Below are 127,295 nucleotides of genomic sequence, written 5' to 3'. Positions count from 1 at the left end.
TCCTTCACGACATTTGTCGAATTTCTCGCAAAAGTTGGGTCAATTTATAAGGTGTCGGGTAAAATAAATGGCCATGGATATATGGATGACGGAATGAGATGGAAAATGGTCGATAGATGGGAGTCATGCCAGTCACAAGCGCAGGTGGCTACCTCAGCATAATGCCAAGTGTCGTCTGCAGTTTGTGGAAACAGTTTCACGACACTGAACCATATCAAAAAGTCGACTAGGAGCGAGCGACAGCGACGTATGAGGATCGTTATTTGGCACTTTCAGTGCGGTGACACAGGACTGCCACAGGTTCACAGCTCTCAAGTGAGCTGCATGCTGCCACTGGAACCCGAGTTTTACAGCCCAAGGCTTTACATTTCCCCAATGTTAATGAGATGGGGCTCTATGCCAGTAGACCCGCTGACTGAAGCACACTAGAGAGCACGTTTAGCATGATGCAGACAATATACATCTTGGGCCAGATTTAATTGAAGCACTAAGCTATTTACATATGAGTAAAGATTCAACCTAAACACTGATTCTCGGCACAAACGTATCTGGAGAGGGAGCCCGGAGCATGGTACCATCCCTCCCTCATCACCAGTTCTTACAGACCTATCTGCTTACTCTCAGCATGGGGCAAATGACAAGATGCTTACGCAGAGATTAACGTATTACCTGGTCAAAAACAAACTACTAAACCCCGCCCGATACGGGTTTACTAAAGGGCGGAGCACCACCGACGCCCTCAACCGTCATCTTAAAGAACAAACAAAATAACCTCCATACGTGTATAACATGGCTTGACGTAGCGTCAGCATTCTATAAACTATGATGGCCAGCGCACAAGCTACCTCACAGAACGTCAAGTGACCTACAAAAAAGAGACCTTAAATATTACGATGAATTACCACAAAGGAGCCCCGCAGGGGTCTAATACCGGACCCATCCTGTGGAGCATAATTGCAGATTCAGCGCTAAATATCAACTTTGGAGACTATGCCAAGATACAAGCTTACGCCGACGATATTATACTCATAATAGACGGAGGCAATATGACAACAATAAAGCGTAAAGCTGACCCAGCACTCAAATTGCTTACAAAATGGAGTCAAGACAACAAACTGTGTTTCAGTATTGAAAAGACACAGATGATAGTCTTTCCAAAGGGCTCTAAAATATACCGGGAATCCAACACGCATAAAGTGGAAAGGGCATCCACTGCGACGCCAGGATGCCATTAAATACCTCAGATTCACGCTTGATAAGCATGAACCTTATAAGAGATAGACTAACCCAGTGGGCGGAGCGTGCGTCACCCGCATGTCCGCAAGAAAGAGTAGGGACGATCTGGCTTACTTTAACACGGAAACCTATGGCGTTTGTATCACATAGCTGATTTTAATTATTAAATGTGATACGTTGTATAAGTGATGAGATTATGAAAGTCATAGTTTTTGCAAATAAAATTTAATATATCTCATTAAAGCACTTTTTTCCCACGCGTAATTCTTGTACAAACATCTTTGGTAAAACGATAAAAATTCTAAACGCAAAACTTATGAATTTATTTCTGTGTACAAATAAAGTAAAATTAAGTAATATTGATAGCGCATGATGCTTTGAAACAAATAAGGTAAAATTAAACAAGATCTGATAGTTTTCTGTGATTTTATTCATCATTTCTGATAATTCTGATTCAGGCAGTAGTTTTTAAAATTATTATACCATAACAAGACGATCATTTATTTGATTATATGATCATTAATTATTAACATTACAAGATAATTATTTATTTTAGTAGTTCATAAAATTCGGAGCATAAACCTTTCTCAGTGCAATGAGGAAAAAAAAGATAAACTCTGGAAGCATTCAGATTTGATTTTATATTACGCCCAAAGAAACTCTGGAAGCATTCAGATTTCATTTTATATTACGCCCAAAGGAGTGTTTTTTGTAACGTTTTGTGTGTTACTTTTATTTATTAAATATCATGTTCTTCGCAAGTAAACCACATAAAATTCAATTCAAGAGCATATCTCAAAATATTTGAAAATGGCATATCTTCAGAATTTCCGCGCTGGAGATAAAAATTTTATTTTCTGTACAGGTTTGCCATTGCTCTCTTTGAACTAGTTGAGTTTGTTAATCAAAACTTCATTAAAGTTACAAAATATAAAATGGATTAAAACAAATTCGAAATTAGGCCGTCCAGTGCCCATGTTCGGGTGGAGGATTACGTTATTCAAAATTTGATGGCTCTAAATTCCGTCGTTTTTTCACAATGCGAGAAACATACATGCATTCATGCAGATTCTTTATTATTTAATTTCTTTAAATATAATACTGGGCGATAATATTTGGTGGCAACAGTTTGCAAAGTGAAACGGACGTTTATAGTGAAACAAAGGTAAATGCCGTTTCGAAACTAATAGCTTTGAGCTGCCGCCCCTTTGGGCTAATAAAATAAATTCACGATAAATAAAAAAAATTTAAATTTCGTTATGCAGAACTATTAATAAATTTAAAAACATAATCACTATAAAATACTAGCACAATTAATTATTACAGTTAAATACAATTTTTAACATTAGAATAAATGCATAAAAATTATTAAAGTGTTAAAATTGTTTATCCCTATGATGTATTATGAAATATTATTGAAATAAAACTCCTTTGTAGAATATTATGCTATAATATTCACCTGTAAATTGTAAATTTGTAAGAGAAAATTGTTTGTTTGAATTTTTCTATTAGTTCAGATTTAAAATATTATTTTTTAAAAGAAGTAGATGCAAATTTCGGTACTTTTCCGTATTGCTGGCGCAAACGATAAAGTCGCCAATAATGAATGGTACAACTGATGCCAAACGGAATATCTTCGCTGGTAACCTTTTGCGCTTCATTTTCAAAACACGTCGCAGCCATTTCTTATCAGATTGATTGTTTCTTTCAATACTGGCATTCAAATATATAGAATTTTTACGAAATAGTTAAAAATTGTATGCCTTAAGACCATTCGCGGTAATTAAGTCAATTAGGAGGCAATCACACCTCTCACCCTAAGACAAAAATATAGAAAAAGCAAAGTCAAGAGTTAAATTCATCAATTCAAATGAAAATGCACTAGCCAAGTAAAGCACTGCGGTTTTACATATTTTCTGAGTAAGCTATTCGTACGAATTGAAATAATTCTTGCATTTAAACTTGTATTCCAAATTAAAATTTAACTTGAAATTAATGCAGATACTTACTGAGAGAATTAGATTTTTGTAGTTTACGTGAGATGAGATCACTTGGGGTCATGTGATACGAACCGGCGAATCAGGCTGTTGAACCATGAAAGCATAGTAAATTCTTAAATTAATGCCTTTTTACAAATTGTCTTTATTTATTGGCTTTTTACAAAATTTTAAACCATATTAAAATGTTTATGCCTTCAAAATAAAAAATTCTATGAACTAACATTTTTATGTGTATACTGCATGCTGTCGCCAACAAAGTCTGCTTGGCGATATTTGCGCCGGCGAAACGGAAAAGTACCCAAATAGCATAGGAAAAGCTAAAAAAATATCCAAACCTGAAAGCATGCAACAGCTTTATAATTATTTAGAACATTAATTATGCTTGATAAACATACTAAATTTTTTTAAATCAATCTCAGTTTCAAAAATAAAAATATCTAAAAATTATAATTTGTGAAATGAACCACCAGCTTTTTCTTGAAAATTATACGCGCTGCAACAGCCAACTATTGTTAAGTTTCTGCAAGCCGTCCCTACTTCTCCAGATGTGGTCAAAGTGATAGCCGGAAATCCGCCAGGACAAGGGAGAAAATCCATTTGGGTTGGTCTATTTCCTATAAGGTCCATAGCCGGCACCAATCGGAGAATTCATTCATGAGGACTTTCGTAAACGAGAGAAAACTGGAATTGTCTATCTTGGCATGACGGGCTTATTTACAAGTTCATGCGGCTTGGTTTTTCGGCGCAACTCATTAAAATTATGAAGTCGTACCTGACGGGTAGATCTTCTCGGGTGCGAGTTCGCCATGAATACTCAACTCCCCGACCGATCTGTGCTGGGGTCCCGCAAGGAAGTTTGCTCGGACCTCAAATGTTCAACATTTTCCTAAATGTTACCTAAGTCACCTAATGTCGATCTAGCTTTATATGCGGACGACACAGCCATCATGAACCAACATTCCAATACCTCCACGGTAATTTCTGCACTGCAGAATTACCTTTCAAGCCTAGAGTTCTGGCTCGGACTGTGGAAGATCAAAATTAAATGTCGCTAAATGTGCTGCCACTTTATTTATCCGAAGTACTTTCCCAAATTTACCTAACTTGCAGTTCTTCGGAGAAAAAATTCCCTGGGTTCCTACTTATAAGTATCTAGAAGTGATACTTGATAAAAAAAAAAAATTAACGTAGCAACGTCACATCCAAAAATTGATTTCCAATGAGAAGGTTGTCAAAACCCAGTTACTACTTTTTTTTCGCTAGAAATAGCGACCTGTCCACGAAAAACAGGATTTTGCTCTATAAATCAATGATAAGACCAATTCTGACATATGGTAGTCCTGTATGGGACGCAGCAGCAATTATGAACAGGAAACATATCCAAATTTCTCAGAATATTATGCTACGGCAAATTTATAAAGCTCCTTGGTTTGTTACGAATGAGGACATTCATAATGCAGCCGAAATTCTCCCATAACGCGCTTCCTTTTTCCCAAGAGACATTGCTATGGAGACGAGGGGCCTCGAAGGTTTCACTACACTCGTTCGCGTGCTCTCCCCCCCCCCGCCTGAGTGAATTCGCTGATCTTTCCGCTTCCTTCAGGGTCACTCTTCTCTTTATCCTGTAATCGGGCAATCTTATTTCTTTCAACCGTAAGCGGTTGTTAACTGACTTTAAGCACGCTTTTTTTCCCATCTTAAAAGGGTTCTAGTGCATTGATTATTATTTTGATTTAATTTTGACATAATCTCACTATGAAAATTAATACTATTTTTCATTAGTTGACATAACACTTAAAGCTAAAGTAATGATTTTGTATTTATAAAAATTTCTCCTCAGAGACATTGCTGGCCGTGTCTCTTTAAATCAAACCCGCCTAACGAGTTCCCGCTTCTCCTCCCCTCCCAGACCGGAAGCACTTGCGACATGAAATTTTTCGCGAGTGTTTCCGCTCTCAGGTTTTTAACACCACATGACCATTAATCAAGGAAACGTCGATGCTCGTCAAAATTCATTATGTAACCCCCTCAAAATTGATTCTGGCCCTTTTTCGACACAAAAAATTTACTAAATTAAGTCCTTCAATGTTTTTACTTTTTTTCACTGTGGAAGGCTGTTACTCTTTTGTTAAATTTAATATTTGGCACTAAATTTTATCTCTTTGCGGAACCCTCTTTTTGGTGATAAAAATAATTCTTTGATGTGGGGATAAAAGCAATAAGCCTAAGTGCCTCGTAATAGAACCCTTCCTTGGTCCTTGGTCAAGGAGGAAGGAAGTGCAAGTTACGGAGTTCATAGGCAATTACGCCTTTACCTCCACATCTTCAAAGGAAATTACATCATCAAAAAGAGGGGAATGTCAAATAGGGTAAAAATTTTGAAAAGCCGAATGACTTGGAATAAATGCCTTCACACTGAGTAAAAAAAAGGCAAAAAACTCAGAAGGTCTTAATTTTGCGCCGAAAAACAGCCAGAATAATTTAGATAGGGCAGCCATAAAATTTAGACTAGAAAAATAAAAGGTGAAGTTTCCTTGAACCTTGATAATCATGTTTTGCATACGTCAGATGAAGAATACGCAGGGAAATTCCGATGCGCGTTCTTCGGGGTGGGAGGGAGGGGGAACCTGTTTACAGGTCGAAAAAGTAGTTCTGCCAGTGATCAGCTGGGAGGGAGAAGTTTCGTTTTTGACCGCTATTCAATGAGGTATTTAAAGGCCTAAAATGACGCTGTTAAACGCCTGAGAAAGTTCCTTTTTAAGGAAGACAGAAGCTGTAATTAAAAATCTTTTTCAGTTTAAGTCAATTGATAAGTTAAAATATTTTAAATCAGTCCTATTTGACTGTGATGTTTCTTATTAAAGAAACTTTAAAGGGGGTTCCTCGAGTTAATGCTGTGTGCATTAAAGAACTTTAGAGGCGGGGGGTTAAGGAACGAGAGGTAGTTATTCACGTGGCTGTCAGTGTGCTCATATCTAGCCCGTTTAAATTGGAGAGCTGAGTATTCCTGGTTAAAAACCGCTCTGGGTCTTTTCCGGGAAGAAGCAACAGCAGGATCGTATACGGCTATCATATGAAGCACAGGATTTGCAACACGTTGAATACTTTTGAAAAATTTTTCCGAAAGTCGCTGTATATGGCGATTAATGGGCAGAATTTTGAGGCCATTATGAATCTCTTCGTTCCGTACGAACCACGGAGCTTTTAAAATTTGCCGAAGCATTTTAGATTGAAAAATATGGACATGTTTTCTGTTAGTCAGTGCAGATGGGCCCCAGACGAGACACGCATATGTAAGAACAGGCCTAATCATTGATTTGTAGAGCAAGATTTTGTTATCCGTTGACAGGTCGCTATTAATAGCTAAAAGGGGGCGTAGGGCGGTTTTGACAGCTGTCGCACCCGCTATGATTTTGCGGATGTGAGGCTGCCAAGTTAATTTTGAGTCTAGTAAAACACCTAGATATTTGTAAGAAGAGACCCAGGGAAGAGTTTGGGCGGGGAGAGGGTTCACCGAAGAGCATTAAATTAGGTAAACTTGGGGTATTTCTTCGGATGATAGTGGCAGCACATTTTGCGACATTAATTTTGATTTTATACAGACCGAGCCAGAGTTCTGAGGTCGAAAGGTAACTCTGCAATTGGGAGATTACCTGGAGGGTGTTGGAGTGTTGTGAAATGATGGCTGTATCGTCTGCGTATAACGCAAGATCGATATTTGAGGCCTTAGGAATATCATTTACATAAAGGTTAAAGATTCAAGGGCCAAGGAGGCTACCTTGAGCTACACCAGCATAGATTGGGCGGGGAGAGGAGAATTCGTGGTTAATTCGCACGCGGAAACTACGTCCGGTCAAGTACGAGTTAATAATTTTAATGAGGTGAGCCGAAAAACCAAGCCGCATGAGCTTGTAAATAATCCTGTCATGCCAAGTCCTGTCAAAGGCTTTGGCCACGTCCAAATAGACAATACCAGTTTTCTCTCGCTTACGAAAGCCTTCATGAATGAATTCCACAACACGGAGTAACTGGATTGGTCCTTGGTCCAATCGGAGGTTTTATGTCAGCCAATAGGAGAGCAGTAGTACTTCTTATGATTCTGCGGAGTATGATCACATTCACATAAAGACGCTATCACATACGCTATTTGTTGCTGGAAACACGACGAAAGAAACATTTCTCCGAACCGCAGCTCCGCGAAACCGGGTTACCATCTTCACTTGGTAAACAGGTTAAAAGCCAAACAGGAATCAGTTATCGCTCAAAATGGCGAAAGAGACATCTCCTTTCAAATTCCGTCTATATATAAAATATATTTTGTAATTATTTTAATACTGTTGGCTCAATATCTTGGCAAAATGTCATGTGTTTATTACATGAATTGTTACTTTTAAATTGTATATGTTTTTGCTTCGATTCTTGTAATTATCTGTCGCATATGTTTTTGTAAATACTTCTACATCGTATTCAGTGATTTGTCGTTGTTTCTGATTTTATTATTGTAAACAATATTTTTGTATCCATATATTTATTTAATAAATTTATGTATGCAATATAATGTCATTTACTGATATACAGAGTTCGTACACATTTCTGCACACGGAAATTAAGGACTTTTAAGAACCACTAATGAAAAAATTAAGGACCTATGAGCAAATGGGGACTGAATAAATTCAATTAAAAATATTATCTATGCCTGAATTTCACTTTTGTAATACAATCCTAAAATAAAATAGATGCCTAAATAGTATGTATTATTACTAAACATAAATTAATTAACATAATTATTAATAAGCTTGAGAATAAAATTAACTTTATGCAATTTATCAAGTAGCATTAAATATTTTACACTTATAATAGTTGGTCATATTTGAAAGAACATAAGTGACATTTACGTTTTACTAACAGTTAGCTTTATGTTGATTTTTTTTTTTTTATGTCTTATTTTGTCACATACTTGGTCAGTCTAGAGGCTTAGTAAATAGCAGGTAGATTTTATGTCAAACAGCATAGGTTAAAATGAGAAGATCATAATGAGCATTATTCATAACAAAAGACTGGATGTTGTCACCGCTGCTGCTCGTCTAAAGAGAGACTGCTGAAGAACAAACCTGAAAGGCGTGATGTAGGCACAATGTGTAACGTGTATACGAGCCAGTTTCCCTTAGAAAGTCCTCCACGAAGGCATCCCTTCCCTTAGGCAGATAGCCCTCGTGTGCTTTGCCATAATTAAATACACCAAACACCTGATGTAGGCACGATTGGCAAGTGTTGAAAGTTAGTCAAGCCCTGTTTGATGCAGTTAGTGTCATAGCTTCATGTGGAGTTCCAGGGGTTGTAACCCAGTTAATATACTTTAAGGTTTCAATAAGCCATTAAAGCAGCAGAGGTGATAAGATATATTGTATTATTTTAAGTCGTAGTAGATACAAAGCATAAGTTTTACTTGAATTTTTACATTTTTGTATTTTATCTTGTGACCACAGTGAGAATTAATGAAACACAATAACTCGCTTTAATATGTAGAGATACTTTTCAAGGGTAAGCAGATAGTTATAAATAACTAAATTAGGTAGTTTAATAACCTTAGTCATTGTGGATTTACATGACCACTATTAAATTTTATTTTTTTAACAATATTTGTTAAAAAAGCCATATTAAAATCAAAATCTAATAAAATTTCACAGTTTAAAATACATGTAATTTATGAAATTGATTCTTAAATGATATTAGGATAATAACACATTAAAAGCTACAAAATATTTATGTTTTGTAGCAACAACGCTCAATAAAATATTTATCCGTCATTTTAATTTGAAGCCTTCCCAGACATTTTGGCTAGTTTATACCAATGTCCTTCTCTTTAAGAATATTTTCTAATAATTATAGATTTGTCTTAATATGCAAACCAGTGCTTTCGCTAGTATCTGCGTGCTTTATCTCCTAACTTGCCAACCTCTCCACAATGTACCTATGAGGGTTTACTTGATCTGGTAAAAGTTAAATAGTCCAAACGCCCGACAGACTTGAAGCATATTATCGCTATGTCTGAAAGTAACTACAATATCAGACAAAGGTTTAAATAAGCCTCTTTATTTAAAAAGAATTTAGAACATAAAGGCATGTTCTGATGCTAACAAAATCAATTACAGCTCACGGTGACGTAATTAAACAAGAACAGTCAAATTCAAACTAATAATGAGGGCCCACCAGCGGCCGAGCGGCAAAGTCACTGAACATTGCTAGTTCGGTTCGAGGTTCGAACCCGCGAACGGACTGGTTGCATGGGTGTTTTCGTGGTTTTCCCCATGTGTAACGTGTAGGCGAGCCAGTTTCCACGAAGGCATCCCTTCCCTTAGGCAGATAGCCCTAGTGTGCCTTACCATAATTAAATACACCAAACTAGTGGTCGAAGATTATACAATTTAATTTTAATTTTAATTTTAATTTAATCTGGCTCAGTAACTCTATCATTGGAGGAAATCGAAATCGGAAATTATACTAAAGGTTGAAATCATAAACAATTGGGTAATTTACATAATAATAACTGCACATATCTTTGAAGAATAATTTTCTTTATATATTCAGTTTCTTTTTTCAACACGTTTTCCTTTTCATTTTAGAATTTTTGGATTTAATTAAGGATTTCTGTTATTCTAAAAAATACTAAATGCATTAAGAATGTACAGAAAAAGCGGCTAATTTGATTTCTTTAGTAATAGAAAAATCGAGAAATGGCAAAATTTTAGAATTTAGAGCAGGCATTGTAAACAGAATTTAGAAAGGCACTAGGCAACAGAATTTAGGATCCACAGAGATTGCATCAGGTGGGAAAATGCCTAGTGCCAGCTATGTGTATGATGCATTAAGACATATTAGATGAATCTTTTAAATTGTAAGTTTTCAGTTTCTTTATTAATAAAAAAAAATACCTTTCTATAATGCCTGCCCATGTCATAAGATTAGAAGCATTTTCGATATATTCCATGCTTGTGTCTAGTAAAATGTAAAGAAAATAAAGGGAAGACAAACATGTTAAGGTTCTAGTATCAGAAGTAAAACATTGAAATATTATGTTTTCATTGTTCTTCCAGACGTTCTCAGTGAGAAATTTATTGCAAACTTTCTGTAAAACACACCCATTACGTGTTGATACCACGGAGACATTTTTCATTTTGTCACATATTTCTTGAATCTTCTAGAATCATGGGTCTATAAATCTTGCCTACAAATCCTTTTAAATTTTCCAAGCTACAATGTCTAAAATCCTAAAGAAAAATTATTCCTACCATTTCTAAAACAGCAAAAAGCCAGAAATCTTTTGAAAAAAAAGAGAGGGAAAAAGTGTAAAAATAGAGAAACTGATGAATTTTCTGAGAATTTTGAATATTCTGAGACAATTAAACGCTTACTATGGAAAAAAGAAGGCATTTTTAATTAATTACATAGATAATTTTGCTTTTGCTAAGATCTGTTTCGTAAATTATGCTTTATAGCATTATGCCTTATTTATTTTTCAGATTGAAAATATTGTATAATAAGTTGCCAAAATGAAACTTCATAATATGACAGCGAAAAATAAAAATGTTTTATCTTAATGTTATTTTTTAAATATAATTTCAATATATTACCATTATTTTACTGTAATTTATCAATATTACGATGTTTTAAAAAAAAATCGTCGAAAAATTCTCAGGTCTCGGAATTAAAAAGTTTCTATATAAACTGATCTTAAAATCGCCAAAATGTTGAAAAGTCGCCAAATTTAGAACCGTTTAATAAAAGAATTCACATCCCCAAAAGCGAAAATTTTAAAAGCTCTTTATTAGAAAAAATGACTTATAGACGAAATGCATATGCTTCACTTCTTGCTTAGAAACTCGAGTATACCATCATTTATACTAGAAACAAATTATGACTCATGAACCCACTCAAAAGATAACCATATTGTTGCGTGCGTACGGGTTCGTTATGAAATAAATGCACAAGTCCGATGAAAAATGAACAAAAATTTATTATCACAACAAAAATGCTTAAATTTTCTCAAATTATCATGCAGTATTACAATATCTCACAGTAGTTATCTTTTAACTACTCAAATGTCCAATAGAACGTAATTCAAAACAGCTCAAGAACGCTAATCCGCGAATTCGCTACAATCAACAAGAGCAGTTCTCTAAACAACAACAAACTAAGCAACAACTACAAACTGAGATGTTTTCCTCCTTTTATAAGATTTTAAAATCACGCGCTAGAATTTTCCAGCACTTTCTCGAAATCAAAAAGAGATATTTATTTATTTAACGCCCGCGCTCTTGTATTTTTAATTTTTCCGGCTTAGCTTTCTTTTAATATTCGTCACGCGCTGCACTGCGCGAGAAATAAAACCATTTAATTTATAATTGCACTAACATTAGCTTTTTAAATACCAAATTCGTAACAATATCTACGTCATTGAATCGCCAAAAATATTTCTCCAAAATGCTAATTCACACTCAAAATGGCAGTAAAACTGACAGAAATTTCAGATGATTAAAATTAAGGACCTTCTGCTGATTTTGGCCAAAATTAAAAACTTTTAAGGACCAAAAATCGTTTCCAAAAAATTCAAGGACTCTTAAGGACCGTATGAACCCTGTTTCATCGAAAGTGACGATATGGTCCAGAAATGTTTCCTTGCATTTGACTCAGCTCATGTGGCACCCAGCGACCGACCAGAGCTCTTCGCTTCTTGATTGTCATAGTCATCGTTTCTGAACTTTCGACACCAAATCTTCACAGTATCACATGATACAACATTAGTACCTAAAACTGTACACAAAATTTGGTGATATTCATTAGCTGACTTTCTGCAAAAATCGATTCCAAAAAATTTAAGGACTTTTAAGGACACTTAAGGATCGTACAAACCATGGATATATGTTATGTGATGAGTGAAAAATATTTATTTTATCCCCAAAATGTTAAATATTTCGCAAAGGCTACTTGTTCACTTGTTTTGCTTAAATTCCCAAGTAAATTACAAATGCAAAGGTTGTGTGTAAATTTTAATGACTAGCTTAATGCACAAAATGCACTTCAATTATTTTTCAACTGTGTTGTTCAAAAATTCTCACCAAATTTGTTACCTCAAGAACTATTTATTACTCGGAAATAACTATCTATATCTCTTTAGTTATTTATGACTCTACAATAATTAAATAATTCCTTTACTCATACTCTCAAATGAGGAAAACAAAAGTTACACTAACTCTCTAAAAAGAACAACAACATAGTATGTTGCCATTCTCTGAAACATAAATTGTTACAAAACATAGATAATAATAATATGAATAGATAATGAATAAGAAAACCTATAGAGTAAAGTAAACGATTACATCTGCTTGAAGCTCGTGCAATATTACTCAGAACTTGCAGTTAGAAAAAAATATAAACCAAAATATTAGAGTCAAAATATTGTTCATCCTCCCACCTTGCAATATGAAATTCGGGATTGAGTATTGCAAAATAATAAAAAATTAAACATTGTTCTCACAAGTCCAATCTATGAGGAACTCTAATTGTCCTTCCTGATTTGGTTATCGTGGGCGATTTTAAATGGGTATGGATTATTCTATTTGTTTCTACAGGTACATCATCAATTGGAGTTTGCTCTGCCGAAATATTTTCGCATCGTTGACTTCCGCTGAACTTTGATGGAAGTTCCTCGGCAGTCGATAATTCCAAAGGATAAAGATTTTGTACAGCTCTTATGACTTCTCCATTTTGCACTTTAATTCTGGCTCGTCGACTTTCACTGTCAGTACCTGGAAATAATTGTATGATTTTACCAAGAGGACAATTTAATCTCCTTTTGTCATCGCTTCCAATTAAGACAATGTCTCCTTCTTTTAATTTACAACTTCTAGCAAATTTTTTGCTTGTTGTTTTCAAAACGGATGACATAACTCTTCTTCCCGCTAATATCCAAAATCTTTCTGTTAAGGAATTTAGAACGTGAGAAACTCCAACATGTCTTTTCAACTTATATTCTTCCATTATTAAACTTCTTATAAGAAGATGATTACTTGGCAAAATAGCAGGAGTTCTGAACTCAGATGTATCTTCTCTTTGAAATATCACTGTTTTAGTTCTGATGATCCCACAATCAATGAATGGATTAAGACTTAAAATCCGTTTATCTTTGTTAGCATAAATTTAGGTATTTTGCATAATGAAACTCGAAAGGCATACGAAACGAACGTGCGCCAAGATATATATTGGCAAGAGAAAGTAAAGTTCGCGTACAATGCAGTATATTTGACTTTCACTGCCAAAGGTCTAATTCAGTTAGTACTTTCTCTTTTCAGGTACGGTGTCAAAGTATGTTCCTGTTTTTTTCTTATTACCTAAATAGGTATGCTTGAAGATGTATGACTTATATTTGTATGTAAGTTATCTCCTTTTCGATAATTCAGTGTTTTAATGTCTGAGAAGATTATTACTTTTTGTTATGCTTAAGTTAAGCAAAATTCTCCTATTTTATTAAATAAAGATTTCGTAGTTAATTTTTTGACTTATATGATTCTTTAATGAAAACTGCGCCTGAGGAAACCTACTCATTACGCCTTCAGTGCTAATGCACAAACCAACAAAAGATTATGAGACTGAGTAGGGTAATTGCCTTGTGGAAATGCTTCTAAAAAAACCAAATTCCAAATTAAAAAATCTAAAATTAAAATTTTGTAATGTTGTAAGATTCCAGGGGCATAAAATGTTAAAACTCTTTGTTGAAAATACTAGTTACAAAGTTTATAAGAATAATTGTAACAAATAATAATGTCTATTCTAAAAGAATCAATTTGTATAGAAAAGTTAACAGATGAAAATTACTCAGTGTGGAAATTTAAAATAGAACAACTTCTAATAAAAGAAGGTTTAAATGATGTTGTATTCGAAGAAAAACCGGGAACTGTTTCTGATATTTGGTTAAAGAATGATCGTAAAGCTTTAATATGCCTAAACATTTCGGATTCGCAAATTATCCATTTTTTGCATAGTAAATCTGCAAAAGAAATTTGGCAGAAGTTAAAATGTGTCCATGAATGTGTAAATTTAACAAACAAGTTATTTCTTCTTAGAAAACTATATTCCATTAGATATAATGAAAGTTCTAAAATGCAAGAACATATCAAAGGAGTACTAGAATTGGCTGAAAAGCTGCGTAGTATAGGTGAAGAAGTTAAAGAAAATAACTTAATAGCAATATTACTATGTTCTTTACCAAATTCATACAACTTCTTAATAACTGCAATAGAAAGTAAATCGGAAGCTGAATTGTCGCTAGAATGTGTTAAAAACAAACTAATAGTTGAGTATTGTAGACGTGTGGAAACTAAGAAAGTTCAAAAATACGATTCAGTTGCTTTAAAAAGTAAAAGCGAAAATAAATCAAAGTATGTTACACGATATTGTACTTATTGTAAGAGAAATAACCACACGATAAATGACTGTTTTCATTTAAAACGCAACGCTAGAACTTCCCCGAAAACAGATGTAAATAACAGTAAAGTAAGAAATTATTCTCAAAATTAATAAAAATAATGCATGCCAAATAGCAAATATGCAAAGTGTAGAAACATAACAAAACTTAAATAAGTATCTTAAAAGTATTGAAACTGAAAATTCGCAGATTCAGTTTAATCAAGTTATAAAAGTGGAAAATAAACATGAAACACGCAAACGCAAGAATGGGTTATCGACTCAGGAGCCTCAACTCATATGACAAGTGATAAGAATTTTTTTCTCAGTTAAATGACTCTAATAAACAAACAGTAACTGTAGCCAATGGTGCTAAATTAAATTCTTATGGTATTGGTGAAGGCTATTTTAAAGTTCAAAACTTAAAGGGTCAGGTTACACAAATAAAATTAGAAAATGTATTATATGTACCAGGTTTAGATAGTAATTTACTGTTCAATCTGTTACGAATAAAGGTTGCATTGTTACATTTGATAGTAATAAGTGTTATATAAAGCGTAACAATATACTCGTAGCCGACGGCAACGCTCAGCAAGGTTTATATAAATTGACCGTAAACTCAATTGACAAGAAAGCATACTTAGCTAATGATGTTTCATGTTCTAATACGAACTGTATACTAAAATCAAAGATTAGGCCACAGAAATATAGATGCCATAAAAACACTTGAGAAAAATGATTTGGCAGACGGCATTAAACTTGGCAAATGCACTCATAGTGTGGAATGTTCTACTTGTGTAAAAGCGAAACTAACTGAAAAATCTTATCCCAAAACTGGTTTTAGATTTAAAAATCCACTGGATTTAGTGCTCACAGATGTGTGTGGGCCAATTGAAATCAACAACTTAGGAGGGAAAAGATATTTCGTAAGGTTCATTGATGACTATTCGCGTTATACTCAAATTTATTTTATTACTTCAAAAGATGAAGTATTCGACAAATTTAAACGGTATGTTGCATTGACAACAAATAAATTTAGAAAGAAAATAAAGGTTCTCAGATCCGACAACGGTACAGAATACTGTAACGAAACTACTGGAAATTATTTAAAGAAAATTGGTATTTTTCATCAAACTTCGGTTCCTTATTGTCCGGCACAGAACGGCGTCGCAGAAAGGAAAAATCGCTCGTTAATAGAAATGACAAAAGCTATGCTAATAAACTCTAAATTACCGAAAGGATTCTGGGCTGAAGCAGCAGCTACTGCCGCATATCTTCAAAATAGGTTACCAACTAAAGCCAGAGATAGAACACCATATGAATTGTGGAATGGTAGAAAACCAAACTTAAGTAGTAGTAGTCGTAGTAGTAGTAGGTTTCCTGGCGCAAAACCTTAATGATTATATGCGCCGAAACTCAAATATTCTTAAATACAAAGACATATAAAAACAAATGGACAAGATAAAAACATACTAGCATTAAAAAACAATGATGAAAATGATATGCAAAGATACAATGCTTAAAATAAACAAATACACACATCTCATATAATTATCACAAGTACAAAACACTAAGCCATCAAACATAGCACATATTAAAATGCATACTATTAAAAACAATAAGACAGGACAACAGACTCAAATTAAATTAAATAATAAATACAACCTTTGAACTGTCAACTGGCAGTCAACATAAAGACTTTGGACAGGAAATGTTCTAAATGCACCAGAAGAAATACGCAGGGCCTGATGATGAACAGGATCTAATTTTACTAAAATGGAAGGCCTTGCAGACCCATAGACAACTGAGCCGTAATCTAGTTTGGAGCGTATAAGTGCTCTATAAATCCGGAGTAACGAAGTACGGTCTGCACCCCAGGAGGTGTTCGCCAGGACTTTCAAAAGGTTCAGTTTCTTTCAAGTAAAGGAACAAATTTGAGTTGACCTCTTTCCCAATTATATGATCAAGAGGCAAGTCACCTTTCTTAAAATGTTTTAAACGAAGATTTTTAAGGTACGGACATTCTATTAAAAAATGGCTAACTGACATTACAGAATAACAGTTTGAGCACACCGGTTCACTGTCAGCTTTTAATAGATAACTGTGTGTAATATACGAGTGACCAATTCTCAAACGGGTCAATAAAACTTCCTCCTTCCGGTTCCTAGTGGGCTCCCAACATTCAATTTTTGGTTTGACCCTTCTCAGTTTATTTTCCGGACATCCAGACATCCCAGAGTTGCTGCCACTTTTTCAATAATCTGTCTTTGATGACTTTATGGATGTCACTAAAGGGGACGAGGCGATGTGTCAGATGAATTGCAGATTTAGCTGTAGCGTCTGCGAGCTCATTCGCTTTTATACCTACGTGTCCTGGAACCCAACAGTACAGGATGCAGTACCCACGGCTTTTTAATTTAAGATTAAGGATTAAAATGTCAACCACGATGGGGTTCTGAGTATTGTAATATAAATTTAAGGGTTTCAAAACACTAAGTGAGTCTGTATATATAATGAAATTTCTTTGATGTAGCTTTGAAATAAAAGAAAGCGCATAATAAACAGCATTTAATTCTGAGGTAAAAACGGAGCAGGCATCATGAAGTCTTCTACCCTCCATGTGGTCTTCAGTAACAAAGGAGGCACCAACATGTTCTGCTGATTTTGACCCATCCGTGTATACAGGAATGTAACTAGAGTATTTGTGCCTGTGGTCAGAAAAAAGTTGTTTGTACACAAACTCATTAGTGTCTTTCTTGCCTAAATGTTGGAAAATATCTAGAAACCGAATCTGAACGTCCTCCCAAGGTGGGATTTCAAAATACTTTGCTGGCTGAGTAGTGAGATCTCTCATGTGGTATTTCTCGAGTAGTGAGTTAACCCTAAGTGAGAAGTAAGGCACATGGGATGGTCTGGCCTGAAACAAGAACTTGTAACTGTCATCAATGTTAGAAACATTGTTTGGGTGATCAGGAAGTGACAACACATTGAAATGATAGCAGAGTGACAATTGCTCACGCCTTAAATGCAGCGACGGTTCGTGGCAGTCAACATAAAGACTTTGGACAGGAGATGTTCTAAATGCACCAGAAGAAATACGCAGGGCCTGATGATGAACAGGATCTAATTTTACTAAAATGGAAGGCCTTGCAGACCCATAGACAACTGAGCCGTAATCTAGTTTGGAGCGTATAAGTGCTCTATAAATCCGGAGTAACGAAGTACGGTCTGCACCCCAGGAGGTGTTCGCCAGGACTTTCAAAAGGTTCAGTCTCCTAAAACATTTCTTTCTTAGATACAGGATGTGTGGAAGGAAAGTTAATTTCCGGTCGAACATCACTCCTAAAAATTTTACTTCAGGTTCCTCTGGAATTTGTGATCCTTCAAGAAACAGCTCAGGCTCAGGATGGAGGTTGCGCTTCCTGCAAAAGTGTATGCATACTGTCTTCTGTTTAGAAAAACTAAATCCTTCTTTCTTTGACCATTCCTGGATCTTATTAAGAGCGGTTTGCAATTGCCTCTCTATATATCTCATGTCTGCACCTTGACAGCAAATGTGAAGATCGTCAACATATAAGGAACCTACAACGTAGGAGGAAGTTCTTTTAGAACAGAGTTGATTTTTAAGATGAACAAAGTAACGCTTAGTACACAGCCTTGAGGCACACCCTCTTGTTGAGAGAATACATCTGATACAGCAGAACCAATCCTAACTTGAAACCTTCTACCCTTCAAAACGTTTTGCAGAAATATTGGCAGGTTGCCGCGTAATCCAGCGGTGTGAAGATCAAGCAAAATCCCATGCCTCCATGCTTTGTCGTACGCATTTTCTATGTCAAAAAACACAGAGACTAGGTGGTTTCTATTGACAAAGGCTTTACGAATTGAGGTTTCCAAAAGGAGCATATTATCAACAGTCGTTCTGCCTTTACGAAAACCACTTTGATATTTGGATATTATATTGTTCTTTTCTAAATAATAGACCAAGCGGCAGTTTACCATTTTTTCGAAAAGCTTGCAAACGCAACTGGTAAGGGCGATGGGCCTGTAGTTGGTGGGATTCTTTGGATCTTTCCCTGGCTTAGGTATCGGAATGATTACTGCTATCTTCCATGCATTGGGAAAGTTATGCTCCTTCCACACTCGATTATACAAAGTGAGAAGGGCATTCAGTGACTTACAGGAAAGATGTTTCAGCATTTCGTAACTAATGCCATCTGGACCAGGGCAAGACTTATGTGTCTGTAATAAAGCTCTTCTTAATTCAGAATGGGAAAATTCGCAATTGTAAGGCTCAGAGTTGGCAGAGTTGAACTTAATAGGAATATTTTCAGCTTGTAGCTTAGCAGACAGAAATGTTGGGGGATAACTGCAGCCATTAGAGATGGCTGCAAAGGTTTCACCAAGGGTGTGTAAATGCAACGTATTAATTTTATTTAAAATGTATTTTCCCGATTGGCAACAACAGTTTTTTTCAGAACGATAATATTTTTTGAACTGTAAGTTTTTGAGCAGTAATGTTGACGGTAATGTTTCTGAATAAAGCAAGTATTTAACAATTAATGTTTGACGGAATGTGTTTTTAATAAAGGAACTAATTAAATGCTAACATTTCAGAAGTGGGATAAACTAGAATTATTATCTAGATTTAACAACGTATTGCCTTAACGTACGCTAAGCCTAAACTGAATGTGGAAACTCGCCAAAACTGAAAGTAGAAAGGTACGTGAATTTATAAACTGTTTATGTTATGTCTAAGTATTAAACGGAAAGAACTTAAGTATAATTATTGTATTAGTATTCGAAAATCGAAGTCTAAGATGGCTTATTTGGCAAGAGGCAAAAAATGTGATTTTAAAGAACTTGCTTTGGAACTTGATGTAAATGTCCATTCTGATATTAAAATTGTAGGCTTAAGAGATATGATTTTGAATAGTAAGAATTATAACGAAGACTTTACTAAACAAATGCTAGATAGAATTATAAATGATCGTTTAGACAGGGAAAAGTTAGAAATTTTAGAAAAAGATAAGCAAAGAGCATTTGAAATGGAAATTATAGAAAAAGATAAGCAAAGAGCATTTGAAATGGAAATAATAAAAAGAGATAAGCAAAGAACTTTTGAACTTGAAAAATTGAAAATAGAAGCGGAAATCAGAAGTAGTAATGTAAATTATTCTGTTTCTTCTAATGTTAGTAGAAGTAATATTTGTGATATGAGTAAATTAATGCATAAGTATGATTTGAATGAAGGTGATATAAGTTTTTATTTAGTTTCATTTGAGAGACAGGCACGACGTATTGGGTTAGAAGAACAAAACTGGGTTTCTCAGCTGTTGGGTCTATTGCCTTATGAAATAACTCAATTAATTGCCCGTGAATCAGAAGAGAAAGCTAACGACTATAAGCACGTTAAACAACTGCTACTGAGAAAATTTAAGTTAAGCCCTGAACAGTTTCGGCAAAAGTTCGTTGATCATATTAAAACGTTGCGTAATACGTGGAAGGACTTCACGTTTGAATTAAAAAAATATTTTGAAGAGTGGCTTGCTGGATTAAATGTAACAGATTTTGACTCTTTAAAACAACTAATTATTACTGATCAATTAAAGAAGAGGGTCCCCGCTGCTATCCGAGACCATTTCATTGATGATTGGTCTAAATTCATTAATTCTGAAGAGTTGGCTGAAAAACTAGATGAATATGAAAATATTCGTGCAGGGATAAAAGTACTTCAAGTAGAAAATAAAACTTTTAGGCATAATTTTAAGCCCAAATCTGGTTCTAAATTTTATGAAGGATCCTATAATCAGTATTCAAAACAAAGAAATGTTAAAGATTCCATGCAGACAGATGGTAATTTCAAAGTGGATTTTAAAAACAGTTTTGATAATAAATACAATCTGAGAGATAAATTTTATAAAACAGACGAAAAGAAAAGGGAATATAATCCTGGCATCCGCAATGAAAAGGGTGAACCGAAATGCTTCAATTGTAATGATTATGGACATATAGCGACGGATTGTCCTCAGCCTAAAAAAGAAATTATTTGCAGGAAATGTAAGGAAAAGGGTCATACTTTTAAAAGGTGTACGTCTAAGAATCCAGACTTGACAAATGTTAAAAATAATTTATCCGTGATCCAGAATTCAGGTGTTTCACCAGCTGTATATTTAAAGTATGCTCGCATCAATAATGTAGAAGAAATGACTGCAATCATAGATACGGGTTCTAGTTCGTGTTTATTGAAACAGTCTGCGGCTAAGAGACTGAATCTTATTGTAAAACCTGATGTGGAGGAATTGTTTGGCTTTGGGAACCAGAATAAACCAGCCGCTAGAATATTGGGAAAAGTAACTGTTAACTTAGAGATTGATAATGTGGAAGGAAAGGACATTACAGTTCTAATTGTAGGAAATGAAACGCAACCATGCGACTTATTAGTTGGTCGAATATGGATTGATTTACCGCATATTGCATACGCCAAGATAGGAAATACCTTGCACATACGCTATGCTAATAACTGCCCATTTTCACAGTTGCAAAATGATAGCAACACTCCGCGAATTAAACTGAAGGCTTCCCAAGAAACTCAAATCGAAAGTAATACGGTTAATTTCGTGAAAGTTAAAACTGATGAAATAAATAACGGTTATTTCATAAATAAATAACGGTTATGTTTTAATAAGTGGATCGGAAGATGAGTTGGGCTCATTATTGGAAGTAATACAGGGAGAAAAAGTGATACCAGTCACTAACTACAACGATGAAAAGGCAGCAACTCTGGACAATGATGGAAAGTTTAAAAATACAAATACTGTAAAAGTCACTAATTCCAAAGGTAGAAAATCACTGAAAAGGAAAGGGACTTCAAAGAAAATCGTTAAACAGAATACAAGTGAAGAAAATAAGTATCCTAAAGAAGAAGCTAGAAGTGATGGCATCAATGATATTAAAGAATGTAAGCCTATTCAAGAAAAGCATTATAATCAAAAGCTTAAGAAATATAGTAATAAGTGTAAAATTACAGCACTTGAGAAAAAGTTTAATACAGGGAAAGAAAAAAGTTTACAAAAAGAAACTGTAATAGATAATTTTGCTGGTGAAGAAACAAAATTAAAAGGAAATAAGTTTGTTGAGAAACAAAACAAAAGACAACCGGAGAAAGATATTGCAAAAGGAAATAAACCTCGGGAAGATGTAAATCCATCTGCAAAGCAATCTAAGATAAATGAGAGAATAGACAGATCTCCTAAGAAAGTAATTACTGGTAAAAGAGAGCATCTAAAAAGGAAAAAGTTAAAGAAGAGAATTGAAGATATGCAGATGAAAATGAAAGCAAATTATGACAAGAAGAAAAGTAATTCTTTAACATTCGAACGAGGAGAAATAGTAGTTATGAGAAGAGTACCTAAATCAACTGCAGAATCAACCAAAACACAACAAAAGTATCGAGGACCTTTGGTAGTTACAGAAGTTTTACCAAGTGATACCTATAGAGTGACTCAATTAGAAGAGAAGGTGAAAGGACATTTCTTTAGTACGACAGCTCATGTAAGCCAATTAAGTCATGGCAGTGTCAAGCTGAATCAGAAGAAGACGATGATGATGGTGATGACATTAGTGTTACTGAGTATAACGATAACAACACGCCGCATATTACTAAAACTAGGACACGGAAAAAGAATAGAAAACGACGGTGAATCTATATGACAGCTAAAGACTTTCGAGCTATAAACATTAATATTACAGATTTAATTTTTTTAAATATAAGTTCTTAGTGTTCCGAGGTCGTAACTAAGTCAGGATGCCCGAATGTAAACGCAACGTATTAATTTTATTTAAAATGCATTTTCCCGATTGGCAACAACAGTTTTTTTCAGAACGATAATATTTTTTGAACTGTAAGTTTTTGAGCAGTAATGTTGACGGTAATGTTTCTGAATAAAGCAAGTATTTAACAATTAATGTTTGACGGAATGTGTTTTTAATAAAGGAACTAATTAAATGGTAACAGGTGTTTGCAATTTCTTCCGCTGTGCTGATCGTTCAGCCGTCTTTTTCCAGGATGGAAAGTGAGTGGTCTCGGTATATTCCACGAGCTTTTCTAACTCTTTCCCATACTCGCTTACTGGATGTTGAAGCTGTTATCCGAGACACATAAGATATCCAGGAATTCCTCTTACTCTCCCGTCGTACTTTCCGTGCGTTTGCTTTAGCTTTTTTGAAAGCAATAAGATTTTGAAGTGTGGAATATCTTCGAAAGTGTCCCCAAGCTTTTCTCTGCTGTCTTAGAGTTTTCTGGCATTCTTGATTCCACCAAGGTTTCGAGTATTTTGGAGGTTTTGCTGAGGTCAGAGGTATAGAGGCTGTAGCCGCTTGGATTATAATGTCAGTAATGGCTTTCACTGCATCGTCGACCGGCACATCGTTCACTACTTCATCCGTGAGCTCTGCAAGAGAGGAGAAAAGCTCCCAGTCTGCCCTTTCAAATATAAAGTTTGGGGGCCTTACGACGGGACTCATTCCTGCCCTAGCAAAGTAACAAATATCGGGAAGTGGTCACTGTTGTGAGGATCATCTCCAACACTAAAAGTACAGAAGGGCAAAAGAGAAGGTGAACAGATGGCAAGATCAAGAGCGTGAAATGTCCTTGTTGGCGCATGGAAGTAGGTATCCTGATCATTATTGAGAAGACAAAGGCAATGATCTTCTATCATCTGCTTAATTTGTCTACCTCGAGAATTTGTATCTCTACTTCCCCATAACTGACTATGTCCGTTAAAATGCCCCATGATAATAAACGGCTCTGGCAGCTGTTCTATCAACTCATTTAGCTGTCTCTGATCGATAGCTTCATTAGGAGGTAGATATATGGAAATGACAGAGACTAATCCTTTAATATTAGCTTGTATAGCTACCGCTTGAAGGGATGTTGCTAACGGAAGCACAGTTGACGGATAGTCATGTGAGGTGAGAAGGCCTACACTCCCACAGACGCGTTCACTAACAACATTGTCCTTTCTCGTAAATGAAAATCTCCTAAGTTTGGCTTTGCTATTAGCTTTGAGATGTGTCTCCTGTAAAGCGAAGCAAACTGGCCGATGTTCATCAATCATGTTCTTAACATTATAAAGACTCTGATGGAAACCACGACAGTTCCAGGAGATAAGGGTAGCCATTATGAGTTTTTATTTCCCCGATGCTGCTTCTTTGTCAGACGAGGAAGCAGATTTCTCGGAAATTCAAGTCCGGCTTCAACTTCCATATCATCAAAGTCAGAGCTCAAACTTTCGAGTGAACTGTCAGTTCGACTCCTATGCTTAAGAATAGGAGTTTCGGATTGTTTCAGGAGATTTTGTTTACTTGATGATGCGGAATTGTTTTCTAAAGGCTTATCCTTGGTGTTTATTGTTTCTGTTGCTTTGTTTTGAGTGGCGCTAGTTTTTGTTAGTTTATTTCCTGCATTATACTCTATTACTGTTATTTTAGAGGTATTTTCCCGTTGGTTATTTATCTTTTGACATAGATTGCTTAGATTAGTTTGGATTCCTACTGTTTTGAATTTCTTTGCATCCTCAGCATATGAAACATTTAAACGTGGCTGTGTACTAGCTATTATTTTTCTAGCTTCTGCATATGTTAAGTTTTTAGTCACTTTCAAGGACTGTACTTCCTTCTCAGCTTTCCATTTAGGACATGAGCGAGAGAATGTTGTGTGCTCCCCCTTACAATTGACACACAGTGGCACAGCTTTACAACTATCACTGTCATGGCCCTCCACGGAGCAGCGAGCACACATGGGTTTGCCTCGACAAGACATTTTTGAGTGGCCAAAGCGCTGACACTGGAAACATCGCATGGGGTTTGGGATGTAGGGTCTTACTGGGCAATGAAGATACCCCGCACTTACACTTTTTGGCAACTCAGGTGTGTTGAAGGTTAGGATAACATTTTTAGTATCTATCAACTTACCCTCTCTGCGCACCTTGATTCGCCTTGCAGCACAGACATTTTGATGGGAGAGTTCACTCACGAATTCTTCTTCTGAAACGCAGGGAAGATCGAATTCTGATATTACTCCACGGCTATAATTTAAAGATTTGTGAGGTGATACTGTTACACTTACATTTCCTAATTTGTTTAAACTGAGAAGGGTTGCAGATTGGCTGGAAGATAAAGTTTCGACTAGAAGATCACCTGAGCGAAGTCTTTTGATATTTTTAGGTTCTCCGGCACATGACTTGATAAGTTTTTGTATTAAAAAAGGTGACTTTTTTTAATTTCATCTGTTGTGTTATTTATAACAAGAAATCGAGGTATCAATTTTCTTTCATCCTCATTAGCATTTGCACATGTTTTCATTTTTTTTTGTAGAATTTGCTTTTTGTTCTGGTACACAGGGTTCACTTAAGGAGTTCATAGTGAGATAAAATAAGGTTCGGACCCGGCAGCCCCACCCACCACGGAGCCCAACAAGGGGACGCAGAGATCTGCGCCAGGGTTAACCGGGTCTATACGCAATCTGAAGCCCCCACAGTCAGCTCTCCCGAAAGCAGGAACTCTCGAAAGCTTATCCCCAAGCCACTGACCCTAAGGACGAGTGACCAGCCGATTGACACTAGTGGGGACAACTAAGTGCCTCCCGTTTCAATCTGAAGCAGAGGCCAAAGCAGTGTGTTGGGAACAGTACCTCGCCCCTCAACTACCAGGACCCTCCTTTCCAGCCTTACGGGTCACAACGCACGGCAAACGCGTAGGTGGGAAAAACCACAAGGGAGAAGGAAAAGGAAAAAGGTAGCAGAGAAGAGGAGAGGAAACAGAAAAGAGGATAGATCACTGGGGCTCCAGGATCGTAACACCCGTCTCACCAAGAAGATGATCCCTTGAAGGGCTAGGGTACCTCGGGATTGCCACACCCGTACTCACAAGAGTGAGCCCCTGAGGGGACCAAACTTAAGTCACTTACGAGTATTTGGCTGTAAAGCATTTTATTATGTGAACAAACAAAAAAACGGCGTAAATTCGACAACAAAACTGAAGAAATAGTCGTAGAATACGATTTACGAAGTAAGGGATACAGGATTTATGTAGGTGGAAGGAAAATAATAGTAAGTAGAACTGTTAAATTTTCAGAAAAACGCGTCTTTATCTGACAAACATGCAGAAAAATAATGCTGAAGATTTAGAATTAATTCACTTCAATAACTCGCAAGAATATGAAGAAAATAATGAAGAAACATCTCTTGGCGGTGATTTTACAGAAGATTCAGAAAGTTCTGAAGTGTTAATTAAATGTGAAGAAAATGTAGAAAGAAGGGTTTCTAGCAGATCAACCAAAGGGGTCCCACCGGAAAGATTCTTTTATAAAGCAGAAGACGAAGAATCAATCTTACCTAAAAATAAAGATCCAGAAAGCTTTGAAGAAATTCTAAACTTACCAAAACGTGAACAAGAAGCTTGGATCAAGGCTATGCAAGAAGGAATATATTATCTAAAAGAAAATGAAACCTATACACTTACAGAATTACCACCATGAAAACATGCAGTAGGCAGAAAATGAGTGTTTAAGACAAAATATGATGAAACTGGTAAAAATATAAAATACAAAGCACGCTTAGTAGCCAAAGGATTTACTCAAGAATACGGCAGTGATTATGATGAAGCGTTTTCACCAGTAGTGAAACACACTACGATAAGAGTTTTCTTAGCAGGGGCAGCGTATAATAATGCCAAGATACATCAACTAGATGTTAAAACAGCTTTTTTTTTGTATGGCAACTTAAATGAAGAAATATATATGGAACAACCAGAAGGATTCGTGGTTCCGGAAGAAAGACATAAAGTTTGTAAATTACAGAAGTCGATTTATGGTCTCAAACAAGCAGCTAGGTGCTGGAATGCAGAAATTGAAAATACATTGAATAACCTTGGGTTCAGTCAAAGCAAAGCAGATCCATGTCTTTTCACAAAAGTGGTTCGTGATAAAAGAATTAATTTAATAGTGTATGTTGTGACATCTTAATAAGTTCTACTGAAAAAGGACTAATTCTTCAAACAATTATTGACTTAAAGAAACGTTACCAAATAACGCATCTTGGTGAAGCTAAATATTTCTTAGACATGGAAATAAATCGCAAGGAAGATGGAAGTTATCTCTTATCACAGAAAAATAAAATAAATCATTTGGTCAAGCAATTTCAACTTGAAGAAGCGAAACCCGCTAGCACACCAATGGAAACAAACTATTATAACCTAAACAAGGAAGAAAATCTCCTAACTTCAAATGATAAATTTTGCCAAGCTATTGGAAGTCTTTTGTATATATCGTCTATCACAAGACCAGATATCACAGCTTCAACTGACATACTCAGTAGAAGGTGTAATAATCCACGTCAAAAGGACTGGAATGCTGTTAAAAGAATCATTAGATACTTAAACACGACAAAGAAGCTATCTTTACAAATTTCGTCGAGTGAAGAACCTAATATTACAGTTTATTCAGATGCTGATTGGGGACAAGATATTGAAGATAGAAAATCTACATCAGGAAGTGTTATTTTATTAGGAAAAAACTGTATTTCGTGGTTTTCAAGAAACCAAACCTGTGTTTCTTTATCCTCAGCAGAAGCTGAATATGTTGCACTATCGCAAGCTACGCAAGAACTATTATGGCTATTAAAATTAACAGAAAATTTCAATCTACCCCAAACTCTACCGATAAAGGTATTTGAAGATAATCAGTCTACTATAAGACTTGTAGAATCTGAAAAATTCAGTTCACGCACAAAACATATTGATACAAAAGTTCATCATATACGCGACTTGAATAACAAAGGAATAGTAAACCTTGCTTATCTTTCAACAGAGCAAATGGTTGCTGATATTATGACTAAACCAATTCCTAAAGCTAAATTTCAGTTTTGCAGGAATGAATTGCAATTGGTATGAGTTTCATTAGCAAAACAGGGGCAATGTTAGCATAAATTTAGGTATTTTACATAATGAAACTCGAAAGGCATACGAAATGAGCGTGCGCCAAGATATATATTGCCAATGCCAATGATTTGCAATTTTCGGAGTGCCTATGGTTCAAAACCATGTACCTCCACATCAGAATTACTAAAGGTGAGCAGAAATAGGAAAAATTTGGCATAAGTGAGTTACTTGATGCTCAATAGAGGGAGCCACAGGCTCGAGAAAGTTTAGGGATAGGGATAAGAAAATAAAAACTTAAATATCATAATTTTTTTATAAGTTTTTATAATTTTTTTGTACTTTTATATTTTATACTTTTTTTGGTTTTTATATTTTTTTTAATACACGATACAAACACTAAAGCAAAAAGCGGATAGGAAAGAGTTTACAATTAATAGGCTCATTGGCATGTGGCTTGTGTAGGAAAGTGCAAATAATAAATGGGAACGCGATGAAAATATTCTTAGGCAGATTTGGAATCTGCGGGAGATGTGATTCTTAAGTAAACAGATTGATAACTTTGCTTGAAGATCTTGAATTGCTGTTGTTGAAGGTGTAAAAGCAATTATATGGCAGCTCGCTGAAGAGACGTTCTTCCTTCATGGCGCGGGGGCTGGAACTACTGTTGAGAGGGCGTGTTTTGCCCTTTTGGATGGAGGGTATATGCCGAACTCTCGGCCAATCACGGCTCTCGGTCTCTTCTGTGAGCTGCGAATAGCAGGATCGTATGCTGGAATCTGCTGGAGTGCTCGGTTATCAATCTGTTCAATTTTGAGGAATAAATTTTGACTAAGTTTTTTAATATAGTAATCCACAGGTTTAATGTTAAGGTCCGAATGAATCACATCTGTACGGACGTACCAGGCTGCATTTAGGGCCATACGTAAGGTCTTACTTTGAAAAGATTGAAGTTTTTTCACATGAGTTTTTGCAGCAGTACCCCAGATTGTACATGTATACATAAAGACAGGTCTTGTAATTGATGTATAGAAGAATTTTGTTTTTAATTGAGAGATGGCTCTTTCGAGCTAAGAGAGGGTAAAGTTGGGCTCTAGGACTTTTTGCTTTATTGAGAACATTTTCAATGTGAAGGTGCCAGCGTAATTTTGAATCAAGTACAACTCCTAGGTACTTGTAAGAATTTGACCAGGGAACATAGTCGTCGAAAAACTTTAAATTAATGGAAGGGTAGGGGAGGGGGCTACGTTTGAATATCATAGCAGCACATTTAGCAACATTAATTTTAATTTTCCAAGTGATGAGCCAGTGCTCAAGGCTGGAGAGATATCTCTGAATGATGTGAACCAAGTTTTCAAGGCGTTTGTGCTGAGCTAGGATGGCCGTATCATCTGCATAAAGTGCAAGAGTGATACTAGGTGATTTTGGTATGTCATTTATGAAAATGTTGAACAAAATTGGGCCTAAAAGTGACCCTTGGGGGACGCCACTTAGTATAGGACGGGGTGCCGAAATGAAAGAATTAACTCGTACAGAAAAAGATCTATTAGTGAGGTACGAGTTAATTATATGAATTAAATGGGCCGAAACATCAAGTCGTATGAGCTTGATAATGATTCCCATATGCCAAGTCCTATCAAATGCTTTGGCTATATCAAGAAATAAAGCGCCAGTAAGCATATTGTTACGAAACCCTTCGTGAATGAACTCCACTGTCCTCAGCAGCTGGTGCGTAGTGCAGTGTTTTGCTCGAAATCCAAATTGTTCATCAATCAGAACGTTGTGATTTCGGAGAAAATCATTCAGGCGTTTATGTAACACAAATTCGTATATCTTTGATAACGATGATAGGAGGCTGCTAGGTCTATAATTTTGAGGATTTGAAAGGCTTTGGCCTGGTTTTGGAATAGGCACAATGAGTGCTTGTTTCCAGCTTTGAGGAAAATAGCAATGCTGTATCATAAAATTTATAAGCATTACTAAGAAAAATAGATAACTGGTGGGTAAATTTTTAATCATACGATTAGAGATAGAATCCATACCAGGGGCTTTTTTGGGTTTGAGCTTGGTAATGTATTCACTTACCTCGCTCATGGATGTGTACTGTATTTCTCTCGCGAAAGGCGAGGAAAGGAAGCGTTGAACATCTTGTGGGAAAGAACTTGCGTTGTTCGCAAAAATTCCTTCATTATGTGGTGTAAATTGAGTTTGAAGAGAATCCGCAATTAATTCAGATTTCTCAGCGTCTGTGTGAGCCACCACTGCATCCGTAGCTAAGGACGGAATGTGAGATTTGTGTTTGCGTAGGTGGGCTGATGCGCGCCAAAGACTGTTATCATTGGTCGTTAAGGACTGAATGTAATTCGTGTATTGTGATTGGAAGAACTGGTCACATGATGCCTTGATCTCATTTTGGAGAGTACGGAGTTGAATAAGATATATATTGGCGAGAGAAAGTAAAGTTTGCGTGCAATGCAGTATATTTGACTTTCAAGGCCAAAGGTCTAATTCAGTTAGTACTTTCTCTTTTCAGGTACGGTGTCAAAGTATGTTCCTGTTTTTTTCTTATTGCCTAAATAGGTATGCTTGAAGATGTATGACTTATATTTGTGCGTAAGTTATCTCCTTTTCGATAATTCAGTTTTTTAATGTCTGTGAAGATTATCACTTTTTGTTATCTTTAAGTTAAGCAAAATTCTCCTATTTTATTAAATAAAGATTTCGTAGTTAATTTTTTGACTTATTCTTTAATGAAAACTGTGCCTGAGGAAACCTACTCATTACGCCTTCAGTGCTAATGCACAAACCAACAATCTTCTATTCCATTAAAGGACTCTATTTGTATTAAACGAATCAAGATATTCTCAGCTTCATTTAACTCAGATACAGTAAGTTCATTCTTTTTCTTGTTTTGATGTTTACAGTTGTAAACAAAACTACACATCCACGCTACCAGTCTGATTGTCTTACGATAACTTGAGAATCTAGTAGCAACTATTTCACTAGCATTAAGATTTATTAAGGACGAAATAATCCTTTTCTTTTTCTCAAAAGCTATTTCTTCTTCATCAGCACTAAAATCTTCTTTTGGTCATTTTTTTTTTGGTGATAAATATAGCCCTTTAGGGCCTTCCCACCATCTGGATTTAATTAAATAAGTAGCAGAGCATCCTCTACTGGGCAAATCAGCAGGATTCAGTGATCCTGGTACGTGCCTCCAAGATTCAATAGGTATCAGTCGCTTTATTTCATTAATTTCTCTAGCTTTGTCACTTCCCTCAGACATTGGCAAGACCAACGGCTGTATGGTCAATACAAGATAACTTTGTGTTTAATAGGTTACTTCAAAGCTATGAAAGAAATAACAGTTGGGTAAAATTATGGACGTTTTCAAGAAACAAATGTTCTCTTATGTACTTTTGGTATTATATTTATAAACAAAATGCAAAAATTTAGTAAAGACGTAGATAAATCTCAGGAAAAATGGTAAATTAATATGAAAGTTTACTTAAAGTCTATGTAAAGTTGGAAAACAGTGATCGTAATACATTTGAAAAATAGCTCATATACAGTGCATTAAAATTTTGCACCCGATCTATGAATTCATGAAAATCAGCCCAAAAAATCATTTATCACGTTCGCTTGCTTGCAGTATATTCTCTTGTCGTTTTAATCTTTTTGCTTTTGAGTTGTATTATTTCTGAAATTGTAATATTTCTGAATCTGAAGCTTTAAAACACAAAATTACTCTGATTTATCAACTTAGGTCTAAATGTAAAGTACAGTCAACCTAATGGAAGATTTTAGCATAAGTAAATGTATTACAGACAAAATAAAATTAAAAATTCATCATTACTTTTCATGCTCTGTTCATGAAACTATTTCTGACTTAAACCATTCGGAACATTTTCAGAAAAAATATTCGTTTCTTGTTCATGTTTTTGCATACTCAGATACTAATTTTGTTGGAAATATGGCATTTTCTTATTCCATTTTATATTTCACTGTTAAAGCCTGGCTTGGGAAAATTGTTTTCCTTGGAAATGGCATACTTGTCCTATATATCTGCGACTGTTCTAATAAATTACATTACTAACAAGTGTGAATAAAATCCCTAGTTATACAGGAATTGTCTTGAATGCTTCCTTAATCTGAAATGCAAAATGTAACCGATGTGCAAAAATGAGCAAGTTTATCTTAAAAAGTTCTCCACGAATACATCTTTTTCTCGGTCCTTACATGCTTTTCTGTATTTATCACTCAAGTTCATTGTGTACGTCTCTTTTATCTAATTTGTGAAGTATTCCTGTTTCAATACTAACATTTGAATTTGTTTAACTGATTTTAAAGTATATATATATTTTGGTCAATGCGTGGGGAAATGAGGAACTGTGGCACTGAGTGTTCTAAGCATTCCATACTGCATTTTTCTTAAGAGTACAGTCAGTTAAAAGAGAAATGTGTTTCGTACTTTTTGAAAATTTTATTTACTTATTATGTGTCACGCTCATGATAAATAAAAATGTTATACATGTGCGCAGGACTGTGTGGTTCCAATATTTAATTAAAATAATGCTTTTCAAAATAGTGTGGTCTTTCTTATGACATATTAAAAATGCGTTAAAATTTTTAAAGTTGGTGACTATAGTAGATCATTATATGGACATTCTGTCATTATTACCTATTTTGTATAATTGTTTGTGTGTAATTTTATTTACTATCTATGAGAAGTTAAATGTCAAAAAAGCTGTAAAATCTCATTATTAAGCAATGTCAGTTTGAAATTTCTATCTTAAAATTACTTGTGTTAGGTCTTTTATGTTAATTACTTTGTTAGATTATTATTTGGAACTCTAATCAATATTTCGTGTAATGTATCATAACTATGTAGGAGTCATTTGTCAGGTATGATAAATTAAATTTCGTTCTCAAAAGGCTGTAAGAGTTCAGTGCTAAATAAATTATTGACAATGTGAAATATGGGTATTTTTCACTTAAGTTACAATGAACACGTTAAAAATATTCCAAGTTAACAAATTTTTATATTCCAAGTTGGGAAAAAGGCGATAAAGTTTCATTTCCATGGCTGAATATTAATTCCCTGTGTATTATAGACTTTAAGTTCTTCACAAAATGTGACTAAAATACTTTACAATGTGGATATTCTTCTCTGTAGTTAAAATATAATTCAATCTTCTGTACCTTGTTAAGAGAGTAAGGCTGTGATAAGTTCAAATAGAGTAGTGTTTATAAAGTTCTGCGGTAAATGGTGGAATCATATTAAGAATGCGAGTGACGTTTTCAAATGAAGGAAAAATCATGGTTCAGTGTATGTTTGGTGATTTAAGTAGGATGTGTGCAAGAAAATACAAGATATTTTTGTAAAATATTTCAAAGAGTTAGCAAAATTTGTGTTAGTAGTATAAATGAAACTTACTGAATAAAAAGGAGTGTTCTGAATATATATGTATAAATGTCTGTAGAGTAAAATAAGAAGAAATGAAGTACTATTGGTATGTATCTAAACTTAACTGGGTAGAAATGCTCCATGCATTGGATTGAGTGGGTTTCATAGCATGAAAATTCATTGCTTCTTATAAGATTTGTTTACAGTCAGTAGGTCTTACAATAAAGAAACATGTGTAAGTCTGTATTTATTATGGGGAAAAGGAATCAGAAATGCAGCATGAATATGTTTTATAAGTTAAATATAAGGGTAAATGTGTAAATGGAAAGTGTAAAAATTACATTTGTCCGACACAGTTTGGTGAATGCTTTGAATAAAAGTAAGACGTGTAAAAGGCAATCAACAAAGTTTTATATAGTTGGCCAAAAAGTTAATACAGTCATTAATAGTACAATACATTAGAAGGAAAAATTCTGAGTATCTCCAACTTAGTAGTAAAAAAGTAAGAAATGTAGTATTCCAGTTAAACTATATAGAATGAGCATTGTGTATATTGGTTTAAAGTTACGGAAAATATTACCTAGCGAAGTTATATACATTAAAATTCCAGCTTAAAATTTCAAAGACAGAGAAATGTAGGTAAGTTTACTTTTGGAGAAATGGAAATGTAACATCCTATTGTATTTAAAACAAGGGAAAAAAGTTAAGGGTAAAATAAAAATGTAACAAAAAAAATTATAAGGAAAGGAAAAAAATGAAATTTACTTTTAGAAGTAAAATGCATAAGGGAAAAAACAAAAAACTTCTTTTGTGTAAACATAAAACTCAAAAAAATTTAAATTATGAAACTAAATATTACTTTTGTAAAAAAATAAAGTTAAAAATGTAGTAATACCATTTTTGAAATAAAAAGCGAAAAGGAAAAATTAAATTTGTAAAAATAAATATTACTTTCGTAAAACCAAAAAAAAAAAAAAATTAAACAAAAAACTAAAATAAAGTACAGTAAAAATACGAAAAGGAATAAATTTTGGGAAAAAAAACTTTTGCAAAATAAAATAGTGAAAATGAAAAATTCAATTCGTAAAAACAAATATTACTTTTGTAAAACCAAAAAGAAAGTTAAATATTTAAAAAAAAAAAAAAAAAAGTGAAAATACGAAAAGGAATAAATTTGAAAAAAAAAACCTTTTGCAAAGTAAAAAAGTAAAAAGAAAATTCAAATTCACTTTTGTAGAAATAAACGTCCATTTGCGAAAGTTAAAAATAAAATTTATGTTTGGGAAAGGAAAAACATATTAAATCAAAAATTAATAAATTAACTAATAACTTAAAAATAGTAAGAATGAGATGAAAAATGAAAACAATTAAAAATATCTTAATAATAAAAAATAATAAACTGTGGGAAAATCTTACATTTAAAACAGCGATGAATAAAGTAATGAATGGACGCCAAATGTTCAAAAATTCTCAATAAGTTTGTTACCTCAAGAACTATTTATTATTCGGAAATAACTATCTATATCTCTTTAGTTATTTATGGCTCTACAATAATTAAATAATTCCTTTACTCATACTCTCAAATAAGGAAAACAAAAGTTACTCTAAAAAGAAGAACAACATAGTATGTTGCCATTCTCTGAAACATAAACTGTTACAAAACATAGATAATAATAATATGAATACATAATGAATAAAGAAAACCTATAGAGTAAAGAAAACGACTACATCTACTTGAAGCTCGTGCAATATTACTCAGAAGCTGCAGTTAGAAAAAAATATAAACAAAAATATTAGAGTCAAAATATTGTTCATGTGTATCCCATATCCATGATAATGTGCAAAGAACTGATATTTACAGTTCCTGCCAATTACATGATCTTTATATTAATCAGAAATAACTTCAAATAAACTTTTTTGGCAATGCTCATTTTTGTATTCATACATGTATACACTCTTTTGCAAAAAAATCGAAGCACCATGAAGGAAGTGGTTGTTTTTGATGAAATTGAATAAATAATAATGATGTGTGTAACTCATACACAGATAATAAAATGATTAAATAAAATCAAGGTCATAGTACCTGTTCTCAGCTCACAATCACCCACTGAGTGTTCAAATTAGTAGTTGGTCGAACCGCCACTGGCCGCAATGCATGCTTGAATTCGTCGAGGCAAGGAGTGGTAGAGACTCTTAATGTCATCCTGCGACACATTCTGCCAGGCATTCATCAGTTGTCGCTCGAAATCTGCGATATTTTGTGATGCCCGAATCTGGCGGCCTACTATGTCCCAGACATGCTCGATTGGTGAAAAGTCTGGTGACCTTGCTGGCTAAGGAAGAGTCCTGAGATATGCGAGCGGCATGTGGCCTGGCATTATCTTGTTGGAAAATGGCCTCCAGGATGACGTGCAATGAAGGGTAATGCAACCGGCCACAGGATGGTATCAACATATCATTAAGCTGTTAAAGATATATGGAGGATGACTAAAGATGACCCGCTGTCATAAGAAATAGCGCCTCACACCAGGGGTTATGGCTGTATGACTTTGCAAAACAAAGGCTGATTGGGACCGCTGGCCCCGTCCTCTCCAGACACGAACGTAGTGGTCATCTGATTCAAAAGTGAAGCGGGATTCATCGCTAAACGCTATACGATACCAGTCTGATGGCAGCCATGACGATCGGCTGCGACACCACTCCAGACGACTCTGCCAATGTTGTGGGGTCAAAGGCAAACGTCTTAAAAGCCTTTGTGAGCGTAACCCCGCCTGAGACAAGCGCCGTCAGATGGTGGGCGTGGTACCACGGGAGGTATAGACGTGGCTGTAGTGCGGTGAATAGTCGACAATGATATCGTTGCGGCAGTTCGGGCCTGGCGAACAATCATTCTATCTTACCTCGCATTAGTGCTCTTTGGCCTTACAGAGCCTTCATTTCGTCAGCAGTTTCCTTATAGCAGCCATTGCTGCCAACATCTTTGCCCAGCAGTGTCTGTACGCTGCAGGTGGCAGCCTGTTGCTCGATATGACCACACAGCTTTACCCAACCCTACAATGCGACCACGTTCGAAGTCGTTTAATTGTCTGTAAGGTCTTCGATATCGTCGTAATGGCATCTTTAGTTGCTTTTTTACGGACTTATAATGGCAGCAACAAAAAAAGATAAATTTTGCGCCTCTTTTACTGGTTTTATACTTGGCAAATTGGGCACTAGAAATGAGCGCTATGATCGCATTTCCTGTTCATTTGCCTTGAAACTTTGATTATTTGCATGTTCGATCAAGATGTTTTTGCATACCAAATTTCGTCACGATCGCAAAAGTCCTTGGTACTTCGATTTTTTGCAAGAAAGTATATGTATATATACACATATCTAATACGTCATATATTTACATACACATAGAGAGAATCGATGGTTTAGAAGTTGTTGATGTAAATATGAAGATAATAACATACAAATGTAATGTGTATCCTCATTATTATATAATATATGTTTTAATAAATATACATAATCGCTGATTATGCAATTTCAATTTAAAATTAGTAAAAATAATTAACAAAAAAATAAAGTCGCGCATATACAAACAGATTTTAAAAAATTATTCCCCTTAAATTTAATTAAAAGAATTCTATTATATAACAATAGCCTTTTGTTTTTAGACGATCAGCACGAAGTACGACAAATAATTTGTAAACAAATCATCAGAAAAGTCACATCATAAAACATTGTCTACTCTGAAATTTCCATGATTATAAATTTAATGAATATATAAACATTTTAAAATGTCTTAGACAGTTAAACTACAACTAAACAGTAATATATTGTTACGAATTTGGCATCTAAATAATTAACGTTAGTTGAATTGTAAATTGAATTGTTTTATTTCCCGCGCAGTGCAGCGCGTGACGAATATTAAAAGAAAGCTAAGCTGGAAAATTGCAAATACAAGAGCGCGTGCTTTAAACATTTAATAAATATCTCTTTTTGATTTCGAGAAAGTACTAGAAAATTCTCGCGCGGGATTTTAAAATTTTATAAAAGGAGGAAAACCTCTCAGTTCGTTGTAGTTACTTAGTTTATTGTTGTTTTCAGAGTTTGTTTAGAAAACTGCTCTTGTAGCGAATTCGCGGATTAGCTTTCTCTAGCTGTTTTGAGTTAAGTTCTCTTGAACGTTTGAGTAGTTAAAAGATAACTACTGTGAGATATTGTAATACTGCACGAATATTTTAGGAAATTTAAGCATATTTGTTGTGATAATAATAAATTTTTGTTCATTTTTCATCGGACTTGTGCATTCATTTCGTAACGAACCCGTACGCACGCAAAAATATATATATACAGTCGCGGTGTATTTAATTATGGCAAATCACACTAGGGCTATCTGCCTAAGAGGAGGGATGCCTTTCGTGGAGGACTTTCTAAGGGAAACTGGCTCGTATACACGTTACACATGGGAAAAACCACGAAAACACCCATGCAGCCAGCCTGTTCGCGGGATTCGAACCTCGGACCGAACTACCAGTGGTCAGCGACTTTACCACTCGGCCACTGGTGGGCTATATATATACAGTCAAATACCGAAAATCCGCCGACTCCTGAAATTCGCGTTGCCTCTCAAAATATAAACATTCAGTTTATAGGTTCCGAAAACCGCAACATGGAGTACAAAATATCGAAGAAAAAATACTTACCGAATAATGACGTCATAATTACCGAATAATAATGAGTCTAACGGAAATACCAAATTATTGGCATCATGATAAAAGTTTTTTTCCTCCTCTAATCTGCATCGAGGTAAAAAAGCAGACGATTCACTCAACTCTTCTTTCAAGTTCACGATTCACGTTGTTGTATTTTCTGAGCTCATTGCTGATTGGACGTCCGTGGTAATCGGGTGGATTATGCCTAATGAACGTAAGCGTAAACCAGATGATGACATGGATAAGGGCAGCAATAAAAAGAGGAAAACAAATGGGAACTTTTATAGCGCGGACTCTATCGCAATCGACAATGTCAAAATAACCTCTAAAAACGGCAGAAAAGAGGTAAAAACTGTTCTGAAAGGAATTGAAACTGGGATTCCGTTAGTAAGTTACTTATAAAAGGTTCTATCCTTAACGAAATTACGGATAAAGATGATATTTATATCACGAGAGAGAAAAAAATCATTTCCACGAAAAGAATCAAAACTATAGAAAAAGTTTGTAAATTATAATCCTTGGAAGGTGTTGGAGTAAAGGCCTCAGTAATTGAAGATACGTACACTACTAAATATGTAGTTAAGAATGTTGATACTCAACTTATTTTAGAAGACATAGCAGCTAGTCTAGAAGAAAGTGAAATAAAATTTTCATGTATTATAAAATTTATTAAACCAAAGTCGGACGAAAAGTTGCCAATAATTCTGATTAAGGAACTTGGTTCCTATAATCGGTCAGATATCAAAATAGGTCGAATTAATTTTGCGGTATCCAAATATATTGAAAATACAGTAATATGCTACAAGTGCTGTAATATAGGTCACAAGTCGAAACTTTGCAAAAGCAAAGCGAGATATGCGAACTGTGGTAAAAATGACTGCAACGACCCATGTAAAGATAACACCAGTTGCTTTATATGTGGAGGCGAACATAATGCTTTTGACAAATCTTGCCCAAAAAATAAATATCAAAAAGGGAGGTGAACGATCAGAAGCGTGTTTTTTCATCGAAGAGACCTGTCCAGACTCCCAGATATTTTTCCCGGGCAGAAGCTGTCCAGAAAGAGGAAGAACAAAACTCTACTAGCACTCACACAAATATAAACGCTGAAGGCTCGGTATCGGAAAAGCCAAGGGAATAATGTTTTAAGTAAGATAGTAACAAGATTAGAAAATCTCGAACGGAAAATTGATTCCCTCTATGTAGAAAATTTAAATCTTAAGGAAGCCAATAACAAACTTAAAACTGAAAATACACAACTTAGAAGCCTGTATGAAAATTCACTAAAACAGATCCAAAAATAGAAAGATGATCTTGAAAAGACATGCCCTGCAAGTGAAAACATTCAAACAGAACACCTAAATTTGAATTTTGCTGATCAGGCTAGTCCCTTGATATCTTGGAATAATGGGACAGACACGCTTCAAGAAGAGGAAATTTCTCGAATTGATGATGATATTTTCTAATTTCATGTGTTTTATCCTTAGTTGGAATTGTCGTGGTTTAGGCGAATTTCTTATCTTCTTTTGTTTCTTGGTTAAAACCTTCTGCTGTGTGTCTCCAAGAGACTCGGAGTAGGAATCCTAGGGTTCCCTTCCTTTCTGGCTACAATAGTTTTTTTTTTTTTTTTTTTTTTTTTTTTAAGGAAAGAATGTTTCCCGGTAAAGGCGGCGGTCTAGCCATTTTTGTGTTAAAAAATCTACCTGTTACCAAATTCCCAGACACTGGAATTAAATCTGACATGGAAGTTCTAAGTGCTTACGGTAAAACTTTTACCATTGTAAATTGCTATAGGCCTACTGGAAAATTTAAACTAAAAGAGTCAATGATATTGGATTCCTTTAAGGATGCTTTCACGATCTTGGTTGGCGACTTCAACGCCCGCCATAGAAATTTTCGAGATAGCATTACATCACCCAGCAGTCAAAAGCTCATGAACAGGCTAACTGACTCTAATGTGATCATTCTAAATAATAAGAAACCTACTCATATTTATCTTGGCAGAGAAGGAGGCATCCTCGACCTTTGTATGGCAAATGTCAATATCGCGTCCAAACTGTCGCTCCAGAGACTTGATGATACGGGTCAAAGTGATCATTTCCCTGTGTATCTTAATTTTGATCATAACTTTAAGAAGAGACCTGGAAAAATTAAATGTTGTACGAATTGGCGAGATGACAGTCTATCACTGTCACGTTCCTCTATGAGCCACGCTGATAATATAGAAGATAAAGTTAATGCTTACACCTCTTCAATTAACAGCGCAATCAAGATGCACTCCAGAAAAATCACCTACAAGGTCGAACCAAAAAACCCATGGTTTTTTTTGGAAAATTCAAAAAAAATTTGGAGTGCGCCATATTAAAACACCTCAGAGATAAGTTGAAAAGGAGGTCAGTATGATCACTCAATCCGAGCGACTGGGTGGAATATAAGGGTGCAAATATCAAGTACAAAAAGGAACTAATAAAAGCAAAACGCAAGTACTGGGCAAAGATTTCCTTTGAATCCAATTCCTGTAAGCAGATCTTTAAAAATGTTAAACACCTTAAAAAATACCTGTCGATCTCTCCCTTGGAGGTAAATTTTGTGATCACACATTCCAACACAGATGTATTAGACAAGGTTGCTCAGGCGGATATTTTCGCAGATTTTTACAGTTGCAACGACAATACTACCCAATTGCCTCCTATCGACTGGCCTTCAGCTAGAATTGAGCCAATTTCCGCCAAAGAATTAATGAACGCACGAAGGAGTAGGAAAAACTCCTCACCGGGTACCGATGGAATTACTTACAAAGGTCTGAGGGTTGCCACCAAATATACATACAAAGCCCTTCTCGAGATGTTCCGAGTGGTGGCCAAAATTATGGACACTTTTGGAAATTTTTTTGTTTTTGAACTTTGTATGCTTATAGAAAATGTTACGTTTCGCAAAATGCAAACTTGTATATATCATTCTAAGGAGACTTTATTACTGAATTCAATACAAAACACAAAATTCAATTATTTGCAATACAAAAAAAAAGTTATATGTACTTTAATATAAATAAAAAAACACAGTTATGAAGTTGTTTGTAATGTCTAGCTTTCCTGGCCAATCACTGTTCTTGTTCTGAGAACCAATCAAATGTTAGTAACTGCCAGTAGAAGCTGACATCATGTTTACACTTGAAATAATTCATTATTTTGCTTTGTTCTGTAGAAGGAGGACCTGTTTCTTATACACTGCAATTACAAGTAGGAATTTTTGTAACAAATTTTAATATTTAGTCAAGAAGCAATGACATCAAATAAAAGAGTAGATTGGACACCTAGAAAGAGATGTAATATTATTGTGTTACGAGAAAGTGGTCTTTCCTATGCTGAATTTGCAAGACAGGTGGGTGGTTCAGTGACTACATCTGGAGTCCGAAAGTTTTGTTTACGATATCAGGAGAAAAATTCAATAAAAAACAAAGAAGGAAAAGGCAGAAAAAGGTGCACCACATCTATTGATGACAGAAGAATAAAAAGACTATGTCTCCAAGATAGAAAAACGTCATCAGCGGCCATCAGAAGTGATCTGAATGATGCTGGTGTTTCTGTCAGTTCAAGAACAATCAGAAGATTAACAGATGTTGGACTGAGAGGTAGAATTCCACGAAAAAAGCCTTATCTTAATTTTCAGCAAAGAAAAAAAAGACTACAGTGGGCGAAGGAACACATTAATTGGACAGATGATCAGTGGTCACAAGTTATATGGAGTGATGAAACTAAGATATCGTTATTCGGTAGTGATGGGCGAAAATATGTAAGACGTAGAATAGGAGAAGAGCTACATCCTGACTGCATTCAAGCAACTGTGAAGAACCCAGTTAGTGTTATGATTTGGTCATGCATGTCAGCAGATGGTATTGGTCGCCTTCATGTCATCGATGGGACACTGAATGCCAGAAAATACATTGACACTATTCTAGAACCAAAACTTCTACCTTCCATTAGAGATCTCTTTTCCAACAAAGCTTCGTTTATTTTTCAGCAGGATTCTGCTCCTTGCCACACGGCCAAAATATCGAAAGAGTGGTTTCGTACAAGAGCATTAAATTGTTGTCATGGCCAGGAAACAGTCCTGACCTCAAGCCTATCGAAAATTTGTGGCACCGTTTGAAAACTCTTGTCCGAATGAGGCGCCCATCAAATAAAAGGGAACTAATTGAGGCTATAATTGTTTTCTGGCATCATGTAATAACGAAAGAAAAGCTTAAAACTCTTGTCAGCTCAATGAAACGTCGATGTGAAGCTTAATCAAAAATAAAGGGTACCCGACTAAGTACTGATAACTCACTGCCATCATCACTATCTAATGTATATCGATAACTATTATCGTTTAACTTTTTTGTATTGCCAATAATTGAATTTTGTGTTTTGTATTCAATTCAGTAATAAATTCTCTTTAAAATGATATATACAAATTTGCATTTTGTGAAACGTAACGTTTTCTATAAGCATACAAAGTTCAAAAACATAAAAATTTCCAAAAGTGTCCACAATTTTGGCCACCACTGTATAACGAAAACCTGCAATCGAGCAAAATTCCAAAAATCTAGAAAACATCCTGAATTATCCCGATCTTAAAACCGAATAAAAACGGGAGAGAGGTTGAAAATTACAGGCCAATTTCTTTAATGCCAGTCATTGGAAAAACCCTTCAAAAATCATTCTATGCCGCCTAGAGTAGTGGGCTGACACAGAAAATGTTTTTCCTTCAAATATTTATGGCTTTAGAAAAGGCACTAGCGTAACTGGCTGCCTTGGAGACATTTATGTGTCAATCTGGTCAGACCAGTGCTTAAATTCCGCCGGAGCCCACCGGAGCTCAGCTCCGGTGCGTCTCAATTTTTAAGATAAATTACAATTTTAGCCGGAGCGCACTGGAGCCCTAAATAAGATGAGCTCCGGTACTTCTTTTTATAAAACTGAACTCCAATTCAAAGGGAAAAAATGCGGAAACCTTTCCATTTAAGAAAAGCAATAAATTTGGGGGAATTAGTTTAGGAACATGTAAATTTCTCGCCATGCCATCGTATCTAGTGTATTGTTAATGATGCTTATAGTTAGTTATCTTCCCAGGAAGGAAAATTTATGTTCTTAAATGTGTGTTAAGTGACAGCGAGTACAATAAGAGTGAAATACTGAGATAAACTGCTCAAGCACGTCCTATGCATCGTCTTCCCACAGTATCCACTAATGGAGGGAAGCCTAACCAGCAACTTTACATTCATTCTTAGGAGACAGATTCATAACTCATTTTACCCCTTACATACATCTGCTTGATGGCTATAATTATATCAGCAGAGAGTCGCGGTCAAAGAAATCGTTCTCTCTCACCAAGATTCCCCTCATTTTTTGTTTCCACCCACTCATGCCCTCATCCTGTTTCGCCCTGGAATTTTCATCATCTATACTTTAAGTATATTTAATTTTTGTGATGATAAAAGAACTTCCTCCCCCCGTACGATGAGAGCTTAAACTGGGCTGGAGCCCAGCTGATGCCGGGCCCGGTGTTTCTTAGATTTTGTAATAAATCATAATTCCAGCCGGAACGCACCGGAACCCTGATTAAGAAAGCTGCGCCACTTCTTTTATGTATTTGAATAACAATTTCTGTAGAAATTTTGTCTCGAAAATTTTATTTTAAAAATAAAATTATATTAAAAATTTCGTATTAAATTTCCATTTATCTCTTTACATTTTATTTAACTTGAATTATATAATTACTCCAGTGTTTAATTATTTCAATAAATAATAATTACCTAATATTTATCAATTAAATTATAATTAATTATCTAATAATCATCAATTAAAATATAATTATTTATATAATAATTATTGATTAAATAACAATTTATAAACATTAATTAATTTGATAATAATTAACTATTTAATTTAAAAATTATTAATGAGTTTAATAGTCATTTTATTTATTTATTTACTCTTGTTCCTCTTTGCTGACGGTCTTCCATTAGGCTCCGGCACTTCTAACCTTAGAAATTAAGCCCTGGGTCAGCCAGAAGTAAAAATCTGGAAAACTACTTAATTTGCTTAGAAATCAAAGGTGCATACGATAATGTGCAACATGAGATATTTACTAAAAGGCTGGAAAAGATGGGCATGAACTCAACCCTGATGCGCTGGATCTACAATTTTATTACTAATCGTACGATTTTTGCAAAGTGGAGATCTATCCTATCCGCAGAAAAGCTCATGTCCAAGGGCCTTCCGCAAGGGGCTATTTTATCACCTTTTCTCTACAATTGTTTCATGTTGGATTTTTGTAAACTGAATGTTGGGAGTACCAAGCTTTTCATTTACGCTGATGATATCTAGGCGCATGTAATTGTTAGGAAGAACAGTCGGGATCCCTGCTTACAAGATACTCTTAAGATTCTTAGCTGGTCTGCTGAAAACAAGGTTGCTTTTTCCTTCGAGAAATCAACACTAATTGACTTTTCAAAAGGAAGAAAGAAATATTTTTCCCCCACCAGCATAGAAGCTCTCAGTATTGCATGGAAAAAAGAGCATAAAGTCCTTAGCGTTATACTCGAACACAACCTCAAGCAAAGGCAAGCTCACGAGGCCTATCTGGTTAAAAGATTAAATAACACTTTAAACTTAATCAAAATCATCTCCCACCCACAACTCAAGGAATGAGAACAAAAAAGTTATTAATGGTCATTCAGCAGATCATGATTCCCCAACTCGTATAAGGCTGTCAAATCAGGTGGGGGGAATCTCTCTCCTCCCAAAATAAGTATGATATTTATATCAATAATGCGATTAGAAAAGCCTTAGGGGTAGGGCATTTTGCTCCCAATGACGTTATAAGGAGAATAGCAGTTATTCCGCATTACAATAAGATAAAAAAAATGGCAAAGAACATTATCCATCATAAAAAAAAAAATTGGGGGGAGCCGCCCACTTTCTCCCCGCCACTAGAAGTGGAAGGTTTAAGAAAGAAAGAAAGGATTTAAAGGCAGTCCTTGACAGCTATGGATCTAAATGGATTTTAGATATTAACGTTGTTCGACAAAAGAAATGGGTTCCGCCTTATTTAAACTTTAGCAAATTTTGTAACACCGATTTAAAGAATCTTCACGATTTCATCACTGATTACGCCCCTTTTATCAAAAATTTGACTGCGTATTTCAAAGCAGAAAACGTATAGGACGTATAAACGTATAGCAGAAATCGCCGTTTTTTTTTAGGGCTCAGACGGCTCCAAAAACTTCGACAGAACCGGATTTGGAATCTCAAATCTATAAAATACCGTAAGCAGAGACACCAAAATTGAAAGAAACGCCTCTATATACACCACGGAAGTTTCAGCAATCTGGTACACTATGAAATATTTAGCTAACTTTTCCGAAGCGACGGTAATTTTCATTGATTACCTTGGGACAGTAGAATCTGTTGCCTCCTTCGAAGATTCAAATAACATAATTGAGAATATTCGATATGAAATTTATAAAAATATGCCAAATAGTAAGATTATAATTTGCTGGATACCTGGTCACAAAAGCATCGAGATCAACGAAAGGGCAGATTATTCGGCAAAACAGGCGGTTAATTCACACAATACTCCGATCCTTCGTATTTATACACTCACGTTTGTGAAAATTGCAACACCAAGAAGGAATCGTCATAATTGAATGCAATTTAATACACAGTTGAGTGGTAGTGGTACAAATAAATGATTAAATGTTCAAAGCAAACAAACAAGAACAAGAGATCAGAATCAGTATTTTGTGTGGCCACCACGCGCCGCAATAAGTGCTGCTACACGACGTGGCATGGAGTCAAACAAAGTTTGAATGTCTGACTGAGGAAGAGCATTCCATATCGTTTGTACGCGTACCCAAAGTTCGTCTGCAGACGCAACAGGACGAGGATCACGAGCAAGACGCCGACCAATGACATCCCACACATGTTCAATTGGCGACATATCCAGGGAACACGCAGGCCAAGGAAGAAGCTGTACCTGCTGCGCTGCAAAGAAGGATTTAACAATCCGAGCAGTATGAGGGCGGGCATTGTCCTGTTGAAATACAGCGCCTGGCAAGCTTTGAAGGAAGGGAACAGCTTCGGGCTGTAGAACTTCACGGATATACCGGTTGCTGTTCAGATTGCCCACAATTCGTAGCAATTGAGATCGTCTATGATATGCTATGGCGCCCCAGACCATAACTCCGGGTGTTCGTCCACTGTGGCGTTCGATAATGCACTCCGGAAGGTGGCGTTCACCGGCATAGCGTCTGACACGAATGCGGCCATCATGGTACCACAAATTAAAGCGGGATTCGTCAGAAAACACGACATGCTGCCAATCAGCACGCCAGTCTCCATGCTGATTGGCCCATTGTAGCCGCAGGCGGCGATGGTCGTGCGTTAGGGGAATCCTGTATAAAGGAGTCCGTGCGCGCAGTCCACACTGCAGCAGACGTCTACGAATTGATGAAGCACACAATGAAACACCTGTAGCTATTGACCACAGTGCTGCCAATTGTCTAGAGGAAGCTTTACGTTTCGTCCGCGCCATGCGGACCAGGTGTCTATCATCGCGAGCTGACGTCACATTTCGGGGTCCACTTCCGGATTTCCGAGTTGTCCGACACTCGTCCGTCCACTGCTTCCAAACGCGCATCACTGTGCTGCTGTTACGCTGCACACGAGAGGCTACTGCACGATACGACAATCCAGCTTCACGAAGGCCGATGATTCTCCCTCGTTCAAACTCTGTAAGTTGTTCAAATCTCGCTCTCTTTCGTCGACGAGGCATAAGTACAGATTGAGTTAACGTTTACCACTAGCAGATAACCACCGATAACCATACACGCCTCGCTACAGCCGTCTATTTATTCGGGTCCATCAGCCGTTCAGAGGGCGCTGCTCAGCATACGCATGCGCTACGGATTTGCAATTCTAATCATTTGCATATCATGGGCTACTTTGCATTTCCTGAAAATTTCAGCTCACTCGCGTAAGTCCTTCATGGTGTTGCAATTTTCACAAACGTGAGTGTACATGGCAGGATATCAAAAAGAAATTAATCAAGACAAGAACGGGGAACTTGAAACCATCTGGCAGAATACCAAGCATTATTGTTATTTTAAAAATGTCTTAAACACCAAATACCTTAATATCAATTGATCCGACTCAAGGAAAATGGAATGTAAAATTAACAAAATCCTCACGAGATGATTTTGAGCACAGACTGTATGAGCGTCAAAACTACAATCATCTAATGAACTAGATCACCAAATTCTGCGATAAAGAAGACATTCAATACTTTCTTCCTGCAGAATTAGTAAACAATTCCAATCTAAGAATTCTGAAGTTGGGTCATTTACTCGCCAACTTCTAACTTACCAAGCTTCACGGACTGGAGAAACGGCGTTCGCCGAAGTCCTCATCTCCTTTCTTATTGCTTCAAAGCAAGATTGCTACAGACAGATTTTCTGAGCTTTGTTATTTCACGAAATTGTTTAGTGCTGCCGTTTTTTTTTTTTTTTTTTTTTTTTTTTTTTTTTTTTTTTTCTCGGATATTTTGTGGATAAATTAAGAATATTTTTAATTTGAGCGCTTTTTAATACGACAGATAAGAAACGCGCTCATGATTTTACTGCTTGCAACATTGAAAGCGTAAACACGTTGTGTTGTCCTAAATCGATGGCTTCAAATTGTAGCAGCTTCGTGGTTTAGTCAAGAAGAATTGGATATAAAATAACAAAGATGCTGGTAATGAGTTAAAAAATTTAGAAATGAAGTTGCATGAGTCGGCTAATGATTATATCGCAAGAGCGAGAGGAATAGCAACTAAGTGCCAATCGCTAGGCCTAGATGTATCTCCTCGGGAACTGGTGTTTTACACAGTCCGTGGACTTCGTGGGAAATTCTCTCGAATTAGGGAAATTGTAAAAACTCAGCGTGAAAAAACAATTGATGAAGTACTCGAAATACTCCGTGAGGAAGAATCCGTTCACAATTCAACGAACGGGAAACGACCTGATGGAACCAACGCGGAGGCGTTCATATCAAGAAGGAATAAAAACTATAAGCCAAGAATTTGTTACATTTGCCAACAATCTGGTCACATCGCGAAGGACTGCTATTACAGAAACAAGAATCCAAAAAGTGCGTTATCCAAAGGTAACAAGGAAAGAAAACCTACGAGTGTGAACGTTTCATCTCGTTCTGATGAAAGTGATTTTGCTCTTCAACTTACGCGTGGAAAAAATGATGAATGTGATAAAATTTGGTTGCTGGATAGTGGTGCAACTGGACACATAGCAAAAGACTTCTTTTGGTTTCAGAATATTACACCAGAGGTGAGGGAAATTTACCAGGCAGGTAAACATTCAAAAATATTTTCAGTAGGTATTGGTACTGTTAAAGCAAAAGCTATAAATACAAAGAATTCTAGTTTTATTAATTTAACTATTAGTAATGTTAGTTATATTCCTGATTTAAGAAATAACTTATTGTCACTCACTGCCTTAATGGATAAAGGATGTAAAATTGAATCAAGGAATAATTCTGTGTTAGTTTTTAGTAGGTGTAATGAATTACTTTTTAAAGCATTTAACAATAAGGGTAGGCTTGAAGTTAATTTAAAACCATATTATAATTCTGAATCTTGCTTTGCTAATGATTGTACTGGTAATAATTATGAACTTTGGCATTGTAGATTGTGCCATTTAAATCCAAAATATATGCTTAAAATGAAAGAATACATTGATATTAATGATGTAAGTGATTTTAAGTGTGAAACTTGTGACATTAGTAAAATAACTATAAAACGTCATCCAAATATTGACAGTAATCAGAGTTCAGAAATTTTAGAATTAATTCATTCGGATCTATGTGGCCCTGTTCAAACTGAATCAATTGGTGGGTCTAAATATTTTATGATCTTAGTGGATGATTTTTCTGGAATGTATTTTACTTATTTTCTTAAAAGTAAAAGTGAAGTATTTGACGCATTTTGTAAATTTAAAGCTAAGTATGAAAATTTAACTGGTAAAAGAATTAAACGCTTGAGAACAGACAATGGTTTAGAATTTGTAAATCAACAATTAGATAATTATCTTGCTAATTCATGTATTTTTCATGAAAAAATAATTCCACATAACAGTGAAAGTAATGGGAAAGCTGAACGGGCAAACAGAGTTCTTTTAGAAAGAGCTAGGACATTACTACATGAGAGTGAGCTTCAGGTAAAATTCTGGGCAGAAGCAATTAATTTTAGTACTCAAGTATCAAATTTAACACCCCGGAAAGGAAAAATTCCTTTAGAAATTTGGACTGGTAAAAAACCGAAATTAAACTATCTAAAAAAGTTTGGATGTGTGGCATACTTTCACATTCCGAAAGTAATGCGAAACAAATTTGACATACCAGGGAAAAGAGGGATAATGTTAGGATATGCTAGAGAAAGAAAAGGATATCGTATTTATGATATAGCAAGTAATAAAATAATTGAAGAACGATCAGTTAAATTTAACGAATCTTTAAAAGGTAGTAATTATATGGGGGAAAATAAAGCCTTAGAAACTTGGGATATTGAAGAATTAAAAGGAAAGAGAAACGAAGTAGATCAAAAAGCACGCTCTGCTACCATTTGTTGTTCAGGAGGCCAATATTTAGAGTAAAGAAGCCATCGATTTAGGACAACACACTTTATTTACATGGATAATGAATAAAAAGATCACACAGGAAATCATATTGACCATCACACAGCAAGTAGCATCTCACCATCTACCTACGCTCGAAGCTCGACTGACGGATGTGTCGGTAGAAGAGACAGCTGCACCATCATAATTAATACGCATGCGCATAAGAAAAAACGTTCGCTCGCCTCTACCCAACACGTTGCATTGACGGTAATGCAAAAAGTGAAAAAGATGGAAGCAGGTGCTACTCCTCGGCTTATAGCAGAATCGTACGGAATTGTGACACAATTGTATATGATATACGGAAAAATAAAGACAAGCTGTTGAAATTTTACAGCAACATGGTTCTAACAACGGAAATCTTTGCATGAGGAGAAATCGGCAAACCTCGATGCTGTGTACATATAATACAATGAATAATATAATAAATTTATATATGTAATAATAATTTAATGCATATAATAAATTATTGCAATAATGTATTTAATAATTTAATAAAATGTATCTAATACGCCTTATTTATTTTACACTTTTAGTCTGAATATTGTGATTTATCTTTACTGTCCTTTGCTGTACTACTTTTTCCGTATTTCTTTAATTAATCGGCTTCAATTTCCACCGCTCAGGATCACACAGTTGCATCGCCATATTGAAAATTACCCGTGATCCTTCAGAAGTAGAACTTTCGTCTGATTGGTTGATCTCTACGTGGAGCACGGCTCCAAACGAAACATTTTCGGAAAGTTTCAAATAGCCGGGACAGGTTTCGCCTAGCTAGACGAAACAATTCTCGGAAGCCTTAAACCAGAGCTACTAGAATGTCGTTTCTCGGAAATGTCCCGCCTATCCGAGCGCATAGCTAGAAGCGATATGGCCATAAGGTGTAGAGGAAAACACCTGACAAGGTAAAACGAAACTAACTATAGTTTGAAATTAGAATTTATTAATTAATTAGAATGCCTATTTAACTCTATTAACTGCTCAAAATCGAACTCAACAGAAATTATGCAACTAACTGTTTGCGAGTGTAATTTCCATTAGCCTTGAGCCAGTAATAAGTTTAGAGCTTTATTAATTATCAATCAAAATGAAATTAAAATCGAAACTAACCCACTCTGAATTAAGATTTTGTCCTGAATACATCACACTTTGCTTCGAATGAATATTTAAAATCGGCCACGAATGCAAAAGCTTTTACTATTTTGTGCTTCAACATCTATGAGGATTCCCACATTGTTACATACATACAGTTATTTATATATATTACTTTTTAATGTGTTTTATAAATTTTACAATAAAAATATACAAAATGTTGATAAATAACAAAACTAAGTAGTTTTTTATATTCATAAAATCAACCTAAATACTTAACAGCTAGATAAAAGGTTGATCGCATTCTTCCTCAAAACTATGAAAATCTCCCGCTGGTTGAAAACCCCTGGGTTAGTGGTAAGGTGAGAGGTGATAAAAACTTACATCTATCCTCTCAGATGTTTTCCCATAAAAATTGGATAGAGTGCCCTTTTCACATGGATGCAATTCAGTTCCACACTGTGCTGCAAGCTGGACAATGCTCTTGGTGTTGAGACAGCTAAGTAATTAAAGGGTTTGATCATTTCTGACAAAAGCATTAAGTAGCAAATGTCTGGCCATTTGGAAAACAATAAATTCATAATTTGTGACAACTGCGCTTTCTCCGGAAACACAGAAAATAATTTCAGTTGAATAAATACACAATTTTGTGAAAAAAATTCTAAATTTTAATATAAAGACATCCAAATATTGAACATTTCAAGTAAGCTAAAATCTGCCTATGAACATGTCAGATCTGTCAATAGTGATAACTTGACAAAACCAGCCTTTTACAACAATTCTAAATTTTGTATCAGGCAGAGTCCAAACGGAAATGTGCAAAAGGTTTTAAATTGAAATAAAGATACAATGACTGCTTTATTTTGTAGAAATGCTTTTGAGTTTCATAAGCCCACCAATATCCAAGTGGTTTAGACCACTGAATACTGGTAGTTCAACCCCCAGGTACGAATTTCCCTTACACGGTTCGTACACATTTCCTTACATGAAAATTAAGGACTTTTAAGGACCATCAAAGAAAAAATTAAGGACCTATCAGCAAACAAAAAAACGAATAGAATAAAGCAATTATCCATACAACCGACTTCATGCTTGTAATTTCACTTTAAGAAACTAACAGAGTGTATTATGCACTATTATTAAATTCAATTTAATACTTACCATAAAACAATTTTGAAAATTAAACTAACTCTCTACAAGTTATGAAGTAGATAACATTAAATTAGGAACATAATTTCTTGAAAAACATGTATAAGTGTATTTTACACTAATAACAGTCACTATTTTAGAGATTTAATGATTATTATTTAAATTATTTGATATTTATTTAAACACAGTCAACTACTATTATAATCACAATGTAAGAATATTTTGCAGATTAAAATAACTGATTTGTAAACATACAATTTATTTCCTTGGTTTTTTGAAAGATACTAGAATAATAAACTGTACAATAAAAGATACAAAACATTTGTGCTTTTTTAAAATCTGAAATCTTTTCAGCTATTTTAACATCTAATTTATTTATGTCTATTTCCTTTTCTTTAACTATTCTTCTAAGTTCATTTGCTTTGATAAACAAATCAATGTTCCTGCTGGTCTCAGCTTCATCTGCTAAAGCATCTACTTCTTCATTAATATATTTAATGTCCCTTTGAAGAAATTTTTTCTTCTGCTTCATATAATCAATTTCTTCCTCAATAATATTTTTTTTCCTCTTTGAATTTTCAAATTTAGTTAAAAGATTTTTGTTCTTCTAAATACTGCATATATTTAGACCTTGCAGAAGCTGCTGCTGATCTCATTTCTTCATTAATTTCGATATTAAGAACACCTCCGAATTTTCTATCATATAGTAGGTAGCATTTAATGTTATCAAATTTGTCCATGTCCAGTTTGATAGCATTAACTGAATTATAATATTAGAAAAACATACCCTCCAAAATAGCAACAGAATTTAACTGATTTAATATAACTAGAGACATACAAATAGGTACTCTTTCTGTGAACAATCTAATAATTATACTTTCAAGAAAGTATAATTATTAGATGGTTCAGGAAAACAAAATTATTAAATGGATTGAAAGTGATGAAAATAAGCCCATCTATACAAGAGCTAATGTCATAATTCAAAGATGTGAGTCTATACAGAATATATAGTATATATATATACATACATGAATCTGCAGATAGTAAATGAAATTATTTAACTGTGATCATTTAGCATGGAGTCTGATGAAATTTTAAATACATTTGTAAAATATGCTTAAATAATACAGTAAACCCTCTCCTAATGTCTTCTGAAGATGACCAAAAACATAAACAAACAATGGTACTGGTTATTATAAATCTAGAGATGAGGGCTCATTAATCTTATTGAAGTCATTAAACAGGCAGCAGGTGATTATTAAAATCTCTTACTTAACTATTAAACTAAACATATTACACAATTTACATTTTTATCTAAAAGTTAAATTTTTTATCATACTTCCAGTTACTTTTATGACAAAAATTAAGCATTAATTCAACAAGATTTGCCTGCTTGTTTGTTTAACTGAATATACTTAAACACATAAGAGCTTTCTATTCAGTACTGTATTATGAAACAACTTTCAATGATTTATCATATTTTTATAGTGTTTCAGTTCCTGTCCAAGCAAATGGTACTGTATAACAACTAAAGTATAAAAAGCATGCCTAAAGCAGCCATTTTTGTCTTTTTTATTAATACAACTGATCACATTGATTTTGAAGTTGACACTTCAACATACTTAAGCATTTATTAAAAAAGAAAAAAATTAGTAAATTTTATTATTCCAATTTTAAGTGATTAAATATTTGAAAACAAATTTTTAAAAATTTGTACGTTTAGAAATATGACTGAAAGTTACTGAATTTACAGCTAGTAGTCTGTCTAATATTAGAATGGATGACTAATTCAAAGAATGGAGTTTTTCAAATTGCTATTTAATTTTGTTTCCATTTTACATGAAAGATCTGTTTTCTATATTCAAAAATATTATTACTTAAGAGTACTTTACTTAAGAAAAAGAGTAGCTTAGAGAATTGCACTAATTTAGCAATTTATATTTTATTGCTATAGTATTTGCTATGTAGCTTTAAAATCAATTCATAATTTAATTCCAACAATATGCAAATCAATACTTGTGATATTCATTCATTTTTTAATGTAAGCAAGCAAAATTTCAATTTAAAAAACATCCAACATGCAAATTCAATAAAATAAAATTTTTATACAGGGCAATTCTAAGATATCTGTAAAAAACATGTATATAGGTAGGTAGAACAGATTTTGTAACGGAAATGTGTGCATGGAAATGGCATATGCAACTGGCATGCAAGGAAGGTATTAATGATACAGCATTTATATGCAAACAGATAGAAGAATACTAGAAAAAAGTTGAGGTAAATTATCTTGTCAAAAGATTTCTGTTTTTGTCTATAGACAGGCCCGCACCAAGCCTAATTGTCACTGTTGTGTAAATGTCTAGCTCGCTAGACATTTACACTAGCTCGCTAGACTCGCTAGACATCGCCTTTTGCTTATGGTTAACATTTAAAATGAAGCAGTATAAACATAATATGAAAAAAAAAAAATATGTATCTTTTAATTTGTCTAAATATGCAAACATTTTGTGCTTTGTTAAAACCCACACTCTATTTATTGAAGAATTATACATACATTTATGTTATAAAAAGCCGCCCAACCTGTTAGCGTTGCTGACTGCGGTGCCGATGGGCCCAGGTTCTAATCTCAGAGAAGGCATGAATGTTTTTAAATGTAAAATGTCCATGCGGCATGGGGGCACTCTAAATATGCGAAGCGAAAGTCCTCTCAAAAGTTTGGTGGTAGGGGAACAGGAGAGGGAGATGCTCGGACCCGTACCCCCAGGATGCTCTTCATCAAAATTGGGGGCGAAATTGAGCTAAAACGCACTGTCATCTGTAAGGTGCTCAAGGCTGTTGCCAATGACAGGCGTATCTTCTGCTCCTTTCCGTGGTTACAGTAACAAGTTATTTGAAAGAAATAATAATTTTTTAAAGTGTATAGAAATGATCACAGAATTTGTCCCTATCATGTCTGCATATATTTCAAACTAAAAAACAAATATGCTTCATTACCTTGAAGATAAAATTCAATATGAAACAATTAGATTATTAGGGAATAATATAAAGCAAATTATTTTAAGTAAGGTCAAATGGCCAAAGTATTTTTCTATTTTACCTGATTGTACCCCGATGCCAGCCATCAAGAACAATTATTAATTTGTATGAAGAATTTAAATTAGAAAGGTTAATTTAGAAAGTACAGATATGAGTGAAGCAGAAAGGTTTTTAGTATTATGTGTTTTTATGGTATTTTTCCTTGATAGCAGCATCAACATGGACTAGCATCTCGCTGAACACCTTACTGTCATGGGTTTTACCCTTTCCCAGATACTCTTTGTGGATGACAACCCCACCAGATACAAAGCATGATTTTTTTGTTAGTCAAATTGTGCTTTGGGATGCTGCCAACTGGCTCACCAGGCACAGACCAACCTTTTCAGCCTGTGTTGTTGACGTAAATCCACTTTTCACAGGGTTCGTACACATTTCTGCACACGGAAATTATGTACTTCAAATGGACTTTTAAGGACCATAAATGAAAAAAATTACAGACCTATGAGCAAATGGACACATGATTACATTCAATTAAAAATATTATTCTATGCCTGAATTTTACTTTTGTAATACCACCCTAAAAATAAAACAGATACCTAAGTAGTATGCATTATTACTAAACATGAATTAACATAATTATTATTAAGTTTGAGAATAAAATAAACTTTATGCAATTTATCAAGTAGCATTATATATTTTACACTTATAATTAGTTGGACATATTTGAAAGAAGATAAGCGACATTTACGTTTTCCTACTAGTTAGCTTTATGTTGAATTTTTTTTTTTTTTTTTTTTTTTTTTTTTTTTGTCTTATTTTGTCACATACTTGGTCAGTCTAGAGGTTTAGTAAATAGCAGGTATTAGATTTTATGTCAAGCGGAATAGGTTAAAATTATATAGGTAAGTAATAAAATTACATAGGAAGTAAGATCATAATCAGCATAATTCATAACAAAAGACTGAATGTTGTCACTGTTGCTGATTGTCCAGAGAGAGCCATTCTGATTCGAACAAACCTCAAAGGCCTGATGTAGGCACGGTTGGCAAGTGTTGAAATTTGGTCAGGCCCTGTTTGATGCAGTTAGTGTCATAGCTTTGTGTAGAGTTCCAGAGGTTGTAACCCAGTTAACATACTTTAAGGTCCCAATAAGCCATTAAAGTACCAGAGGTGATAAGCTGTTTTGTATTATTTTAAGTTTCATTAGATGCAAAGAATAAGTTTTACTTGAATTTTTACATTTTTGTGTTTTATCTTGTGACCACGGTGGGTATTAATGAACGGCAATAGTTCTCTTTAATATGTAGAGATAATTTTTAAGGGTAAGCAGTGAATTATAAATGATTAAATTAGGTAATTAGATAACCTTAGTCATTATGGATTTACATGGCCACTATTAAATTTTATTTTTTAACAATATTTGTTAAAAAAAGCCCTATTAAAATCGCAATCTAATAGAATTTCAGAGTTTAAAATACATGTAATTTATGACATTGATTCTTAAACAATATTAGGATAACGCATTAAAAGCTACAAAACATTTATGTTTTGTAACAACAACACTCAACAAAATATTTATTCATCATTTTAATTTGAAGCCTTCGTAAACAATTTGGCTAGTTTATATTGATTTCCTTCTCTTTACGCATCTTTTCTAACAATGAGAAATTTGTCTCAATATGCAAACCAATGCTCTCGCTAGTTTCTGCATGCTTTATCTCCTAACTTATCAACCTCTCCACAATGTACCTGTGAGGGTTTACTTGATTTAGTAAAAGTTAAATAGTCCCAAACCCCAGACAGGCATGAAGGAAATTATTGCTATGTTTGAAAGTAACTACAATATCAGACAAAGGTTTAAAAAAGCCTCTTATTTAAAAAGAACTTAGAACATAAAGGCATGTTCTGATGCTAACAAAATCAATTACAGCTCATGGTGACATAATTAAACAAGAGCAGTCAAATTGAAACTAAAAATGTGGACTAGTGGTCAAAGATTATACAATTTAATTTAAATTTAATCTGACTCAGTAACTCTATCATTGGAGGAAATCGAAATGGGAAATTATAGTAAAGGCTGAAATCCTAAACAATTGGGTAATTTACATAATAACTGCACATATCTTTGAAGAATAATTTTCTTTATGTATTCAGTTTCTTTCTTCAACACGTTTCCTTTTCATTTTAGAATTTTTGGATTTAATTAAGGATTTCTGTTATTCTAAAAAGCACTAAATGCATTCAGAATGTACAGAAAAAGCAGCTAATTTGATTTCTTCAGTAATATGAACATTTAGAAGAAATTTGAAATATATATGGTAAAGGCCAGTTACAGAACTGATGTGGCAGAATTTTTAGAATTTAGTGACACACCGAACAACAAAATCTAGAAATGGCAAAACTTTTAGAATTTAGAGCAAGCATTGGAAGCAGAATTTAGGATCCACAGAGATTTCATCAGGTGGGAAAATGTTTAGTGTATGATGCATTAAGACATACTAGATGAAGCTTTTAAGTTTTCAATTTCTTTATTAATAAAACAACTCCCTTTCTATAATGCCTACCCAAGTTATACGATTAGAAGCATTTTTGATATTTTCCATGCTTGCAAGTGAAAAGTAAAGGAAATAAAGGGAAGATAAACTTGTTAAGAAAAAGTTTCTAGTACAGTAGAAGTCCAGAAATCCACAACGCTTGGGACCAGAGGTTATGCGGATTTCAGGACAGAAAAGATAATATTCAGACTAAAAGTGCAAAATAAATAAGGCATATTAGATACTTAATTAAATTATTATATACACTAATAGAATAATTAATTATATGAATTAAATTATTATTACATATATAAACTGATTATATTATATTTTTCATTTACATTAGACTCCTCTATTTTTAAATCAGCATGAATCTGCTTCCCCTTTTCTCTCAGGAGTAGTCCTGAAATAGGTACCCCATCACTCCGTAGCTACTGGAACCACTTGTACATACATCAAGGTTTGCCGATTTCGCCTCACGTAAAGATTTCTGGTTTCGGATTCCTGTGTTAGAATCACTGTTGCTGTAAAATTTCAACAGCTTTTCTTTCTTGTTCCATATATCATGCACATTCCATGTGGCTATTCCATACGATTCTGCTAGAAACCGAGCAGTAGCACCGGCCTCCATCTTTAGCAGAATTTCCACTTTTTTTAATTACCGTTGATGCAATGTGTTTACGTTTTTCAACGTTGCAAGCAGTAAAATCACGAGTGCGTTTCTTATCTGTCATTATATTAAAAAGTGCTGAAATTTTAAAAATATTCTTAATTTATCCACAAAATATCCAGATTAAAAAAAATACATCACTAAACAATCTCGTGAAATAACAAAGCTCAGAAAGTACAACAACGTGAAGCAAGAACTTGAAGTTGAAGAACTTGAAGAAGTGTTGAGTTAATCGTCTGCTTTTTTACCTCGATGCAGATCGGAATGGAAAAAACTTTTGTCATGACAATAATTTGGCATTTCCATTACGACTCATTATTATTTGGTAATTATGAGGAAGTATTTTTTCTTTGATATTTCGTACTCCAAGTTGCGGTTTCCCGGAACCTATAAACTGAATGTTTATATTTTGAGAGGCAAGTTGGATTTCAGAAGTTGGCGGATTTAAGGTCAGTGGATTTTCGGTATTTGACTGTATCAGGAATAAAACTTTCAAATATTATGTTTTCATTGTTCTTCCAGATGTTCTCCAAAAAGTAAGAAATTCATCGCAAACATTCTGTAAAATACATCCATTACGTATTGATACCATGGAGATATTTTTCATTTTGTCACATATTTCTCGAATCTTCTAGAATTGTGGGTTTATAAATCTTGCCTTCAAATCCTTCTAAATTTTTCAAGCTGCAATGTCTAAAGTACTAAAGAAAAATTATCCAATTCTGTAACAGCAAAAGCCAGAAATATTTCAGGAAAAAGCGTAAAATTAATTTTATAGAGAAAACTGATGCATTTTCTGAGAATTTTGAATATTCTGAGACAATTAAACACTTAATATGAAAAAATTAAAAAGAAGACATTTTTAATTAATTACATAGCTAATTTTGCTTTTGCTAAGATTTGTTTCGTAAATTATGTTTTATAGCATTATACTTTGTTATTTTTCAGCTTCAAAAATTCTGATATGTACACCACATGACTTCCTTGTATGGAATATTAAATTATACGCATTTTTTCTTGCATTTCATTTAAACGTATTTCATTGAATTAAATTTACTTCGCCAACAGCGCATAAACCACAGTAGAATAAATGTATTCTTTAAAATTCATTCTATTTGTTTATCATAGCGACATTCTGCCACTAGGTTCACTTAACAGTATTATATTTCGTTCATATTCTAACTCAGAATGCACAAAATTTACATCATTTAAAGAATTATCTAATCGTTGCCACATGTTCTATTCAAATACTATAATAAAGCTAGCGATGTATAAAAGAAATTAAGCAAACAAAACAAAAAAAGAAACAGTTTTTCACAGACAACTGAGTATTTCTCATTTAATTAATTCAGTTCTCACTTCGCGATAAGGCAAAAATACATAAAAACTCAAAACATCTGTATTAAAAATTAGGAAGTAAATCTTAAACACTTATTTCCTCGAAAAAGTTCCAGAAAGGATTAAGCATGATTTAATTGGCAGTAATAAATGAAGGCGTTATCTTTGTTGTTGCGAAGCTAATTTTCTCTAGATTGGCAACAAATCCACTAGTCTGCTGTTTCAAATGTAAACAATCAATAGCCGCCATTAAAAAAAAAAAAAAAAAAGCTTAGCGGCACTTAAACAACTTTAAAATTATTGATAATTCTAAAAATATTGCATAGAGATTTACTAAAGGCATAAAAACCTTAACCGGAAGATAAGAACAACATAATTCAATCATTTTTAAACCAAAAAATGTACAATTTACAAACATATAACAGTAAAGAAACTGAGATCACTGAGCTGGGTAACAGAGTGGATATATATATATAAATATATTTATATACGTTTGGTGCGGCCGATTGCAACCAAAATACGAGGTGCACCTCTACATGTTATAGCAGTCCTATATACAAAATTTCAACATTCTAAGGCTACTCGTTTTCGAGTTATGCGAAATACGTACGTACGTTCGCACAGACGCCACGAAAAATTCTCTTCAGAATTAATTTTAAAGCAGTTTTTATAATTTTTTTGAAGGAAACAAGTATTTTATTCTGTCCTTATGTACAGATATCATGCAAAAACATCGTTAAATTGCATTCGATAGTGGTCAAAATGGATATTTTTGTTGAAATATGCTGCCTGAAACTTTTCGCGATTACAATACTTCCTTTTTACTTCGTACAAGGAAGTAAAAATTGTATAATAAGTTGCCAAAATGAAACTTTATAATATGACAGCAAACAATAAAAATGCTTTATTTTAATGTTATTGCCAAAATGAAACTTTATAATATGACAGCAAACAATAAAAATGCTTTATTTTAATGTTATTTTTTAAATTTCAATATGTTACCATTATTTTAATGAAATTTATCAATGTTTTAATGTTTTAAAAAAAATAATTGAAAAATTTTCAGATCTCGGAACTAAAAATGTTCTTTAGAAACTGATCTTAAAATCGCCAAAATGTTGACAATTCACCAAATTTAGAACTGTTTAATAAAAGAATTCATGTCCCCAAAAGCAAAAACTTGTTTAAGAGCTCTTTATTAGAAAAAATGAATTTTGAAAAGCTTATGTTTCACTTCTTGCTTAGAAACTCGAGTATCCCATCATTTATATTAGAAATAGAAACAATTTATAACCCAAGAACCCACTCAAAAGATAACCATATATGTCAATGAATCGACAAAAATATTCCTCCAAAATGCTAATTCACACTCAAAATGGCAGTCATAAAAACAGACAGAAATTTCAGATACTTAAAATTAAGGAACTTCTGCTGATTTTGGCCAAAATTAAGGACCGTATGAACGCTGTTTCATCAAAAGTGACGATATGGTCCAGAATTTTTTCCTTGCATTTGAGTCAGCTCATGTGGTACCCAGCAACCGGATAGAGCGCTTCGCTTCTTGATTGTCATAGTCATCGTTTCTGAACTTTCGACACTAAATCTTCACAGTGTCACATGATACAACAATTAGTACCTAAAGCTATACACAAGATTTGGTTACATTCATTAGCTGACTTTCTGCAACAGAACTGAAAGTAAATAATAGTTCTAATCTGGTAGAGTGATAGTTCCATTTCAGACACCTTTTACTCAATGATACTTTTTATACAAATTTCACAACACAGTGTTCTCAAGTCTCTTTCTTTTGAACGACAAAATCACTTGACAAAATATGATGAAACACCACAAAGCGAACTGTTTGCGTAGATGATATTTGCAGTGGCAGGAAACTTTTGCTAATATTTTACTTTTGAAGTTGTTTAATACTTTCTGTGAATCAGAGTTTCATTTTATAGTAAACACGCATGTCTACAAATTTTTTGTTTCAGAAAAATGCCTGCTTTTAGATATATATTCCAGTCTTTAAAAATTAAAATTAAAAATTAATTTTGAGCTTATGAACTTAAAATGTGCAAAGAATTTACCTTTTCACAATTTTTCAGACACTGAGACTTTTATCCTCTAATACGTTTTTCCATCGGACTTTTGTTTAACAGTATTTAATGTTCTACCTTCATGCAGGAACTTTTATCTGAAAATATCCCTTCAGTCTAATACAGTAGGACTTTTTTTGAACGAGGAAGGAGGGTAAATGTGTGGTTTGCAGTTCCTGGAGAAAATGTTAAAATTTTTTCCGGTAAAGTAAACATATTTTTAATATAATTTTAGTTAATACTTCACAAAATAAGAAGCACAATTTCATTGACTTGTAGATTAACACTGTCAACAGACAGAAAAAAGTAAACCTGCAAGAAATTCAAAAGTCAGAGAAAAAAAAAAAAAAACAACCTTTTAAAATATTTCAACTTTAACAGTTTAAGTAAAACAACACACACATAACAACAAAAACAAACCTCACATGCATTAAACTAACTATATAATTGGCTTACAAAAAAGCTTATCTGGTTGATGCAATTTCAACTAACTAATTTAAGACTTTTTACGGCTACAGTCATCCACAGCTAAAGAAATTACATGTTTATTTCATTGCAAATTAAGAAAGTACAATCCAATTGACTTCAAAACGTTTTTCTTTTCATTTCACATCACAAAAACATAGTTCTCTCCTTATTCCAGATGGAATGCTAAGCTTGTGTGCATACAATGATGTCCAGTCTATAGTAAATAAACATGTCATGTCAAATGAACCACTTTAAGGTTTTGGGAGATTATTAAAGTTCTATAAAATTTATCAAGGTGGTGTATAATGATGTCCATTTACAAATATAAACATGTCGTGTAAAATCAACAACTTCATGGTTTTGGAAATATTGTGGTTTCCGTAACATCATGCAAACAACACATGGTATCTTGCTCGCAGGCATTCAATGGCGCAACCTGCAGTAATTTCAGGTAATTAAGAATTTGAGCACTAGAATTTAAGGTAAATACTTAAGGCTTGTATTTAATGTATATTTTGAAAGACAATGCTATTCAAAATCGACATTCAATTTGTAACTGTTTTTAACTTTTCATGCAGCATAATCAAAAGTTACTGTATGTAAAATGCTGTAATTTCTCAAAGTGAGTCAAATACATAAACTACTCTTTATTCATGACAACTAATAATTCACATCACATTAAACTACATAAATGCCAAGAATTTCAGTATCTTTATGAAAAATATGAGTAACTTACAAGTGCGAAAAATGTAAAATTGCTCAATACACAAGTATGAAGATGAAATATGTTCGGTGTAAGATAACATTGATATTACAATCATTATTTCAAAATACTCAAAGTTCAGTCAAATTTAAGTCATTCCATATCTCAAAATACTAAATTACAAGAGCACAGGTGTTTAATATTCAATCAATAATATATAATATTTATAAAAAAATCTTCCATTTAAATAATGTAATAAAAATTTTGTTATTAATCTGCCTACAATCCAAATTTACACTGCATATGAATATTGAAAACTTTCCAAATTCTTAGTCCATAATATGAAAACCTTTGAGCAGCACACTCACTTTCATTCAGTCGTAAGATTAACTGCCATTTCATATACACTATATCTTGTTGCACAAAATATTTTGCTTTCTTATTCTCTTCAGTGGTCTACATAGCATTCTAAGGAATGGAAGGTTATGAGAACAAAGTAAGCAGTTATATAAATCTAGCTAATAAATGGTGTATAAAATACAACTCTTCATAAACTGATATCCAAACAGCTTAGCCGTTCAGAGGGTTAAGTTCCATTTACACAGTTATTGCAACTCATTTGGCTTTAAACATACAATCTGATTTGACAAATGGACCTAAATTCAAATAAAGACATGTATGTTTAGTATCATAAATAAAAACATGATTTTAATAATAAATTATTGTGGTTTCTGAGTTCCTTTCTTTCCAATCAAAGATTTGTGAATATGTGGAATAACACCTGAAAATAAAATATTAAACATTAGAAAGTTACTTTAATACAAGCAGAAAATCTGAATATGTCCCATAATAATATTTGCATATATTTCTATTGCACATATATATATATAATCCATTTAGATATTTTCTTTATTTGATTAATTACAAAAACTTTTAAAAGTCAAACCTTAAATTATATTAGAAAATATATATTTCAATTCTTATTACTTTGGTGTTAAGCAAACAATTAATTGAGAGCATTAGAATTACCAGTTTTTATATCAGGAATGATAATAACTAAAATTACAGTTCTATGGTTTAAATAGCATATCTATTATTGTTAACTTACCACCACCAGCAATTGTGGCTTTTATCAAAGAATCTAATTCTTCATCACCTCGAATAGCAAGTTGCAAATGTCTGGGTGTGATACGTTTCACTTTCAGATCTTTACTAGCATTTCCAGCCAACTCTAGTACCTTAAAATTATTGAGATCATTAATATTTAAGAAGAGAGAAAAATCAAAACTAAATTAAATATTGCATATGACAGAATGTTATCTTGCATTTTAGAGGTAAAGAACTGATCTCATAATGAAAATTAATGCTAATAAAGGCAAACATATAACTAAGTACAACTCTGATAATCTGCCGCCACTTAATCATTGAATGTCTGTCATTTGCACTTGATTTTAAATGTTAAAAAAAATTTTCAAATTCAGTTTTCAGAAAATTCATCATGGCAAAGATATTTCCATATTAGTGTAACCACTGTGCCACAGTTTGGTGATTTCTTACAGAAAAAAAAAGATGGATGATTCATAATTGCAAAAAAGTTACTTATTACATATGCACATACTATTTCATATACAGTCAAAAGTCCTTAATCCGGACTCGTCGGGAATTCAGCGATTCTGGATTATCGGTTTTTCTGGATTATAGATCATCAGTTTAAATCTGGTAAGATGGCATGCAGAAATTATAAAATTAAAAATATGAAACCGTAATTTATGAAATAAAAAGCAATTACGATCTAAAGGGTATCAAAATTTACAAAAAAAAAGCTTAATATTTATTTGTGTTGGAAAATATAGCTTATTTTTAAACCTTTTACTGCATCATCTCTCCTCCTTGAAATGTTTATTTAGTTTAGTCCTTATTTTAATGTAATATAGTAGTTACTTCTACTTCTTTTTCTTGCTGCCACTGTTTGCATTGAGAACGGACTGTTTCAACCTAATTGAGATGCAAAAACGAAACAATGTTACGTCATCTGAAAAGCCGATTCGTGCTGATAGCTGATTGGTTGCCGTGAGATGACGTCATTCCTACTTCTGCTATAAGTATCTCGCGTCGCTCTGGCTCAACCCTTCTAGTTCCTGGTTTCCCGGCAAGTGAGTGAGCGGTTTCCAGCCCCTTCAAAAGGATGCATGCAGTCCGGTGAATAAAAATGCCTTGATTCCGGTTTGCGAGATGATGGTTCCAGAGGCTACCATTCGAGTGACTGCCGTGGGTGGCATCCATGTTCTTCAATGAAGGCGGAATTAAAAATACGTGAACGGCGATTCCTTGTGCAAACGGAGTTAGGCCGGTTTTAAGTGTTTTCAAGAACTTCATTTAAATTTTCAGGTGTTTTTCTTGACCACTGATTATGGACTTATTGAATGGGTAGCCAGCTTTATTTTTAGGCCGCATAATTACTGTTTAGGACATTTTTGTTTGTATAGAATGCCAGTGTTTTGGAGACCAGGTAAAAATATTATTTGATGAATGATGATTATATTATATTTTTCCTAATACTCTAATATTGTTGACATTTATTTCCTGTGTTTTTATTTTTTATTATATTTTTAATAAATTGGTTAAGTTCAAAATCTTTTATTGTCTTCAATGTCTGCACAACATATCTCAGGGAGCTTTGATTGCTACTACTGCTAAATGTTTAATTTCTTTAAACTTTGCTTTAGCATCATTTTGGTTATGGGCCACCAGCTCCTGAGTTATTTTTAGTGCAGACTTTTGAAGTTTAAAGTTAATTTAGGACTTAAGAGATTGGGGGACGGTTTTTGTTAAAATTCAAATATGGCTACTGTTAGTGTCATGCATAATATTGCTAAACTTGATGCATGTAATTATTTTACATGGTACAAAGATATGAAGTTTGTCTTGAATGAAAAAAATGCATGGCTTTTGGTCAAAGGTATTGAAAAATGTCCTGATTTAGATGATATTAAGGGTATTGCAAAAGAAATCATTGCCGACTATCAAAATAGAAGTCGATTGGCATTATCGTTAATTTATATGAATGTAAGCCCTGAGTATAGAAACTTGATATGTGAAATTCATGACCCAGTAGTGGCATGGAATACGCTTGCCAAATATTTCCAGCCAGATTATCGGTCAAGACATATGTCCCTGTTTTCAGAGTTCTTAAATTGTAAAATTAAGCCAAATGAAAGTATTAGTTTCTTTTCTTCTAGATTAAAACGCATAACTGAACAGTTAGCTGATATTAATCAGGCTGTAAGAGGCGTATATATATGTTTCCAGTTTCTTAGGTTCCTTCCAGATAAATTTGATCAAGTAGTTCAGAATATTTTGAGGTGGCCAGATGAAAAGTTCATTTTTAAAAATGTTGAACTTGAAATTCTAGTAGAGGAAACGCGTCTTAATTTAAGAGAAATAGATAGGGAAAACTCCAATAAGACTATAGAAGTTCAAAGTACTCACTGTGAACCCAAATTTAAGCAGATTAAAGGGTTCAAGTGTTATAAATGTGGCCGTCCAGGTCATATTCAAAAATACTGTAGAATGAGAGGTAACTTTTCCAGATCACCCTCACCTGCTTCTTCTGTTTCCTCAGCTGTGTCTAGTAGTAATAAAACATCTTCTAAGTGTAAGAATAAACCCAAGTTGAGTAAAAGTAAAAATAATTCCCATGCACAGTCCCATTTTATAGCTCAAGCCAATGTTAACAATGTGGAAGAAAATGATGATAGTTGGATTTTTGATACGGCTGCATCTCATCATTTTTGTAAAAATCGTGAATTGTTTGATACTTTTTCTCCTGTGAAAAATGAGAATATGCTAGTAGCTATTGATGGGATAACTTTTCCAATTCATGGGAAGGGTACTGTTAAAATGAAATTTGGGGATATGGTTATTTTGCTTAAAGATGTGTTATATTCACCTGAACTGAGACGAAATTTAATATCTGGACCTAGGGTGGATATCAATGGAGCAAGATTTTATGGTAAAAATGGGCAAATTAAAGTTACTGATGATGAGATTTCAACTTTATACAAGGCAAAGTTGATAGGAAGTAACTATCATGTATTCCCAAAAATAATCAAAAAGGGGGGCAAATCTGTAAAATTTGAGGCATCCACAGTTCAGCATAATAATAGTGAATAATGGCATGGTCGGTTTGGTCATATAAATTATGATACTATTGTCAGGACTAGTAAGAGACATTCAGTTCGAGGTCTTCCTGTGTTAAAGCACTCACCTAATTTGTTTTGTGAACATTGCCAAATCAATAAGCAAAGACAAATCTCCTATAGACCTTTAGAAGGTATTCAAGTAAAGAGACCGCTTGAAAGGGTTTTCTCTGATGTATGGGGACCTATTAACATTACAGGTAGGAATGGTGAACGTTATTTTGTTTCCTTTATTGACGAATATTCTCGTTTTGTGGTAGTATACCCCATTGTGGAGAAAAGTCAGGTGTTTGAAGTATTTGAAAGGCATATAGCACGTGCGGAAAGATCTTTGAACCTTAGATTGAAGTACTTTAGGACTGACAATGGGCGAGAATATGATAATGATCAATTCAGGTCATATTGTAATAAAAATGGTGTAAAGCACGAATTTACAGATGTCTATACTCCAGAACAGAATGGAGTTTGTGAGAGATTTAATCAGACAGCTCTCAATAATATGCGTGCAATCTTACACGATAGTGGAATGAGTTCCGAATTTTGGTCAGATGCAGTAATGTATTTTGCATATTCATTTAATAGAATTTGTCATAAGGGCCAAGATAGAACCCCATTTGAATTATACACTAAGCGGAAACCATCAGTACGTCATCTTAAGACATTTGGAACAATTGCCTATGTAGGAATTCCAAAGGCTAAAAGAAATTCTAAACTTGATCCAAAGGCAACAAAGGGCCGATTGATTGGGTACAGCGTACGAACAAAAGGGTACAAGATTTGGATGGAAAATGAGCAAAAGGTAGTAGAAACTCTAAATGCTACTTTTAAAGAGTCGATTGGAATGCAGAAAAGTGGCAGTGGAGCTGCACTGGGCACCCTACCTGATTTGGAATCTGAAGAAAGGGTAGAGTTCCAATCTACTGACACTCCAGTTGGCTATTTTCCTGAAATAGAGGAAAGAACCGATACCAATGTACCTTCTTCTACAATTGGCACCGACACTCAATCTACATTGAGACAAGTAACTTGGCTTCGTAAACCTGTTCCAAGGCCAGACGGCACTCGTACGGATGTGTATTATTTTGAGAGGGGGTCTAATCAAAGACTACGATCACCAAATGATGTAGAAAGGTATTGCACTGAACATAACATTCAGTATGATCCTACCTTGTTTGATTTCAAGGGAAGCAATACTTATAGTGGTGAAATCGACCCAACTGGTACTCCTTCAACGTCGTATACCAGAGATAGCTGACTAGATGTTTCAATTCCAAACACTTATAACCAGGCAATGAAATCTGCAGAAAAGCTTAAATGGATAGAGGCAATGGAAGAGGAAATGGTCAACATGCGAAAGCATAAGGTATGGCATCTTGTTCCACTTCCTAAAGACAAGACTCCACTAGGTTGCAGGTGGATTTTCAACATTAAACGTGACGAATTTGGAAACATTGTTCGTTTTAAAGCTCGTTTAGTGGCTCAGGGTTATCGGCAAATTAAATACGATACCTATGATGAAACCTACTCTCCTGTAGTCAACTTTTCAGTAATAAGGCTCTTTTTCTCCCTTTTAGTTGCACACCTTGAATGGGCAAATATACAATGTGACGTGAAAAGTGCCTATCTCTATGCTCCTTTATCAGAGGAAATTTACATGTCCCAACCTCAGGGTTTTGTGGAGCGAGATAAAGAAACTTTTGTGTGTCGCTTAGATAGAGCCTTGTATGGTTTGCATCAGAGTGGCCGATTATGGTACTACGAGTTGGATAGAACACTATGTAACCTAGGGTTCATCAAGTTTGAGTGGTGTAATTGTGTCTATCGTTTTAAAGATTTTGTCATTCTGTTGGTTTATGTTGATGATATAGTTGTTTGGGAAAAGTGAAGTTCAGGCCAAAAGGATATTAAAAGTCCTGAGTTCACATTTTGATTTGAAAATTTTAGGTAAAACAAGAAAGCTTCTGGGTGTGGAGTTTGAATATGAGAACAATAGTGTTTTAATTCATCAGCAATTATATATAGAAGACATAGTTGATCGATTTAAGTCTTTTAAAATACAAATTACTTCCCTTCCAATAGTTAAAGGTGTGAAATACTCAAAGTCCCAGTACACAAGAAGAAATGACTGAAATGATGAATTATCCTTATAGAAATGTTTTGGGATGTCTCTCATTTCTTTGCAATCGTACTCGTCCGGATATAGCTTATGCTGTTAATATATTTTCTCAGTTCCAAAGCAATCCTGGTAAGTTTCACTGGGAAGGATTACTTAAACTTTTAGGGTATGTTTCCAATACCAGACAGCACAAACTCAAACTGGTATGCAAGGAACTGAAGCTCAATATATATTCAGATTCGGATTTTGCTTCAAGCAGGGATGATATGGTGTCTATTGGTGGACAAATAGCTTTGTTGGGAGAATCACCTGTATCTTGGCGTACATTTAAAGAAAGGGGAGTGAGTTTATCTACTATGGAGGCTGAATTTATCTCCATGACTGAATCAGCAAAAGAATTAGTTTGGTTTAAAAACATTTTGGATGAATGCATTCAATTTAAGATTGCAAGTAACTATGTTTCGAGGCCAATATTGTTTGCTGATAACATGGCTGCTATATGTTTTACAAAATCACCCATTGAAAACTCGAGGACAAAACATATAGATGTGAAACTATTTTTCATTCGTGATCTATTGAACAGGGAAATTTTTGATTTAAAATATGTCCCAAGTAAAGATAATCTGGCTGATCCCATGACAAAACCGCTGACTAAGCATAACCTGATAAGATTTTGTGGAACAATTTTCCTATGAAATTTGTTTTTGTGTGTATTTAAATTAAGAGTTTTGTTTATTTGAAACTAATATGTTATAAGTCATATTATGATGGATATTAGGTAAATGTAAAAGTGTATAGTGTAGAATGTTGTATGAGTGACCAGGGCCCTGGGTAAATGTATTGAGCATGTGATCATATATATGTCTTTGTATTGTTCTGTAACATGTTGGACTTTCTTGCTATGGTAAAATTTTTGAATAATGGGATAAGATTTTCCCAAAGAAAAATTTTCTTAAAAATTTCTGAATGAAATTGTGATATTCATTTATTCTTGTTTTGAATTTTGTAAAGATACTGGCATTCGGTTTTTATTTCAGGTCGAAGATGATGATGTGGGGGGCATTTGTTGGAAAATATAGCTTATTTTTAAACCTTTTACTGCATCATCTCTCCTCCTTGAAATGTTTATTTAGTTTAGTCCTTATTTTAATGTAATATAGTAGTTACTTCTACTTCTTTTTCTTGCTGCCACTGTTAACTTCTTTTCTTCTAACTAACTTTCTTCTAACTAACTAATGTGGCAGCAAGAAAGTTCTAACTAACTTTCTTGCTGCCACATTGAGAACGGACTGTTTCAACCTAATTGAGATGCAAAAACGAAACAATGTTACGTCATCTGAAAAGCCGATTCGTGCCGATAGCTGATTGGTTGCCGTGAGATGACGTCATTCCTACTTCTGCTATAAGTATCTCGCGTCGCTCTGGCTCAACCCTTCTAGTTCCTGGTTTCCCGGCAAGTGAGTGAGCGGTTTCCAGCCTCTTCAAAAGAATGCATGCAGTCCGGTGAATAAAAATGCCTTGATTCCGGTTTGCGAGATGATGGTTCCAGAGGCTACCATTCGAGTGACTGCCGTGGGTGGCATCCATGTTCTTCAATGAAGGCGGAATTAAAAATATGTGAACGGCGATTCCTTGTGCAAACGGAGTTAGGCCGGTTTTAAGTGTTTTCAAGAACTTCATTTAAATTTTCAGGTGTTTTTCTTGACCATTGATTATGGACTTATTGAATGGGTAGCCAGCTTTATTTTTAGGCTGCATAATTACTGTTTAGGACATTTTTGTTTGTATAGAATGCCAGTGTTTTGGAGACCAGGTAAAAATATTATTTGATGAATGATGATTATATTATATTTTTCCTAATACTCTAATATTGTTGACATTTATTTTCTGTGTTTTTATTTTTTATTATATTGTTAATAAATTGGTTAAGTTCAAAATCTTTTATTGTCTTCAATGTCTGCACAACATATCTCAGGGAGCTTTCATTGCTACTACTGCTAAATGTTTAATTTCTTTAAACTTTAAACTTTGCTTTAGCATCAATTTGTTTACTTTATTAAACATTTCTTTCAACGCGCGCATGCGTAAAGCATACACTACGCATAGTCGAAATTAGAAAATTGCAACCAGAAAACTATTTGATGTGCATTCGTGATATTTATAATGACGAGGAATTTAATTTAAATCATATCAAGGATGGAGTACATCGAAATGAAATACTACATTAAGTAAGGAATTATAAGCCGAATAAAATAAAAACATCTGCCCTGAAGATAAGGATAGTGCTGACAGATCAACTTCCAGTTCATTGCCCGCCGCATCGGTCCCCCCCCCCAAGCAGTGTGAAATTGATAAACATATTTCGAAATGGTTAGCGAATCAAAGGATATGCCTTTATCCATTTTTTGCAGCAATTCCACATTTTGTTTGATGGACATCGAAACATGCTTTAGGTTTTGTAGATCTGTGGCCTTGGCTACTAATGTTTAAAATTAATTTATGATAGGAACAGCATGAATTATAAACAAATAGCTAATTTTATTTTCCAGCCATAGAAATGCGACGCTACGAGCAACGTTTTGAAACCAAAACCTAGCAATCATGAATCAGAACTAGTTGCCATTCAGCATAAAGAAATTTAAATATAAATATGAACTACTTGTTGCCATTCAGCATAAAAGAAATATAAATATGAATATTAACAAAATATTAAAGTTAATTTTATAAAATAATTAAACATATGAACAAATATATGAAATAAAAAATAATTATTTCTCATGCGATAACTGGGCCACTACACTACTCCCCCACCAGTAACTAAGTTACGTTACGAAGATGGAGAAATAGGTAGTAACTAGTATTGCAGTGTTAACCACTATCAGAATAATTTAGTCCGTCCTCTAACAGGTAAACGTATAGTTCTGCCTGTGCGAGAAGGTTTTTGATTCACATCGGAATTTGAGTCTGGTCTCTGCAAGTTACTGTAGTCAGGTTGTATCAACTGGGAATTTTTCTCAGCTAAAATATATGCTGGTTTCAAGCGATCCAGGGATACATTAACATGTTTTCCTTTTATGCTAACAGTAAAATATTTGTCCTTGCGATCAATAACAGGAAATGGTCCTTCATAAGGAGGTTCCAAAGGTTTTTTTTACCCGATCTATTCACTGAAACACATGAGAACAAGTTTTTTAGTCTTTATGTACAAATATCCGTTCAGATGACTTTTTACGAATTAGTCTAGGTCTAACAACTTCCATCTGTTTCTGCAGTTTATTAGCAAAAGTCTCTGATGTTGTCTGGAGACTTGGTTCACTGAAAGTGAAGGAATCTCCAGGAAGTCTGAGATTCTGGCCATAAACTACTTGCGCAATAGAATGATTTGTATCTTCTTGAATAGCAGTACACAAACCCAAAAGAACTGTTGGTAATGTGTCCGTCCAAGATATGTTGTTGTGGGATTTTAATGCTGTTTTTAATGTTCGATGAAGGCGCTCAACTTTGCCATTACACGAGGAGTGGTAGGCAGTAGTGTGTTGTAAATTAATGCCACAGATTTTGGACAAAGCTCGTAATGTATCACTTTTAAATTGGGATCCACGATCACTAATGAGTTTACTTGGTGTTCCGAAATGCGCAATCCAGTTGCTATAAAAGGCTCTTGCGACATTCTCAGCTGAAATATTTTCTACAAGGAATTGCTTCCATCCAATTCGAAAATCTATTTATGCAAGTAAGACAATAAATATTCCCTTTAGATGGGGGAAGTGGTCCAATGAGATCAATATGGATCACAGAAAATCTTCCTGGTGGTACTTCAAACTCACCTAATTTTGTTTTGGCATGCCGACTGATTTTAGCTTTTTGGCAAGGAAAGCAGGTTCTTGTCCACAACTGTACATCTTTTTTTATGTTAGGCCAAATGAATTTTGATGTCATTAATTTCAGTTGAGTTTATTCCTGGATGTGATAAACCATGAATCTTTAGTTGATGTATCACACCACAAATATTTCCCTGAAGGTAGAGAACATTGCTTTAAATTCAAGGAAGTAGTGGTTTGCAAACTCTTCAGTTCTTCATCTTGAGTTTGTTCATCAGCTATTTTATCATAATCTATCGATGAAATTTTATTAGCTCTAGATAATGTATCCGCCACAATATTATTCTCACCTTTTACATATTTGATATCAGTCGAAAACTGGGAGATGTATTGAAGTTGGCCAGCCTGTCTAGGTGCTGCTTTGTCAAGTTTTTGACGAAAGGCGAATATTAAGGGCTTGTGATCTATATAAATTGTAAATACTCTTCATTCTAGATAATGCTTAAAGTGTCTAACTGAAAGATATATACTTAATAGTTCTCTATCATAGGTGCTATATTTTTGCTGAGTATCATTTAATTTTTTAGAAAAAAATGCTATTGGCTTTTCCACGACGAGTTTTCGTATTGTTGCAACACTGAGCCAATCGCCATATCTGAAGCATCTGTAAATAAGGCCAGAGGTAGTTCAGAATTGGGAAAAGACAACAGTGCCGTGTTCACCAGGTCATTTTTGCACTTTTCAAACTGTTTTTCAGCTTCTTCAGTCCATTCGATTTTACGTTTGTCCCTCTTTTTAGCTCCTTTAAGATACGCATGTAACAATGCTCGATTCTTCGCTGCATCTTTTATGTAACGACGATAAAAGTTAAGTATTCCAAGAAAAGTTCTAAGTTCATGAATTGTTTCTGGTTGTTTGTAGTTAGTAATAGCTTGAACTCTTTCTGGCAAAGGACGGGAACCCTTAGGTGTAATTAGGTAGCCTAGAAACTCGATTTGGGGAACAGCAAAGACAGATTTTGAAACATTAATTCTTAACCCAAATGTGTGTAATCGTTCGAAAACTAATTTAAGGTGATTTTCGTGTTCTTCATGGGTACTGGATGCAATGAGTATATCGTCTAAATAGGGAAAAACAAATTCTAATCCTCTAAATACTTCGTGAATAAATTGTTGGAACGTTGCAGGAGCATTTTTTAAACCGAAACTCATTACGCTGAATTCGTATAAACCGAAAGGAGTAATGATAGCCGTTTTATATTTGTCTCCTTCTGCAATAGGAATTTGAAAATAAGCTTTGAATAAATAAATTTTAGAAAAAATATTTGTACCTCTTAAAATATGATGAAAATCTTCAATGCGAGGAATTGGGTATTGATCAGGTATCGTCTGTGCATTCAGTCGTCGGTAGTCCCCGCAAGGACAATATGAACCATCCTTTTTCGTAACAAGATGCAAGGGGCTTTACCACTGGGAATTTGATGGACAAATTATTCCATTGTCAAGCATAAATTTAAATTCCTCTTTAGCTATAGCTAAGCGTTTTGGATCGAGCTGTCATGCCTTTGAATAAATGGGTTGACCATCAGTCGCAATAAAATGTGTAACACCATGTTTAATGTGTGTAGGAAAAAGGTTAGGTTTAGAAATTTCAGGATATTTCGACAGTAAATCGAAAATTTTTATGGATTTATTTAGATATTTGTGGTTATTGAGTAATCACTGGAAATAGCAGCGGCATCACACTGGACACAAAGTTGTGTTACGCCATCAATTAATTTTTTCTTATTTATATCGATAAGCAATTAATATTTGTGAAGAAAGTCAGCTCCTAAAATACCTTTTGTGACATCAGCAATTATGAATGGAAACTGAAAATCACGACGTAATCCCAAATCAAGAGTTAGTGTTTTTATGCCATAAGTGGAAATATCTGTGCCATTAGCTGCATACAGTTTGTATTCAGTTTTACATTTATTCTGTGAAGTAGCAAGAATTATGATTACGTCAGCTGCGCTATCAATAAGAAAGTGCTAATTTGATCTTCGGTCACGAACGAATAAATGAAATTTGCGACAATCCTTCATATTTTCTGCAGAAGCGTTTGCCGCTGAACTTACAGATGATTTGAGTTTTTCTGGGTTTTGGAATCATTGTTTACCCAAGCACACGGAGGCCGGCATTTCTCTGGAATACATTTTGCTCCAAATCAAAATTTATAATAACAAAATTTGCCAGCAGGGTCATATCGTTTACGAGATCGTGAACGTGAATTACATAAATCCGAGTCCCTGCGTCTTGAGCGAATGGTTATTTGATCAATTTTTTTGTTCAAGAGAGGTAATTCTTTGCAACAAATCATTTGCGGGAATGGAAGGAGCATTAGCACTAAATACTTCTGGTTTCCGATTCATATCACTAATTTTATCTGCCATAGACGCTGACTTGGTTACATCTTCATCACTAACCAATAATATATTTTTTATTGAGTCAGGTAGCTTCTCCAGCCATAAAGTTTTGATTAGATTTTCAGACACATCTGTAGTAGCAACTGATTTCAACTTCTGCAAAAGTTGGCTTGGTTTCATGTCTCCAAGCTCGATACCAGTAATCAAACGTTTAATTCGTGCATTTACACTTTCTTTGAATAAATTTAATAACCTAATTTTAGCATCTGAATATTTTGTGGCACTATCGTTCGTTACAATGTCCCAAATATTTTCGATGAACTTAGGTTCAAGCTGTGAAACTAAATAATTAAATTCTGATTTCTTCTGAAACGATATTACTAATTCTGAACTGAGCTTCAACTTGAAAAAACCATATTTCTGGTTTATCAGTCCAAAAAGGAGGTATTTTTACGCTCACCTTACGAAGCTCTAGTGATTGCATCGTATCTTTCGTAGCAGTTTCAGAAGAGTCATTTGTTGACATTTCAAAAATTAATCAGGGTCACCATGATGTGGCCTTGCTACTAATGTTTAAAATTAATTTATGATTAGAAACAGCATGAATTATAAACAAATAGCTAAGTTGATTGCATTTTATTTTCCAGCTATAGAAATGCAACGCTACGAGCAAAGTTTTGAAACCAAAACCTAGCAATCATGAATCAGAACTAGTTGCCATTCAGCATAAAGAAATTTAAATATAAATATGAACTACTTGTTGCCATTCAGCATAAAAGAAATATAAATATGAATATTAACAAAATATTAAAGTTAATTTTATAAAATAATTAAACATATGAACAAATATATGAAATAAAAAATAATTATTTCTCATGCAATAACTGGGCCACTACAGATTCTTTGGTAGCTCCAGAATCGGAAATTCTTTTTGACATAATCGAAAGTTCAAGCTCATTTTTATAAAATTACTCCAACAGTCTGGAAAAAAATAATAAGCCAGATCCAGTTAGAAGATTAAGGAACAACGCAATTTGCAACATTAACTGAAATAGATAATTAGATAATTTTAGCTTAGCTTATACCATCAGTTATACATTAAATGTGCATGCGTAAATGTATTATGCGCATGCATAGATGCATATGCACATGCGTAAAGGTATTATGTGCATGCATTAACTCATTATGCGCTGACGCATGTGCAGAAAGTTTGTAGCTTTGAGGTCCGGATTAAAGACTTTTGACTGTATATAATTAGGTATCCATCCCAAAAATAATCTAAAGCTACTTAAATGCAGCTGTTTAGTTTCTTTTGTCTTGCAGGGAATTTTATTGGGATTGCTTCAATAGACTGGAAGCATAGTTCCCTCCAACAATTTTGTGGCTGAATATATACTCTTACACAAATTTTACCAGAAATTTCTTCCACTGCAAGTAAATCCCGTAAACACACATTTTAAAAACTGAGTTTAAAACAAAAACAAAAACAAAAAAAAATCATGGAAACTCAGAATATGACAAAAAGACTGCATACAAAAATGCTGACTTTGCTTATTAAAGCTAAAGAATTGTTATGCCTATGGATGCCACAGTTTGAGTATTCTGAAAATTTGACAATTTCTACTATAATGACTGCACTAATACTTAAATACCATGGCAAATTTAAAAGAAATTTTTAACTATGTGTAGACACTCACAAAAATACACTACATTTATAAACATTTTGAAGCTTGTCTTTAAAAAAATGTAATTTTAAATAAAATGTTAAGGATAAGTTTATATTATCCTGTCGACCATGAAAACTGAGTACTGTCAAACTGGCTATCATCAAACCACTAAAGTTGCACCAGTTATTCCTGTTAAATTTTGAAGGAAGTGGCACATCTTTAATTAATAAACAACCGGTATTCAACACACTTCACCTTAGCTTTTTGAGATTTCTTCTATTTTGTTATACCCAATTTTATCAGGAGTCCCATCTAGACCACTATGATTAAACTTTCAGCAGGTAATTCTTCCAAGTTATTTTGCCAGCCATATTCAGATAACCCTAATATGCCCATTAATATACACCTTTTTTTAGTGGTAAGATGCTATAACATTGAAAATAATCCACTGCTTGCTGTTCTGTAGAAGGCATGACCTAAATTTTAATATCTTCTTTTTTTCAAAATAGAAAAAAAAAAAAAAAAATACAGCAATAATACTTTATACCCTTGTTCATAAAAATAAAGCATGGCTTAGTATGAGAATCAATCATGGTCACATCAAAGTAAAGCGTAGATGTTATGAACGGGTTATTACACCACACTTATCCATACTGATGCTAAATCATACTATTTGGCAACAGTTTCACTGTCAACAGGATAACACATAAGTATCACAAAAAGTTGTACTTTTTTTCAGTTGGCCTTTTCAGGCCTGCATTTTAAATAACATAATAAAAATTTTCACTTTCACTTGCATTCTTTTTTGCCCACTTTTAAAGCAATTAAACATACACTGTTTCTTGTTACAATTAATCATTCTGGGTATTTTCTAGGACCGAGTTTGTAACACTTTCTTCTAGGATAGGCCATTACTATTTTATGCAAAGCATATTTATGCTTTGGCCTATTATTTACTCCGATTTCATTTTTCTTCCACTCATATAGAGCTTTCACCAACATGAAACACCCTTGCTGCAGCCCAATCTCCATTTTCTTTCGCAAACTGAATGACTCTGCATTTAAAACCCGTACCATGTTTGTTTCCTTTGGCAGGAGCCATTTTTACTACTAAATGGAAAATTTAATCAACTGTATTCTGCAAATGTGATTTACTAAATCCTCACTTCAAAATCACAGCTTCAAATGATTACAGAAAGAGAAAACATCTAACTCGTAATCCCAAAAATTCATTCGGGTCAGAAGTGCATCCCAAATTATGTCTCCCTTTTCTCAAAACCCTACAGGAACATTCTTGTGCACACCTATATTGAATACAACCCATGTTCTTTGCAGAATTATTACTCTCTCACATATATACTGTTCTCCTTATCACTTATCAGTACAGTATGGGAAAGATGTTTGAATGAATGACTTCAAAAGATAAGAATATCATACATGTATCTTTCAGGTTTCTTCATAAAGAAATGGATATGTGTTATATAGGAAATGTACCTAAAAATTAAAAAATGTAGTTCAAACTTATAGGTGCACAGTTATACAGGTTAACCCTAACATTGGTTACAGAGGGCGCTAAAATAAATAGTATTGTCCTGCACTTGCTATTACCACACCTTTTTTTTTTTTTTTTTTTTTTTTTTTGCTACATTTATGTGGATTATTACGTTTAGGTTAAAAACGTGAAACGTTTTTTGATTATTTTTTTCCCAATGGATATCAACATTTTCCAACTTCAAATGAAGAAGTACCGATAGAACTTTTCAGAGAGGCTGGAATTTTACCCAAAGAACACATTTGTAAAAATGGCCATGATATCAAGTTTAATAATTCAGGATTTTATTGGAGATGCAATGTCAAAAACTGGCAACAAAAGTTTGATGTCCAAACTGGTACATGGTTTGAAAACAGTCGTACTGAATTTTTAAAAGCTTAACACATTGACTGCCAGTCACTAGAGTTAGATTGATAGTTATTGCCACCCATATGGAAGTAAATTGTATCCAGATGCCAACATACTTATTATAAGAAGTATGATTTAAGAATATTAATAAAAGATAATTGTGTGATCTTTAAGTATTATTTAAGCCTTTTATTAAAGAATTTTTTTAATTACGCGCCAGTGTGTGATTGGCACTACATGTCAAAATTTTCCCCAAATGCCACATTATGCGCTGGCGCGTGAAATGTAAAAAATAAATTTAAATAAGAAAAATAAGTGACAGTATGCATTATTTTTATATCAATATGTATTACAGACAATTATACATATCATAAAGGACTTTATAACAAGAAAATTACAAAGATATTATACAGATGCATCTAAAATGTTATTTGTGTATTATCTTTGAACAATCTAAGCAGTACCCGGGAGATCCTTCACAAAATTTGCAAACATATATTGTATCTTTATGTTTCCCTTGGGAATAGCAACTTTTGCATTGCTTTCTTAGAATTTTTCCTTCTTTTTTTATTCCCCATATACTCAGCACATGTTCAGATTCAGACTGATCACACACAGGAGCACGAAGAACAGATGGCTGTTTCAGTAAACTTCGTATCACAGATAAACGGTAGTCATACAGTGATGTATTTTCATTGGAATACTTATTATAGATAAAGTGGGAATTTTTCATTATTATTTGCAAAATATGCACAAATATTTTCGGGGCCACCTAATTGTTTTTTCCTCACAAGAATAATACTGGTCATAAATTTATTATATTGAATTACAGGTAGAGGTTTCGATTTAATTTCACCTCTTTTGTTTGTTATTTCCAACATATAATTTTTATATTTCATTGGAAATATAATTGATGTCTCTCTTATCCTGCCACTTTGTAATCATCACACCATTAGCATACTTTGCTACAGTTTGCCCTTTCTTCAGTTTTTTTTTTTTTTTTTTTTTTTTTTTTTTTTCTCGTTTACCTCTTTCGGAAATGTCTTTCTGTTCTTTCTGATTGTCCCAGTGCAATGCGTTTTCTTATCAGTAAGACATTTTGACAGTTCATAGCTATTACAATAATTGTCCATAAATATGCTATGTCCTACATCCAGCATTCTCACGAGTAAATTCATAACAACATTTTTTGCATGTTCTTTTCCATCAGAATCATCCAACATGCCTGTATATATCATAAATTTCAAAACCATACCACCAGGGGTTGTGATCATGTGCAACTTGATACCATATTTGTGACGTTTATTTGGTATATACTGTCTGAATATAAGCCGTCCACGCCACAATACCATCAATTCATCTAAACTAATCTCACACCCTGGGTAATATATTTCCGATACTCGGGCGTTGAACAAATTCACCATATCTCTTACTTTATGCAGTCGATCCTTTGGAAGCTCTGTATTCTGATCTGGGATTTTTGCGAAGTGCAATGCCCTCAGTAACAATAAAAACCGATTCCTGCTCATATTTTCAATAATACTCAAGTAAACCAAACAGTGAATATGTTTTCCAGAAATCTTGTATACGGTTAATTCGTATAGTTCCCATATGTATGATCAATCCCATAATCCACCAAGAGTTCCTCTTTTGTGGTGCTCTTCCAAGCACTGACGTGAGAATGTTTCTTTTTTTCCTTGCGAAAAAGTACTTTATGAACATAATCATTAGTTTCAGCAACTATTTCTTCCAAGATACCATCAGTGAAAAAATGAGGAAAGAAATCTATAGGATTGTTAACTGAAACAGGTTGGAGCAAACACTCGGATTTTATAAAAGGAAATTTTTTCATTGATGATGAATTGTTTTTCCAAATAACGTTTTCCGCCATAGTTGAATTATCCTGCTGACATGCAGCCTCTTGCACGATTCGTTCTTCATCATCATCAGAATCCAAAATATCATGGATTCCAGTCGGAGGAACGAATTCTTCGTCACTGTCATAACTAAAATCGCTCAGCCAACAAATTTGCTATTTTATCATCCGTAAGAGCCTTTTTTTATTGAACTTTTATTTTTTCGGGCCCGAAGGCCCTGCATTATCATCTCTATAACTCATACTAAAAGATTATTTTTTCAATAAAAAATAAAACAATAATTTAGAAACCGCGATTATTTATACATAGTTTCTAATTTTTACTCCATGCCAATACCAGAGGAAATACCCTGCATGCAATGCCAAATGAACTGGAGAATGAATAACAAGTACAGTCAAAAGTCTTTAATCCGGACTCGTTGGGACTTCGGCGATTCCGGATTATACATCATCAGTTTAAATCTGGTAAAATGGCATCCAGAAATTATACAATTAAAAATATGAAACCGTAATTTATGAAATAAAGAGCAATTACGATCTAAAGGGTATCAAAATTTACAAAAAAAAAGCCTAATATTTATTTGTTTACTTTATTAAACATTTCTTTCAACGTGCGCATGCATAAAGCATACATTACGCATAGTCGAAATTAGAAAACTGCAACCAGAAAACTATTTTATGCGTATTTGTGATATTTATAATGACGAGGAAATTGATTTAAATCATATCGGAGTACATCGAGATGAAATACTACATTTAGTATAGAATTATAAGCTGAATAAAATAAAAACATCTGGCCTGAAGATAAGGATAGTGTTGACAGATCAACTTCCAATTCACTGCGTGCCACGACGTCCCCTCCCTCCCCCGCAGAGCAGCGTGAAATTGATAAACAGATTTCGGAATGGTTAGAGAAACAAAGGATACGCCTTTATCCATTTTTTGCAGCAATTCCACTTTTTGTTTGATGGACATCGAAACATACTTTTGCTTTGTAGATCCTTTGGCAGCTCCAGCGTCGGAAATTCTATTTGACATAATCAAAAGTTCAAGCTTACTTTTATAAAATTGCTCTAACAGTCTGCAAAAAATAATAAGTCGGATACAATTCGAAGATTAAGGAACAACGCAATCTGCAACATTAACTGAAATAGATAATTAGATAATTTGAGCTTAGGTTATACCGTCTGTTATACATTAAACGCGCATGCATAAAAGTATTATGTGCATGCGTAAATTCCTATGTGCATGCGTGAGTGCATTATGCGTTGACGCATGCGCAGAAAGTTTGTAGCTTTGAGGTCTGCTTTAAAGATCATTCCAGATTATGAATGTCCGGATTAACGACTTTTGACAGTATAGGATTTTCCCGCGCCAGCGCGTGACTGGCTGCTGAGACATCACCCCACATCACGCGCTGGTGCGCAATTGGCTCCTTGCTGATAACAAAACGTCACGCACTGGCACATGATTGGCAGTCAATGTGTTAAAGATTTATTTACTTTTGGGCATATGAACAGTCATTCATTGATTTATCCGTGTTTGTTATTGATTGGAATAATTATATGTGTGAAGGGTTTGGAGGATAATCGAAATGTTAAAATTGGAGGGCCTGGAATGATTGTCGAAATTGACGAAAACCTTTTTACGCATTGAAAGAGTAAAGGTCATATCTTGCCACAACAGTGGGGCTTTGGTGGAATTTGCCGGGAGACAAAAGAAACATTTCTAGTCTGAGTTCCAGACATTAATCAGGGTTGCCACTCAAACAGGAGAATGAAATTCCCTGACTTTTCCAGGTGCATTTCAAGAAAATTCCAGTCTATCCGCGTAATGTACGTTGGCTACGCTAAGAGGTAAATTATGGTATTACTTGTATTGTGTAGCAAATTCACTTAATTATTCAATAAATCCCAGAGGACATTTATTCTTAATTATTCTTGGTATACTTTGTTTGATAATTTTGTTTACTTTTCCACTTAAGAAACTTAATAAAATTTAAGATATATACATTGGATAACAAATGTATGTTTTATTTAATTATTACTCATGATCATCACCAGTTCAACACGAGGCTAATCCGGTCCTTATAAATCACAACGCAATGCTAAATAGTTAGGTTAGATTTTAGGTAAATTTAATTTGCGTGAGGTATGTTCTTAAAAGGCATCTTAACACTTGAAAACACAAATATAATTATAATAGTTGTTGTTTTCTCCATTGAAGATTGAGATTAGAATCTTCCCAATCTGGAATAAAATAAGGCTTTTTTTGCAGACATTCTGCAGCTAAACGAAACAAAGAAATCTATTTTAATAAATTGAGGTATTTTATATTTAGTTCGCAGCATACATAAGAAAAAAATATGTGCATTAAATTTCGTGATGGTATGTCATCATACTGCTAGAATTAATTTCAAGATTATGCCAGAGAAAATTTCCTGAAATTTAGAAATATTATTTACTAATAATTAATAAATTTAGAGGGAAGAAGCATCATTAAATTATACGAATAACATAAAAATAAAGATAATTACTTAAAAACTGAATTAGAATAATCAACGATATTTTAGCGAATATAGTTATATTACATGGTTAGCCTAGATGACAGATTACTATTTTTTATTTTACTGCAAAATGGCAAGGTATTTATTAAAAAGAAAAGTTTAAAAAGATTTTGCGGTAAAATTCTAGTATACGGTAAGGCTTTGGGCACGATTTTGAAAATTGTCGCCAAGACCAAAATGACCCGTTTACTGCGCATCATCATGTCGCCAAATCCATACATGGAGATTATTTTAACCAAAAAACGTCTATGCAAAGAATCTCTAATTCTTTGGTCTATGTAAAGAAGAAAATTTTCCATACAAGTAAAATGCTATTACGCCGCTAGAATGCGGAGGGAAAATTTGCCAAGGGATTTGGCGACGGAACCTGGCAGCCAGAATTTCCCTCTCCGCGATGTGTACCGGAAATTGAGAAACGTGTTAAGAAGAAACGTTCTTTGACAAAAAGAAAGCTACGAAAATCCGTTTTTAAAATTATTGCGAAAAATCCAAGAAGAAACGTCCTTTGATAAAATGTTTCTTCTTGGATTTTTCGCAATAATTTTAAAAACGGATTTTCGTAGTTTTTCCCCCCCTGAAAATTACTAACCTATGAATTAATTTACTTGTGCCAAAAAATATTTTCTTTTAATTTAGAGTTTAACTACTTGCGCTAAGACTAAACTTCACGGTTGCGGTGCCGTGCGCTACAATATAGCAAGTGGTAAAGTGTCTCATTTACGCCGCTCCGCATCTGCGAGTGCAATCCAGAGCTGTAACTCGAGAAATAAACAATCTCGTTGTTAGGTGACGTGTGCACCATGTTATTTTCATTTTTGCGATAAATGCTTATCGACGTGGTGTTCACATCGCTCGCAGTTTGAGACAAAAACATCTCGACGTGCGTGGCACGTCTTTTTAGCGCAAGTGGTTAAAGAAATTTTAAAGGATATTCATTTAATGAACTCTTGATAACGTGACCTTCGAATTTCGACACCGGTTTCCAGCTTTGGCGGCAGATATATCACGCATGCACAGATGTTTCCCTCTATGATGGAACGGAGCCACGTCTGTTGCAGAGAGGTTTTCCTTCTTTACAATACATATTCTTTGATTCTAACCTCCATGGTACCGTATACTAAGATTAAACTCATTTTGTTTTATACCAGAACAGGTACTTTCTTTAGTTCATGCACTGCACATGCGATTCTCGAGAATACTGGAAACCAAAAGTTGCGGGAAACTTGCTTTGCCAATCTAAAAGGCAATCAAATTGGAGCTGCGAAAATTGGCGCTATGCCAGCAGACACTCACGTGATAGGCAATTCGCCAAAAAAGTTATCTCTTCCGACGTCGGCGCAAAAATCGCTTTTTTTGGCGGGATCATCGTATGAACTTCCCTGACTTTTCCCTGAATTTTTTGGTCAATTTTCGAATCCCGATTTTTCCCGGTTCTCCCGGTTTTCCAGGTAGCGTGGCAACCCTGATTAATGCATGAAATCCAAAATAATATTGCTGAAGGCTCAACAATAATGTCAGATTCGTGGCCTGGATATCAAACAGAGGAGCTCACTTGAGCATTTTAAGGAGAATCAACCATACAGTTTTGTTGACTCATCTACGCAGACGCATACTCAACATGTTGAAAGAATGTGGAGTCATGCCAAATGGAGGAACAAGCAACAACGTGGGACAAGCTGCCATCATTTGGATACCTGTTTAACTGAATTTATTTGGCGGAAAAAACATGAAACACCTTTCGATGCTATTTTGAAAGCTATTTCCTGCACTTTCCTCACCATTAACTTCAACGTTTTCTTTTAACCAGTTTTAAGAAAATTAATTTAAATTTTTTTAATTCATATTTAGTATACAGTTTATATATATATATATGTTTATTTATAATATATATATATATATATATTCAGGATTTTTGGTTTTTAAGTTTCTGTTCCTTTATAATTAAGGCTTTTATTTTAAATGAATTTATAAACATGAACCAACAAACGCCAATGAAGATTTTTATCGGCAAATGTTATCAAGGTTAAGTACCCAAATTTTTTTCTGGTTTTTAGCCACTAATGATAGATTTTAAAATCTTGCAATAACTTTTTATGACATGTCTGAAGGAAAAGACACAGGCTTTTTCTCTGAAGAAGAAAATAAAACTGCCTGAATGGCCAATTACAGTCAATTAAAAAAAAAGGGACGACTAATCATTTCCTCTCCAAATGGATGCTCTAGTGCTCCACTACTCTTAGTAACGCCGGAACTGGAGTCAGAAGAACCTTCCACGTACATATGTGGCCCTACATCAATTTAAACTGTTCTAATACCACTACTCTTAGTAACACCGGAACTGGAGTCAAAAGAACCTTCCACGTACATATGTGGCCCTACATCAATTTAAACTGTTCTAATACCATACTTGCCAACCTATGACACTCAAAAATCAGGAGATTTTTCACAATGTTAAAAAGACTTTTTAAATGATAAAAATATAGTTTTTAATAATGAATTAACTTTAAATAGTTATTAAGTCTTAAATGCAAGCAAAACAAAAATACCTTAGACATAAAAACATTTTTATTACTTTCATCGTTAAAAAAAAAAAAAAAAAAAAAGGCACTTTAATCAGTTTTCATACAAAAGTTATGGAAAGCGGCAGATTTTGCTCTTGTAAGAAAGAAACTTCATAATTTTGTTCATAGCAATTGCCACGTAGGCCTGCTTTCGCTAATAAAAGTTTTTCTAATGTGTCATCACTAATATTAGATCTAAATTTAGTCCTCGTTTTCGCAACAACACTGAAAATCCTCTCACACTCTGCATTACTATGGGGAAGTGTCAAGATGGCCAACATAATTCTAGAGAGTTCACTATATTTTAAAATTCCATCAGCACCTTTCAATTTTCCAATTAACCTCCACTGGGTGTCAATCCTAGCTGATTTTATAACTTCATCCAAGTTTTCTAATTGTAAACTGCAAAATTGCGACTGCAGTATATCAGTAGCAACATCAATATCATCATCTTTCATGACTAAATGAAGTAACACAGGAAATCTGTTCAAAAAGTACCTTATATCAAAAAAAGATGCATTTGCTAGAGCAGAAACATCAGCAACTTTAGCATGCAAAATCACTTCATCGTTGACTGGAAATTTATGTAATGTGTAATCACATACTCGACAGAAGTAACTTCTAACATGAAGATAAAACTTATTTTTGTCTTCTTCTGAAAGTTCTTCCACTACTTTTGTAGTTGCAGCTCCTAATACCAAATCTTCATCTTCCTTCTGATTTTCTGTTTCACCATAAATCACATCATATATAGAATTACAAGACAAAACACAGACTGGTTTTACAAACTTTGATAAAATGTCTTTAAACGGATCATAAATCATCGATTGCAAAACATGAATTAATGGAATTCTGCTTTGTATAATTGTGTTCAGAACATCGAATGATGGCAAAATGAATTGTAAAAAAAAAAAAGCAAAAAGATTTGTCAAGGTCCGAAGAAAAAAACATAAATATTCGTTCTTCACAAGATAAACTTACAGTAATCGGAAAATGTTTCGTGTGTTGAGCAATTTTTTTTTTTTTATTTTATTTTGAGAGAAATTTGTATCAGCTTTACGCTTATATTTTGCAGTATTATTTTGAGAACTGCCAGTTGAATTGCTGAATGATGTAGAAATTACAAAAAATCAAAATTTTTCTCATTTCAGTATTATGCAGCTGTTGGAACTGTTTCAATTTTTCCTTTCTTTTAGAACTCCTTTCAAGATAATAATAAATATCAACAATATGTTCATCCACATTTAATGGTAAAGAAGCTGCCCCTTTTTCAGCTGCTAAATTTAAGAGGTGACAGGTGCACTTCATAATCTGCAAATGTGAATTTGCCTTTCTTAAGATGCCTGCAACACCAGTCTTCAAGCCTACCATTACTGGTGCATTATCGGCACCAAGCGCTAAGCAATTATCCAGAGGGACTGCATTTTATTTTAAAGTTTTAATAATTAGCTGTGCTATATTAAAGCCTGTCGAATGTCCTTCTAAAGTGGGGACAGAAAGTAAACTGCACTCAATTTCTGAAGACTCTGGATTAAAAAAAGAAACAACAATTGGATACAGTTTTGAATTGGTATTATTGCTTCCATCCGTAGAGAGGCAGAACGGAGCTGTTTTAATGCAATCAATAACTGAAGATTTATTTTTCAAACCCATTTCTTTAACAATTGCACCTGTTTTGGTCCTTGCACTTGAGTATTTCTTAGCGATTTCACTATCGGGAAACATTTTTCTAAATAAAGCTGCAGCATGATCCGATGCATTCAGTGGCAGGTTGTGCTCCAGTAAAAAGGCAGAGAACAGACATTCTGCATTAATCACTTTTTGGTCTTTTGTTTCCGAAGAAAAATTTAATTTTTCGTTTTTTCAAAACAACTCATGTTGTCCTTGTGTTTTTGTGTACGCACATGTTTGAGAACATCTGCCCTTCCACCAAGCGAAATCGAAAAATCGCAACGACAGATGGTACACCTCGCAAATTTATTACATTTCCTTGAAGAAATAATGGAAGAAAAGTCAACTGTGTACGATTTTTGAAACGTGCACGAGTATTTCACCTTTCTCGCAGACATATCAAAAGACGATAATTTCTAAAACTATTTCCTAAAGGCACGTGTACTCACACAACTCAGGACAAGATGAACAAAATAGCAAAAGAACATCCAAAGAACGGCCAAGGGCCTTGAGCTTGCTTTGTGCTCAATGGCTAATATATGCCAGATGACACGCAGTGGAGCTCGATGCCCATTGGACAACTGGAGAACGACGTTTCTGGATACGTATGCTGTCAATCACAAAGCAGAAATTCTCATCTGATTCGCAAGGTTTCATTTTAGATATAATCTAGAGAAAATTCAGTTGCTTTCAGACGTCCAAAATCACTTTTTTTTTTTTTTTTTTTTTTTTTTTTTTTTTTTTTGTTTATATAACGAAGTATTAAGCCAAGTTCCATAAAAATCGTGAGAAATATTAAGAATAAGAAAAAGTCGGGAGAAATATATTGTAAATCGGGTTGGCGGGAGAGCGGTCGAAAATCGGGAGAGTTGGAAACTCTGTAATACTAACAAATATTTTCAGAATAATCTCACCCTCGTTTGACTAATGTCTTTTATCCACAAACCCTTGAATAATTTCTGTATTCTCCAATAGTGTTCTAAAGCGCAACCTATGTAAGATCATGCTTCAATCTTCTTGAAGGTCACTCTTCAGAAGAAGTTGAAGCATAAGGTTAAGCTAGAAGCCCAAAAAGATATTTCTTTCCTTTTTTTTTTAAATGCAGACAGAGAGCATTATAGTTGAAGACTAGGTAAGCAATCAGTCAAGCATCCTTATCCTAAGAATCTTGAGAACAGGTTGACTGTTCCTTATTGTTCAAAGTGACATTTTGCAGTGGCTCCATTACTGACCAGGTAGTTTGAATTCTACATTTATCTAAAAATTCACATTATGAATGGCAGTTGTAGAAATGGTACAGTAATGTCAGACCAGCAAAATTAAGGGCCATTTGAAAATTTTGCCATAATTTAGGATTCTTAAGAACTACAGTACAAAGTCCGAAATCCGGATGTCCAATATCCGGAATGATCTAAAATCCAAACTACCAACAACATTTTTCTGGTAGGCTTCACGCATGCGCATTTGATTCCCTCCCCTCCCTCCACGCATAATAAAACATCTGGAGAGTCCCGATTCTTAATTTCACTTTGACACTGAATTAAATACCTTGTTATTGATGAAACAATCATTTTAGGATATATTTGTACGATCAGTAACTTGGCTCCGTTGCTGCATATCTGCTTGGCACCCATCTCAAACCCAAACATTCCACATACATACATCGTTGATCTGACGCTAATCTGGCAAATCATTATTTTTATTATACTTTCCTTTCATCAGCGCATGTTTATCAAAACATGACAACTTGAGTGTAGCAATGCCTAAACAATTTTTTTTTTTTTTTTTTTTTTTATGTTAGTAATTGAAAAATAAAGGCATATGGTAACTTTTTATGTTGACATTACGTTTGGCAGTAATTACAGATTTAAGTTAAATTCATATAAACCCAGAAAATGCGCCAGGGTTTGTATGACTGTGCCAAATCGCAGAATTTAGGACCCACAGAGACCGCATCAGGTGGTAAAATATCTAGCACCGGCCCTCAATAAGGCTTAAGTACATGTGGGAATTTATTTATTCAGAACTCTGATGTGCAAGAAATAGACATAAGTATAATAAATAACTAAACTAATACAATTCAGGCTTAATTGTCTCAGTGTGCGATAGAAGCGAGATAAAATTTAAGGGTACAACTTGTCGTTAGTCACAAAGCTCATGATGCATAGTCAAATACGTATAGCAAAGGACAGCTAAGTTTGATGATGATAGCCGCTAATTTTAAAGGTTTTCAGATATCGCAAAACAAAGGTGAATTTTCAAATTAACGGATTTTGTAAAGAAATTTGGAGAAGCGGTAATAAATGTAGATGACATAAAAGAAGTTTTTCATTGTGATGACAATATTTCTCAATCATCAATCAATTAATGAATGGCAAAATCTGTAGTATGGTTCTAGATCCAAAAAATACTGCTACCAATAGTGAAGAAAGTGACAGAAAACGAGAAAATTTCGATTGACAAGTTAGTCGGAATTCTCAAAACAGCAGTTACAGGACTTCAACAATGCAACTAAAGAGATTATGTCTGTCCACAGAATTAAAGAGAAAGTATAAGCACAAAAAACGAAGCATTTTAAACAACTTACATCGAAAGAAATGTTTAATAAAGTAAACAAATAAATAAGCTATTTTTTGTAAATTTTGATACCCTTTAGATCATAAATACTTCATTATTTCATAAATCACAATTTCATATTTTTAATTTTACAATTTCTACATGCCTTCTTACTAGATTTAAACTGATAATCTAATATCCGGAATCAACGAAGTCCCGACGAGTACAGATTTCGGACTTTGTACTGTATATGACTTTTAAGGCTTGCATACTAAATTACAGCACTTTTAATATCCAATAAAACTTGCTGCAGTTTTATCATAAAGAGAATTGTAAATGACTATATTATCAAACTATTAATTCCTAATAAAACTAAGCACTATAAAAGGGACTATTTCTTACTTCTGCTGTTAAATACTCAAGAATAGCAGCACTGTACACAGCAGCAGTTGCTCCAACACGTCCATGACTGGTTGTTCTGTGCTTCAAATGTCTGTGGATTCTTCCAACTGGAAACTAAAATTTTTCCATTGGAAAAAAAAAAATGATTTTAATTATAAACAAGCATATTAGTTATAAAAGTTAATCTATGCAACAATGTTCTTTTGAAAAAGTACTTTTATAAAATAACTAAAATAATTAATTAAAAGTAGTAAACATTTTTAATAAAAAATAACACATAAAATTTAGGGATAGTCTATATTTTAAGCAGAGTCGTAGCTAGGGTTTTCAGCGCCCAGGGACAACTGATGATTTCGCGCCCCCTACTGCTTGCCAAGGATGGAAAACATTTAATTCTAAAATGTCGTAACATCAGTTTGGCACCCCTTGGATTCTGCACCCGGGGACAGATGCCCCCTTGCCCCTTCTAGCTACACCCCTGATTTTAAGGTACCCCTTGGTTTATCGCCAAGTTGTTGTTTTGGTTAGAGTATACTCAAGGGTGCCCTTGGATTATTGCCATAAATGAATGGACGTAAACAGGAATGGCACCATGGGCTAGCTGCATTGGCATTTTCATGGTTTTCCCCATGTGTAACGTGTATATGAGCCAGTTTACCCTTAGAAAGTCCTCCACGAAATTATCCCTCTCCTTAGGCAGATAGTCCTCGAGGCTTTGCCATAATCACATTAGCCAACGCAAACTCTTCAAAATACTCAAATGAAAGAATGATTTCAGTCATCCTGCCAAACTAAGCATTTCTGTCTTCCAGGTATGTCCCAGCCTGCACACTAATTATCAGCAACTTAACTCTTATATTAATCATATTTTTTAAATTTATCATGTAAGCCAAAAGATATCCAAATTAATTATAAACTTTACATTATATTTATGATAATTATATTTTATAATTACTGGTGCTTTTTGTACAACATAAAATTTTACAGTATAAATTCAGGGTTTAAGGCAGAATTCCTCCTTTTGGGTAATTTCATAATTTTCAGGGAGAATGTGGTTAAAACTTAGTTTTCTTTTATGAATATAAAACAAACTTACTTGAATTCAAGTTTTAGCATGTATCAATATTTTCCATACTTTATGTTGTTTAATTCATAAAACGTGTTAAAAATTAAACTAGATCTAAAGAAATGCATATATATTTTTAAATTTTTGGAAAGGAAGAGGGGAATGAAGCTCTAGCTATGGTGAAAAGGGTGCACAAGGCAAAAGAGGTCGAGGACCCCTGTTAAATGCATCCATAAATGTCAAAAGTACAAACAGCAAAATTTGATCCATTATATTTCTGTCATATGATTTGTTTTACAAGATTGTCAAATGATTGTATAATTTCTGAAAAACTGATTCAGCAATAGAGGTACTATTCTGTCGGAACAGACTCAGTTTACACTAGAACGGCGGGAGGAGTCATTTTGACCCCTGAACACTTTTGACCGTTGATTACTTTTGTTTTATTGGAAGAAATCGTTTGGAATTTTTCCTAAACAAATAAATATTTTTTTAAAAAAAATTTCAGCATTCTAGGTTTGTTAGTTTTTTAAATATTGGCATGTATTCCTAGAATGGCGGACAGGGGTTCATTTTGACCCCATTTATCCCTCTTTCTGCTCTAGCCATTGTCAAATAACCTATTAAATATTTCCATAATCGCCTGTAGTAACGGCAACCGCCGTCAATAAAAGGAGGTGCTTTCCTTAGTGGCACCGCAGTTCATTTTAGTTCGAGCCAGAATAGACCTGCCCGGGGGAGAAGCCAAGGGATGAGAGATTCCGGTTCCCGTCTTGTTCCGGATCCAATCCTGTTCCAGTTCCCGTCTTGTTCCGGTTCCAGTCCTGTTCCGGTCCTGATCCAGTCCAGTTCCAGTCCGGCCGTTTAAGTCCAAAACACGTAGGAGCAGAAGTCTGAATCCAGCGAATGGAGATATATGCCGAAAGGGCTAGATGGATTCTGTCTTTTAAAAGAAAGTGTTCTTCACCGTGCCGGCATAGCTGTTACTTTAAAGCACTTTGAATGTTTTCCACCCAAGATGTTAAGTTTTCGTTTATGATGTTAAGTTTACATCATTTTTAAAGTTGCAGTTGAATAAACCTTTAAGTTTTAGACAAGGTTTTTGTGTTCTTCAAAAAATTTTAGATTCGAAGTCAGATATATCACATAGGATTTAACGGAAAAATCAACATTTGGCACCAAGTGACAGGACATTGTCTGCAAGGTAAGCGACTTTTTTATTTTTGAATCATGAAAGCCTTAAAGTTAGCACGAACTCAATACAGAAGATTATTCAGTAAAGCGTGTAATGAATTTGACAATGAAGAAACTAAATTTAATTAAGAAGAAAAATTAATTAAAATAAAAGTTATTGCCGAGAAAGCTAAGGTTTTGTTTGATACTGAAATGAAAATACGAGAATTAACGTTTAAAGAAATTACAGATGAGACTTTACTTATTAAGGAAATAGATGAATCTGAATTATATTTTGATAGGTGGAGACTTATGCAAAGTAAATAAACTAAAAGATCTTACTTCTGGTACCCCGAATGTAACTTTAATTGATCCGTCCTTTGTTCAGAATAAAATGTTACATTATCCGAAGATTAAATTGCCTATCTTTGACGGCAACATGAAGAAATGGCTAGGATTTGGGGGGCAATTCCAAAAGATTGATAAAGATCCTACATTAGATAATAATGATAAATTTGCTTATTTGGCACAGACTATGGAGAAGAATTCTCCCGCAGAGGAAATAGTTAAAAGCTTTCCGCCAACTGGCGATAGTTACAAGAGCGCAACTGAAGCATTGCAAACGCGTTTTGGTAACAAAGAATTACTAACGGAGATTTATATTCGTGATTTGTTAAACCTTGTTATCCAAAACAAGGTACACACTCTTTGCGGAAACTATACGATGAACTCGAATCTAATCTAAGAGCCTTGGAGATATTGAGAATAAATAGAGGCAAATATTGCGCGATATTATATCCACTGGTAGAATCAGCATTGCCGAATGAAGTCTTAAAAACGTGGGAGAGACTTAAGTTTTCGCGTAAAGGATCAGAAAGTTTAACCGGTGAAAACGCCGAGTTAAGAGAAAGGGAATCTGACCTTGAGCGTCTTTTATGTTTCTTGCGCGGTGAAGTTGAAAGTGAGGAAAGAATTTCTTTAGCAGCTAAATCTTTCAATGTTTTCGATCGATTGGCTCACAATAATAAGAAAGGAAATTCGAGTTTAAAGATAAGAGAACCTCACTTAAAACCTACAGCAGCTGAACTGTTTACTTCTTCTCATGAAGCTAGAAAAGGCTGTACATTTTGTTCCAGTATAAATCATGGTTCTGCGGAATGTTTTCAGGCGCATAATTTATCATTGTCGGAAAGAGAAGTTTTGATCCAAAAGACACGCTCTTGTTATCTGTGTCTGAAATCTGGACATTCTGTCAGGAGGTGTAGATTAAAAATAGTTTGTTTTATATGCGGTAAAAGGCATGATATTTTTCTATGTAAGGGCCATTCACAAATGAGTGAGACAAGGGCAACAGAACAGCCTCCAAATCAGGCTGAAACACTCGCCAACATTTCTTCAAGGTCTCCTAAAGTTTTGCTGCAAACAATAAGAGTAATAATTAATTAAAGGAGATAAAAAATCTTGTTCGGCTCGAGCTATAATTGATACTGGTTCTCAAAGGTCATGTATTCTGCAAAGCACAGCTCAAGATATGGGTTATAGGTATACGGAATACCTTAGCCACGTATTATTTGGCGGTACAACGACCAGTTTGTGTGAACATAAAGTTTACAAAATTCATTTATCTAATACGTCTGACTCATACAGCTGCAATTTTGATACGTTAAGTCAGCCTGTTATTTGTAATAATATACCTTCTATTGGACAAGAAATATGGCTTAAAGAGCTTGCTGACTGTGGAATAAGTTTAACAGATCGTTAAGAAGGACCTATAGAAATTTTAATAGGAGCCAATGTTGCAGGACGATTATTAACGGGGAATCGTAAACAAATTTCAAACGGTCTTGTAGCTATTGAGACAAAGTTAGGATGGACGGTTATGGGAAAAACCGGGGAGTTGAATAGTGAAGGTTCAACATTCTTAGTCACTTCAATGTTGAATAAAGAGGCTTGTATTTCTGAGTTATGGGCCCTCGACTTGCTTGGTATTATGGACCCATCCGAAAAAAAGAGTAAATTGGAATTGTATGAGGCTACCAGGCAACATTTTCTTGATACTGTAAAAATAGAAGATAACCGCTTTGTAGTGTCTTTGCCTTGGTTGGAAGGGCACCCTCCCCTGTCGGATAATTTTGAGGTATCGCTTAAAAGGTTGCACGGTACGATTAGGCAACTTGAACTAGATAATCTTCGCCAAGAGTATGAAAATGTATTCCAAGAATGGCTCAAAGAGGGCATAATAGAGGAAGTACCCATAAATGAATTGGATTTACCCCATCTTTATTTGCCACATAGACATGTTGTTAAGGAACATAGTACTACGAAGTTACGGCCAGTATTTGACGCTTCGTCTAAAGCAAAGGGTTCTCCGAGTCTCAACGATTGTCTTGGAATAGGATTAAACCTTATTGTATTTATTCCTACAATCTTAAATAGATTTCGCCAAGAAAAAATAGGGGGGATTTCTGATATTCGTAAGGCCTTTCTACAAATTGGCCTGAATTCTAGTGACAGAAACTTCCTCCGATTTCTTTGGATAAAGGGTGAAGATGGCTTGAAGCATTTCCGTCATTTTCGAGTCGTTCTGTTTTGAGTAAATGCATTACTTGCAAGAGATATTCTGCTGTACCTGTTGACCACATATTAGCCCCACCGCCAATAGAGCAAGTAAATGATTCAGCAGTATTTCAAGTAACGGGTATAGACCTTTGTGGTCCTTTATTGCTGAGAAACAAAGAAAAGGCATGGATTTGTGTTTTTACATGCGCCGTTTATAGAGCGGTCCATTTGGAGTTACTGACTTCTCTACCTACAGAAGTGTTTCTTCAGGCTTTTCATCGGTTCGTGAACTTTTTTGGCAACTTGGTCGTGTCATAGAACTACTTCCAGGACCTGATGGAATAAATCGGCTTGCAAGAGTAAAGACCCGAAATGGAATTTTGCTTAGAGCGGTTCGAACTCTGTATCCTTTAGAGGTAACGCAAAATAATGTACCCGTGAAGCTGCAGAATGAAAAACAAGATTCGTTGTCTGAACTTAAACTCAACGTAAATGAAAAATCTGTGAGACCTGTAACACGATCTGGTAGAACTGTAACTCCGCCAGACAGACTGGCATATTAAGGCTCTTTGGCATTGTTTTACTTTGTTGTGAAAGTTCACTTTTTTTTTTCTTTAGGTGGAAGGATGTTAAATATTTGCATAATCGCCTGCAGTAACGGCAACCGCCGTCAATAAAAGGAGGTGCTTTCCCTAGTGGCACCGCCATTCATTTTAGTTCGAGCCAGAATAGACCTGCCCGGGGGAGAAGCCAGGGGATGAGAGATTCCGGTTCCCGTCTTGTTCCGGTTCCAGTCCTGTTCCAATCCTGATCCAGTCCAGTTCCAGTTCCAGTCCGGCCGTTTAAGTCCAAAACACGCAGGAGCGGAAGTCTGAATCCAGCGAATGGAGATATATGTCGAAGCCGAAAGGGCTAGATGGATTATGACTTTTAAAAGAAAGTGTTCTTCACCGTGCCGGCATAGCTGTTACTTTTAAGCACTTTGAATGTTTTCCACCCAAGATGTTAAGTTTTCGTTTATGATGTTAAGTTTACATCATTTTTAAAGTTGCAGTTGAATAAACCTTTAAGTTTTAGACAAGGTTTTTGTGTCCTTCAGAAAATTTTAGATTCGAAGTCAGATATATCACATAGGATTTAACGGAAAAATCAACATAACCCATGAAAAACATTCACTGATAAGGATTTTTCGATTGCATTCATACTATCACCCAGAGGGATAAAAACCTGGGTGCTCTCACTACTTTGTAATGTCTACATAAGTTGTTGTTTCTTTGTTTGCAATTAGCTATTTGTTTGAAGATAATACTGCAAGGAAGGTAGATGCAGGGTTTGCTTACATTTCTTTTCAGAAATAGTTTATTTTACAGATGTATTTTCCCATTTGTTAATTCAGCTTACTTACTGCAGGTGATAACAGTTAGGACAGATGTTTTCTTGGTATTCCCAAATCAGTATTTCAGTACATATGAATTCTGCAGTCAAGTTATGCTAAAATACATTCCCTATCATTTTCTGATAGTCTGATATTTTTCTACTTTTTTCAACTTTCACAAAATAGGTCTAATAAGTGGAAAAGAGGTTTTACGGATGAAGAAAAAATTTGTTGCAGGATCTATCTGAAAATGAATCTGAAAGAGGTGAAATATATAATTTTTTTGTAGAAACTGAAGATGAATTCCAGACATAAACTATTAGTGAATCCGAGGACAGCGAAGTAAATAAAGAACTCAGCAAAAATAAATTAGCAAAAACGGATCAGGGTATTTGCAAAAGTGTTTTTACAGCTCCTGATAACACTATATGGAATGAAATAAATTCCAAAAATTCAGTCTGCGCCCGTGTTCCTGCTCATAATGTTCCAAAAGAAACAGCAAGACCAACATCTTTTTGCAAAGAGTTGTGTTTCTGAGGACAAAGTGTCTAGTGCTTTCAAGTTTTTTATTAATGATGATATCTTGCTTCATATAAAGAAATGTACAGAATCCGAAGCTCATTGGCAACTTGGAAATAAAGACTGGAAGTTATCTCTGGCTGAGTGAGATGCTTTTGTTGCTATATTGTATGCTCGAGGAGTAATAGAAGCAAAGGAATTTATATTTCGTATGGTCCGAAGAGTAAGGAATACCATTTTGTAAAGAAACTATATCAAGAGATAGATTCAAAGAAATAAAATGATTTTTAAGGTTTGATGAAAAGACAAGATCTACTCAATTACAAACTGATAAATTTGCACTTACATCAGACATGTGGAACAAATTTATTGAAAACTGCAAAACATGCTACCGGCCAGGACAAAATACAGTCAAAAGTCGTTAATTCGGACACCCATAATCCGGAATGATCTATAATCCGGACCTCAAAGCTTCAAACTTTCTGCGCATGCCTCCCATTGACGCATGCACGTAAGGCCTTTACGGCTGAGAATAAGCTTGTGCGCATGCACAAAATATGTTTACGAGTGCACGTTTAATGTATAACGGACGGTAATAGCTAAGCTAAAATTATTTAATTATCTATTTCAGTTAATGTTGCAGATTGTGTTGTTCCTTAATCTTCGAATTGGATCCGGCTTATTATTTTTTGCAGACTGTTAGAGCAATTTTATAAAAGTAAGCTTGAACTTTCGATTATGTGAAATAGAATTTTTGATATATATTTAATAATATGTAAATGATCTACAAAGCGGAAGTATGTTTTGAAGTTCATTAAACAAAAAGTGGAATTGCTACAAAAAATGGATAAAGGCATATCCTTTGTTTATCTTTAACACCGCGGCGCCGCGCAATGAATTGGAAGTTGATCTATCAGCACTATCCTTATCTTCACAGCAGATGTTTTTATTTTATTTGGTTTATAATTCCTTATTAAATGTAGTATTTCATCTTGATGTACCCCATCTTTGATATGATTTAAATCAAATTCCTCGTCATTATAATTCACTTCCGATAGCGAAGAAAGTGACAGAGGTTATTGAAAACGAAAAAATTTCAATTGACAAATTTGTCGGTATTCTCGACACAGCAATTATAGGACTTGAACAGAGGAACTTTGTAACTGAACAAGAAATTATGTCTGTTTATAGAATTAAAGAGAATGTATTATCACATAAAAAACGAAGCAACTTAAACAACTTACATTGAAAGAAATGTTTAATAAAGTAAACAAATAAATATTAAGCTTTTTTTTTTTTTTTTGTAAATTTTGATTTTGGAGCAAAAGCGTAAACAGAGGTGGGCTCATTTAATCGCCGCTTGCTAATATAAATACTCGTGTGTCTGATCTATATCCAATTCCTTTTTTTATTCTATTTTTTCCTCTACTATATACGGTCTTTTAGGGTTACTAGACAGCCCAGTCAGTTTTGCATCGAGATATATTCCCGTTCTTTCTCTTTTTATTTCGGGAAGTCTCACCTCCACTCCAGTATAGCGCGAAGGCGCTATTTATCAGAGGAAGAATACCCTCGTATGGTTAATGAACCATTTAACTAACACAGATAAGAGTGATGATTCTTTTTCTAAAGAGTTAGAAAGTGATACTTTTTCTATGAGTTAGAAAGTGATACTTCTCCGTGCTTAGAGATTTACCACACTCAGTCTTCATTTTAAATTTTGTTACTTCTTGCTGTAAATAGTCTTTATTGTGTTGTTTTATTAATTTTAGACTTTATTGATGAATTTTACCAATTAAAACTTTGGAATAATTTGAATATTGCTTCCGAAAATTATTTTACATGATATGGAAATTTTTAAGTATATTTTCATGTAAAAAAAAGAAAAAACGTTATTAAGTGTAATTTTAACATACATAAGAGCTCAAGTAATAATCTAAAATGATACCAAAAATTACAAGGCTAGAAGTGAAACTTTTTTTCTCTGATTTTTTTAATAAAATTAGGCATAGCGATGCTAAACCTCCATCCTGTACGGTGACTGCCTTCTATTCCCTTCCGTCCCGCACGATCGTCTTAAACAAAGGTGCGCCGTCGCGAAAAGGTTAATGCTTTATTGACACATTATACGAGGAAAAATTCACTTGACAAGACACATCTTACACATTTAATTACATTCAACTACATTCTAAAGATAAAAGTAAATAAATCAGTTTTAAATTCAAGGGTTCACTCACACCCTCTATTGGCTGAGTTTGCAACATCCTCCTGGGCCAACAGTTCGTCAGGAGATGCAAATGTTCATTAAGTGTTGACTGAGAGTTCCAGAGGACATAACAGTTGCACGGGTCTCCTAATGATAGTTCCATTCAAAAGTCTCACGGTGCATGCACGGACATGACAATCACATCCAGAATGTAATTCAGTCACAATAAGCATTCACCATACAAGTCTAGGCGCATTGTCATCTTATTAAAACCACAGTTTTCTCTCGAAGTTCTATGGGCCGGTTTAATGATCGTGATTGGTGAGCTGACCTAAGCTCAAGAAGATATAATGCCTTCCATCTTTTCCAAATTCGATTAAGTAAATCTTCTTGGTATCTTCTCATTTTCAAAAGTTGAGATTCGGAGGAAGGAATTACTTTAATTACATTAATCACTTGAGAAAGAGTTAGTAATCGTCATCCAATCAACATATGTCCATGAGTTATGTTCATTTGGATCGCTGAAAGCATAAGTGAGAGGTCTAGAGTTGATAACTGCCTCTGTCTCTATCAATATAACTTCCAGTTCTTGAAATGAAACTGATGTTCATCCTAAGATTCTCTTTAGAGACATCTTAACTGACCTCACTAAGCATTCTCCAAAACCACCTCACACCAGGCGGCTCTTTCAACGATAAATTTCCATTTGATAAATAACTTCCCAAATAAATTTTGGACTTCTTCCCCTCTCATTTTCCACAGCAAATTCAATTCTCGGTTTGCCTTGTGGAATGCCTTTGCATTATCACTATAGATCACACTGCAAATGCCTCTTCTTTCAACAAATTTTCGAAAGGCTTGTAGAAATGACTGCGTGGTTAAGTCAAGAGTCAATTCAATGTATTGCTTTAGTTACTGCGCAAGTAAACAGCAGTACATAGGTCTTCTTCATAGTATCTCGATCTTTAATATATAATGGTCTTAAGTAATACAATCCAGTCATTTGAAAAGGATATGCCTCTGATATTATGTCAGCTGGCAATGGCGCAGTAATCTGAGTCACTGGCTTCGTTCGAAATTTCTGGCATAAAAGGCATTTATGTACAAACTCCTAATTCTTTGCCTGGCTCTTAAAATCCAAATTTTCTCTCTAAGATGAATTAGTGTTTCTGCTACACCTCCATGTCTTACTCTTTCATGGCAGTCCTTAATGATTAGATCAGATAAGTGACAAGCGCTTGGCAACAAAACTGGATGTGCTTCTTATTGTAAAATATTAGCACACTGAAAACGCCATCTGATTAAAATTATTCCTCTTTCATCTAGAATAGGGTTAAATTGCCTAATTATTAAATTTGCTGGCAATGGTCTTCCTTTAGTTAAAGCTAAATATTCTGTTGTTGTTACTAATCTCCATGCCTAGGAATATACTAGATGAGGGCCACGAGTCCATTCATCTTCAGAAAATCAAAAACAAGCTTAGGAGACTTGTCCTCAAGAGACAACTCCAGGAACTCAAGGATATGTGCCGGTGATCCCGGTGCATTTTGACATTTAGAAAAAATTGGGTGCATCTTGAGACCTCTCTCAAAAGTAAGTTCCTTCAGGTGTCCACTGAAGAATCAGGAAAGTGTTGTCTGAACACATTTATCGCAATCAATAGCAAGAGATCTTCCAGGACAATCAGCTTGATACCAGGGATGATTCGGGAAAACGAGCCAAATTTGCCTGTCTGCATGTCTTCTAATGGAATACAGTTCAAGATATGTCAATGAATTGGTAACTGGTAATGGTTCTTCAGAACCCTCCTTCACCAGAATGTCTGCCATTTCATTCCCCCATATGTAAACATGGGAAGGAATCCACTGAAGGTGCACTTCACAGAGGAACGAGACCTGCTTAAGCTTGCTAAGAATTGCAATTCCGGTCCTATCAACAACTCTTCACCATTTTGAAAGATATTGGATGGCACTACGACTGGCAGACAAAAAACCATACTGCCTTAAGATCTGTAAAGGACGAAACAGCATTTAGTTCCTCTTCGATGCGTATAAGCTCACTCTTAAAAACCTTGGCTATAAGCTCACTCTTACAAACCTAACTGAAGTCAGAATTTCTTTTCTTTATTTTAACAATATTTCCATTTGTGTATTTAATGACAACCCCACTACCGGAACAAGAGTCCTTGCTTTTACTCCCATCGGTATAAATAAGGGTAGCTTCAGAGGGAATTGCGTGTATAGTTCCTAAAGCAGATTGTCGTAACAGGGCCAGAATATCATTTTTCTTGGTAACTCGAGACAAAAGTTCCGCATGAAACTCGACTCTAGGGAGTCCCTCAGACGGATATAAACATTCTTTCAAGGAATGCTGCTCAGCATTAGGTCAATTATACCAGCATACTCAATTTGACTAAGTGGGCTATTTTAAGTCTTTGGTTATTACACCAGTGCCACGAATTCTGAAGTTCTATTTTTGAAGCCATAACTGAAAAGTTTATTATAATATTCTGCAAGGCCAGCATTTCTTCTTAGGCTAAGGAGTTGAAGGTCTGTTTTATACAATGCAATTTTATTCGGGCAACTGTTGTGTAAGCTAGTTATAATACGAGAAGCACTAAGTTGGACACTTTCCAGTTTCTGAAGGCTGGTAGAAGAGGCACAACAGTAAACGGGGAAACCATATTTCAAAATAGCTCGTATGATAGCTGAATGAGTAGTTCTCAAAGTGCAAGCATCAGCTCCCCAATCACGTCCCGAGATATACTTTAAAATGTTTTGTCCTTTTCTGCCCCTAAAAACCAGTGCATCCACATGTTTGTTACTAGTAATCTCTGGATCGAGACCGAAACCCAAATATTTAGGATGTTTGTCATACATAAGAGGCAAGTTTTTCATAAAAACTTTTGGATGATAATTATAAAACTTCCTATTGGTGGTAAAAAAACTAACAATAGATTTAGTTGGATTAAAACTCAAATTGTGGTCTTTCGAGAATTTCCACACTTCTTCAAAGATAAGATTTATATTGATCTCAGTTGAACTCACACCTGGGCCAGAGCTCCAAAGGGCAATATCATCCGCAAATAGCCCAACCTCACATCTCCTTGATATAATTGGGGTCAACACAGAACCCTGAGGGACGCCTTAGCTCAATTTAAAGGTGTTTGACATAGTGGAATTAAGCTTTACTTTTATGTCTATTTCTCAAGAAATCTGCGATCCAGGTCAAGGCTTTACCTCTGATGCCGAAGTCTTCATAGAGTTTAATAATTGGTTTATGTTTCCAGACACGGTCAAATGCCTTTGATAAATCTAGAAAAGCAGCCAAAGTATGATTGGTAGGTCGCTTGTTTTGGGCATCTCTAATCTTCTGGCTGAGATAAACCAATTGATTAGTGGTGCTATGGCCTCTTCTGAAACCGTATTGCTCTTTTGGTAGGAGGTCATGGGTATCCAGGTGGAAGAGCAACTGCCCCATAATCATTTATTCCTTGATTTTACATGCAATGCTGGTTAGAGCAATGGGTCTGAAGCTCCCAGGAGATCCACTGGTTTGGCTAGGTTTCTCAACAGGTATGATTGTGGCTCTTTTCCACTCTTTCAGAAGGCGTACAAGACTCTAAGGTTGATTCACTATATTCAGAAATTTCTTCCTTGCATGAATGCCAAGATGCCCAATCATCTGTCCATGGATGCCATCAGGTCCAGGAGTTTTGGTCAAGTCAAGATCCTTGAGTGCCACCTCTAATTCATACATGGAGAAGGATTTAAAGAAAAGGGGATTGCCCGAGACAGCACTACGACACCCATGTGCAAGATCTCTAGACCTTTTTGCCACTTTCTTATCAACCTCTGTAAAAGTGCTCACTTATCTTCTGGTAATGTGCCCCAGTGAGATCAGCCGCAGCTTTGTCGTCTATAGGGATGTTGCCATCCGAATCTAAAATAGTATTACATCTCTTTATCTGAGGTTGTTTACTGAGAATATTTTTGATCAATTTCCACAGTTTCGTGTCAGGTAATCTAGCATCAAGTCTCTCACATGTATCTATCCACTTTTTCCTCTTGAGCAACACAGAGATTCATTTTATTTCTGCATTAACTTTGTTCATCTCCGTCCTGTTTTGCTCTGTATTTTTGTTTTTCAATTCGTGTCGCAGGTTCTCTCTTTTCCGTAGCAGAGGCAGCAAAGCCAGCGAATTATGACAAAAGTAGGGATTAAAGAGCTTTACCTTTCCTCTAGGTTTAGTTCTTTTAGCTGCCTTGAAGAGCATGTGCTTAAAAGTAATCCAGTTAGTATCAAGGTCACTTGAGTGAATACTAGGTTCAGTAAGTGTGTCAACGAGATCAACAAAGGCCTTCCAGTTTGCCTTGACAAAATTTCAATATTTTTTTACAATTGAGGAAAGTACACTGTTTCTTCTTTATTTCAATTAAAGTTGGAGAATTGTCACTCCCAATATTCTTCATAACTGTCCAGGTGCAAATTGGACAAATCAAGGGCTTCAGACATGTTATAGCTGTAGGAAGAGTGTGTTGGAGTACCATCATTAAGGATCATGAAACCTGAGTCATCTATAGAATGAAGAAGATCAATTCCTCTCTGAACATCCCAACGCTGGATGCTTAGCATTTAAGTCACCCAGAAGTAGAGTATTTCCAGATAAAAGATTATGAAAGACTCCAGGCAGATTACCAGTGTTGGGTGTTAATGAATATTATTTGATATCACCAAGAGATGACGTAAAAAGTGCATCTGTTGGCTTACTTTATGCTTCCCCTTCTGAACACGTGACTTGAAATTCTATTCTTCTTGAAGGTAGAATTCCATGCACTACAATGCATAATTCGATTTAGATTCTTTGATGGAACTATTCAGTTCTTGCTCTTTCAGCCTTAATATTCGATTCAGGCATTTTAGCCTACATTGTATGTATGTAAATATTAAGTTTAATTAAAATTTATGTAAAACCCTCCAGGCCATGCATCTCAGTTTGGATTATGAGTGATTCGAATTTGATCTAAAACTTTCGTTACAAATGGTGCATCCACAGGGAAAAGAATCTGATTAATTTGAAATTTTGTATTTTTTGCCTCTTGGATTAGCTTTGTAAACGAACACCGCTAAGGTAAGTCTCCTTTGATAATTTATTAAAATGGAACAGAAGACACTAAATAAGAATCGAGCATATATACGTGCTTCTGTAACTAAATTATTAAAAATGTAGATGAGTATTTAAAAGAAGAAAAACAAGAAAAGTTAGAAAATTGTTTGGAATTGTTAAATAGGAAAGAAACGGATGATTTAAATGAAAATATACAAAATTTGATTGAAGATGAATCAAAATTAGAGTCAGATATTAACACTTCTATGGAATATAATGATAAAATAATAATAACGAAGTCTAAAATCAACCGTTATTTAAGGAAATACAATACTCAAAATGTCAACACGAATTTAAATAATTCACTTACAGAAGTTGAAACTGAAAGACAGATTGAAAGTAATGTGAAACTGCCCAAATTGTTAATTCACAAATTGGATGCAGACTATAATGATTGGATGAATTTTTGGAATTCATTCAAGGTCACTAATTCATGACAATGTTACACTTTCGAAGATCGAAAAATTTAATTATTTGAAAACTTATTTATGTGGAAATGCAGCATCAGCCATACAGGGTCTCTCAATCTCAGAGGCTAATTATGACTCTGCTACAGACATTCTTAAAAATAGATTCGGTTAAAGTGATCTTACACACATTTCACACAATACACACATTTCTAATCTCTTAAATTTAAATCCCATTCAAAGTTCAAATGAAGTGGCAAAATTGCAAAAATTTTATGATACAATTAACATTCAAGTCAGAAGCCTTTTAGCATTCGGGTGTGAAACCAGAAACATATTCCAACATGTTTATTCGAATTTTGATGAAAATTGTCCCAAACGATATACAGGGTTCATAGCCACATTTTAGTTAAAAAAATAAGCACCTATAAGCACTTTTCAATCACATTTTAAGAAAAAAAATAAGCACCTGCCTAATTACATCATACACAACTGCATAACCTTAAAAATTAGACTTGTAATTTAAAATATGAGAAATGAAGTACTTATTAAGAGAGAATAAGCATTACCTCAACCATAGAAAATAATTACTTTTTTTGGTTTTTAATTTTAAATAATAGTTCAATTTACAGAACTAGTTTACAATGAGAGGGAAAAAAAACTATGAAGAACTAAACTATATTACAAGATTTAATGATGAAATTTCAGTTCAAAATAGAGAAAATAAATAATAATAAAGCATATTTATCGTATTCGCTTGGAACCTAATATTAAATACAATTTATTTTCCCACTCATATTGCTATTTAAATAATTAAAATCTAAATTCTAAACATTTTCTAAATTTTCATTGTATATCAGTTTTCTCTTAACAGATATTGCAAGCAAAGTAATTTAAGTAAAAAAGAGGAACATTTCTGAAATCAGAAGACAGAAATTTGCTTCATGCAGTCATCTTTAACAGTAAAAGCTTAACTAACTCGCATACTTGGAAATTGGCGAATATTCGGACAGTCGAGCGTAACTTGGAGGAGCGGGGGGGGGGGGGGGTAGACTGTAGCCGCTCTTTAGATTTTTCCTCTAAATAAATGCTTTTGACATTTCAATATGTGCATCATATAAAAATAAGCCAACCAAACTAAAAAATATTCCGCTTAGTAAGGACAGTAAAACTCTTTTAAGTGCTCATAAACAAATCTCGGACTGAACATCAAAATTAATTATCTCTGCAAAATATCGCAAACGTTATTGCCCAATACGTGCGTCGTAATTCTTCCCTACGTGATATTACGCAATCGGAATCAACAACTGCTGGTATTGAGAGAAAAAAGAACTAAATAACTGGAGTGTTTTTCATTTTAATTTTCAACAGACGGTGTTAAAATTCCAGAATAGAATCATTCTTCGCTTGGGTTGGTAGACCGCAGAACTTTTAGTCCTATTCAATCCAGATTGGAAAGTGACCCCTCCCCCCCAAAAGAAAGGTCTGTTGCTTGTTTTGCAGCGAACTGTAACAGTTTCAATATTCAAGATTTTGCGGAGAAAGGGGAGACCTCCCAACCTTCGTACTGTTTAATGTATTGGCCAAAAAAAATGAAACTATTTTGACTATTCGATTACTTTCCATTTATTTAAGCCATTCCGAATATTATTCCTTAGAAAGCTAATCTGTGTTAAAACACAACCATTTTTGGAAGTTTACTATACTTCAGCAGTTACTGCAACTATGTTGTTATAAACATTCATACATATGCTCATAATATAAGCATAACGATCATAATAAACACGAATATGAACTGACCAAGCAGAACGAGAATGCAAATCTTTTTAAGATCTTGATATAAATTCAAACGTGTGTAGTATTTGGGTGGGAGGAAAAGAATGTCGAATATAGCGGAATTTTCTACTGCTTTCGCAATTCTTTGACCAATAGAACGACGGGCACCTGTCTGTACTCTTCGTGCACACCAAAGGTTATGTTAATGCAGAGAAAGGGGGAAAAGCTATTTCCGGGAGTATGACTCATCTGACATTCCATATTAGGAAGAAAAGTTGTTTATTTAATTTCGGCTTTGTTACGGCAAAAATAGCACATTCATAAAAAAAAAAAAAAAAAAAAAAAAAAAGCACTTAAAGCAAAAAATAAGCACTAAAAAGAAAAAAAATAAGTGCTTTAAAGAAAAAGTAAGCACCTATAAGGGCCTTTATATTTTATTTTCAAATATAAGGACTTATAAGCACTTATAAGGACAGCTACGAACCCTGATATAACTTTAGAATTTCATCGTATAAATACTGGAAATCCCTCAAACTATGATTTAAACAAATTTCTAGACTTTCTCCGATTAGAAATAGAATTGCAAGAAAAAATTAATTCCACATCCTTTCTACGCAAGTCAAAACTGGAAATGAAAAATATTAACAGATATCCACCGATGCCAAAACATAAACAAACTGTCACCACACATGAATTTATGGCAGCCGCGGCATCAAATCGAAACTGCATTTTTGTTTTCAAAACCATGACTCAGAATCCCATTTATGCTTCCACAGTTAATGAGAAGAGAGATATTTTGAAGAACCAAGCACGGTGTTTTCTTTGTCTTGCACCTAAGCAGAAAATTTCACAATGCCGGCATTGTCAAACTAAAGTTTATAAAATTTGCAAAGATAAACATTTGGAAGCCATATGTTTTAAATCCAGTTCGATAGTTAAAAATACTCCAAGTGATAAAAAGGATAGTATATTTTTTTCGAGAAATGATACACAAATTAAAAAACAAAAAGAAGAGATTGTTTATGCTGTTTCGCATAGCGTAAATAACACAATTCTTTTACAGACTTGCACGATAAAGGTTGAAACAGCTAAGGAAAAGATGTTTGCCAGACTTCTCTTTGATAGTGGAAGCATGAAAAGTTTTGTGCTCGCGACTTAGCGGACAGATTAAACCTCGAAGTCATAAGAAAAGAAAAATTGACTGTCTACACTTTTCGGAATACTTCACCCATTGAAAAAAATTATGACATAGTTAAATTAACTTTAGAGCATGGAAGTTCTCCCGATTCTAGAATAGAAGTTGAATTATTAGTAACCGATCATATATCAGGTACAGATATTCCTTCTCCTAAATCATAAGAAATTAAGCAAAACAGACAATTAAAAAATTTGATGCTCGCAGATTTTCCTGATTGTAAAAAACCCATTGCCATTCTAATTGGAGCAGATTATTATTACAATATAGTAATGTTAAATATTTAAGCAAAAATCTTGTTGTAGTGGAAACTATTTTCGGCTGGTGCCTACATGAACGAAAAGGTAATGATGATGTCTCTTTAGCTTTCAAAGTAGTTGTAGGGGAAGATTTGATTTCCAAATAAGAAAATTTTGGGACTTGGAAAACTCAGGACTTATTGATAAGAGGGAAAACTTCGATTCAACTGCAAATGAAGTTGTCGAATATTTCGAATCAAATATAACATATGAAAATTCTCGCTACGAAGATAGATTGCCTTGGAAACAGGACACATCAAATCTAAATAATAACAGGGAAATCACGAAACAAAGATTTAATCGACTTAGAAAACGATTTTAAAAAAATTGTAATATATTTTCCGAACACAGGAACGTATTGAGAGATCAGTTAAAACAAAATATTATTGAACCAGTTACAGAAATTTCAAATGAAGAGGATGTCGTTTCAAATGAAGATGATGTTTATTAATTTCACGCTGCTCTGCAGGGGAGGAAACGTTGTGGCGCGCAATGAACAGGAAGTTGATCTGTCAGCACTAACCTCATCTTCAGAGCAGATGTTTTTATTTTATCCGGCTTATAATTCCTTACTAAATCTAGTGTTTTACTTACCACATAGGGAAGTTATACGCGAGGATCGAGCTACAAGTAAATTATGTATTGTTTATGAAGCATCATCGCATGCCTCAGGATCCATTTCATTAAATGACTGTCTACATGTTGGGCCAAAGTTATACCCTGAAATATTTGAAATATTGTTAAGATTTTGGTATAATCCAATAGCTTTCACCGCAGATATAAAACACAAAAATATATATTAAAGCCTTTTTACAGATTCTCATATATGAAAAGGATCAGGACGCAACCAGGTTTGTTTCCCGAATTCCCTAATGATGAAACCATTTCTCCTGACATATATAGGTTCACTAGAGTTTTATTCGGAATAAATAGTAGTCCATTTCTATTAGCCGCTACCACTAAACATCATCTGAAAAAATATAATAAACTTTATTCTACAATGGTTCCCTTTTTGAATGAGAACGTATATGTAGATGACATGATTGGAAGCCAACTGACGATCAATGAAGCATTAACTACGAGTCTAGAATCGGTCCAAAAACAGTATAAAGTCTTTAATCCAGACGTCCATAATCCGGACCTCAAAGCTACAAACTTTCTGTGCATGCGCATAATACGTTTACGCATGCACGTTTAATGTATAACAGATGGTATAAGCTAGGATAAAATTATCTAATTATCTATTTCAGTTAATGTTACAGATTGCGTTGTTCCTTAATCTTCTAAATGGATCCGGCTTATTATTTTTTGCAGACTGTTAGAGCAATTTTATAAAAAAGTAAGCTTGAACTTTCGATTATGTCAAAAAGAATTTCCAATTCTGGAGCTGCCAAAGGATCTACAAAGCAAAAGCACGTTTCGATGTCCATTAAACAAAAAGTGGAATTGCTGCAAAAAATGGATAAAGGCATGAAGAAAGTGACAGAGAGGCGATTAGTTTCTCTAACCATTCCGAAATCTGTTTATTAATTTCACGCTGCTCTGCAGGGGAGGAAACGTTGTGGCGCACAATGAACAGGAAGTTGATCTGTCAGCACTAACCTCATCTTCAGAGCAGATGTTTTTATTTTATCCGGCTTATAATTCCTTACTAAATCTGGTGTTTCGTCTCGATGTACTCCAATATGATTTAAATCAATTTCCTTGTCATTAAAAATATTACGAATACACATCAAGTAGTTTTCTGGTTGCAATTTTCTAATTTCGACTACGTGTAATGTATGCTTTACACATGCACGCGTTGAAAGAAATGTTTAATAAAGTAAACAAATAAATATTAAGCTTTTTTTTTTTGTAAATTTCATAATTAGAACATAATTGCTCTTTATTTCATTAATTACGGTTTCATATTTTTAATTGTATAATTTCTGCATGCCATCTTACCAGATTTAAATTGAAGATCTGTAATTTGGAAAAACCACCAATCCAGAATCGCCGAAGTCCCGACAAGTCCGAATTAAAGACTTTATACTGTATTTAAGGAAGCAAGCATGCAGCTTCACAAATGGCATAGTAACTTGAGACAACTACATGAATTGTAGGTAAAGCAGGGTATCATTCCAGATGAAAATCCTGAAGATTTTAAAAGAGAAAATTTCCCATTTAAGGTCTTAGGTATGGCATGTAATAATTCAAAGGACTTACTGTATTTTGATGTTCGAAACCTGTCGTCTTTCACATCTAAACCAATAGAAACAAAATGATTTCTTCTACAAGTGTTGGGTCGGATATTCAACCCGATTGGAATTTTAGGACCTTTCACTGTTAGAATAAAGTGCTTAATACAGAAGATTTGGTCATCACAAATAGATAGGGAAGAACCATTGCCTGAAGATATGTTCTCTGAATGGAGAAAGTAGTGTGAAGAGCTACCTCAAATGGCTGAATTCTCCATCTCTCGTTACCCTTTTGTGCACTCGAACTTTAATGTCGAAAATCACGAATTACATTGCTTCTCAGATGAAAGTGTCAAAGCCTATGGTACAGTCGCATATTTACGTTTCATGACAAATAATAAAGAAATCAAAACGAACTTTGTCTCTTCTGAAAATAGGGTAGTCCCACTAAAACCCCTTACTTTACTGAGGTTAGAATTAATGGGGACATTATTATCAGTTAAGTTAGTCAGCAATATTCTGAAAGCACTTAAATTGAAAATTCCGTGTTATTTTTGGACAGACTCAACAATTACTTATTTTTGGATCCAAAAACAACCTGAAGTATTCAAACCCTTTGTCAAGAATCGTGTCGAAGAAATACAAAAATTGAGCTCACCTCAAAGTTTGGCATTATTGTCCAGGTGTTGAAAACCCTGCAGATCTCGTACCTCAAGGAACGAAGATTTCCAAATTAATAAACGAGCCCATTTGGACGCAAGGTCTCCAGTGACTTTAACTCCCTCACAAACTTTGGCCAAGATTAGATATTAAAGAAACAATTGATGAAAACAAACTGGAGAACTGAAAGGGATCCGGTGATATACATCAACTTGAATGTACAATCAATAAAAGTACAGATGATCTTTTCGACATATCAAAATATTGCAAATTAGAGGTGTTTAAGAGTCACTGCTTGAACAACACGTTTCATTAGAAAATTAAGAAAAACTAGCGACATTCAAGGAACTCTCACAGCTGAAGAGTTACAAGAAGCAGAAAATTTCTGGATAACACCACAGCAAAAGAAGTTTTTTTACCGAACAATATAAATCCCTCAGTAATTCGGTTGCAAAAAATTCTCCTTTGTACAATTTTCTTCCTTACATTGATGAAAAAGAAAACATGAGGTTGAGAGGAAGATTGGAATTTTCTGACTTCTCACTAGATAATAAACATCCAATAATCCTACCTAAAAATTCCCGACTGACAATACTAATTGTACGCAAAGAACATGAGAAGATAATACATGGAAGAATTGCTGCAACTTTAGCTAAAGTCAGATCATGTTTCTGGATTCCTAAAGAACGACAGTTGGTAAAAAAAACATTAAAAGGTTTTTTGATTTGTCCAAAATATTTAGCTAAACCAGCAGACCAGATTACAGCACCCTTACCTAAGGATATAATCCAAAAATCACCTCCATTTGCAATTTGTGGCATTGATTTCGCCAGACCAGTTTACGTAAAAAATTCTAAAGACACTTGAAAATCCTATATTGTTTTGTTCGTTTGTGCAGGGACCTGAGCTGTACACTTAGAACTTGTATCAGATATGTCAACAGAATCCTTTTTACTTGCATTTCATAGATTTTTGAGCAGAAGAGAAAACTGTATAATCATCTACTCTGACAATGATGCATAATCATCTACTCTGACAATGAAGAAGACAAAGAAAGAACTTGAGAATTTTTCAAAAGTTTTAAAAGATGACAAATTCAAGAGTTTCATTGCCAAAGAAAGAATCCATTGGAAAATTATAATCGAACAAGACCTATGGTGGGGAGGGTTTTATGAAAGACTTATCAGATCTGTTAAAGAATGTTTAAGAAAAATCGTAGGAAAAGCATTGTTGACCTTCGAAAAAATGGCCACACTACGTGTCGAAGTGGAGTCAGTTCTTAATTCACGACCTCTAAGTTACATTTACAATGACAATGACGAACCACAACCCTTGACTCCAATGCACTTCCTAAACATTGGACAAACTGATTTGAAGTATCTTTTGACTTTTGCTAGAATCATTGGTAGCGAAACGACAAAAGAAATGCTGTTAAAAAGAAAGCATAAGAGAATTGCTGTTAAAACAGTTGTGGTGCAAACGGAAGCAACAATATTTATTCGATCTTAGAACTGCTCATTTCTTGAAGAATCCGAAACTTCAACCAGAACTAAAGGTAGGAGATGTTGTTTTAATTGAAGAAGATAATAAAAACAAACTGTTATGGGAACTTGGTAGAATCATAAAAACTATTCCTGGATGTGATGGTAAAGTCTGATCATTCGAACTAGAAATTGGTAATGGGACTTTAAAACGTACCGTCCAACATCTATATCCTCTTGAACTTTAAAAAAAAATTGAACTTGAACTTTTTTTTTATGTGCATTTTCCTTCTTTTTCCTATTAATGATTAAACTGAATATCGTTAGTTAAGTTTGTTTAGTTCAGTTGAAAATATTTTAACAAATTTAGTTCATTTATTAGTTATAACATTTATTATTTGATACATTTTGTGTATAACATGTTTTGTAATTGAAGTGTTTGACTAATTAGTATTTTTTTCTCAATAATTTTTATTTGGTTTAATTTTAGTATACGGTACACTTTACATGGTTATGTAAATAAAATCAATACGAAAATAATTACAACAAAAATATCAGGCTTTTAATATCTGAAAATTAATATTCATTACATATTTAATTTGAAAATTATACAGCACATAGGTGGAAGCAGTGCTTGAGTTTCAAAAAAACTCAAGCACTGCTTTAAAGTTTCACTCTGAAAGCATTATGGGCGCGAGAAACAAAAAGCGAAACTACTGCCCATAATATTACGGATTGCACGTATTACACGATTAAGGAAAAATTAAAAAGTTTAGAAACACATTATCATATTAACAACAATTTAACGAAAAATGTAGACAAAATAAAACAATTACATACTTGCAAGCCTGCTCTAGCAGACCTAGATATTGCTTTTGCTTTTGCCTTTCCGGAATCTTTACCAGCTTTACCCCCGGCCTGAAAATAAACAAAGAGAGAAAAGAAAATGCTACGATTAACATATTTCATTAAGCAACTTATATAACACCATAAAAAGTTAAACAAGCATTTTACCATAATAAAGACTGAAATGCAAAATTATCTTCGAAATGTTTATGTACAAATTGGCGCGCAATAAAAATTCAGTACACAAACACGAAAAATTTTGTAATCAGAACAACGCTAGCAGGGTACTGCCAACAATTTGACAGAAATTCTGCGCATGAGTTAACTACTAAGGGGCGAATTCAAATGCAACGCTCTGATAAATTGCAAATGTTAGCTCGCAAGAGGCGTTCCTGCTATCCTCTGCTAAAGTCGAATTCAAGTGCAACGCTTTACCGCTCTGGTAACTGATGACGTCAAAATTGCAATGGGGAGCTGGTTTGCTCTCGTGCCAGGAGAGCTTGTCCGATAAACTACATCAATATCCAATGAGACTGCGTGTCGATGTAAACAAAAAACATCACTTCCCATGATTTCTCTGAGCTTATGGTCAAGTATTTACTGCGTTGTAGTGTGGTGTAACGAATTGTTCCAGTCCTGAAAACGAATGTGTACAACATGTATTTAATGTGTACAACTTTATTTACTTTATCCTATCGAAAATTCCCTCCAAAGTAATCTAGAGCAACAGGTGTGTGTAAAATATATTTTACTTTTCAGACAAAAATCCTTGCTTTTTCAAATATAAACGACATTTTTTCCCCATTATCAAATTACAGCATTTGGTTTTAATTCTTCTAATAGTAAGTTTAATTTAAAATTAAAATTTTTGTTATATTTTTATTGTTTAATGCAGATGCATGATTCTTCAGTGACAGTAGGCATGTTTACTATATGAAAATTAACTAGTTCTTGAATTATATAGTAATCAATAAGCCCATCTATCTACAAGCAGATAAGCCTGCTGAACACCGCTATCCCAGTCTCTCTTTACATCCAGGTGAAAAAGCTGGCTGCATGAGTGTTTTCTTCATTTTTTCAATGTATAACATGAATACTAAGTTTTCCTTAGTCTTCCACGCAGGCATTCCTTCCCTTAGACATTCATTATGTGATGAAACAGTTAAGAGCAATTTTTAGATTTATATTGTACATCGTTGGGAAAATATAAAAATGAAATTAAAGGTATTTCAATGTAATACAATAAATAAAAAATTATATGAAACCCTGATAATTCTAATGTGATATTAATGTAATATATACATCCAGAGTAAAGGTTAATTTATAAATTATGCTTTGTGTTCTGCTCATTATATTGTGCATTTACAGTACACTTTCTGCTTCTTAAGTGAAAGTTTGGACCCATTCTCATTTGATATCAGTTATGTTCAGATTTATTTATTTCATAAAATTTCAAAAAACAATTTTTGGTTATTAAAAGCTACAAGTGCAGAAACAAAAGCTTAATTTCTTTACTGTAACTGTGTCATGCTTCTCTGCTGATAATGAAAGTCGTCTTTTAATAAGATTTCTTTCATTGCATATATTAATTATATCCTTTACCATACTGGTTGCAATCTTTCATTGTGCATTCTTCAATATTTTTTGGTACTTACGTATTAACACAAACACCTGGATCAGTTTGGTGGTCTTTATAAATGAAAAGAGAAAAATACTTATCAGGAGAAGTATGTTGTTTTTGCAGCTTGCTTTTAGCATAACCAAACTATCAATATTTATCTAAGTTGGCCAAATGTTATCAACATATCAAAGGAAAAAACATTTAACAAATTTTAAAATACTAATTTGAATTATTAAATAAAAATTATATGATAGTTTAAAAAAAATACATTTAGAGAATTACATAAACTTGATACTGCATGCCTTGTCTATGTACCAAATTCATCTAATAGTTGTTTCCATTAGAAATTTTTGTACTAAAATGTTCTATTCCTGCAGAACTTTTAACACAGCTTCGTCTTTTGATGGTAAGCTCCACAAGCAGTATTTTAAATCTGAAATTAATCTAAAACAACTATTCGTATCTAAAATCCATTGGAACTTGAAATACAACATAAGAAACACATATGAAAATGGTGACATTGCTTGAATGAAAAATTGTCATGAGCATGTTACCTGAAAAATTTTGATACATAATCGTTGTCAGAGTTTGGCACATTTTTGAAAATTTGGTAACTTTTATTAAGGTGGTTTCAATAATATGCAAATATCTTTTATTCTTATGATTGCTTCATTGTATACTTTTTAATTGTCCCTAGAGTGTAGCACAATACCACAAGTTTTCCAGCCAAATGCGGTATGCATTTCAAGTTTCTATACATTTATATAAATTTTAAGAGAGTAAAATATTGACAAAAACTGCATTAAGTTTTCAACTCTTGTTTCGTTTTTCATTAAAAATTTGCTACCATTATGTATAATTCATTATTTTTTAATGTAAATGTTTTTAAGTATTTGTAGGATAAAGGCAAATTACACTTATTCATTCTTTCTTTGATGTAATACATGTAGCTCTTTACCTCAAATCAATGTTTGTCAAATTATTATGCATAAATTAGAAGTATGCATGTTTTTCTTAAGTCAGTTATGTTTCAGGAACTATCTTTAATGAATTGTATAGAAAATTGTGGATGAGGTGTTAGGTGTACAGGAACGTGGTATATTATAAACATGTATAGTATCTCATACTATATAAACTCATAACTTTGATTATGCAGTATGCTTTGTATATTATTTCTGAAAGCATATATATTTCAATCAAGATTGTTGAGTAAACTTTTCTTGCTTTATGCTATCTCTGAAAGCATGTATATTTCAGTCAAGATTGTTGAGTAAATTGTGCTTATTTTATGCTTTTTTCTTTTTTACATTAGAAAATTCCACACCTTTATCACGAGGTAATCTGCAATGGCATTTAGGAATGACAAGTTTGTATCTATTACATAAAATCTAATGTTTTCTGCATTCTTCTTTTCCTTTTCCTCCCAACAGAAAAACTTTAATGGTATAAATCAGCGGTTTTCAACCTTTTGACTATAGTGTACCATCTAAGCAAAAACTGAAAAACATTAATACTACCACTAATTTTACAATGATTATTTTTCAATTCATCAATAGAAATATTAAAAACATATATATATATATATATATATATTGCCATTTGCACACTCTTTGTATTAAATATGTACATATAAAAAACAGATTAAAAACTGATGATTACTTAATTATCAAAATTAAATTTAATTAAATTAATTATTCACTTGATTATCAAAATTTCAGTTCCAATACTTTAATATTTAATTTCTTTATGTCTGCTCTTATTTCATTTAATGGTAAATTAGGATCCACTTTTTATTTTGGTGAGTATTTATATTTCAAATTTAACATGGAAAAAATACTTTTTCACACAAACAGGTTGTGCGAAAAGACAATACAAATTTGATAGCTTTATTTGAAATGCCTTTAAATTCTTTTTTTCGGTTCAGCCAAAAGTTAACAAGTGTGTCATTTTCCAAATCTTCAAGTCAATTTCGATCGAAGGAAATTTCTATTAACTATTCTTTTCTTTATGAGATTTTTGAATTTCATAGTTAAAAATATTTTGTTTCTTTGCATACCACCGGCTGAGAACCGCTGGTATAAATTAATTATAACAGATGTAAATTAATATTTCTCATACAAAAGAGTTATTTCAATTCTTTATTGCGAACATTATATACAGAGTATGTCTTTTATTAAGAACAAGATTTTAAGAATTTAAAATAATAATCATTAAATCCTCTTGATCTATAAACAGTCTTAAAAATTATAAAGGAAAAAAAATTGAAAGTTAAAGAAATCAATATTATGAATTGTTCCTTTTTAGAGAAGTTTCATTGTTTAATTAATTATAAAAAGTGTTTTACATTATGAAATATAAAAATTAAGAATATTTGAATTTGAATGAATATTTTAAAATTTTCTCTCAGATAGAAGCTCAACTATTCGAAGCAGAAGACCGAAGAGAAAAAAGGAAGAGAGATGATATTACAGCTGCAGAAAAGGAAATAATTGAAATGCAGAAGAATATATTAATGTACTGTGTGAAATATGTGACTTGTATAAGCAATCAGTTGCAAATCAGTCTGCTGTCATAGAAAATCAAAATATAATTATTAATTTATTAAAAAAATAAATCATGCATTTCAAATATTACAGTGTTTTCATTCTTGTATGAATTTCTGCAGTGTGGTATTCATATTTTAATTGTAAAATTTACTACTTTCTTAATTTTATAAAATTTTGTGATTATAAAAATTATTTAAAAGAAATTCACAGATCCATTATATGACATAAACATTATAATAATTCTAATACCACTATTATAAGTCTCGTGAAAATATTTATGCATTTTACACAGCAATTATCTTTTTCCTGGAGGAAAATGGGAATAAGATCTGTAAGAATCTTTAGTCAATGTATTACAAATTTTAATTTTCAGATATAACACGAAATGAATTAAATTGTTTTTCAATTACGTTAATAAGTTATATGAATGATATGTGGTATTAAAAATTTCATTTCTTTTTATCATTGAAGAAATAACATTCGATATCCTACAGCTCCATAACAATGGCAGATAAAATTGACATTCTAATTTCGAACTTCTAAAAATATAGAGATGACAACTATTAAAGTATGCCTAATGTCTAGTTTACAATAACAATGTTGAGTCGCGTACTAAAAATTAAGTGAATCAAACTGTATTTATCTTCCCCCTTCTCTTTTTTTGGCTGAAAAACAATTTATTATACACTCATGATTTTACTTAAATGTATTTCTTTTAATGGCAAACCCACTGAGGTAAGTATGCAGTAAGTTATTATAGTGAATGCGTAATGATGATACAAATCTAAATTCAGCAAACAATCTTTCCCTTACTTTAATGTTTTCAAATCTAGAATTAAAAGAAAAATGTATGTTCTTTAAATAATACAAGAGGATATGGAGGCATAAATCATAGGCTGCTTATCCTTTACATATTATGCTAATCAGGAATTGGAGCAAAACCCTGCTTAATCGAAGAATACACTCACAGGAATGGTGGAGGAAAATTGAACTGTCCAATATTTGTTTTGCCCACCCCCAAGAAGACATAAACAGTATAGAGTAAACATAATACATAAACAGTATAGAGTGAAATGTTTTTAGGAAATACATTTAAATATCTTTGACAGAATATGTCAGTTTTAATTTATACTATAATAAATAAGCATGAAGTTCTTATGCTATTAAATGTGTATTGTCACATGGAAATTTTCTATCTTGTCCCACGGAAGGGGATGAAAGGGAAACATTTGACTTTTTGGAAGAAACTGAATTTTGGTGCAGTAAATTTTATTGCTAAGTTTAAGATAAATTAAGTGCAATGCTAATTTATAGTGACTTACTATTGTAAATCATGACTGGCATACCAACACTAAAATATATATATATCAAGCCTATTAAGTTATTTCTGGTAATCAAGAGTTTTTAAACATAAATGATGGAAACAAGAAATTCAGAGGGAAGAACAATAATAATAAAAGTTGTCAGTATGCATTTGAAATCAGGACTAATAAAATTATTTAGGATTACTATAATAAATTAAAATCATTTAAGATTGTGCATTTAGTTACAGGTTTAAATATAAACCATGGCTTGTGGGTCCCCAAGAATATATTATGAAAGTAATTTTTTTCATAATATATTCTTTATTATTCATGAAGGGGGTTTCACCTTTGCCAGAGTTTCATTGTTGCCCACTTTGGGTTTTTATTATCGAGTTTCAAAATTTAAAGATAATTCATTGTGCAATGCAATTTTAACATGCACTGACTGAAAACTTTCTGAAGGTACCAACTCATCATCTTCAAACACATCAATCTCAGGATTTTCAACACAATACCTTAAGCATATATTATGTAAAATGGCCACCAGATATGACCATTTTACATATTTTGCTTTGTGAATACAATAGGTTCCACCAGTATCGTGCAGTACCCTAAACCTTGATTTGATCTCTATAGCTGCACGAACTTTTCTGTGCTTCTCATTATAGAGATATTCCCGTGATAAAATGGGAATATAATCCACTATCTCCCAAAGATATGCACGATGCGACAAAATTCTATCTAGATTTTGTTTCAGTCCACTCCATATAAAATGCATCATGAGTATTGCCTGGCCATTGTCCTATAGCATAGAAGAACCCTCAGACCAGCATTCCATACCTAGAAAAACATAAATACTAAGTCAAAAGAAAGTTTCATCTGAAATTTTAATACACAGATTTTTAACATTAAATATAGTGGACATATTAATAAATCAGTCTTTTTAAGGAGTTTACTTTCCATTTTTAACAAAAATATGTCACTGTTTCTCATTATTAAAAAATATGCAATAAAACATTAAAACACCCACACACACGAAAAAAAAAAAAAATTACAGCTACCCATTTTTCATTAAATTGTAGTTATTATAGTAAATAGGTAATTCTAAAATTTATTTAATATTTTGTATTATTTAATATCTATACTTCACTATAATTATAGTATAGATAGCTTTTTGTTATTATTATTTGAATAATAATGAAACATTCTTGCAGTAATTTAAAATGACTACAATGTTATACTTATTATCATATATTTCTTACCTTTTCACCATTAATGAAAAATTTATTTTTCCAGATAATAAAGACAAAACAAAAATTAATATCACCACACTCGCAACATCTGCAGTTTCATTTGTATGTAACCCAAAATAATTTTTGGTAAGCTAGGTAGAATCACATTCGTGATTGCACTCCAGTTCTTTTACAGCTGGTCGAAAGAATTAATATCTACTGTATGTGGAAATAGCGAACAAAACAGTAAGAAATTGGAACAATTACCTGTGGACAACTTGTAATATTAGCATTCTAAAATGAGCTTTTGGTAAAATTTGGCCGCAAATAAAACAGTAGTAATGAACGAATGTTTTTTCACGAAGTGGGTCCAATACTTTCACAGCAGGGTTATTTCATGTATTCTGCAGAGAGACTGATGTATGGTTTGTTGTAACTGCTGTATACAAATGTCTGGCTCAGAATTCCACAGCAGTAATTAGCACAACTTTTATGGTTGATGGTATAATATGGAGGTACCAAAAATTAGTATTATCACAGTAACTGCAAGATGGCTTATATTTCTAAAACTCAGTTAACACATTTCATGCAGAAAGAAAATATTATCCAATTTCATACTTAAATCAAGGTCACTGAAATGTGGTAAAAGCAATCTGCTTAAGAAAACAGATGCCTCTGTAGAGGACTTTGTATGGAAAACTGGCTTTCATTCCCATTATACATGGGCAAAACCAATGTCATGTAATATAATAATCTATTAGTACAGTAAATACATTTAATTTCTTTGTATTTAGTTATATCATGCTGCTTTTCGTGTAATTTAGTATGATAACCTTATAAGTTTATTTAATTCTGATCATGGTCTACGGAAGTAAGGTAAGTCATCTGTTATCGAGAATATCAAGTTATTAATAGTTATGTGAAAGTCTGCAATAACTTTTCATATCATAAGAGGTTTACGAATGTGTATATAACTTACATGTGTAGTTAATATGCAAGATCTATAGAAAGTATCCGAAATTACTATGACATTAATCACACTGTACGAACAGGCAAGACATTATACATTAGGAGAAAATTAACTAATATTTTGGGGGATGAAATACTATTTTACACATGGGCACTGTTTAAACAGCTGAGAAAAATTCATGCTTTTTCCCCCTACAGTTACAGAATATATGTATATGTTGTTTCATAAGAATAAAAAGTAAAGTTAAATTTAAATAATTCTCATGCGCCATTGCTGCAAAAAATGAAATTTGAATTTAACAAATATTCTCTCTTCATATAAAGTTAATTTAAATTATGAAATTTTAATTGCATACATATCAAAGATTAATTATTGCTGCAAACTAATTTACTATATCACTGAAATTCTGATAGCATATGTAAATTAAATGCACGTATCTAAAACCACGAAAAAATACATAATATTCCAAAAAACTAATCCCAAATATATACATATATATATATATATATATATCTCAAAGACAGGCATATGCATAATTTCTGTTAGAAAAACAATTTTGACAAAAGTTGTCAGTATGCATTTGAAATCAGGACTAATAAAATTATTTAGGATTATTATTATCAATTAAAATCATTTAGGGTTGTGCATTAAGTTACAGGTTTAAATATAAACCATGGCTTGTGGGTCCCCAAGAATATATTATGAAAGTAATTTTTTTCATAATATATTCTTTATTATCCATGAAGGGGGTTTCAACTTTGCCAGAGGTTCATTGTTGCCCAGTTTGGGTTTTTATTATCGAGTTTCAAAATTTAAAGATAATTCATTGTGCAATGCAATTTCAACATGCACTGACTGAAAACTTTCTGAAGGTACCAACTCATCATCTTCAAACACACCAATCTCAGAATTTTCAACAAAATACCTTCAGCATATATTATGTAAAATGGCGTTACGTTTTAGAGTAATTAAAACAATAAATTAATTGTGATATTATTACTGCATTCCAAAATTCGCAGTAATTAACGATTTGGATCATTACTACGAAAAAAAAACGGGATGAAAAAGAAAGAATCCTGATACAATAACATTAAAAATTTGTGTGTTTACGTATAAAAATATATAATATTCTCAAATAGGTCATTTAAGCATAGTGTTTGATTCGGAAACATTTCCAGATGTATTTCAGTTTTCATAATCTGAAGTAAAAACAAACCTGCTTTTGCAGAGAATATCCATTGGCAGTTGCCTTCAGAAAAGGTTTCAATTCATTGAAGCAAACCGATTTAATCTGAATCAACTGATGAATTCACGCTCCGACATTTCAAAAGCATTACGACTGTCTCTTAAATGCCAAGGAATTTGATCTGCATTTCTCCGATTTCTTAAACGTCTGAGAATATCACTTGCGCCATCTTGTTTACAGTCGCTGTTAAAAGTTTGCGGCAGGTCAGGAGTAGCAGCAAAATTCCTCTATGGTAGTAACGTATTTTCAGTAGGCGTGTCCGAAAAGCGTTGCAGTTGAATTCGGTTTTGCAATGCAAGTGCGATTACCATGACAAGCGTTGCACATGAATTCGCCCCTTAGGGGCACATGAATTCGCCCCTTAGTGTTGCCCTTGCGACAAGCAACGCTAAGGACGCGACAAGCAACGCTCAAGCAACGCCACAAGCAACGCTAACGTTGCCCTTGCGACCCCCCTTGTGACAAGCGTTGCACATGAATTCGCCCTAATCGCACTTGCATTGCAAAACCGAATTCAACTGCAACGCTTTTCGGACACGCCTACTGAAAATACGTCACTACCATAGAGGAATTTTGCGGCTACTCCTGACCTGCCGCAAATTCTTAACAGCGACTGTAAACAAGATGGCTGAAGAGATTTTCTCAGACGTTTAAGAAATCGGAGAAATGCTGATCGTATCCCTTGGCATTTAAGAGACAGTCGTAATGCTTTTGAAATGGTGGAGCGTGAATTCATCAGTTAAATCGGTTTGCTTCAATGAATTGAAACCTTTTCTGAAGGCAACTGTCAATGGATATCCTCTGCAAAAGCAGGTTTGTTTTTACTTCAGATTATGAAAACTGAAATACTTCTGGAAATGTTACCGAATCAAAGACTATCCTTAAAGGACCTATTTGAGAATATTATATCTTTTTATACGTAAACACACAAATTTTTAATGTTATTGTATCAGGATTCTTTCTTTTTCATCCCGTTTTTTTTTCATAGTAATGATCGAAATCGTTAATTACTGCGAATTTTGGAATGCAGTAATAATATCACCATTAATTTATTGTTTTAATTACTCTAAAACGTAATCTCGGAGAAATTGTTTTTCTAACAGAAATTATGCATATGCCTGTCTTTGAGATATATATATATATATATGTATATATTTGGGATTAGTTTTTTTGGAATATTATATATTTTTTCATGGTTTTAGATACGTGCATTTAATTTACACATGCTCTCAGAATTTCAGTGATATAGTAAATTAGTTTGCAGCAATAATTAATCTTTGATATGTATGCAATTAAAATTTCATAATTTAAATTAACTTTATATGAATAGAGAATATTTGTTAAATCCAAATTTCATTCTTTGCAGCAATGGCACATGAGAATTATTTAAATTTAACTTTACTTTTTATTCTTATGAAACAATATATATATATTCTGTAACTGTAGGGGGAAAAACCATGAATTTTTCTCAGCTGTTTAAACAGTTCCCATGTGTAAAATAGTATTTCATCCCCCAAAATATTAGTTAATTTTCTCCTAATGTATAATGTCTTGCCTGTTCGTACAGTGTGATTAATGTCATGGTAATTTTGGATACTTTCTATAGATCTTGCATAATAACTACACATGTAAGTTATATACACATTCATAAATCTCTTATGATATGAAAAGTTATTGCAGACTTTCACATAACTATTAATAACTTGATATTCTCGATAACATGTGACTTACCTTACTTCCGTAGACCATGATCAGAATTAAATAAACTTATAAGGTTATCATACTAAATTACACGAAAAGCAGCATGACATAAATAAATACAAAGAAATTAAATGTATTTACTGTACTAATAGATTATTATATTACATGACATTGGTTTTGCCCATGTATAATAGTAATGAAAGCCAGTTTTCCATAGAAAGTCCTCTACAGAGGCATCTGTTTTCTTAAGCAGATTGCTTTTACCACATTTCAGTGACCTTGATTTAAGTATGAAACTGGATAATATTTTCTTTCTGCATGAAATGTGTTAACTGAGTTTGAGAAATATAAGCCATCTTGCAGCTACTGTGATAATACTAATTTTTGGTACCTCCATATTATTCCATCAACCATGAAAGTTGTGCTAATTACTGCTGTGGAATTCTGAGCCAGACATTTGTATACAGCAGTTACAACAAACCATACAACAGTCTCTTTGCAGAATACATGAAATAACCCTGCTGTGAAAGTATTGGACCCACTTCGTGAATAAACATTTGTTCATTACTACTGTTTTATTTGCGGTCAAATTTTACCAAAAGCTCATTTTAGAATGCTATGAATACAAGTTGTCCACAGGTAATTGTTCCAATTTCTTACTGTTTTGTTCGCTATTTCCACATACAGTAGATGTTAATTCTTTCGACCAGCTGTAAAAGAACTGGAGTGCAATCACAAATGTGATTCTACCTAGCTTACCAAGAATTATTTTGGGTTACATACAAATAAAACCGCAGATGTTGCGAGTGTGGTGATATTAATTTTTGTTTTGTCTTCATTAACCGGAAAAATAAATTTTCCATTAATGGTGAAAAGGTAAGAAATATATGATAATAAGTATAATATTATAGTCATTTCAAATTACTGCAAGAATGTTTCATTATTATTCAAATAATAATAACAAAAAGCTATCTATACTATAATTATAGTGAAGTATAGATATTAAATAATACAAAATATTAAATAAATTTTAGAATCACCTATTTACTATAATTACTACAATTTAATGAAAAAAGGGTAGCTGTAATTTTTTTTTTTTTTTTTTTTTGTGTGTGTGTGTGTTTTAATGTTTTATTGCATATTTTTTAATAATGAGAAACAGTGACATATTTTTGTTAAAAATGGAAAGTAAACTCCTTAAAAAGACTGATTTATTAATATGTCCACTATATTTAATGTTAAAAATCTGTGTATTAAAATTTCAGATGAAACTTTCTTTTGACTTAGGATTTATGTTTTTCTAGGTATGGAATGCTCGTCTGAGGGTTCTCTATGCTATAGGACAATGGCCAGGCAATACTCATGATGCATTTATATGGAGTGGACTGAAACAAAATCTAGACAGTATTTTGTCGCATCGTGCATATCTTTGGGAGATAGTGGATTATATTCCCATTTTATCACGGGAATATCTGTATAATGAGAAGCACAGAAAAGTTTGTGCAGCTATAGAGATCAAATCAAGATTTAGGGTAATGTACGATACTGGTGGAACACTATTATATTCACAAAGCAAAATATGTAAAATGGTCATATCTGGTGGCCATTTTACATAATATATGCTTAAGGTATTGTGTTCAAAATCCTGAGATTAATGTGTTTGAAGATGATGAGTTGGTACCTTCAGAAAGTTTTCAGTCAGTGCATGTCGAAATTGCGTTGCACAATGAATTATCTTTAAATTTTGAAACTCGATAAGAAAAACCCAAATTGGGCAACAATGAACCTCTGGCAAAGGTGAAACCCCCTTCATGGATAATAAAGAATATATTATGAAAAAAATTACTTTCATAATATATTCTTGGGGACCCACATGCCATGGTTTATATTTAAACCTGTAACTAAATGCACAACCCTAAATGATTTTAATTTATAATAATAATCCTAAATAATTTTATTAGTCCTGGTTTCAAATGCATACTGAGAACTTTTATCATCATTGTTGTTCCCTCTGAATTTCTTGTTTCCATCATTTATGTTTAAAAACTCTTGAATACCAGAAATAACTTAATAGGCTTGATATATATGTATTTTAGTGTTGAGTATGCCAGTCATGATTTACAATAGTAAGGGGCGAATTCAAATGCAACGCTTGTCATGGGAATCGCAGTTGCATTGCAAAACCGAATTCAAGTGCAACGCTTTTCGGACACGCCTACTGAAAATACGTCACTACCATAGAGGAATTTTGCGGCTACTCCTGACCTGCCGCAAACTCTTAACAGCGACTGTAAACAAGATGGCTGAAGTGATTTTGCTCAGACGTTTAAGAAATCGGAGAAATGCTGATCGAATTCCTTGGCATTTAAGAGACAGTCGTAATGCTTTTGAAATGTCGGAGCGTGAATTCATCAGTTGATTCAGATTAAATCGGTTTGCTTCAATGAATTGAAACCTTTTCTGAAGGCAACTGCCAATGGATATTCTCTGCAAAAGCAGGTTTGTTTTTACTTCAGATTATGAAAATTGAAATACTTCTGGAAATGTTTCCGAATCAAAGACTATCCTTAAAGGACCTATTTGAGAATATTATATCTTTTTATACGTAAACACACAAATTTTTAATGTTATTGTATCAGGATTCTTTCTTTTTCATCCCGTTTTTTTTTCGTAGTAATGATCGAAATCGTTAATTGCTGCGAATTTTGGAATGCAGTAATAATATCACCATTAATTTATTGTTTTAATTACTCTAAAACGTAATCTCGGAGAAATTGTTTTTCTAACAGAAATTATGCATATGCCTTGCTTTGAGATATATATATATATATATATGTATATATTTGGGATTAGTTTTTTGGAATATTATGTATTTTTTCATGGTTTTATATATGTGCATTTAATTTACATATGCTCTCAGAATTTCAGTGATATAATAAATTATTTTGCAGCAATAATTAATCTTTGATATGTATGCAATTAAAATTTCATAATTTAAATTAACTTTATATGAATAGAGAATATTTGTTAAATTCAAATTTCATTCTTTGCAGCAATGGCACATGAGAATTATTTAAATTTTACTTTACTTTTTATTCTTATGAAACAATATATATATATTCTGTAACTGTAGGGGGAAAAAGCATGGATTTTTCTCAGCTGTTTAAACAGTTCCCATGTGTAAAATAGTATTTCATCCCCCAAAATATTAGTTAATTTTCTCCTAATGTATAATGTCTTGCCTGTTCGTACAGTGTGATTAATGTCATGGTAATTTTGGATACTTTCTATAGATCTTGCATAATAACTACACATGTAAGTTATATACACATTCATAAATCTCTTATGATATGAAAAGTTATTGCAGACTTTCACATAACTATTAATAACTTGATATTCTCGATAACATGTGACTTACCTTACTTCCGTAGACCATGATCAGAATTAAATAAACTTATAAGGTTATCATACTAAATTACACGAAAAGCA

The 127,295-nt window shown here is 33.9% G+C and overlaps 1 protein-coding gene and 1 long non-coding RNA gene across 2 annotated transcripts; one reads left to right on the top strand and one right to left on the bottom strand.

The window, feature by feature from the left end:
• Positions 1–62,462: 62,462 nt before the first annotated feature.
• Positions 62,463–113,511, bottom strand: LOC118181524 (histone H2A.V). The gene is made up of 5 exons (XM_085820656.1): positions 113,355–113,511; positions 113,181–113,258; positions 90,281–90,394; positions 63,647–63,776; positions 62,463–63,319 (listed from the first exon to the last, which is right to left on the bottom strand). The coding sequence occupies exons 1-5, from the start codon at positions 113,355–113,357 to the stop codon at positions 63,258–63,260; spliced, it is 387 nt and encodes a 128-aa protein (XP_085676782.1). The 5' UTR covers positions 113,358–113,511; the 3' UTR covers positions 62,463–63,257.
• Positions 113,512–113,776: 265 nt separating this feature from the next.
• On the top strand, positions 113,777–117,437 carry LOC118181526 (uncharacterized). The gene is made up of 2 exons (XR_015042170.1): positions 113,777–113,916; positions 117,215–117,437. It is a non-coding gene; the product is annotated as an uncharacterized LOC118181526 (long non-coding RNA).
• The last annotated feature ends 9,858 nt before the right edge of the window (positions 117,438–127,295 follow it).

The sequence above is a fragment of the Stegodyphus dumicola genome, chromosome 7 (genome assembly GCF_044657685.1).
Source record: "Stegodyphus dumicola isolate Sdum_Otavi_A_Nest chromosome 7, ASM4465768v1".
NCBI lineage: Eukaryota > Metazoa > Arthropoda > Arachnida > Araneae > Eresidae > Stegodyphus > Stegodyphus dumicola.
The sequence above is the reverse complement of the archived record's forward strand: the minus strand, read 5'-3'. Positions and strand labels throughout refer to the sequence as shown.

What these genes read in the sequence shown, in the direction of transcription:
- LOC118181524 (XM_085820656.1), bottom strand. An exon ending in TTGAGTATTTAACAGCAGAA is followed by an intron (nt 63,777 to 90,280) that starts GTAAGAAATAGT and finishes AATAATTTTAAG; the next exon opens with GTACTAGAGTTGGCTGGAAA. An exon ending in AGCCACAATTGCTGGTGGTG is followed by an intron (nt 63,320 to 63,646) that starts GTAAGTTAACAA and finishes TTTTATTTTCAG; the next exon opens with GTGTTATTCCACATATTCAC.